The sequence below is a fragment of the Cornus florida genome, unplaced genomic scaffold (genome assembly GCF_030987335.1).
Source record: "Cornus florida cultivar Cherokee Brave unplaced genomic scaffold, ASM3098733v1 CherokeeBrave_3.0.0_Hap2_Chr05, whole genome shotgun sequence".
Lineage (NCBI taxonomy): Eukaryota > Viridiplantae > Streptophyta > Magnoliopsida > Cornales > Cornaceae > Cornus > Cornus florida.
The window spans coordinates 87,709,912-87,854,090 of NW_026775575.1; the positions used below are offsets into that span (position 1 = coordinate 87,709,912).

General features: G+C 34.7%; 10 protein-coding genes, 2 long non-coding RNA genes, 2 other non-coding genes and 1 pseudogene across 19 annotated transcripts; 7 read left to right on the top strand and 8 right to left on the bottom strand.

Annotated features, from left to right (window-relative positions):
• Nucleotides 1-5,738: 5,738 nt before the first annotated feature.
• Nucleotides 5,739-10,390, top strand: LOC132309643 (uncharacterized). The gene is made up of 3 exons (XM_059807932.1): nucleotides 5,739-5,847; nucleotides 6,029-6,217; nucleotides 10,341-10,390. Exons 1-3 carry the CDS (start codon nucleotides 5,739-5,741, stop codon nucleotides 10,388-10,390), a joined length of 348 nt encoding a protein of 115 aa, XP_059663915.1.
• Nucleotides 10,391-10,620: 230 nt separating this feature from the next.
• On the top strand, nucleotides 10,621-13,917 carry LOC132307428 (cold and drought-regulated protein CORA-like). 2 transcript variants are annotated; one of them, XM_059805183.1, is made up of 5 exons: nucleotides 10,621-11,240; nucleotides 11,449-11,592; nucleotides 12,360-12,509; nucleotides 12,985-13,092; nucleotides 13,414-13,917. In XM_059805183.1, exons 1-5 carry the CDS (start codon nucleotides 11,135-11,137, stop codon nucleotides 13,653-13,655), a joined length of 750 nt encoding a protein of 249 aa, XP_059661166.1. In that variant the 5' UTR covers nucleotides 10,621-11,134; the 3' UTR covers nucleotides 13,656-13,917. The 2 variants fall into 2 exon arrangements, with proteins under 2 accessions (XP_059661166.1, XP_059661167.1); XM_059805184.1 differs by lacking the exon at nucleotides 12,985-13,092.
• Nucleotides 13,918-13,927: 10 nt separating this feature from the next.
• Nucleotides 13,928-45,011, bottom strand: LOC132307427 (protein ENHANCED DOWNY MILDEW 2-like). 3 transcript variants are annotated; one of them, XM_059805182.1, is made up of 19 exons: nucleotides 44,882-45,011; nucleotides 40,104-40,531; nucleotides 39,918-40,014; nucleotides 37,319-37,372; nucleotides 37,034-37,206; nucleotides 35,768-35,864; nucleotides 35,577-35,675; nucleotides 33,777-34,024; nucleotides 33,558-33,647; nucleotides 32,825-33,349; nucleotides 32,538-32,685; nucleotides 32,296-32,397; nucleotides 29,935-30,027; nucleotides 27,459-27,500; nucleotides 18,565-18,675; nucleotides 15,563-15,634; nucleotides 15,335-15,453; nucleotides 15,135-15,198; nucleotides 13,928-14,948 (listed from the first exon to the last, which is right to left on the bottom strand). In XM_059805182.1, the coding sequence occupies exons 2-19, from the start codon at nucleotides 40,511-40,513 to the stop codon at nucleotides 14,172-14,174; spliced, it is 3,321 nt and encodes a 1,106-aa protein (XP_059661165.1). In that variant the 5' UTR covers nucleotides 40,514-40,531; nucleotides 44,882-45,011; the 3' UTR covers nucleotides 13,928-14,171. The 3 variants fall into 3 exon arrangements, with proteins under 3 accessions (XP_059661165.1, XP_059661163.1, XP_059661164.1); XM_059805180.1 differs by having other exon boundaries at nucleotides 13,929-14,948; nucleotides 37,034-37,209; XM_059805181.1 differs by having other exon boundaries at nucleotides 13,929-14,948; nucleotides 37,034-37,209; nucleotides 44,795-45,011.
• A 6,831-nt stretch (nucleotides 45,012-51,842) lies between these two features.
• LOC132310573 (U4 spliceosomal RNA) lies at nucleotides 51,843-51,998 on the bottom strand. The gene has a single exon (XR_009482640.1). It is a non-coding gene; the product is annotated as a U4 spliceosomal RNA (small nuclear RNA).
• A 2,447-nt stretch (nucleotides 51,999-54,445) lies between these two features.
• On the top strand, nucleotides 54,446-59,120 carry LOC132307430 (BTB/POZ domain-containing protein At2g04740). The gene is made up of 5 exons (XM_059805187.1): nucleotides 54,446-55,169; nucleotides 56,491-57,247; nucleotides 57,616-57,652; nucleotides 57,779-57,912; nucleotides 58,585-59,120. Exons 1-5 carry the CDS (start codon nucleotides 54,701-54,703, stop codon nucleotides 58,925-58,927), a joined length of 1,740 nt encoding a protein of 579 aa, XP_059661170.1. The 5' UTR covers nucleotides 54,446-54,700; the 3' UTR covers nucleotides 58,928-59,120.
• Nucleotides 59,121-59,753: 633 nt separating this feature from the next.
• LOC132307429 (fimbrin-5-like) lies at nucleotides 59,754-69,389 on the bottom strand. 2 transcript variants are annotated; one of them, XM_059805185.1, is made up of 16 exons: nucleotides 68,674-69,389; nucleotides 68,245-68,363; nucleotides 67,865-68,017; nucleotides 67,557-67,727; nucleotides 66,893-67,149; nucleotides 66,635-66,806; nucleotides 66,493-66,531; nucleotides 66,335-66,403; nucleotides 66,133-66,249; nucleotides 63,886-64,097; nucleotides 63,060-63,215; nucleotides 62,788-62,987; nucleotides 61,229-61,386; nucleotides 61,038-61,134; nucleotides 60,676-60,767; nucleotides 59,754-60,163 (listed from the first exon to the last, which is right to left on the bottom strand). In XM_059805185.1, the coding sequence occupies exons 2-16, from the start codon at nucleotides 68,317-68,319 to the stop codon at nucleotides 60,035-60,037; spliced, it is 2,097 nt and encodes a 698-aa protein (XP_059661168.1). In that variant the 5' UTR covers nucleotides 68,320-68,363; nucleotides 68,674-69,389; the 3' UTR covers nucleotides 59,754-60,034. The 2 variants fall into 2 exon arrangements, with proteins under 2 accessions (XP_059661168.1, XP_059661169.1); XM_059805186.1 differs by lacking the exon at nucleotides 68,245-68,363 and having other exon boundaries at nucleotides 68,674-69,387.
• Nucleotides 69,390-70,846: 1,457 nt separating this feature from the next.
• On the bottom strand, nucleotides 70,847-70,920 carry TRNAI-AAU (transfer RNA isoleucine (anticodon AAU)). Its single transcript has one exon. It is a non-coding gene; the product is annotated as a tRNA-Ile (tRNA).
• Nucleotides 70,921-72,514: 1,594 nt separating this feature from the next.
• On the bottom strand, nucleotides 72,515-74,561 carry LOC132307431 (fasciclin-like arabinogalactan protein 7). The gene is made up of 2 exons (XM_059805189.1): nucleotides 74,480-74,561; nucleotides 72,515-73,566 (listed from the first exon to the last, which is right to left on the bottom strand). The coding sequence occupies exon 2, from the start codon at nucleotides 73,513-73,515 to the stop codon at nucleotides 72,745-72,747; it is 771 nt and encodes a 256-aa protein (XP_059661172.1). The 5' UTR covers nucleotides 73,516-73,566; nucleotides 74,480-74,561; the 3' UTR covers nucleotides 72,515-72,744.
• A 6,390-nt stretch (nucleotides 74,562-80,951) lies between these two features.
• On the bottom strand, nucleotides 80,952-88,523 carry LOC132309645 (HMG1/2-like protein; annotated as a pseudogene).
• A 1,034-nt stretch (nucleotides 88,524-89,557) lies between these two features.
• On the top strand, nucleotides 89,558-92,033 carry LOC132307432 (F-box/LRR-repeat protein 25-like). 2 transcript variants are annotated; one of them, XM_059805191.1, is made up of 3 exons: nucleotides 89,558-90,631; nucleotides 90,843-91,001; nucleotides 91,318-91,466. In XM_059805191.1, exons 1-3 carry the CDS (start codon nucleotides 89,816-89,818, stop codon nucleotides 91,327-91,329), a joined length of 987 nt encoding a protein of 328 aa, XP_059661174.1. In that variant the 5' UTR covers nucleotides 89,558-89,815; the 3' UTR covers nucleotides 91,330-91,466. The 2 variants fall into 2 exon arrangements, with proteins under 2 accessions (XP_059661174.1, XP_059661173.1); XM_059805190.1 differs by having other exon boundaries at nucleotides 89,562-90,631; nucleotides 91,313-92,033.
• Nucleotides 92,034-96,614: 4,581 nt separating this feature from the next.
• On the bottom strand, nucleotides 96,615-101,186 carry LOC132307433 (uncharacterized). Its single transcript, XR_009482224.1, has 3 exons — nucleotides 99,305-101,186; nucleotides 97,971-98,032; nucleotides 96,615-97,012 (listed from the first exon to the last, which is right to left on the bottom strand). It is a non-coding gene; the product is annotated as an uncharacterized LOC132307433 (long non-coding RNA).
• Nucleotides 101,187-106,169: 4,983 nt separating this feature from the next.
• On the top strand, nucleotides 106,170-106,792 carry LOC132309646 (F-box/LRR-repeat protein At3g03360-like). The gene is made up of 2 exons (XM_059807933.1): nucleotides 106,170-106,665; nucleotides 106,758-106,792. The coding sequence occupies exons 1-2, from the start codon at nucleotides 106,170-106,172 to the stop codon at nucleotides 106,790-106,792; spliced, it is 531 nt and encodes a 176-aa protein (XP_059663916.1).
• LOC132307434 (uncharacterized) lies at nucleotides 106,793-108,330 on the top strand. The gene is made up of 3 exons (XM_059805192.1): nucleotides 106,793-107,011; nucleotides 107,225-107,380; nucleotides 107,697-108,330. The coding sequence occupies exons 2-3, from the start codon at nucleotides 107,306-107,308 to the stop codon at nucleotides 108,003-108,005; spliced, it is 384 nt and encodes a 127-aa protein (XP_059661175.1). The 5' UTR covers nucleotides 106,793-107,011; nucleotides 107,225-107,305; the 3' UTR covers nucleotides 108,006-108,330.
• A 912-nt stretch (nucleotides 108,331-109,242) lies between these two features.
• On the top strand, nucleotides 109,243-112,022 carry LOC132307435 (uncharacterized). The gene is made up of 2 exons (XR_009482225.1): nucleotides 109,243-110,600; nucleotides 111,023-112,022. It is a non-coding gene; the product is annotated as an uncharacterized LOC132307435 (long non-coding RNA).
• Nucleotides 112,023-115,985: 3,963 nt separating this feature from the next.
• Nucleotides 115,986-120,679, bottom strand: LOC132307436 (rho GDP-dissociation inhibitor 1-like). The gene is made up of 5 exons (XM_059805193.1): nucleotides 119,931-120,679; nucleotides 119,758-119,824; nucleotides 118,296-118,514; nucleotides 118,086-118,210; nucleotides 115,986-116,587 (listed from the first exon to the last, which is right to left on the bottom strand). Exons 1-5 carry the CDS (start codon nucleotides 120,168-120,170, stop codon nucleotides 116,510-116,512), a joined length of 729 nt encoding a protein of 242 aa, XP_059661176.1. The 5' UTR covers nucleotides 120,171-120,679; the 3' UTR covers nucleotides 115,986-116,509.
• Between the last annotated feature and the right edge of the window lie 23,500 nt (nucleotides 120,680-144,179).

Consider the following 144,179-nt stretch of genomic DNA (forward strand, 5'->3'; position numbering starts at 1 on the left):
AAGCACATCATGAATAGTATAGACTTTTCACGGCTTGTTCAGTAAGAACATGTGCATGCATGTCGTGAAAACCCTGTAACGACTTGCATCGCATGTCGTTAAAAGCCTTTTTCCATGTTAAGTGAACTATTACAATACCAAAATCCACAAAAAAAATTAATGTTGAACACCTAAAACTGTATTGCAATTTAATCTATGTCATTTACTCGAATGAAGAGGAAAAGTCAGGAGTATACATTTGAAAACGAGTAAAAAAATCAAAATTACAATTGTACACGATCGATCGAGATCATTAGAGAGAGAAATGAAATCGATAATAAGTTTGTGAAATTGAGAGCAGTGTATACAAATATATCGACAAAACTATAGTTCGTATTTTGCTAGAAAAACGGCATCGTACTGTAAAATAGTTTTTCTTACCAAAATTAAATTTTGTAGTAAATGCATACAAAATTTATTACAAAAGTTAATTGTGGCAAAAAAAAAAAAAAAAAAAAAAAAAACCAAATATTTTTACTACAAAAAATTGTTATATAGACTAATATTTTGTTGCAAACTATTTAATTTGTTTGTGACGATCCGAATATGAGATGCTCTGATACTACCTGTGACGATCCGAATTTTTACAAACCCGGTGCGTCTTGTAATGACCCGAAGTTTGACCCGATAGCGAATCCCGAATGTGGAAGCAGAAAATAGAAAGATACAATACATATCTAAGACGCCAAAGTGACCTTTCATGAGGTCACAGAACTCAACGAGAATGAACATGGAAGCTACGATTGAAAAATAGACCAAGTATGGTCAAAGAGCAAAATGGTCAAATTACAAATAAAAAGGAAAATTTGACTCCAAGCAAGTCAAATGAGGTCCATACAACCTAATCTAATCATTTCATGACATTCCGAGAGGTTCTAAAAACTTTGGCCAAGAATCCCACAAAGCACCAATTCCCTGTTTAAGAAAAATCTGACATTATCTCACAAAAATATGAATAACTTTCACTGTGATTTGAATCTGAGAATGGCATTGGTACCATTGGAAAGCTGACTCAAAATCTTTGAATTTAGACTCAAGAATTTCCTCATTTCGATTAGAAATGAAAAAGTTATGACTGTATGAAGTTCGGGCAATAAAGTTGTCCCAAAACAAAAAAGCAATGAACCTAAGGCATTTAGGTCGACCGAAATGAACCCAATCACTTCAGCAAACTGAAATAACAAGGAGATTCAGCCGAAATAGGAAACCGATCGTCCGGTTGTGACCCAAATAAGACTTAAGTTACTGAAAAATGTAATTTTCAAGGTTTAAACGAATTTTTTTGGAAAAACACGAAGTAGAAACCGTCCTTAAAATCACGTTTTCTGGCTGACCATGTTGAAAGAAAATTTTATTTTTGACCTGAAATGCCTAAAATACCCCTGAGATCAGTTTTGATGACAAATGTTAAAATGCAAGTTTGCTTCAAGTGTTCAAATGACCAAATATGAAGTTGTGTGCTAAAACGATTTTGCACGCAAGTGTAATGAGTGTTTTAAAATATGCGGGAATAGTCCGTGACCCCCAAATATGCCCAATGCAAAATCCGACCCATTAAACCTAAAAAATGACTTAAAATGGAAAGTTTGAATCCTACCATCAACCATATCATGCAACCATGATATCTTGTGCAAAGTGAACATTCCCGTAAACGTAGTATATATAATAAAATGCGTTCCAATGGTCCATGACATCAAAATACACTCTGTGCCAAATATGACATGTCCAAACTTCAAAATCATGAAAAATGCCCTTTTTAAGCAAATTATGAAGTCAATTACCATAGATGCATTCAAAGAACCGTTTGGCCCTTGGTCACATGTCACATATAATAAAAGAGCACTAGGGAAAGTGACAAAATGCAATTCCCACCAACCAAAATGAAATGGACGTGCTAAAGCTTTGCATTTTCTCATAGCATAAAAGTAAAGCATAAGGTTCTTAGCCATTGGCCTCATCACATACATGTCAAAAAGGTCTTAAAGGATACATTTAGGTACTTATTACATATCCTGAATCGAAAGTATAAGTTTTGACATAATTAACCAAAGATAAGGCAAAATCATACTAGCAATGCATGTAAAGTTGTACACCACACTCATCAATCCACAAAGCAAGTTCGAGGATGTTGTACATCCCTAAAACATGATTCTTTACTTGAAAAATATCCAAACAACGAGGGTAAGTAAACAAGTTACTCGTAGGAAATGAACATGCGTATAACATAAAGTTTTACAAATTTTTACAAATTTATATAAATCAATCGATGTGGTTCATGCCACATAACGTCTATGTCCAAGGTAAGACTAAGGGATCATCCTAAACTACATAAGAACATCCTCATCATAATCCACAATAAATAAGTAATTAAGTAACACTAAAATTTCAAATGCCAAATAACGAAATATAAGTTCACAAAGTAAACAACTTGGAATTGAAATGCAAAATCAAACAAGCGGAAAGACTAGGACTGTGGTCATAAGACCAAGCAAGTTGTTCTAGGTAATTACGACCCACAAGGAACTACCTGGTGTGCATTTGTGACTAAGGGAAACCCTATTCCCGTACTAGAGCCGAACCCTAGCCATCACATAAACTCAACAAGTATATACACATATACTAATGCACTTAACCAATTACCATACACAATCAAATTGTGGGAACACACAAGACATGCCCTAGGTCCTCAACTACCATGGCATGTAACATAATAGGCCTTGAAAATATCAAAGAATGCAAATAAATTATAATTACATAAAATGGAGACTAATTAAATAAAAATTAATTAATTTCTCTAGATTGCAAAATATCACGAAATGACATGAAATTAACACATATTAAGCAACATACCATGAATAACTCAAATAACAAATCAAAATTATAATTAAATCATTAAAACACTTAGTTAATTTTTAATTAACTTAATAAATTAAAAATCTCTAGATTTCAAAAATCATTAAAAAATTTCAAAAATAATATATGATGAATAACAAGTCATGAGCTTTCCAAATATCATATTCTTAATTAAATCTAAGCATGCTTCAACTATAAAATTAAATCATCATTTAATTAAAATAAAAACCATTTCTAGATCTAAACTTTAAACATGCATACAAGTTATATAAACCTCAAAAACATGTAAAACACTAAGATTATAAATATGAAACACCCCCTACCTCACTTTGAGATGAAAATCTCAAATCACACAAAAATCAAACTCCACAAAATACAATGAAACTTCGGGGTTATAACAGGGACAACAAGGAGAGCAAGAAATCCTCGATCTTGTGACAAGACCCAAATCCAAGCTTGAACTCACACCCCAAAAATTAAAGTGCTGCAAATTAAAAACTGATCGGATAGACATCACAGCGTCATCGAGGACATCAAAAAAATCTTCATCGGGAAGGGGCGAATCAAATAGGAAGTAGATGAAAAGAGGAAAGAGAGAGAGGGCAGCCCCAAACTCCTCTAATGGTGGCTATAGCTGCTATTTTTGGAAAGTGAAAAAGGTGAAATGACTTTCTCTGTCATCCACATACCCTAAATAGATCAAAAAGGTGTCTCGAACAATTTGAACTGGCCTTGTCCGGGTCTAAAAAGTGAAATATGTTAAGACACGCTCAAATGAAGAAAGTCCGTGAATGAAAAAGTTTCGAAATGAAATTCTAAGATCAACGGAAGAAACAGAGTAAAAAATCGTGTCCCGATCAAAAAGATATGCCCCGAACAAGTTTGACGACTAACGGGGTTCGAATAAATGGAATAAAAATCCGAAAAAATATTTCAGAAGTGCCAAGATCCATAAAAAGTGAAAATAATCCCATCATAAAGGTTTGAACTAAAAACGAGAAACTTTTTCGAAAACTTTTCAAAATTACGCAAATACTGAATAACTCAAAAAGTGAATTTCCCAAAAAGCCCAAAATGAAGTGTCATTCAAAAGATACATTTAAAAGAACCTTAAATACAAAATATCATCAAAAGATAATTACAAAAAATACCCCAAGTAAAGAACATAATTTCAAGAATATTTGCATTTACGCCCCTAGGGTAAAAGTAAACATCTAGCATGCTTTTCTACAAAAGTAAAAATGCGTATCACATGAAAATCAAGTAAAATCAATGCATGCAAGGCCGAAATGAAATCTGAGCACGACCCGATAGGTTACACAAAATGAAAAGACAGTGAAAAATGACGAAAAAAGAAAACTCGGAAAAAGTTGGGAAGGAAAATGACAAGGTCATTACATTGTCGCAGTGACGCAAGGCTCGCACGTGATCAATGAGCAGTTGGAGTAGTACCCTCCCTTCAAAGAAAGTCGTAACTGGTGGCCCAACGGTTGCATTGTCAAACAACTCGTTCGCATCAGACATGCATAGAGAAACAACAGTTCGTGTTCCTTCATGTGATTCTGATATGGGCATCTTCATCTTTTGGAGTACGTCCTGGCGGGAAAGGTATCATTTTAACAAAAAGATATTAGTTCAGGTAGAATGATCTCTCTTCTTTAAAGAAGAAATTAAGCGTATTCAATATTCAAACTCAATTAATTAAGTATCGATAGTATTGTCAATGTAATCATGTTTACTTTTAAAAAATATATATTAAAAATAAAAAAGTACTACGAAGGTGTAGCCCATGTTGTTAGTGTTAGGGGTGCATCAGAAAGTGGAAGGAGGCTGCACATGCAAAAATTATCAAACATGAATCTGCCATAGTTGGACTGGTCTGGACAATTGAACTGGTCTATTTAGGCTAAACACTATTTTGGACGCGTCCATTTTGACTAAATTGTAATAGTACGCCACAACAAACAAAGAGTTACGTCAAATGAAGGTATTTCAAGATTTACATAATTCACCCAAACACAAAGCTACGTCAGACGAGGATATTCTACTATAATTATATAAAGATATTACAAAAGTCGTAAACTCTCTTTATCCACTGTCCACAACTTATACCCTCGCAAGACTGCTTTTACAAGTTACATGACTCCCCATTCATACTTCTCAATAATAACTTAATTAAGTCCATGACTAGGAATATGAGCCTCTGTTCCCAACGGTTAGGCCATGAAACTATAAGAAAACAAGTTGAGTGGACTACAACGAATGGCTAACCACTGGAAATATGGTCCACATTTCATTCACTGCTATTCATTACAAAAAAGGAAAATGTTATCATGACACTCTCATGTGAATTTGGTTCTCGTTTGTTTGATTGAATAGTTGCGATGTCACATGAGCGTGGGAATTTTGATATCTTAGCAAGTATTGCTCTCATAGAAAAAATTTCCCACACGAGATTGAATTTGATTACTAGCTAATAAGATGATATTGACTTTTTTATGAATTAAAAGCTAAAGTTAAGCCTCCAACAGCAAACTACATCATGGCCTAGATATATACTGTAATATTGTGTATAGTCATTAAAATGTATATATAATATATAGATATATACCTCCAACAGCAAACTACATCATGGCCTAGATATATACTGTAATATTGTGTATAGTCATTAAAATGTATATACACAATATTACAGTATGTATCTAGGCCATGATGTAGTTTGCTGTTGGAGGTATATATCTATATATTATATATACATTTTAATGACTATACACATTCAATTACTCTCTCTGACCCTATAAATAGAGATGAGAGAACATACTACTTTTCTCATCCTTCATTAGAAAATGGCTTCCAAGGCAACTCTTTTCCTTGGTCTTTTATTGGCTCTTGTTCTTCTCATTACTTCAGAGGTGGCAGCTAGAGACTTGGCTGAAACTCCCCCTGAGAAAATGAGTGAGTTTAAGCTGCATGTACATTGCGCGCACACACACAACATAGTAATTTTATTTACAATCTGCGTCACAAATTTTCATGCATCTTAGTTTTCATGTTATTATGTCCAATGAGTTTAAGTACCATTTGCAACTAAAACAATTTAGCGCCCCATTACATTAAATAACGTGTTTATGTGCAGCTACTGAGACATATGGGCTAGATCATGCCAACTACGGTGGGTATGGCGGCGGGTATGGCGGCAGTGGTGGTCGTGGTGGTGGATATGGACGTGGTGGTGGTCGTGGTGGAGGTGGTGGAAGAGGTGGCCGTGGCCGTGGAGGCGGGGGTGGCCGTGGCGGTGGTGGTGGCAGTGGCGGCGGAGGCAGAGGTGGTGGCGGCGGCGGCGGAGGAGGTGGCGGCGGCGGAGGAGGTGGTGGCGGCGGTGGCGCTGGCGGCGGTGGCGCTGGCGGAGGTGGTGCTGGCGGAGGTGGTGGAGGCGGTGCTGGAGGCGGTGGCGGTGGCGGTGGCGGGGGTGGCCGTGGGCGTGGAGGGTTTAACTGAAGCAAAGCCTCACACAATTGAAGCACCATATATATATCTATAATTATATATCTACAATGTTTATATATATTAATTATATGGTGGCATTGCAATAATAGCAGGTCATTAGAAGTTTACATAAAGGCATGAGTACTAATGACCTTGCCCTTGTGTCCGGTGAGATTGGATATGTGTTGTTGCCCTTGAAAGGCAATTTCATTTACTGTTTGGATTTCCATGTATTTTGAAGCAGTTTATAATGATAAGCTTTTAATGTATTAAGTGATATTTAATTATGTGTTTCATGTATTTTGGAAATCAACTTGTGCATGCATGTTTTATTATGTGTTTATTGTAGTTTGCAAATCATCAATAAGTCACAGTAATGCAATGAAGAGAACTTAAAAAAGAAGGTAATTATAATGTACGAGATTCTTATAATTGCAAAGTCAGGTCACTACTACCATGTGATTAGAACTTGTAAAATTTATTAATTAATAGTAATATATATATATATATATATATAATATTATTCTTGTTAGTGAATAATTGAGCAACATACAATCCAAAAATGAGAAAAACAACCTAGTTAGTTATGGAAAATGAAATCAAAAAACAAAAATAAGTAAATAAATAAAGTGAAACATAAGATTCATGTAAAAGAAGTTGTAACGAAAAAACACTGTTCAAGATTTAATTTTATTCAACAATTGTTTTAGTTTTTTAAAATAAAAAAATGATTATTTTAATTTCATTTTGTGAAAATATGTTATTGTTACCTTATGATATATTAAGAGAGAAATATAATATTTAATTAAAGCAAAATACAATTAGGATACAAACATAGTCCGAGTGGTTTAATTAGTCGGGACAAAATCTTGCATACTCCCGTTACCGGGAAAAAAAGATACAATTTGCATCAACCAAATAAAAGCAAACCACAATTAGCATTAAAAAAAAAAAAAAATTGTTAAAAGAAAAATATAATATTTTAACTAAACAAAACACAATCAGAAAGAACAAAATAGAGAAGTGCCAAGAAAAAATTATAATATTTTAACTAGTCAAAACACAATTTGCTAGAAGAACCAAAATATATAAGTGCTTTAATAACTTATAGAAAAAGTAGTTATAAAATTTGACATCAAACAAATGGACAACTGGAAATATTAGTAGTATATACAATGATATTATACTTTTTGGCATTCTTGTCATTATGTATATATACAATATTTTAATTTTTACTATTTTACACGAAAATGACTGAAGAGTAAAGTTCATGTATTTTTATTAAATATGAGGAGACATTAATGATTTTTTTTTTCTTTTATCTCTTGAATTCATATAATATATATTATAGTTGCATGTGTATATGTGAATGTAAATAAAACAATGATAATGTAGAAAAAACTACAAACAATGAATTTATATTTTTGTCGAACAAGATTTGAGCTAAAAATTAAAATTTTGTATGAGTTTTGATTTGACACAAATTAATAGCCGGGTATTATTTATTGATTTTTGAAAGATCGAGGAATTATTTTTTCAGTCAAGGGATAATTTATAAAAAAGTGTGGAAGTTTTTTTGGAGTAAAAAAAAAAAAAAAAAGGTGAAAGTTTATATAGTTAATTCTTTCTTTCTTTCTTTCTTTTTTTTTTTTTTTTCAATTTATACTAAAATTTATCAATTTAAATGCAAAAGTGTCAACATTTTGCCTGTCACCATTTCAATGCTGATTGAGTACCCTCCGTCAATGGTCACATAGTTCATTATAACCAATTATTGAATATTGTTCCGTCAAAATATATATATATATATATATATATATATATTATTATTATTGAATATTGATTGAGGCAGTTGTTTGGCGTTTCAAAGGTCAAACAAAAGCTGAATTCTCTAGCTATTATTTATACCACATGTTGCCTAAAAATGAAAAAGATTTAAAGACGGAATGCATCACAAGCTTTGGTGTTGAGTTAATTACAAATCAACTATTCCACAACCAACCATATATCATTGGACCAATATATTTAATATACACATTTTAATGGCAATTCTCTCTCACCGAAGCATGTGGGATCGTAATATCTATATATATATATATATATTTTAAGTAATAGACGAAGAATTTGTTGTAAATTATCTAATGGTCTGAGATTAGTTGTGACGAAAACTCTAAAATACACATAAATAATTATGAAGAAAAATAAATGATGACATGAGAACACAATGGAAAATTTTCCGCTCAATTTCTTTATTGATCTGTCTTGTGCACCTACAATGATCTCACCCCTCTTGTACAACTAGGGTTGGTACCAAAACCTAATATATATAGTGAAAGAACTTGCCCTACGATTCATGCCCTTTTGGAGACTCCAAAAAAAAAAACAAAAAACAACTAATTTTCGCACTTCTCGGCATATTGGACTAGTCCAAGTTGATGTAAAACATCATTGTGGATCTCTCTGCCAAAGTTGAACCGTTTAGCTGTTAGTTTAACCGGTCTATTTTGACCCCAATAGCCAAAAATATTTTGAGAGAGTCTAGTTGCACCGGTACATAAAAGTTAGACTAGTCCAAGTCTTTTGGAATGTAATCCTCAACAATGATTTAGCCTCCACAAATCTCAATACGATTTAAATATCCGAAAGCATTGTTGGACTCTTGTTAGCAGAGGAAGAAAAATGGATACTTTGGCCATGTGTGACCAATTTCCTTTAGCACAAAAGTTATTGGGTTTTCGAGGAATAGCGACAATGTAGTACGTTCATCTGATCCGATAAACACTCACTAATATTGTTAATAGAAAATAATTACTTACTGCATAGAATCGAATACTATATTAACGTATCTCACGGTACTCAATAATTTCTTCCATTTCTAGTTTTTCATTGTTCATTTTTCTTCTCATTACTTAATGTGGTGTTTAGATAAGAGAAATACTTTAATAATCCCAGTATATTGATGACATGGTATTCATCAACTAATTAGTTGTTAACACATAATAATAGAACCCACTAAATAAATGCATTTTTTTTTTCATGTGGCAAAATATAATTGGTTGATGACCCTAATGACATAATATCACCCGTGTAAAAAAAGTCTAAAAAAGACATTTTAAATTAATTTTGTGTGTTATAAACAAAGATATTGGTTGAACTTAGTGCGTACATATGATCAATGTGCACTTTTGATATAAATCATGTATGGACCCAAATACCAATTCTATGTTCCAAACTTCCATGTGCAACTATGTCACCATATATAACTTAATTGCCCATTCATATATATTGTACATTAATTATCTGTTATGTTCAGCCTTGACATAAGTGGTATGTTCAAGTCTCAACAAACTCTACATGTGGGTGAGTAAATTTTTTTATATATATAAAAAAATGTTCTTAACGTTGTAAAGTTAATTCAAGAGAAATTGTAGCACCGTTGACTATTGATTTGGCCATAATTTATACCAGCTAACATGCACGCATTGAAGAGAGAAATTGAAAAGATGGTGGATGCGAAGAGGAAGACCAGGTGGTAGGGCTGGCTCTACTTCAAGGCACTTAGATACTCGTCTATGCATCAGGCCCAACGGCCATTGTACTAACTAACATGCATATACATATATATATATATATATACACACATATACATGCAGGTGGTGGATATGATGGGTATCCCATGGCGGTTGACGTTATTGCCGCGGTGGCTGTATTTACTATTAAACAGGTTGCAAAAGGAGGGAATGGAGGTGGAAACTGAAGCCAACCTTAAAAAATTGTAGTTGTACCTGTAATATATATATATATATATATATATATATATATACATATAATGTTGTTGTGTTCTCGATTTAATAGTGCTGTGTTTTCGGCGTAGTGTGTTGCACTCTTGCAACTCCCTTGGAGTATTGTGTGTCGCAAGCCTTTGGATCTTGTGATTTTCACACTGTTCACATATTGTGCAGTCGTGACGGCATTGGACCTATCTAACAAAATGGGCAACGCTCACGAGTGAGCCCAAGACAAGGGCAAAGCCCACACCCAGCTAAGCAACGCTAAGCCCAACAATCCTTTTACAACCTAACCTTACTGCCCAAAGCCCATCATTTCTTATATTTTGTAGAGACATGCATCAAAACCTGGCATCTGTAGTTGTAGCTTGCTCTTGTCAGATATACATGAATCTTATCACATATTCATATATATTTTTATATATATATATATATATAAAGATAGGAGTGGAAAGTAGACCAAGTTAGACTAATATTAAGACAATGACATAAGCTATAAACCACATATATAGCAGAAATATTTGACCACCTACTAACAAAATGCATGGCATGAGGTAGCTCTCATTTGGAGTAATCTCAATTTTTTATTTTTATTTTTTTTCCCGCTATTTTTGAGGTGTCTCTAGTTTCAGTTGCCAGATGCCACCATTCCATGTCCCATTGTAGCCCAAGTTCCTCCACCTGGCTTTGTGTTGAATCAATCTACATCCTTGTTTGTGTTGATCATGAAATATGATAAGATTTTGATGAAATGTGTATGAAAAGCCAAAAAACCTTCAACAAACAACCACACCCTAAACAATATAGGACACAACCCTATTTAGTAATCTTACGTCCTACACTTTTGGGGACTCTTTCTCTCATACTATCTCTAAATCCTCCTCTCCCCCTATATATAGAGGTCAAGTGAAGGGCTAGTATTTCCATCCCTCAGCTGAAAAAAAAAAGGTACTTTCTAGTGAGAGAAAATGAGTTCCAAGGCTTTTATATTAGTATTCCTTTGTGTTCTGTTTGCAGCCAGTCTTCTCATCTCTTCAACTGCAGCAGAAGAGACATCCCAAGACGTGAAAAAAAGTTTGTACATCATTTATTTTCAATTAATCCTACATGTCACCTTTAAAGTAGTGATTATGTCATTTCTTTTTATTTTTTTATTTTAAAATAATAATAAATAAGTCGAGTGCAAGCTTTATAACGTTTATTGTGATTATGATGATGATGATTATTATTACTACAAGTACTATAAATATATATATTATATTGTTTTAATTAACTTGTGCAGCGGAGGAAACAAATGGAGCAGATACTCGCTGCAAATACGGCTGCTGCGGCGGTTATAGTAAATATGGCGGATGCGGAAAGTGCTGCAGTGATGCCAATGAGGCTCAAGCTTTCGCTGCCCAAACCACATCTGTGCCTGAAAAAGGTTATAAGCTCGCACAATTTTATATATATACATATTAGCTATTTGAAATTGGAGGAAATATTGTTCAAACTTGGTACTAAAATTTTTTCAATTTCAAATTTAAGGAACCTATTTGATACTTCAAAGACACATACATTTTATTAATTTTTTTTTTAAAAAAAAAATTATATATAAGTATTTCACATACATATATACTACGCATGTATTTTTATTTTTATTTACTTGTGTGGGACTTGAACCCTCACTTCTCTCTTTTTGAGAAGTAGAGGAGATATCACTCAACAATCATTAATAGCACAGATGTAATTAGAGTGAGATATTTCTTTTTCTTTTCGTTTCTTTTTTCTTCTTCTTTTTTTTTTATTTTTTATTTTTGAATTTGGTATTTAAGTGAAATCATATTAGAGGAGAACAAGCTTATGGACAAAATGGAAACCTGAGAAACTGAAAATAACAATATTATATGCCATCAAATCCCTAGACTCTTGGAATAGTGTTCTTTTAAAAAAAATAAAAAAATTTATTTTAAAGGTAAATTCTTATAAGCTCATTGGTATAAACTCCACCTCAAAAGCTTACTAATGTAAAAAAAAAATTTAAATTATTCTTTTAATTTGTTTGGTAAGTTAATGTAAATTGGCATGTGAATACTTTCATGTTGACCATTATGTAGAGTCTCTTCATATATAAATGATTATTATGCGTTCATATTTTCCATTACGTGTGTGTGTGTGTGTGTATGACATTGTTTTGATTAACTTGTGCAGCGGAGGAGGAAACAGATCAAATAGGTGGAGGTAGGTGCAGATACGGCTGCTGTGGCGGTTACAGAAAATACGGGGGATGCAGTAAGTGCTGCAGTAACGCCAATGAGGCTCAAACTTTCACTGCCCAAACTGAATCCATGCCTGAAAAAGGTTAGCCTGCACAGTTATTATATAAAATACTTTTCTATCTTTGAAAAAAAAATTAAGTTATCATAAACATACATATATAATATACATATTCTGTCACACTATATATGTTTTAAAGTATAGTTCCTAGTACACATGCAATTGGAGTCAGCCACATATATATAAATTTGATAATTAACAAAATACTTGTTTTGTATTAGGCTAAAATAAAACTTCCGGTACACAATACATACCAACAGCCCTTCAATGAAATTTTATTACCGAACAAAAAGTAAAAAAAATAAGAGGGTGTAGAATAAGGTGAAGAGGCCTTACTGGACTCTTCGCTTATTTGGTATAATTTTTCACCTAAAGAGACGTCCAGATTTCATGCTTCAAGTGAGATGAAATGGGGGTGTGAGTTGCTTAGATGCCAAGAAAAAAATATAATTATATGTATTTTATCACACATGCATTAAATGGAAAATAAACTTGTCAGAGGATGCCGTGAAAGAAACCGATCATTATCATTATGGGGACCATTGCTACTACGGCTGCTGTGGTGGTTGGGGCTACTATGGATGCAAGCAGTGCTGCAAAAATGCTGGTAAGAGTCATATATATATATATGTATGTATGTATGTATGTATGTATGTATAATGGAAACAGAAGGCAAACTTAGCATATGCATGTCAATTTAGTATTCACTAGTCACTAAATTTACTGGATGAGTGATATTCTTTAGATTACCAACCCACATCCAAAGGAGTATCATCACTTTTTCAGGATACTATAATAAATAACTATTCAAACAATTGGGATAATTTTTATTTTATTTATATATTTTTAAGGAGAAATCATTTAAACCAGACTCTGTTTATAGTTATGTAGAATAAATATAACAAGCTTTTTATTGATCTGTGTGCAGCTGAGGCAGCTGATCATGAAACAAATGAGCAGATAGATGATGCAAAGTATGGCGGCGGATACGGTGGAGGACGTGGCGGCGGTTATGGAGGAGGACGTGGCGGTGGCGGTGGTTATGGAGGAGGACGTGGCGGTGGCGGTGGTTATGGAAGAGGTGGAGGAGGGCGTCACAGAGGTGGACGTTGCCCTGGCTGCTCTGATGCAGAAGAAGCTGGCAACACAGAAATGAAAGCCAAGCCTTAAATCTAGTTCCATATGTAACCTATATATATATATATATATATATATGCATCCATGCATATATCCATGTTCATAAATAATATACATGGGCTAGAGTATGAGCAATACATGAATAAGGTGCAGGGGGGTTGTGTGTTCCCACCCATGCCCCAGGGTTATATCCCTAAATGTTGACTCCAAGTAGACAACTCCATGTTTGGTTCGATCTGTCCTTGCAAATTAAATTTAGAAGTCCGCTGCAATATGAAATAGTCCTTCACTTTCATACCAAAGACTTTCCAGTCTTGATTCTGAACTATATGCGTGTGACATTGTGTGATATATATATATATATATATATATATATATGGCAAATACATTTTCTTGCTGATCTCATAACTACAACAAAGGCTGGACTAAACAAGGTATATTGTTAACATTACTCAAGACAATCATGTTAACTACTGATTTAAGTTGGCCACAATACCTTTCACGTAGAAAGATCTGCTATTGAAACCATAACTAGTGACTAGTGTCAATTCACCCCCAATATGTCCCATATGGAAAGGTTTCATTCATTTGCCCGTACTCCCCTTCTGTGGCATTAGGAAAACTGGTATTTTCTGTTCCAAACTCCGAATGATGTCCTGAAAAGCTCGGTTGGAGATGATGAAGACCTTCTTCTGTAGTAATCATCTTTGTGGGAGTGTCAAGGGCTACATATGGTTTGTCTTCAAAATAGTTTCCGAGGTCTGTATTGTTGGGTGGGGAGTATGTTGGAGTTGTCGGAGTTGACACGTCCATGTCCACACACATATCTTCTTCGTTTAGCAGAGGTTCCCCACTGTCCAGTTTTCCCATCTGTGATGCTTCATTCAGAAATATGTCCTTTCCTTCGTCCTGCATCTCGTTTGGATATTCAGACAGATTGTTCCATCCACAGCTGCCATCACCAAAATACTGGCTGTTTACCGGCTTGTCAAGGACAGTTGCTTTAGTTTCAGTATCATAAAGTTCTTCAGGAACATCATACAATATGTTACCGATATCACCATATCCATTCATTATATTGGAGAAATCACCATAACGATCATGATTCTCCTCCACTGAAAATTTGTTAAGAGGCAATTCAACATTGTTTCCTTCTGCAGGCATCTCATTTTGCTTCTTGTATGAGTGGCCATGATCATGAGCTATTGCTTTGTGCTTTGCGGTCCAATCTGGGCGACTCCAGAGATATAGTGGTGGTGGTTCCAAGTTCCATTGATCCAAATGCGGCTGGTTATGCACGTCTACTGATCCAGGTAGGTAAAATGACTATAAAAAAAGAGTAAGAATAAATGAGCCACTTGAGAGTTTCATTTTACAATTTATAAGATCCATCAAATTTAGACATGAGGTAAATGCTGTAATGACGTAATGACCGTGTTTGCTTTACCCAAAAAAATAAAATAAAAAATTGAAAAAGAAATGAGGTGACTGCTTGCTTTTGTACAATCGTACCTTGCCTGAGAGTAACCTATCATCCTCCCAAATTATATCATATGGAGGTTCTTTTTCTTCAAGTCTGGTAACGCAGCAAATAAACGAGAGAGGGGGGGGGGGGGAGGGGGGGGGGGGGGGGGGGGGGGGGGGAGCAACTCCAAGCTGTCAACTTCAGCTTCCATCAGGCAGAGCAATAATATGAAGGGTGAGGTGCTTACCGTTGTGCTGCTTTTGGAACAATAAGAATGAGAAGCTTCGGTTTGAACATGAGAGCCTTGTCAATGAACTTGTTGGCAAGGCTTGCTTGGACACCAAAAGGAGGATTAAGCCCCATGATCTATTCAAAGAAGTAACAATAAGGAAGAAAAGGTGAATCACCAACAATAGTGATTTGAGATCCAGATATTCTGCTAAATTACTAGAGAACAAGTCATTTAATCTCTTACCAATGGAGGTCCTACAGGTAATTCTCCTAAACGGACTTTCATCCAATCTCTCTTCTTGAAATTAAATTTATTCTGGGAAAAAAAATAAAAAAAATAAAAAATAAACAATAAACCCCGAGCACAAAAAATAAAGCAATCCCTGGCTGGAATTACCATAGATAAGAGGATTGAAAAATGAAGAAAAAAAGAACCCAAAAAATAAATGCAACTGCTAAATATATGCAAGTCCCTTCCATATTAATAATAAAACAGTGGCAACATTCATGAAACTATGAGCAAATATATATATATATATATGTATATATATATATGTATAAGACCCATACAAATACCAACTTCCATATATATGAATATATCTGTACACAACCTGATGAAAGACAACAAAGTTTTGTTTAAATATCGTCCCTTCTCAGGCACATAATGTAGCAACTGTGAAATAAAAATCTTAGAGATTTTCTGAACAGTCTTGTTTCCATCCATGCCCAATCCCTAAAGATGAACATCTAAAAACAGAAACACTTGTTATTGAGTGACAAAAGAACATATTTTTGTTCTTCTTATTTAGGGTTCAACTACATCTATTCCTTCTTGTGATATAGGGGGGTCACTAAATACTTTTGATCTTAGGGGCATTGCGCTGTGCAACAGTAAAAGCTCTAGCTATGAAAAATGAAAACATAAATTAAGCGGGACTCTAGTATGTACCTAGTCTGGCCCTTCCAACACACACAATGGATGTGAACAACAGGGTAATATCTAATTTCCATGTTGCATGAGATAAGTCTCACAATGGTGAATCAACTCTACAGTATTTTTTAAAGGGAGGAAGGTGGCATTTGGTCCTATCTAGTAGTATTCAAGTTGAGGCAAGCTGTCTAACACCCTAATTGTGATGTCCCACATTGCCTGGGGGAGAAGTTCCTGTCATTTATATGTGTGGACACCTTTAACCATGTAGACGCGTTTTGGAGCAAACCCGTGAGCATCGAGAGGAGTGAGTAAAGTGGACAAAATCTATATGGGGCGAGGCGGGGCGGATGGTATCAGAGTGATCCCCAACTGGAAATGAGGCGCATGCACAAGCCCATGCGGGGCAGGCCAGCGTCCAGTCCAAGAGGGGGTGATTGTGATGTCCCATGTTGCCTGGGAGGAGAGGTTTCTGGCATTTATATGTGTGGACGCCCCTTAACCATGTAGACGCATTTTGAGCAAAACCATGAGCATTGAGAGAAGAGAGTGCAAAGCGGACAATATCTACGTTGTGCGGGTTGGGTAGTGATTTTTTACTTTTATTTCATGTTCAGATTTTTTGAGGTACGTAGTTATGGTTTGACCTTTTTTGTAGAGCCAGAATTAGTACAAGAAACCCTTTGCTCATTGGAAGCTCCTAAATTATATATATATATATATATATATATATTTTCTTTATAAGATAAACTATAAAACTCACGTTAATTTATGACTTCATGCAATATCATCTCATTTCAACCCTAAATAAAATCTCACCTTTTCAACCATAGATCCTAAAAAAAAAAAAAACCCTTCCATCATTGTATAAACAATAATCCACCGTCAAACAGCAAACAATCTCTGACAAACCACCGCTACTGCTGCTACAGTAATTATCACCCATCCAAACATGAAAGCAATAACGATCACCCTCCCTTCTCCCAAAATAATAATAATAAATCGCCATCATGCCTAATTTGCTACTTTAAAGCACAATATGATGAAAGTAAACTCATGGAAGTTTCCATGAGTTCTTAGCACCCAGGCTGGAGAATGGTCGGTGCCCACACCCCCGACTATTACACACATATGCCCATAAAAGTCAATGTATATTTACTTTATTGGTTTAATAAACTATTAATTTTATTATTATATTCTTCGGAAATAATTTTATTATTATATTGCATTCATACAAGTGTACTTTACGGTGTCATACTAATCATAAAACATGCCCTGAGGTTAAGGTGTAGAAAAAGCTTAGTAATGACTAGAGAATAAAAAAGATAGAGACATTTTTTTTTTCTGTTCCTCTTAAACTTCTTTTGTTCTCGGTCATGAATGAACAGATGAACATTCACTTGGAGACTAACAACTATCACACTGATTTGTGTAACAGTGTTTCTTAACCATCAGGAAATATATTCTTGGGCAGATATATGGATGCATTTAGGATGCAATCTCTACTTATCAAATCTATATATATAAAAGATAAAACTTCAACATGGAATCCACACTTGTTTTAATAAACAAAGATGTTATTCCAAAAATTCTTAAATGATTTTTCCCCCTGAATAACAATTCTTAAATGAATTGCTCTTATTAAATCCACCGGTGTGATTTGATAAAGTGTTCATCTATAGTAGATGACATATATATTAGTTGAATATATAAATTATTTAATTGTCTATTGAAACATTAAATTTGTCCATTACTACTTAGAATTAAATATAAGTCTTAATGGATGTTAGTATATAAATTTACCCAGTGACTTACATTAAAATAAAAATAGGTGGAAGGACCCATAAGCGAAAAGGGGTATAAAGGAATTCACTATACTAGAGTCCATGCAACATGGATCGTAAGAAGAATAAACTAAGTATTAGACAGGAAACAAGCCAAACATAAGTTTTTTTTATAAGGGAGCAAACTTTGTATTAAGAGAAAGAGGTACTCAAGTTCCCCAAATAAAGACAAAAGGACCATAAAAGAGAGAGGAGAAAAACAAAAAACAAAAGAAAGTGTATAAAAGAATTCTTTAATATTTTGAAACATTATAAGATATGAACACCAAAACAAGGTTTAAGAGGATATGGTTTTCTTCATTTTGTAAATTTTCTATAAATAATCAGCACTATTGAAGCAAATCTTTATCATAGTTTTGATAGACTCCATGATTATATTGTGATATTTTTCCACCTTCACAAACCAATACAATCTGCCTTAAGTTTAGAGTCCATTTTGTATGAAATAGTAAAAGAAGAATAAATGCCCACCTTTGGTGGAATAATATCAAAATTTTTGAATGAGCACCTCTTCCCCATTTTGTCGAGCTTTTCTTTCATTAAGCAACTGAAATCATTAGAACCGCAGCAGAAGTCGACTATCTGTTTCAAGAAAAATGTTGCTTTTGTATAAAGATGGTAATAGCAGAAACAAGAATAGCATAGCAAGCTTACCCATTCACCCAAAAAAAAAAATTAGCATATTAGTAACAATACCAACAACGATAAACAAGATGCTATTCCACAACAGGAGAATCACTTTCGTGTTTAAAAATTTCCCCAGCTCTTAAATAAATATAGAAAATTTACTGTACAAATTCTTTGAGGATACAAGATTTCAGGAGCTTCATAATTTAAACTCAAAGAATCTCTTTGCAAACATATACTTTTCACAATCTGACAGTCCCTACTCCACATTTTACAGTTCTTTACCGACTATATAACTTCAGGTCAAGCCTGGTTCAGACAAGCAAATAGGAAGTAAAGTTAGGAAGTTCACAGACTTGAACCTTGTACTTCCCTTTGCAGAGATAAGTAACAAAAGATGATTGAATTGTTCCATATAAATATAAAAGTAATTTGGTAAAAATGGCATTCTCAATTTGAAAGCCTGACTGTCATTATATACAAGAGGAAAATTACAAATATGGAAAGAGAATAAAAATCAAATCAGAATAAAAATCAAATCCCTAAACATTAGCCTACAATGAAGACCCAATTAGTCTGTCACAATCATTGAGTCAACTTATATATATGATTTCCAACACTTCCCCTCAAGCTGGAGCAAATATGTTGACCAAGCCCAGCTTGACTATGGAAGACTAGAGAAGAGAAGGCCCAACACACTTTGTGAACACGTTTACAGTCTGTTCTGAAGAGGGAACAAAAATAGGTTTAATGATACCTGATCGAACCTTCTCTCGAATGAAGTAGATGTCTATCTCAATATGTTTTGACCTTTCATGTAAGACAAAATCGGAAGTAAGCATAATGGCTGATTTATTGTCACAAAACAGCCTTGAAGAACCTTTCTCTACAAGACCCAACTCTCCCAAAATTGATTGAAGCCAAAGGAGCTCACAAGTACCTTGAGCCATAGCTCGATATTCAGCTTCAACAGAGGATCTGGAGACAATAGCTTGCTTCTTATTCTTCCATGATATGAGATGATTACCATAGAAAGTACAGAAGCCAGAGGTAGAACGTCTATCTGTCTTACATCCAGCATAGTCTGCATTAGTAAAGCATGAGAGTCCAGACTGATTTTCTGAGGCATAGAACAGACCAAGGCCAGCGCACGACTTAAGATACCTCAAAATATGGTAGACTGCATCCATATGAGCTGAGCGAAGGGCATGCATGAATTAACTAACCACACTAACAACAAATGTCAAATCGGGCCTTGTGTTAGTCAAGTAGATAAGACGACCTACCAAACGTTGATACACGGACAGATCTGGAAGTAATTCACTTAACTCAACAGAGAGTTTGAGATTGGAGTCCATAGGAGTGGAAACAGGTCGACACCCAAGCATGCCAGTATCTGGAAAAAGATCCAAAACATATTTCCTTTGAGATAAAGAAATTCCACGACGGGATCTAGCAACCTCAAATCCAAGAAAATATCAAAGGGGACTTATGTCCTTCACATCAAAGGACTTTTGAAGATGAAGTTTTGCCTGAGCAGTCCCTGAAGCACCATCACCTGTGATAATGATATCATCTACATATACCAATAACATAATGCAGCGACCATCATAACGACATCGGATAAAGCAAGTATGGTCTAAGTGGCAGCGCACAAAGCCCATGGATAGAACAACATCACTGAAATGAATAAACCAAGCTCTATGAGATTACTTCAGACCATAAAGAGATTTCCGCAGCCTACAGACTTTCTCAGCATACTCCCCCTCAGCCCGAAATCCAGGGGGTGAATCCATATATATAGTCTCAAGTAAGTCTCCATTAAGAAATGCATTATTGACATATAACTAATGTAGAGGCCAAGAATGGGCAGCAGACAAGGAAATAAGCAGTCGCACATACGTCAACTTTGCCACAGTAGCAAAGGTAGCACCAAAGTTTTTGCCCGGAATCCGAGTAAAGCCTTTTACCACCAATCGAGCCTTATATTGATCAATAGAACCATCGGCTAAGTATTTCACAGTAAAGACCCATTTGCAGCCAACCGTTTTCTCCCCAGCAAGTAAAGCAACAAGTTCCCATGTATTATTACGCTGTAAAGCATCCATTCTTGTTATCATGGCAGACACCCAATTGGGATCCTGGAGGGCCTCTGACACTTATCTAGGAATAGAAACGGTCCCAATCTTGCCCAGGAAGGATTTATATGCACCTGAAAGATCATCATAGGAGACATACTGGGAAATAGGGTGGTTAATGCTACTAGAGAAACTATACCATTTAGGAGGGTGACGATCACGGGTAAGATAACGGGATGTATGCTCAGGAATGGTAGGAGCCACGGGAGAAAGAGAGTTACCTAACCTGGTTCGGAAAATGATTCTGGCAGGGGAGGTTGAGTGCGATGGCGACAAGAATAGACCTACAAAGGTAGAGGGGAACCCTGTATGGATGGAGAAGGAGATTCCAGTACAGTGTGATTTTCAAAGAGAGGAACAGGACAGGCAATAGGAGAGATCTCCTTCTCTAGACCACAAGAGAGAAAATGTTGTACCACAGAATTAGTACTATAAAAAGGAACAGCTTCATGAAATGTCACATCAAGAGAATAATACATATGTTTGGCCACGGGATCATAACAACGATAGCCCTTTAACATAGCAGAATACCCCAAGAAAATACACCTAATAGATTTATCATCAAGTTTATGACGAGAAGGACTACGGTTATGAACAATACAAGTACAGCCAAAAACGCAAGGCAGAAGGTGAAACAATGTATAACCAGGCTGGAGAATCTGAAGTGGGGCCTTACCACCAAAAACTCGACTGAGAGTACGATTAATCAGAAAACAGCTATAAGAACAGACATATGCCAATAGAATTTAGGCATATGCATACCACTCAGAAGACATCAGATCACAAACATAAGATGATGGTTTTTGCGTTCAGTCCACGCCATTTTGCTCAGGAGTGTAGGGGCAAGTGAATTGATGTAAAATCCCTTTTTTTATTAAGTTCAGTCCGGAACTCATTTGAAACATATTTACATCCATTATCAGAACGAATATTACGGACAACAATGTTATACTAGGTTTTGATCATTTGAAGAAACTGGGTAACTAAAAGAAGCACATCAGATTTCTTTTTCAGTAAATAAACCCAAGTACAACGAGAATAATCATAGTTGTTAAAGGCTCAAGGCGCACAAAAGCGCAAATGCCTCCTGGAGCTTGAGGCGCAAGGCCAGGCACGCGCCCGACTGAAGCAAGGCGCAAGTTGAAAAAAAAAAAAACAAAACCCACCCAATAAAGTATTAAAGATGCAATAGTATATATAAAGATGCAAAAGTCAACTAAATGAATTACTTAAGTTCAATATTCAACATAAAGATGCCAAAACCAACTAAATCAAGTACTTGAGTTCAACAGTGAATAATCAAACATATTAACATAAAGATTAACATTTCAATTTAAAAAAATAAATAAAGAGCTTTGACAAAATGCAAAAAGCATAATATTATTTCATGCAAAAATAAAAAAAGCAGTGTTGATGCAAAAAGCAGAATATTATTTATATATTATTTCGATCTCAACTTATATATATAAATAAAATATGTGTTGACACCAACTAGACAGATTATTTCAACTGCAAACCGGCAAGGAATCGAATTTCCTCTTTTGTCTGTCAATGAATGACATAAATTAATGGAAAATACAAATGATATGGAGCATTGCTATGAAGGTGATGATGCTGCCGATATAGAAGCAGGTGAAATTAAGGTGCAGCATAACATGATCTACAACTTGTTCTAATAAGATATGCTATTTATTCAAACTGACAATTTAAATATAAATCTTAATTAGGAAATCTTAACAATTTAATTAAATTCTTAATTTTTCAATGATATATAGTAAAAGGTATGCTTTTATGTCCATATTGCTTATAAGAGTTTATTCATTCTGCAAACCAAGAACAAAGGCTGAATAATTACATAACAGGTGAAGCAATAACATCATATGACATATCTAGAAGAAGAGCTCATATTATGCCCAAATTCCAAAGTTACAGTGACGGCTAAACATGTCAATTTTTGCACTGACAAATGCAGGTACAAGTATATACCAGGAAAGACAATGATCTACAACAATGATATGCTATTTAAAAAAAAAAAGAAGAGCCGAGAAGAGAGAAGAAGAATAGAGGAAAAAAAACAAAAATTTAAAATTAAAAGAAGAGCCGAGACGAGAGAAGAAGAATAGAGGAAAAAAAATTAAAATTAAAAATTAAAAGAAGAGCCGAGACGAGAGAAGAAGAATAGAGAAAAAAAAATGAAAAATTAAAAATTAAAAGAAGAGCCGAGACTCGAGAGAAGAAGAATAGAGAAAAAAAATTAAAAATTAAAAATTAAAAGAAGAGCCGAGACTCAAGAGAAGAAGAATAGAGAAAAAAATAAAAAAAGACTCGAGAGAAGAAGAAGAAAAGAAGAAGAAGAATAAATAAAATAAAAAAATAGAGATAAAAAATAAAAAAATAAAAATAAAAGAAGAGCAAGAGCCTAGACTCGAGAGAGCTGACTGCCGAGAGAAGAAGCAGAATTGAAAAAAAAAAAAAAATCTGAGAGTCTGAGACTGAGAGATCCGAGAAGCAAGAAGGAGAGAAGAAGAAGAGAGGGAAGGAGAACTTACCGGCTTCGCAGATCCGGCAGATCCAAGACTCCAAGCTTCGCAGATGAGGCTCCGGGCTCGTACTTCTCTCAGTTCTCTGTCCTTTTGCTTTTTGGTAATTGGTTCTCCTTTTTCCTTTTCTTTTTCTTTTGTAGTCGTGTAGTAATAAATAAATAAAAACTAAACTAACAATAAACAAATAATAAACCCATACACAATCAAAATAATAACAAAAAAAGTAAAAAATACATATACGTTTCAAGCAGGCACGCCTTTACAGCGCCTATAGCCTTGCGCCTCATCCTAAAAAGCGCTCGCCTAGTACAAGGCAGTCGCCTTGAGTTGGCGCCTTCGGCACCTTTAACAACTATGAGAATAATCATCAATAAATGTCGCATAATATCGATGCCCAGAGAAAGCAGTAACTGGGGAAGGGCCCCAAACATCAGATTGAATAAGATCAAACATACTAGGTGCACGACTCATATGAGAAATATAGCTAGTTCTAGTATGTTTAGAAAGCTCACAAACTTCACATTGAAACTTATGGTCCTTACATGCTTTATTTAACGAAGGAAACAATAAACATAGATACTGAAAGTTTACATGCCCCAAACGTGCATGCCACAAAACCAAAAGTGCGAAAAGAAACATCATAAGCACTAGAAGCAAGTAGGACAGAAGCTTGAAAACCCATTCCTTATGGTTCCCCAAAGTAGTAAAGCCCATCACGCTCATAACCCCTGCCAAAAATCATCTTCGAATAAAGGTTCTGTAACAGACAGTGATCTGGTAAGAATATAACTACACATTGGAGGTTTTCTGCAAGCCGGCTAATAGATAAAAGGTTAAAGGCAAATTTAGGTACATGAAGGACAGATGAAAGAGTAATATCAGGAGACAGACAAACATCACTCTTATTGTGAATGTAAAATGTAGAGCCATCCGCAAGATATACAGATTGGATAACAGGTATGACATTGGAAGAAAAAACTGATAACTCACCAGTCATGTGATCATTGACCCCAAAATCTAGAACCCAAGTAAGCTGCTTGGCCTTAACATGAAATGCAGCAAGAGTACTTGTAGCAATAGAGGCAATGGGAGCAACTGAAGGAACACCAACTTTAGAAGCAAGGGAGCCAAGCTGGTCTTGGATCTGCCCAATTTGCGAGTGACACTGGCTCAGTCCAGGATATACAGTAGATCCACCAGTAGCAACAGGAGTCTCTGCAACAACAGCAGTACGAAAAGAACCAGTTCCAGATAAACAGTTCCTAGAAAATTTCTTCTTTAGTTCAGGATGAAGTTTAAAGCTGCGAGCCTTAACATGTTCAACCCCTCCACAATGGTGACAAATAATCTAACCTCCAGAAGTACGTGATCCAAAGTTGGCTGCAAAAGCCATACTATCCCCAACAGGCTCAGACACTAGTAGAGGAACAAGTGAGGGCTGAATTAAACGGTGCTTGTGTTCTTCACCATCAACAGTAACAAAGGCTTCCAACAGGGATGGCATTGGTGATGCATTCAAGATCTAAAACTTAAGTGGTTCAAATTATGGGCGTAATCCCATAAAAAACTAATAGGTATGCTGACGATCAAGATGTTTGACAAGAAGAGAGGCTGCCTCGAGAGGAAATTCACTGAGAGGCTCATATTGAGCCAGTTCCTCCCAACGATATCTCAAATACCCAAAGTAATTACTTATCCCAAAAAAAAATAATAAAATAAAATAAAATTCCCAAAGTATCAGCTACAGACAAATTCAGGCCTTCCTGCGAGACCTTAGCAATATCTTGGTATAACTCAAAAATACGAGCATTATTCCTAGAATGAGCATACATTTGATTCAAAGCATTCCACAAGTCATTAACAGAGTCATAAAACATGAATATATTATAAATTCATTTCTCCATAGAATTAAACATCCATCCTAAAATGGTACAATTGTCCATATCCCACTAAGCATATTTAGGATCTTTAATATCTGGCATCTTTTCAGTGCCAAAAAACCACCCTGATTTGCCTTTTCGACCAACATAAAGGCGGAGGGAACAAGCCCATGATGCAAAATTATGGCCATTCAACAACAAATTAGTAACTCGTTGAGCCAGTGTGTGTTGCGCCAAAAAGAAAGTTTCTTTATTATTACTTGAATCAATCATAATATTAAATAGAACGATTTAACAAATCACCAATAATTTCAAATAAAGGAGGAATAAACTTGATTTTGATCAAACCTAGAAGCCGGAGACACGGCAGTCCGATCCGAAAATGCTGCCGAATATCCCAGCAGCCCTAAAAAATTGCAAACACGTCATGTGACCCTTAGTGCATGAAAAAGACTAAGGGAATACTCCAACAGGGGTCGACCCTAGAGGAGATTGGCTCCCCCAAGACTTTCGCAACAGCGACCTGAAGAAGAGGGAAGGAGCTGTGACGAGATAGAAAGAGAGATCAAAAGAGGCGGTGAAAGAGAAAGGGTGGGGGAGGCGTAGGTTTGAGGCTCTGATACCAAAAAGTAATTTGGTAAAAATGGTATTCTCAATTTGAGAGCCTGAGTATCATTATATACAAGAGGAAAATTACAAATATGGAAAGAGAATAAAAATCAAATCAAAATAAAAATAAAATCCCTAAACATTAGCCTATAATGAAGACCCAATAAGTCTGCCACAATCATTGAGTCAACTTATAGAAATGATTTCCAACAAATATAATTGCAAACATTCTTGAGGAAAATTTTCTTGAAAAATATAAAACAGAATCCGAGGACAAATGCTAAAAAGAAAGTGACAGATTGATTATCCATTTGTTGGAAATATCCAAGTATATATCAGTGGGAAGAAGAATAAAAGGATTATACTTTAAAATATAAACAGCTATCAGCTTCTGACCCTAAAGTGAAACGGTCAACAGCTCAACAGCTAAAGCATCAGCAATCCTAATCTCAGAGCTATTGTCAAGTTATAAGATTTATTGTTGAATTTAGAGCCTTGCAATAATTTACTGTTGACTCACTGACCATTTTCAATGGATCAATCAATTGTTCACATTCTGTCAAAATATATCTAATCGTGCTATAATTGTTTATGTAGAAGTGCTCGGGGCTGGTTCTGAACGCCCGGCTGCTAAACGAATACCCACCCCTACTGCCATGGGAGCTACCTTTGGAGCTTTTTTCTTGTCAGGAGCAGATCATTCATCACTGCTTTCAATAGATTGATCGTTAAGATCATGGACATCAAATGAAGCATTCTTTTCAGATAAAATACTTTTTTTACACTTCAAATCATACTAAAATTCACTTACCCGGAAAATATATATATATAGAAATCATGCCGGAATGTTTCTCTTGGTAGCCCAAGTTCAATGGGGTCAACCAAGTCAATATTAATCCATTCAGAGTCCTAAAATCCAGAGTCTACTCAGTCAATCTTACCTTGACCTAGGCGTGCATGATTCAAGTTCATCAGGATCGTTCATCCAAATCAACATGTGATATTCAATCAGTTTTACGGTCACATCTTCAAAGAAAACGCAAATCAACTTGACTTGCAGAAACAAGTTTGATCCAACTATTGTGATTTACTATTTTGGTATTCTTTATTTAATTGAGAATAAAAGATTTGTCTCTGACACCAACCCAACTCTTTTTCACATCCGGTCTTGGGCAATGGGAGAGTCAAAATAAACTAGATTTATGATTTCTGATTAAAGGTTACCCAATAAAATCAATATTTAATTCAAAGAAACAAAACTATAATGTATATACCGAATTAGCAATGCGAAGGTATCTTAATGCTTCCAACACCTAGTTGCCCAGGATTATCAAGAGATCAAACATTATAATTTAGTTTTAATCTTTTCCCCAGGAGGGCGAACCCATGAGAGGAAATGTCTAAATTTAGGTATAATGTAGTAATAACTTTAATGTATTTCGCAGTTTAAATTGTCACTTCCAAAGAGCACAGAAAATAAATTATAGCAGTACACTTTGATCAAAAGACACATTGTTAATTGTCTACAACATTCATATACCCCAAAAAAGAATGCAAATAATTCTTACCATGTCACCATCTTGTGCATACCAATGGAGCCTATCAACTATCTGCACAAAAAACTCACTGTATGAACTTCGGTCTTGCCTATCAAATATTTGCAGCAACAACACAGTAGCAAACACAGAGAACTAAACTATACAACTGTAAAATGGATTGACAATCTTTATTGAGATCCCTCTGGAGAGGGCCTTAACTGCAAGCAATCCAGATAAGGCAAAAGTCAAAACCACAAAACTACATTGAATGCCATAAGCTTGTTGACAGAATAAGTAATTGTAGTACTTTAAAAGTTCAAGTTACATTGCAGACAGCAGGTGAAAGGTTTCTGAAGCATTCTCATTTAACTCTAAATCTATCTAATCCAAACAGAAAAAAAGTTCTCTACATAGAAGATCTAATAAAGGCATGCATCTCATAAACGATGAAACAGGCGGAGCCTTAAGTCAATACCCTTTATTGTTGGGTAATCAAGACCTAACCAGTAGCAATAAATTTAAGTCAGTCGCAATAAGTTCATCAAAGAGGAAAAGTATACTTTGAGGCAGTCTTAAATCTTCTATATTCTATTTTATCTAAATTACCAATGTCTTTTTCTCAACGTTTGTATATTTGAAGAGATGAAAGTACATAGTTTCTCAAGAGAATAACTGCATACAATAGATATGCATGTTCTACTGAAGTCCTACAATTTGAATCTTTGTTGCTTGACAGCCAACGTAAGTTCTCCTTCAAATACAAGTTCTACAAACTAACCTGTTATGACAAACAATGTGAACCAACAGATTTCAATCAAGAAACACGACAGAAAAAACATACACCGCACAATATACGAAGATTTACGTGGTTAGGCATAAAGCTTTCGCCCATGGTGAAGATCTGACAAAAGATCTCACTATGTGAAAAACAAGAGATTACAAGTTTCAGCCCCCGACCACCACCCCCCCCCCCCCCTCCTCCCTCTCTAACTTCGGTTTTCCAGTGTTATCTCGTACCACACCACAAACCCTAAACATGCTGGGATACAAAAGAGACTACAACCCGGGTCCACAAGCCGCAAGAGAAAACAGGTCAGATTTTTTCCTTCGGATAGCAAACAAAATTAGGGCCACAACTTCACATAACCAATAAACCAACTCGGTATCTGATCAATCTGGTCATCGAAAGAAGCTTTCCTAGTGATTTTAAAATTATTGGTCGCCAACAGAGACAGTAGCCACAGTAATTGCAGTGGGACTACATGCACATTCCATTTGCAACTACACATTTAACTTACGAGATTGCTTCTACTTCTTCACGTTAGGAGATTATCTTAGCTACAGAAGGAAATAGTGAACACGTGTGATTTTTTTTCTGGTGAAGCTAGATGGGACTTTTATCTTCTCTCTACGTTTCCCACCACAACCATATTTAGCAACCATTGGGCTCTATTCATATCTCTAGTCTTCCCCCCTCAGTATCCTGAATAAGCAGGACAGACACTGGGTAATGCTCCTTATTCTTGAACCAATGCGGCAAAGGGAATATATTGAAACTTCTATATATTGTGCTTTCATAATTGGTGCAAATGTGATTCTAACTTAGCAGTAGCACATTCCCCTTGCGTGTTTCCACTTCCTTGTGTCTTTGGGAGATACTCTTAGTGGTAGAAGGAAAAATTGAACACATTTGATGTTTTACAATTAAACTAGACCTTGTAGTCCTCCCGACAATGTACCAATCAGGTACAGCTGCTAAAATATTACTTTATTTTCTTCACTCCAGCTTCTTCCACCTGGATCATTGACTTGGTGCATGTAATCAATCATATGACTACAATGTGATCTACTTTCTCTATATACCAACTTCGATCTAGAAGGAAGAAAGTCAAAATCCTTGACTAACCTTAACCAAATCCTTGACTAACCTTAACTTTCTGTTATTCTTTGGATAAGGATCCTTTCCTTTATTTTGGGGCAAGGAAACAAAGAAGTTTGCATCTTAGCACCGTTTTCTCAAGGTAAATAAGTTACTCAAACTTGTTTATGAACCCTCTGGTACATTGCAAACTCCTGGGATCCATCTAATCACAAACATGATATGGATTCATAGGAGCCATGATCAAAAAACAATGAAAGAACAGATTATCATATGTCAATGAGATTTTATAAAATGATTACCATATAATCATAAATTGCAGTATTATAAAAAAAAAATTTCTCTGGTATACCTGTCTGAAATGTACCTGGGTACTTCCTTCAACTTTAGATGTTCTCATTCAGATATGATATACTCTGGCACTTCTAAAGAAAAGACTATTTTCATGAAAATTCTCTCATTTTCCTATATGTTGTCTGTTAGAGGATAGAAAGTTTTAAGGGCATTGAAACCAAAGAAAAGGGTCTTGCTGCTGTGATAGGTAAGATTCAACTAAGAGATCACCCTACCAATATTTCAATAAACAACTAAATGCTGATGAGAAAAATAATGAGATTACTGTCTTACCTCCTTCAGCTTGTCCACTTTCGTAAAATGACGACCAAATGATGTATAGCGTGTGCGGTGGAGAAAAGGAGCAAGATATACGCTGAGCTTCCTCTACAATGGAAAGCAAAATAGTTGGTGCATTATGGAAGTACCCTTCACATTACTTTTTGAACAAATAGCCATTAGGTATCTCCAGTAATAAGTGTACAACAGGTAAGCAATTTCATCAGGACTTTTATTTTGGCTAGACAAACAGGATTACATAAACAAATATGCCTGACAGTTACAAACATACTGGGACTTCAATCTTGCATCTCACAACTGTCAAATAATTCTGTTAACATACAATCTCATTGAAACAAAAGTAGCAAACATGATACAACAGTATATTTATTACGGGTAGCGAGCAATAAACACCCCATATAGTATGCATATAGGGTATATAACCCCCTATAGGTTCTTAAAAGTCCCTAACCTTTATTTTTGGAGCGAACAAGGGCCTGTTGTCAGTGGAGCGATTAAAAGACTAAATTGCCCTTATCTAACTGGGAAAAAAAAGGAGAAAACTACGTAAATATAAAATTCCTAACCCTGAAATATAAAGGATAGGGCATTCTTTGCCCAAAATATAAACATTAGGTGCTTTTTTTCTCACTTTGCCCTTGAAATCAATAAGGTTTTGGAGTAGCCAGAGACCATGGAGAAAGAGAGAATTTGGGAGTAGAGAGAGAAAGAGAGAGGGAGATGGGTTTGCAAAAAGAGAGGGAAATGTGATTTATATATAAAATGGTATAAGGGGCATTTTGGGGAGGGCAAAAGGGTGTTTTAGGAATTTAATAACTTAAAATAGTCATGTGCCACACACATGACTTCTTAAAGGTCATTTTCTGACTAAAATATAGACACTAAGCCCTTATTTGTCACATTTTTCAAACTTAACGGACTTATATACCCAAAATAAAGGATATGGGTGTTATTTGCCCAAAATGTAAACATTAGGGGTGTTTTTCTCACTTTGCCCTATTTATTACTAATAAGTAGAAATTTGAAATAATTTTTCAATGATATATTCTAAGATAGTTCAGGTTACAAAGACTGACTTAACAAAAATACAAATATATAGGGAGAATAGAGAGATATATACTTTGCTTAAAACAATGCAAAAGATAATACAGCAGATGTTGGGAGCAGCATACTCAGCACAGTACTAAGCAAGAAACTGAATCATAGTCAATTAGTGAATTATTGGAGACAATCACGACATTACCAGCAAAATCAAATCTGGAAAGCTTGATTACAGCAATACAGATTTGAAAATAAAATCTGGAAATATACTTCCTTACTTGTAACTTGTACATTAGTTTGATTAGCTATAATTTTGGGATTTGTTAGCTGTCAATATTTGTCAAAATTCATTGACCAATGACCAAGATCCATCTCTCATGGCAGATACCGAAGCTCCTAATGCCAATGACCAAGGATTGAACAACGATCCTCGCGATCCCTTCTTTATTCATCACTCTGATAATCCTACCGCAGTCCTTGTCTCTCCACTGCTCACGGGAGACAACTTTGGCATATGGCTTCGCGCCATGACGATGGCGCTCGCGCAAAGAATAAGTTTGGGTTCATTGATGGTACCCTCAAACCACCAACTGATGATGCCAGAGAGTTGCAACAATGGCAGAGATGCAACGATTTGGTGAGTTCATGGATCCTCAATTCGACAGACAGTGAAATTCAGGCAAGCATACCCTACGCCGAGACTGCCAGGGAAATATGGATTGATCTTAGCGATCGCTTCACTCAAACAAATGCGCCGAAAATCTATCAACTCAAGCAATCAATTGCATCTCTAAAACAAGATATCTCTGTTTCTGCTTATTTCACAAAGATGAAAGCATTATGGGATGAGTTGAACTCACTCGCGCTGATGAAACCCTGCACTTGTGGACATGGAAAGGGAAATTCAACTCAACAGCAACAAAACTGTGCTGGTAATGTCGTGATTGTCTCCAATATGAATTCACATGCACAACACTAAAATGTCAAGGATTAGGTTCATTGCTCTGTAGATTCATTGCCCAACATACTTGGAACCAAATGTTCTGCTGAAGTCATACAATAAATTTCTGACAAAAAAATGTCCCCGTATGGTATAAGAATGACAGACAAAAAAAGGAAAAACTTTTTGTTTCAAACATATCAAGTTATGAAATGTTCAATGTTGCAAGGAATGACTAAGCACGACAACTGCGCAAGCAATAAAAATATGAAATGAAAAAGAGCAGAAATATAAAAAGTACAGTGTGCATATTAGTATTGAAAACCAAATATTTGGCATGTGTTATAATGAGTTCAGGTCAAACTGGAATGAACCTTCCATCTGATAAGCTGCTCGAGAATTTCTGGTTCACAAACAGCTTTTGCATCTTCAATGGCACACCCTTCTTGTAATTTCTTTAAGGCTGTTCGAACAGCCTGCAAATTTATATTTACTAACCAATTAGAAACCAGAATAAGAATAAAAAAAAAAAAACAAATGAAGGCACAAGTATGGATTTGAGATTTTAAATGAATTATCTTTGGCAGCTAGATGTGATGCAATCAGTAAGACATACCTGTACAGCACCCTCCACCTTTCCCATTGTAATGTTCTTGTCTACTGCAAACCTTGAAGAATATGCACGACCAGATAGCCTTCTCTGCTTCATTACGAATTCTTCCATATTAAATGAAGCAGATGAATTTTTCATTAGCCCCAGAACTCTGAATAATAAAGGATGAGATCAAACTTGATGAACAGCTCAAATAAAATAATGTTGAAATCTAAGATTTTTCTACCCCAAAAAAAAAAAAAAACCACAAAGCCACAAATGTGAAAACAAAACAAATGCAAGTACATCACCGCTTTTCCACTTCAGTATCATATCTCAAAGGCTGTGTATTGCTCGCCATCTTTTTCACAGGCTTAGAAGCTATCTTGTTCTCAGTCTTACCACAATAATTATTTTGCTCCTTAGATAGATATGACCTCTTAGTCAGCAGAGAGTTTGACTGATTCAAAGATGACTTGCTTTTGTCTGCTGCAGAGGGCATGTAAGTCTTCCCTGAGGACATATTATTGTCCTTTAAAGACTTCAAAGTTAATGCTTTTGTTTTTGGTTCAAAACCTTGTCCAGAAAATCCTCTCTCAGTTTTGTTGGTACAATCACCACCTTTAACAGCACTATACACCTTCTCAACCTGCTTTTGCATCTTTAGTGAATTTCTTTCTCTAACATTTCCAGAAACCATACTTATTTCCTCTGTCACCACCTTCTCTTTGCTGGATGACAGTACTAAAGAGTGCTGCTTCTTTTTTACATCAATGTCCGGAAATAAAACATGATTTCTTTCTGGTGTCCCAATTTCCAGAATGATCTTATGGTCCCTGATCCAGAAACAATCGGTAATTCAAACCCTGTTCAGTAAATGATCCATGATTTATTTAAAAAACTAAAGGGGCAGATGCAGGATACTAATCCAATTGAACATGAAAGTGTGTGCATCATTAATCGCCCCGCGGGGGGGTGTTGTGTGGGGGGGAAATAAAGAAGAAAGAAAAGAATATAATAAAGGTACCTCAAATGAATACTTACATGCAATATATCAATGTACGATTTGGCAAAAGACCATCCCAAGCCCTTTGCTGGATATCTGTACCATTTGTACATTCAAAGGTAATCTCCCTGAAACAAGTAACTGAAGCATAAGAACAAAGACGTCAAAGGTTTTATTTCTTTCAGTATTTGACACTAGATTCTTTCTTCAAAATCGAAACAAAACTGATTAAATATGTGAAGACCATTAAAGACTACCTGGGCAAGCATTTCCGGTGGTATGCCTTAGGACAGCGTCTGCACAATGCAAATTGCAAATCAAAAACCTTTTTTTCTTCACCTTGCTTACAAACATAACATTTATGGGCAGGACACGTGAATGATTCTCCTGAAGCTATATTCTTCTTTAGTTCTTCAGCTTGAGTATCATCCCGAGGGTGGAGCAGTTCTGCTACACATTTTGGATGATAGAAATGGCCGCATGTTGCAGAAACACAAGGGAAGACCTGGAAGACATTAGGCAAACCAAGTCTGAAGTTGCTAATCCTCATGCATATGACTACAGTGGTGAAAATTACCTGATATCTATATTGAAAAGAACATGTAGCAATTGGAGCAAGGTAAGACGACCCAAATTTATGCAAACATCTATTGCAAGGATCAAATGTAATTAAATAATAGAAGATGAATAAAAGAGGATGCAAGTAGGGTGTTCTAACAGATTCTATCATAATAACATAACTTCTGCATCAACTATTAGATAAAGAAGACACCTATATACACCATAATTATCAAATATTTACTTAGGCACTGCCCTCATTATTACTATAAACACTTCCTTTCCTTTTTCTCAGCATGTAACATGGTATCAGTGTCCTCGTCAACCTACTTTAGTTATTTTGGTTGTGACAATTTTTTTTTCTATTCTATTCTTCCTAATTTGGTTTGCTGTTTCATGGCAACTTCCGTCAATCTTATCATTGATACCAGTGCAAAGCTTGTTGGCTGCTACTACTGCTTCTGCTAGTTTGAATTTTGTGACTTCAACTTCTATGCCTTTGATTTCTGAGCTTGCCGCATGGATTGATCAGCTTGAGAAAATATTTTAATATCTACAGCAATTTCTGCTTTGCTTGACCAACTACTTCTAGTATTCTGGGGCATTCTTATATTCTTGACCAATTACAATATTCTAGGGCATTCTCCATGTCAAACACCAATACTTCAAGGACACTCCTAGACACAAGTTTGTCAACTCATAGAAGTGTCCATAATTAAAAACTAAATTCTTTTATTTCAAAGAGTAATGCTATCAAGAGATTCCCCTCATAACAAGAGCCATAAGTCTCCACATGTAACAACTGGATTGAGACACTTTGATATCTGTGAAAAGTAAAATGAATCATTTAATACATCTTTCAATCTAGTGGTTAAATATCATGAGGGGGCTCTCTTAATAGCATTACTCTATTTCAGGCAACTAGTCAGCACATCCTAAGTATTCCCTAACATATACCAGCACAATATATATACACCACGCACGCACACACACACATATATATATGAAGGAATCATGTCCGACGATCTTAGACACAAGATGAACACCTCCAAGGTGTCAACCTTTTCCTTGAGAATAATATTACAAGTCAAACATGCAACAGACACTTTTTAATGTAGGGCGAGAATGTAATTGTAATGACAAAAATATAATGGAAGAGTAGTGGTTATAATATATATGTATATAATATAAATCTTTATGTTTTTACATAGCTTTATCTTCCACATTACACAATTCTTAGTATAGAAATTAGAAAGTTCTATAGCTGTCTTACATATAAAATATATGTAAACAAAATTTATATAAACAATGGCCGTGTTAACACCATGTCTGTATCCTGTTTCTTTAGAATTTGCTGTACTGTATCGTGTTCATGTGTGCCCGTACCTGTGATATTTAGTTCTATATGACCCACCAACAATAGTCAAATGAAATTATCAGCAAGAAAAATCTATGCAGTTGAATCATTATTTTTATCATAATTGTCAGAAGATTTAAACCTCTGCACCAGAAGTTTTATTGGAAGAGCCCAACATGCCACAAATAAAGCACTGATGCCGCTGATGTTGACAATTTTTGCACAGGAAATTCTGAATTGCCTGCATACAACCAAGCAATGGTTAAAGGTGCAAATCACTGAATATCAGACAAAGCTTCAAAAGAAAATGATATGACAAAAGTAGGTTTATACTTCAACTTCAGCATCAGAATAGCCAAGAGAGTCACAAACTGTCTCAACTCCAGAGTCTTTAGTTGGATGAAAGGATCTCATGCAGCATCCTTCACAACTGCATTACATGGAAAAGAATAAAATAAATAAACAAGAACAACAAACAAGAAGTGCATAAAAGCTGCTAAACAAAGAAAGAAAAAGTTTCCAAGCAAGCAACAGAGCTAATCATCAACCTTTTTAAGATGAAAAAAAAAAAAAAAAAAAAAAAAAAAAAAAAAAAAAAAAACCTATATATAAATAAGAAATTAGATTTTCATTTAATAAGATATTTGTTGAAAGAGATGCATAGCAAGAGGAGGAAAACTCCCCAGAAGATGAAGCTACAAAAACAAGAGAGTAATGGAGGCAATAACCAAAGCACGGAAGAATAATAGAAGAAAGTGCCTTTTGACGAACCTTTGGACATTGGTCGAATGGCAAAAGTGTAAAAGAAAGGGATACTATATTTCCCTCCTATCTCCATTTTTGGGTGGAAATAAAATGGTGGTCCTGGTGAGAAACTTTGTCCTTCCTCTTTTCATTTCCCCCGTCCTTTCCTTTGAAAACTCTTTCCATCCCTCCATTTTCCTTTCCCCCTTTCTTCCTCCCCCTAGTCCCTCCTACCAAAGGGAGCATACATGCCTAACTTCCAAAAATCATGAATACTTTTGTATTAAACAATCCACTTTTGGAAATCCAAGTGAATTATGTCCATCGTAAAAGCTTGACTGAAGTTCTCCTTTGACAAATTTGAAACAACTTCCCTACTCTTTTGTGATATTAAATATATATTTCCAGTAAATATTACATGAATAAGATACTTGGAAGTTTGGAACATTATGCATCGGATGAATGGGTCGCTTTGATAATTTTGGATGAATAAAATCAGAGAGGGAAAAAAAAAAAGGACAAATGAAATGGTAAAGATAAATAAAGAACACATTAAAACTTTGACAGTGAATTAGAATGAAGAATTTTGAACCACCAAACCTAAGGAGTTTGAAATGAAGAGCTTCAAATCTGCAAATTTTGAACTCCTCAGATTTGTAATATTTATTGCCTAGATAAAAAAATTTAAAAATCAAGCAATAAATTTTACAAATCTAGGCATTTATTATATTCACTTGGAAGATAAAATCTCAATAGTTTCTCATCCATGCTCTGAGTAAAAGAGCCACGTTTTATCATCCATAATCAAATTCCTCGTCAAATATAGCTTTAAGGAAATAGAAGGTACATGCATACCACAGAAGTTCACCACCATTGTCACAAAATGCACAAACAGTATCAAAAAGTCCATCCTCATTTCCATCACATTCATCATTATTGTCATCATCAACATCATTGTCATCGTCATCATCATTATCTTCATTATATGCATCAACTATAAACTTGGACTTCTTTGTTGTTACATTCTCCTGCTGCATAGAACAAATGCACTTCTTAAAACAAAGGACTGTAACTTTAACATCTGATGGAGGGAGGAAATAGAGGCAATTTACAAGCGAAGTGTTAACTATTGGCACTGACCTCATGTGAAGCTTTCCTTTTTCCAGGCATCTCCAAAAGAAAATTAGCCAAGTACTGTCAAGATTATATTGTCAAAAAAGCAAAGATGTGGAATTTGTTCATGCATGCATGTATATATGTGTGCGTATTCATCCTTAAAAACATAATAGATGTGGAATTTGTTCATTTTTAAATACTCTAAAAAATACAGAAAAACTTTATGTTATGTGTGTTGTGTATACATCTTTATAAATATAATAGATGCGGAATTTGTTAATTTTTTCTTGTAACTACATGCCTGCAAAAGGGAGTTAAATACTCTAAAAAAATATAGAGCAACTTTATGTCAAGGATTACAAAGAAAGCCAATGAATACATTCCAAGTTCATTAAATTTGACATTTGACAATCTGAACAAACTTTGACCCAGAAAACAGGTGTTGAGGTATTGTTTCATCTTGACCTTGCACTAATTGAGAACTGATGGAACCCATATTTGGGTCATTTGTGTTCCAGGTACAGCAATTTTTCTCTTTCGGATGCTTTCTAGGAAAAAGAGGTCACAGAATTTAACTTTTAACATTTTAAAGCTTCATAACCTATTAGATGTATTAAGGACATAGAGTACACAATATTAGTTAAAGAAAGCAACATATTAAATAGAAGGAAGAATTATTATCAAAACCTATTAAATGAGGAATACCCTAGAGAAGATGTAGAAGAAAATGATTTTAATTTTTAACATAGGAATGATAAATAAAATCACCAACAAGGAGGTAGAGGACACGCTAAAGAAGATGGGGAGTAATAAGTGGTAGGTCTAGATAATACTTCCATTGAGGCTTGGCAAACATTAGGTAATGTGGGAATTGAGTGGCTAACAAAGTCGTTTGACAACATCCTAGAACAAGGCATGATGCTGAATGAATGGAGACAAAGTACAATAGTACCTCTTTAAAGAATAAAGGGGATATACAAAATTGTGGCAACTATGGAGGAATTAAATTAATGGGACATACAATGAAAACATGGGAAAGGGTCATAGAACAAAGACTAAGAAATGAGTACATGGTATCCGATAACCAATACAGATTCAAGCCAGAAAATATCGACAATGGAAGCTATATACTTAGGCAATTAGTTGAAACATGTAGATGTAAGCAACAAAACTTATAATCTTACATATATATATATATATATATATATATTTTTGATAAGTCAAAACTTATAATGATTTTTATAGACTTGGAGAAAGTGTATGATAGTGTCCCAAGAGATATAATTTGGTGGGCCTTACAAAAACAACAAATCTCCTTATGAATCATAAATAGTATCCAAGATGTGTATATATGAATACAAAGACTAAAGTCCATACCACATGTGGTGATACTAGTGAGATTTCCATAAATGTAGGATTGCACCTAGGATTGGTGCTAAGCCCATATCTATTTGCGATCATCTTAGATGAAATAACAAGAGACTTTGAAAATGAAATTCCATGGTGTATGATGTTTGTCAATGATATCGTGCTCTCGGATACCTCAAAAGAAAACTTAACAATAAAACTAGAAATGTGGAGAAATGATTTAGAATTGAAAGGATTGTCGAACTAAAACCGAGTATATGGAGTGCAAATTTAACAAAGAGTCGGACATTGATAATATAATGATAACAATTCAAAACCAAAAGTTGCTTAAAACAGCCACTTTTGGTACCTAGGATCGACAAAACAAAATGATGGAAATATAGATAGCGATATAACTAGTACAATTGAAGTGGATTGGACAAAATGGAGGCAAGCCAATGGGATATTATGTGATAAAAGAATAACACGTAGGCTAATAGGAAAATTTTTTAGGACCATTATTAGACCAAGTATGTTGTATGGGGTAGAGTGTTGGCCGCTAAAAAAGAGACAAGAACAACACCTTCATGTAGCAGGAATGAGAATATTAAAATGGATGAGTGGAATGACTAGGAGAGATAAGGTCGCTAATGAGAGTATGAGAGAAAAATTAGGTGTAGCACCCATTAGTGAGAAAATTAGAGAGAGTAGACTTAGATGGTTTGGGCACATTAACAGAGACCTAGAGATGTGTCGGTTAAGCAGGGAAGATTAGATGTAATAGAAGGTAAGAGACGGAGAGGGCGACCAAAAATAATATGGGATGAGGTTATTAAAAATGATTTTAAAAAGTTAAATTGGTAGAAGAATGGCGTGTAAAAGAAAGAGTGGAGAGAGAGAATTCATGTGGCCGACCCTATTCATATGGGATTAAGGCAAGGATGATGATGGTGATGATAAATGCTGACAAAAATAACAACAATCGCACACGTTGAAAACTCCTTTGCATAATAAGTCAAAGTCGACAGACTTTTCTATATTTGTCGCATAACATCATTGCAGACAATTTGCCTCGAGTTTTTATTACATTGAAACAAATGTATTGTTTTTAATCCACAACTTGCACAGTAACTCTTCATGTGCTGCTGCACACCAAGTGATTCAAACACATGTATAAATGGTTTAGTTCTACTTGACAATCTACTTCATACAAAGTGAATCAAAGAACCGCTACTTCTGCTTAATCAAAAAGATAAAGAATAGATGTAAAGCGAACCTCAGATTTTGCTACATCTTTATCCCTCATTGCAGCTTCATTGATTAATGGCATGTGATCCAACAGATCATTCTCAGAAGGCTTGACCTCATATGAGCTGCACAACAAGCAGGTGATTTAATTTACACCAAAAACAATCAACATGACTCAAGAGAGAACATATGACGATACAACTAATAAGCTGACCTGAAAGCTCTTGACAAGTGGTTCCATATGGCATATCCACATGCTCCTGGATTCTTTTTCATGAAGTGAAGGAAGTGAACTGTGATCAAAATTGTCTTAATTGTATCCTCAAAACTCTTCCTTGGCCTTTGGAGCTTTATCCAGGTCCTGTCCTTGGTAAGCACATAAATCTCAGGCAGCACATAAGAAAGTTCAAATTTCCATGCTATGACCTTCTTATAAATTTTCTGAAGCCCATCATCTGCACTTCCGTACAAGAATATCTGCATACTAGAGCCGTTCGGGATCTCATCCTCACACCACTGAAGTGGCAAACTGGAGAATGAAATGGGTTCTTTCTTACAATTAACAAAAAGGTAATTTGTGACGTGATCTGGTACAATCTCACCATCTTCATCAGAAGATGCCATTGAGTTAATACACCCAGACTGCATTAGAAGTATTGAAAAAATGAATGGTATTTACAGGAATGGCACAGATTTAATAAACTTTCATCAAAATCGAATAGATAATACAAACCTTAGGCATTTGACAAACAAGCACTTTAGTGTGCATAAATAGAAGAAATCATATAGTTAGATGAATAGAAATTACATTACTTAGTTTTACATGTGCATTAGAAATCACTTTGTGAATCAATGAACAATTTTCCATCACATGAATACATTCTCGCTTCCTTTTCTTTAGAACTTCAGGATTCAATGTATAGAATGTATGCAAGGGAGAAAAAACTAAATTGCATATTCTTATGTCTCTATATAACATCTATCAGAATTGTAGACAAAACTTCCTTACAACCATGAGTGGATTTTAGAATATACAACATAAAAGTTTACAAAAGACAATAGCACTTTGTTCTTGATTCAATAAGCCTTAAATAACCAATGGTCACAAAGAAAACAAAAAATCTATAATGCATACAACAATCTTAAGTGCTGGGCCATTTTAATTTATTTAATGAAACTATACAAGAGTCAAGGACATTTTAGGCCATAATTCGCAAACTTTATATCAGCATTCACAGAAGAGTGAATTTTGGGTAAGTTTGAACACAATTTTTTCCTCATAGGGGATTTGTTTGCTGATACACAAATCACTCAACTGTATTTTGGATGGGCAATTTAAAGTCATATCGGATACCATTGCTTGTCATATTTGCTTAGAGTGAAAAAATGAAATAAAAATGAAGCCCATTTTTAATTCTTTGGATGTCAAAGAAACACAGACATGAGGATCACTATCCTAAAGTCCAAAACCAGCAGAAGTTGAGACCCCAAACCCAAAATTCTTTTGAAGAAAAGAGTATTCCTTACCTTCCAAAAGACTATATCATAAAAAGAGGGCACATCCGCCACATTTAAACCTTGTTTGGCTTCCTTCCAGGCACCTTAGGCATTACTAAAGTCAAAACAAAAACAAAAACAAAAAATTTAACAAAGCAACACTGGTTGATGCAAATGGGATGAAGAAGCAATACGTTTAGCACCCTTTCATTGTTGAGCTTGCCAGTAATGCACTGATTTGGAATTTTCCATTTTATACACATCAACAGTCAGGGATTTATCCAAATTGTTGTCAACACGAAGAGAACAACACTATATGGAGTAAGATGGACTGGGAATGTGTCGTCACCTCACCCACTAAACCATCAATAGAAGACTTGATTCTAGAGGCAAATTAGTCAGCTCTCGAACCTATCAAACAAACTCCAGTTGGATAAAGCAGAGCCATAAACATCTTAGAGAGTCCATCTTACCACCCTACGGATTTTCCTAAGAAACTAGGATATACCTCTAGACCAAATCCGACTTCCAGATTGTGAGAACAATCAACAATTATGCGAAGGCACCTTGAGACACCAAAATGTCCAAAGCCTACCCTGTCCATTGCCCTTTCAGAATCTTACTTTCATTGGAACCCTCCCCAGTTTTCTGGAATGTTTTCATCAAAATATAACAGTATCCCCCAAGGTTACAAACTTTACCAAATTGTCTTACAAATTCCATAAAGAGGAAGTGACGATCAACCATAAATCCATGACCATCCCTACCTTTGGTACTTCCTCTTAAGCAAACTACCCAAGATACTAGCAAATCACCTACAAAAAATCACCTTCTACTGCACTACAAATAATGTAGTAAACACCCCTTCATTAGAATATTTATAAAACTGCGTCAAGCAAGACATGTGGACTCTAAATTGGCTTCTACATGTGAAACTCCACATTAATCATCATTTCAGAACATAAAGAAGCTACCCTCTGGAGCTTCTATAGAGACCCATGACTGCAAATCTCTTATCCTAAGTCCCCTGTTTGATTTTTCAGCTCTATCCAGTATCAACCCTTCAACAATATCTCATCTAATGAAACAACAGGAATGGAAGAACATATAAATTCACTTCCTCAGCAATTCTATTTCAGCATAGTTTCTGAAACTCTAATGCAGCCGCACTTACTGTAAGTCAAATATCACATTACTGGTGTATACCCTATCATCAAAGGCACATCTGTGTCCCTTCCAGTTGAGGAGAAGCTTGATGATGTGAATACTCTATAGTTGTGCTTTATTATGTGAACAAATGAAGAGGAGGAAATTAATTTAAATTGTTAAAACCAAAGGTTTTAAATAAAGGAACAAAGGCAAAGGGCATTACCCAGTTCTGATCCCGTCATGGCAGGGTCCTTGAGAGAGAGGACCCGAGACAAACCTAATCTTTGGTATTTTTCAAAGTGGCTACTTTAATGCTCAAACTAGCGAGATTGGCACTGATGCTCAAGCGCTGAGCCAGACAAAGACCCTCAAGATAAAGGGAAAAAGAAGAAGAAGCAATTACAAGTTCATGAATCTAGAATGGGTGAAATAGAATCATTTCAATAATTAAAAATATCCGCAAACACTGAACTTACATTCACTACTTGATTATAAAAAGCAACCACTATGCACAAAAAACACAAAAATGAGGTCTACATCAAGTCCACCATACCCACAACACCCTTTGTTAAAGAACCACACTGGATAGTGACTCTTTATGTAACAGAGTCACTTCAACATTAAGAAAGAAAATCTATCAATTATTCAAACCCACAAACATCAAGTGGGATCAGCATAGTTGACACAGCATCAAGAAGGGTAGTTCGATGTAAAGTCACTATAGTATTTACGGCACGTTGGCTACATACCAGACCTACATCGGTCTGTATTGGCTGGATCAAACAACAATATGAATGAATCATGGTCCTTCTCACTAAATGACATGGATTCAATGAGTCATAATGTGGATCAACTTTTTTCTCTTTCTCCAAACCTAGAAAGGGTCTCTCTCACACATTTCAGTCCCCACCTACAACTCAATAGTTGGTCCTCAAGCCTCAAGACCACTACCCCAGAGAACTCTCTCTTATTATATTCTTCATCTTCTTTTTACTTCTTAAATTCTTATTTCTTTCAATTAAGCCATCAAGATTTAACAGAGATGGAACTTGTGTGCTCTACATCTGTCGTTACACATCTTACTCCGGAATTTTATATATTCTACTTATAGTGCTTATTTCAGAATTAGAAATGATGCAAACATTATGAGAGAGAATTTGGAGAGGTTGAATCAGACGAGTGTCATAATGATGATAATGGTGATGGGATTGCAATAACTGATTTTTATTTCATTTAGTGTGATTGCATCATGTGTGTAATTTTAATTGTATTGAATATTAACTATCTATGTTATGAAAAATTATAGCAGACTAGTATTGTAATGCATGTATAAAACTTTTACGCAAGATATATCATAGATGTTGCATTCATTTTTTCATTCTTGTTATTTCTACATTTTATAATTACTTTTAAATTCTTTTAAGCCTTGTGTGAAGAGCCTCTTCACGTAGCCAATACTAGCCATCCTCACAAAGATCACCAATATTGATACATATTCTAGGAAAAAGCTCACCTGAGTCTTTAAAATCCTAACTGAAAAGCTAGTAAATATATATATATATATATATATATATACAAAAAAGGCATACGCAAAGATTGATTTGATAACATCTTCTACAACATACACCTGACATACAGCAATGGGAAATTGCCATATTTCGGTCCCAACTTCTGAAAAAACGTTAGGGCATGCATATCATACATACATACATATACATAAAGTCCCGTACACTGACACAAATATATGCAGGTCTATGTATCTCGTGTCCGCCTGTCTATGCTTGAGAAGAGGAAGAAGAAGACGACCAGAGAAAGACAAATCACGACTTAAAGGAATTGTTGGATGTATATATATAGAGAGAGAGAGGACTAAAACAAGTCAAGTAAACAAACGCATTTAAAGTTGATAAAACAAAAGACAAACGCATTCAAAGAAAAATGAGTTTCCATTGCAGCATAAAGAGAGATGTAGAGAGAAGAACACATAATCACCGCATTATTGCTACTTTTTCAACCTTCAAACCCCAAAAGTCACTTAAATAACCTCAGAAAAGTGACATTACAAGCATTGACAGCGAAAAACGTACCAATTTTCTTAAAGTGTACAACTCAAAACACAAATAGCCGAAGAAACAGAATTAGATTACTGAAATAGATAAACATACAAAACCTAGAAAATTTGAAGCTTCAAAACGCAAAATTCACTCAAATAAGCTCAGAAAGAGTGGCATTATCGAACAGAAACAGTGAAAGAATTACCAGTTGTCTTCAAATTTGTAGCGTAAAACGCAAATAGCGAAGAAACAGAAAGAAAATAAAGAGATAGATATATGTATGTGCACAAACCCTAGAAACGTTGAAGCTTCAACTTTTAGAGAGAAATGGATTTGACCACCCTGTCTCAGAATGCCAAATGTGAGAGAGCATGGAGTTGTATAAGAGCGTACGAGTAACAGAGAGAGTCGCGTTTTGGGTATTGAATTTGATTATTTTATTTATATTTTGATTCCGTCGATAATGGGCTTTTGTCTTTATTCGTATGCTGGGCCTCCAGTTGCCTTTTGACGAGGCCCGTTTAAGTCTTTTATTTTACAAAATTTTCCAAACTTGAACTTCTTATCATTCAAGTGTTTAAATTTATGACAAGTTTAATAATTAATAATAACACCTTATCTTAAAGATATGACACGTGTAAATGGTTGGATAATCCAGAAGATTTGACACTCTGCATCTACTAGTATAATTTGTGAAAAAAAAAAAATGCAGGTGATTAAATTAAAAATTTGTTTCCAATACAAATTGGTCAATTTAAGTTACTAAATCATGTCCGAATAATAATTTTTTGAAATAATGACCTGATGGGAAGAATTTTACGTGCGACCATCTTCAATTATTCATCACTCCATTGTTAGGATAAAGCACATGCACATAAATTTATCAAATAAATGGAAGCAATTTTAATATAAGAAGAAATCATATCAATCAAAATCATTTGCGAAAGAATAATATATGAAATGATTGGAAAGATTTTTAGAAATGTCCACATGACTATTATGTTTAGTGGGTGACTCAATATAGTAGTGTATTCAATATATTAGCTTTTCTTTATGGCGAGAAACACATTTACTATTTTTTTAAAATTTTTCGAGTTAGATGTCCTTTCATGTATTCAGAATATTAGTAGGTAACTCAAGAAATAAATGTGACTTTTGGAAAAAAAAATATATATATATATATAAAACACTCATTTAAATAAATAAATAACATTATAAGAAGTATTCTGAAGCCAAAATGCTCTTGGATGGGTAGAAAAGAAAAAGTAAAACATGTAAAGATAAAAAAATAAATAAATAAAAGGTGTATACACTTATAATAGCATAGAGAGAGAGAGAGAAAGAGAGAGATTTGTCTATTGTTTTTATATTTTTTTTCTCTTCACACTGAATTTTTTTTTATTTATTTACTTCTTTTTGCCGTTGTTGATGATAAATTACATTCAAGTAACTAATATGCTATTTGCTACTTGAGGGCTTATTTCTTTCTTCTTCTTCCTTTTTTTTGGGTAAAAATTGATTAGGTTAGAGTTGATATATAAGGATGCTAACTTTATTTTTAATTTGAGACAAATTTTTATTGGTTATGTTGAGTCTGTATCTCAAATAATAGTGATATGGACAATGCTTGCGTCCAACTAAGGTTGGATGAATCTTGAAGATGTGGCTTAATAAAATTGCAAGTGTCCAAAATAAAAATAAAAATAAAAATAAATTAAATTGAACATTGCCCATCTATTTGTGGTATAATCCATATATAATATATTCCTTTTATTTATTTATTTATTTATTTTTATTTCCTTTGTATCCCCGCCTTCTTCCTCCTCCCATTGCTGACGACTAGTCCACTCCTGACGACGACCCAAATCCCGTCGCCGCCTTTGAACCCTGAGATCGACTGCCGAAACCTTGATTCCTTTCTATATATATATATACACGTCTATGTGTAGAGTGTGCGTGAATTAGGGGTTTAGGGCTAATGTTTGGTTTTTCAAATCAAGAATATGGCGTGGAGGCCAAGGTCGTTAGCGATGGCAAAGTTGAAAGAGCAAACGGAGAGTCGAGGCAAATGACGAGCTGTCAGGGGGCGCCAGTGGTGGTGGGGGATGGTGGTGATGGCACCGCCAGTCAGTGGCGTAGCCAGAAATTTTCTTCAGTAGGGGCAATTTTTAACAGCAATATATATATATTATTTGAATCAAAATAATATATGTAAAAATCAAACAAATATTCTGAAAGCATGCAGTCGAGTTTTCAAAATGTTCATGGCATAATAATAGTAAATTTAGATAATAAAAAAATATATATCAGATTATCTGTCTCCGCACTGTAGTATTTGTTTGGATTTTGTGAATTTTTTAAATATTTTTTTTTTCCTAAATAATTTTTTTTTTCTTTTTTTAAATATTGAAGACTCGCAGAAAGAGAAATGTTGAAGATTGAAAATGTGATGGAAATTAACAACGCATTTGTTTGTGTTAAAGTCAAAAGTGTGAAAAAATATCTTATATTTTTTAGGAAAATGGGAAATAATATAATATTTTGAGAAAGTGGGCAAAAAAAAATATTATATTTTTTGGAAAGATTATATTCCTTCTTCTTTTTTTTTTATAATACCGGGAATGGTCATTGGGTTATATATATAGTATATATATGTGCAATGTCAACTTTTAGTAAGGACAATTATACAAATATAAAAATCTTTCCATATAAAATAAAAAAAAAATTAAAAAAATTAAAAATTCAGTGGGGGCAGCTACCCCCACTTGTCCCTATGTGGCTACACCACTGCCGCCAGTTGTGGTGGTGTTCCCCCCAGTGGTGATTGGGGATGGTGGTGATTGTGGGAGCGATTACAAAAATAAAAATAAAAATGAAAAATAAATCTCATGACAATGGGGTAAACCTGAATAATTGGACAATATCCAACTTAAACCTAACTTTTGATTTTGGACACATGTTGCAATTCTATTGGGCCACATCATCAGGTTGGATGAACTTCATCCAACCTGTACTGGACACAAGCATTGTTGAGTGACATTTGCACGAATTTGTTGGAGTGAATTACCTATCTTAAAGTTTCTGATTGGTTATTTAGGCACAATAAAAGTAAAGGAGGCCCACTCCCTTATTTATTGTATAAATAGACCAATTAAAATAAGTAGATGACATATTCAAAATTATTCATTTACATATGGAGCCGAATATATAAAAAATTTACCCCCAACAGAGATCGATTTCATGAGCTATCATATTTTGTGTCAAAGTATTTTTATTTTTTTATAAACTCACCATTTAAAAAATAAATAAAAATGAATATTCGGTCTCTAGTGGGCTATTTTTTTAATATGTTATGCTCCATATAAAAATGAATAATTCTAAAAAATTTCTTGCAAATACCTCTAATATTTTGTAAAAAATAAAATAAAATAATATTGTTGTAGTAGATTTTTAGATTGTCCATTTCTCTTTGGTTATGAAGTTTTGTTAAAAAAATCTTATATTTTTGTAATTCTTGTTTTATAAGCTTTTCATGCATATATTCTTTGTAATATTTGGATGTACCGTTTGTGAGATACGAATTTTTTATGTTCGAAAAAATTACGATTTAAATAAAAAGACATTTTGATCTAAATATCAACACTTTTACCCCCTTAGATAGTTGAGGGAGGTTTTTTGATTAAAAAAAATTGATAATGGATTTATTGAAAAGTGCTACAAGTCCAGGGATTCTTTGATAAAAAAAATTAGAGGAGAGAGTTTACCGAAAAAGATTACAAGTTGAGGGAGATTTTTTGTACTTTGCAAAAAAATATTAAACACAATCTTCAAATTCTCTATGTGATATTTTTCTAAGAAAAAACTATACTGTGATTGTAATTTACAATCAACCACTCATGAATTTTTATATTAATACTCCAAAAAAAAAAAAAAACATGAGTCATTTTTCATTGATCAAGAAATTGAGTGTTTCAAGCTTTTTTCTTTGATTCCCAATAATACCATCTCTGAAATGGGTTTTTGAATTTTTGCAGTGAGAGACACGAATGATCCACAAATCTTATTCTCAATGTTTGCGAGGTATAATAGAGAAGATTAACATGAACATATGAATCGAAGACATAGTAGTCGTGAGATTTCGCACAAAGGTAAATATAGGCACTGGTTTTTTTGTCCCCTGCATTTTTATTATTGAATTGATGTAAAGTTGCAAAATAAAGTTTATCGTCTTTGATACTGTGAGTTACTTATTTATGCTCTTAATTCTGCAATTAGATCCTTCAATTAATGCAGACTAGTAAATTATGGTATTAGTAAAATATATGCTTCATGTGATATTTAAGATATAACAATTTTTATATTAATATGTTATGAGATAATTAACAATATGCTAAGAAATGATTAATTAAATACGCAACTATATATTTAATTAAATATGCAAAATAAAGTAATAAATTAATAAGTAATAAATAAAGAACCTGGACCGAAGCTAGTATTGAGTAATATGTCCTTAAGATATATTCACCCCGCTATGGTGCTAACGGACTCAGTGGCGTCTATCTCCTAGGATACAACGGTCTACATCCACCAATAGTAGCACTAAAAACTCGTGAATATGGCGAACCTACTCCGTGTAATACTTTCTCTGACTTAAAAATGCATCTATACTATATAAATACTAAATTGAATGCAATCCGAACCAAATGGTTCAAACCAATTTTAATATGGTTCGATAAAATTAGATTAGGGTCTAAGTGGCTCGGATCACTTGACCAATGGTTTGAACCCACTTGGGTTGGGTTCAAGTCTAAAGAGGGAGATAGAAGAAAATGAAATGAACGATTTGCAAATGATCCAAAGGGGGATATTTATAGGCAACAATGTGCCTTTCCGGGTGGGTGCAACCCTTTGGAAAAAACTAAAAAGTAGTTTTTAAGTAAGGTGCTTTTTCAGATTGGGTGTGTCTCTTCATCATTGAACACAATCATTCACATTATGTCTGTTCACCAATAGACATATCCACTCCAATAGGTTGCAATGGTTCATATGGTGTCTATACACAAATAGACACATCCGTTCCAATAGTTCACATGAATAGTTATGTCTGTTGGTTTTGAGTTACATCTTTTCATCCCATAATCAACTAGTAATCGTACCTGTCCAGTCAAAGGCATCAATTGATGACTAATCAAACAATTTTCATTCACAATTTCTAACATTACAGGCTTTATCCCATAAAGCAGAAAACTTAAGTCCATTTCAAATTCCAGGACAGAGTAACACCTTCATCATTTACCGGAGAAAAAAAAAAAGGCAGCTTCATCCATATCAATCGACAGACTTATCCATGTTCATGTGCTCCTCATGTTAATCGTCTCAAGTTCACCATTTGGTTGTCAATGCATCCTATTGTTTTCCATGTTTTTAGTTTTGACCAATGCAAAAACAATAGTTCCTTTCTATTTTTGCGATACTACTTTGCGTAACAATGTTGGTTGGGTTAGACTTAATATAAATTTATATTGTCATTTGTTGGATTAAGAGATTGTGTTTCAATCCAATAGCTAAGAATTCAAGTTAATGTCACTTTTATATTTAAGGACTAAGTATCTAAAACACTCTTTAAATACCAAAATTATCCTTTATTGATTCTCAAAACGTCATTCCCTTTTATATATAAATCTCAAAAATAAAAGATATAATAGTAATTTTACATTAAATGAATTTTTATTTATTTCTAATTGTAGGAAGGACATTTTAGTATTTTTATCTTCCCATTAACTGCCAATTGATCGGAGGTTCTTATTTGCCCCAACAATAAATGTGGGGTTTTCAGAACCTATAATTGATTATAAGAACTTTAATGCTATGTATACATATATGTGTGTGTGTGTGTGTGTGTGTATACAGGAGTTTTCAATGCTCGCGAGCTTATATTTAATAAAAATAAATAAATATGCTACACTTTTAAAGTGAATTGACATTAATTCATGTAAATCATAAATAAAAGAACCAAATATTATTATGGATTTTTTTTTTTTTTTTTTCCTACATATTGTATATGTATCCTCCTGTTAGTGAATAAATTTACTAACTAATCAAATATTAGAAAGAAAATAATAATCAGATTATGTAAGAGGTCTGTATTCGGTGGAGTTTATTCAACTTAGTTTTTAACTCATTTAAGTCAAATCAATTGTAATTCCCAAATCATTCAGTTTTTAACTTCAACAATTTCTGCTCTGTTGTTGTTGTTGTTTTTTTTTTTTTTTTTTTTTTTTTTTTTTTTTTTTTTTTTTTTTTTTTGTTTCTCTGAAATTATTTGATGTATTGTTATATGCTTAATGATAGAGTGTCCAACACATTCGGCCAAATTTATGTAAGAAGTGATCATCCCTACTCACATAAATAGGACTATTTATCATTCTTCTTGTTATATCAACACTCAAAATAAATAAATAAAAGCACGAGAGTTTAGTTATTCATTGATCAAGAAATTGCGTGTTTCAAGTTTTTTCTTTGATTCCCAATACCATCTCTGAAATGGGTTTTTGGAGTGAGAGACAAAGATGATCAACATATCTTATTCTCAATATTTGTGACTCTAAATGAGCTATATACATGCATACAGGAGTTTATCATTATTCTTGTTATATTAACACTCACAAAATAAATTATATATATATATATGATAGTTCAGTTGTTCGTTGATCAAGAAATTGCGCGTTTCAAGCTTCTTCTTTTTTTCTTTTTTCTTTTTTAATTCCCAATACCATCTCTGAAATTGGTTTTTGAATTTTTGGAGTGAGACAAAGATGATCCACAGATGTTATTCTCAACATTTGTGACTCTAAATGGCATATAGAGGAGATAAACGTGAAGACGAGACTATGAATCAAAGAGAGAGTACTCGAGAGATTTCGTACAAAGGTAAACTTTAAACTCTTGTTTCTAAGCATGTCAGTGAAGCACTCGGGAATGGCAGCAACACTACTATGTCGAACATGATGCTATTTTTAAGTTCTTATGGACCAATTCTGCATATAGTTGATACCATGAATGTTTGTTCTTGTGGTTTCGGAATCCTCTCCGTTGCCACAAGAAGTTAGATTAAGTTCCTATGGACCAATTCTACATATAGTTGATACCATGAATGTTTGTTCTTGTGGTTTTGAAATCCTCTCCATTGTCACAAGAAGTTAGATTAGAAGCTCGTGAGTGTAAAATTAAAATCTGGAACTCAGAATTGTTAGGGCTTTACCCTAGAAGGGAGCCCTTTCAAAAATTCTCGATGGCCGGGCAGAACCCATGCCCAAGAGAGCAATAAAAAGGAAAATAATTTTCAACCAGCAATTGACGCGCCTCGGTTAGAACCTCGTGAGCTACGTCATTGCCCCAATCGCAATGATACCTTCTCTAGGCATCTATGTATTGTTTTTATAATTATAAATTTCTCATCAACTTCTTACACTTTTTCGATGCGGGACTATGTCACACAGGGTGCTGTTTTCATAGTTATTATCAATTTATTCCTAGTTTCAAACCAACTTTGCACAACCCTTTTGGTAAGTTTACAAGAGGTTCTTAATTCTCTCAGTTAATCAAATTAGAATCTTTTTTTTTTAATTTATCTTATATCAAATTGTGCCCAAAATTATAAATTTCAAACGTATGTTGAAGATTTTCAACTATAAAAAGTATTTATTGGACTATTATTTGTTTCCAAGATTTTGTCCAATGAAGAAACTTTCCAGTGAAGAGTGCTACTTTTGTGATACATCCAAGGTGGTGGTGATGGCGGCGGCGGCAGCGGCAGCGGCAATGATGGAAGGTAGACCACGAAAGAATTATAAGACAATATTGTCATTCTATAAAAAGTACACAGACAAATTAATAAAATAACAAATTTATCCTTAAAAAAATTGGCATCTCAAAAGGCCTTTCAAAAGCTAACATTTTCTTACCTCTCTCAGATGAGCTTCCTAACTATTGGCCTCGGCTTTTTGAGAATGTTCTTTAACCAAACATCACAATTTTTTTTCAAATGAGTAGTGATACTTAGTGTAATGACCCGAAACCATAAGCAGTGACCCATTATATGAATATCACTAGAAAATCACCCAATTCAACACAAATAACCTCAATCAAATTTTCTTTATGATTAATTTGAAACCTGTCATAAACAATCTCAAAACAAAATATGCGCAGCAGTTAATTAAAAATCCATAAATAAAAAAAAAATCATTTTAGACCGAAATGGGACAAATTAACGGCCTGTATTACCGACTTCCTGTTGTTCATAAACATGGTCTGTTTCCTAATCTGTTCCACTTTCTTATTGAAGAAAGTTGAATATAAATTAACGGTTATCATCCGATAGAGGATGGTTTTGCCTCATTTGTTGGACTTTTAGGTACTTGTACCATGCGATTTGCTTCATAAACATGCCTGTTTCCTATGCATGCAATAATTTTATAGATTTTCAAAATCTCCAAAAACATGTTCAGCTTCTCCCCATACATAACTAAATTTTCAAGATGCAGGTGAATCTAATGTAGTAGAAACGAGGTAAGAAGACACTTCTATGGAAACAAATTTTTGTCACTTCTTTAATATGACAATTCCAAAATTTAAAACCCGTCGATTACAGTTTTTTGTGCACATCTGGTCATTACCATGACAGACTGTACGGATGCGCCCGTTACATGCGCAATAAAGTTTTTCTCCTACTCCAATTCAACAGGAAGGGAGGAGGAATTTCCATCTAATCGAATGCTCACAATAAAACAATTACAAGGAGTAGATCCATTTTGGATTCCAGGACAGAGTAGTCGGAAACATTGAAAACAATTAACAATCAAGGGAGTTAAATTTCAATAAACAGAATTTAGCACAAGCTTCTTTCTCGTTAAATTTAAAAACTTTAACAAATGGCATGTTTTTGTTTAATCACAACACTTTTCTTATCCAAGTGTCAGCCAAATTCTAAACCCTAATATACAATACACACCGCATTACAGGAGATACAAGTTAGTTATATAATACTGAAAGAAACATCTTTTGCAAGGGGAATGAATGAGCCAATTAACCAACCTCAGCATCATTCTTAATTCCCATCCTTCTCGCTCCACTCAGTACTAGTGCTCAGCGGCATCCGACGCCATGATTCGCTGTAGAAAAGCCAGCATCCGACGCCATGATTCGCTGTAGTCTTGCTTTTCTACACCGCCTCAATAACTCCTCAGACGCCATTAAATTCTTCTTTAAATTCGCCCTTGTTATCCTGAGACTTTGTTTCACCCTGTCCATTCTCCTCTGAAGACTCTCTCTCTCCTGTGAAGACTCTCTCTTTCTCTCTCTCCTATGAAGAATTTCTCCAACAATAATATTACAACCCCTTTCAAAGTCAATTGCAAATCCCTCCGGCAATTCAGGCCTAGGAATTTCAGTTCCCTCCGGCATTTCTTGCTTCTCAGGCTTAGGAATTGCAATTCCCTCCGGCATTTCTTGCTTCTCAGGCTTAGGAATTGCGGGCCACATCTTTATCTTTTTTCTTCAATAATCTTTAAAGAAAAAAAAATCATTTATTTCTCTTCCTTTCCATTCATGAAAGCAAATCAACAATTTACTATCTATTTCTATCGCAAGCACCAACATGTCTAATACGAAACATTTTGAGATTGGACAAAAATGTTTTAAGTTGATGGGCATCATTTTTGGTCAGGCAAGGTGGTCGCTTACACATTTGACACTATTTATGGTAATATACTCATTTGAGAAATTATTATTATTATTATTTCATCGTTTTTTAGGACAATTTATCCGCGTCAGGACAAAACTGCCCTTTCACCGAGTCCACTATTATACGTCGGATTTCAATCATCCGCACGCACCTCTTTGTTATCCCTCCCTCCTCAATCTAAAACCCTAACCCTAGAAAGAAATGTGCACTTGCAACAACCTCCATGTCCAAACCACATCAAATAACCATAACACTGGACCTTGAACACATCATGTTTCCAGAACACGTCCCCTACAGAGCTGAAACACTAGAACACGACCCCTACAGAGCTGAAACCCCAGAACACGACGAGCTCACAATCTCTGAACCATGTCTAAGAGACATTCCTGGACAATCGACCCCGACCTGGACGGCATCGACCTCGAACCCGAAGACTTCGGATCATCAATCCCGCTAAAGAAAGTCCCATTCGGCGACGTATTTGAGGCGTCGCGTGCCGGAGACGTTGATCGCCTAGGGTACCTCCTCGAGTCGGGTGTGAACGTCAACGCGCGCGACCAATGGGATTCAGTGGCTCTGTATTATGCTTGTTTGGCGGGGCACCTCGACGCCGCGAAGATGTTGTTGGAGAGCGGAGCGATATGCTCAGAGCATACATTTGATGGGGACCGGTGCCATTACGCGTCGTTGAATTTGAAGGTGAGGAAGCTGCTGAAAGCTTTTGAGGCTCGGCCGCCGCCATTGGGGCCGTTGCAGGCGGCATTGAGAGAGACATTCTTGGGATGTTGGGCTAACAGGGTTTATCTCGATCAGTTAGATAGCCAATCTCAAATTCCAGGTTTGCTTTCTAAATTTACAAGCATGTGTGTTATAAGTATATATTTAGAAGTTGCTTAATTTCTTTGATTTAACTTTGCCAAGGAAAAAAATATGCATCTCTGAAGTACAGGAATAGAATATGGGTATTATACCACTGTGGGTATTGTTGTACTGAATGTGAACATATGGTTGTTGCAAGTCATGTTTTATTAGAATTATGACTCTATAGAACTTAACTTCAAGCTCAGATAGCTTAGTGATTTTTTTTTTTTTTTAAATGCTGTTCACGACCTGGGAGTTGTGTTTGTGAGTGTTTGCCAATTGCCATACACATGTGACATATTTTTATTTTAGTTTTAGCATCATATTTTATGATTTTATCTTTTATGACTAAATTGTATTCCTGCACTAGCTGCCATTCTAAGTGTCCTTTTCAAGATGGCTAACTACATTACATGTTATGTGACTGGTCGTTTATTTGACAAGATGGATTCTGACAGTTGATTGCGTAACAGCCAATTTTATGCTGTGTGCTAGTATGCTTGCATGATGAACTTTGAAATGTGCTAAATATGGTAAAATAGTGCCTCTTACTTCAAGATTCAAGAGATGTTTTGATATCGAACCTTTCATTTAGTTGGAACCATAATTAGTAGAAAAAGACCAATGGTCTAGTGATATGTGTTTCCGAACGTGCATCCTGAAATATGAACAATCATGTCCAACATGTGGCATCCTTCATCCCCATTCTGTTATTCCTTAACAATCCATGTTCTAGGTAATGTTGTTTGGATTAATGGAACCATTGTGTTAGAAATTTTGTTGTGCTTATGCATCCAGGTAAAGTGAAAAGTAACCCCGTAGTGTGAGGTTCACATATCCTGACTTGAGGACATGCTCGTATCTGAGAAATGTTTCATACAATAGTCAAGTTTTGTGGATTGTTATTCTATGTAGAGAAGAGAAACTTGGCAGTCATTTTCAGTTTTTAGTTGTTTTGCTATCTACGCTAACATCTAATGAAATTTACATGACCTACTTATAATTTTTAAATATATGCCAGCTCACAGTCTATTCTGCCATTCTACTTGGAGAAGTTATATCTGTCACTCTTATGAGGCTGTGGTCGCTTGCTGCTGTCTAAACGCCAGAGATTGTTAACAAACATATTGTTTTAGTTTCATTACTGGAACTCATGGATTTAGATGCTTGATCATTTTTCATTTTTGTCAACTTATATTGGCTGCATATCTTATATTTGGATTATGAATCTGATATCTAAGTTGTGCCTTCAAGATTAATTTATATATTGATCTCACATGGTGCGGGATATTGATTAGGTTATTCATCAAATGGAGGATTTAGTTCCAGCCACTTCCCTCCAGACGTTGTATTTTATATTCAAGGTAGACCTATTGAAGCTCACAGAGTCATTTTGAGTGCTAGGTCACCTTTTTTCAAGAAAAAATTTGAGACTGACTGGAAAGATCGCAAGGAAGTAAGATTTTCAAGGGAAAAGTTGTCTTATCCTGCTCTTTACAGCCTCATACACTTCTTTTATTCTGATAGACTTGAGATTGCAGTAGATGACATGGAAGATCTTGTGAGAATTAGTAAGGTTTGCAAGTGTGAATCATTACAGAGGGTTCTCGAGAAAGAACTGATTCACCAAAAATATGCAGACTACAAAGCTCTCAGAGATATGGACAACTCTCTGAAACGGTTTATCCTACAGGGCCTGTCCCTTCCTGAGGAAGACCGTCTTCCTGCTGCTCTGCATCGGATCCTTGAAATTTCTCTTGCCAATTCAACTAGGGAGCAGAATGTAGAGGGTGGTGTTGACAATTTGGTGTCCTGCATTGGTGCAATGCAGATTAGTGAATTTGAGCATGATCATGCAGATGTTTGTGTTAGAGTTGATAAAAAGATCTTTCGCTGCCATCAAGTGGTCTTAGCATCAAGATCTGAGTACTTTAAAGCAAGATTGTCCCGTATGAAAGATTTTTTTGAAGGAAAAAATGGTTTACCTGGTATTCTTCCATGTCTTGAAGAACATGATCTGAGCATGGAGGCATTTGAGAAAATGATTGAATATATGTAAGTTTATTTATTTAATTTTTTATTTTTTTTATTTTTTGTGTAAGTGGCCTAATACGAATTAAATACTTGGAAGACAATAAATGCTCCTTTAGATGTCTTCTTCTTGTTGTAGACACTGATCACTTGGTCAGATTTTGATCGTGTGGGTTCTCTTGACTGTGCTGTCTTAGTAATCAAAGATGCAGGTCCTAATGTTAGGGTTGCCCTTATTCAATACAATAGCATTGTTTTTTATAACAGACTATTTGTAATCAACTATTATTTAACCTATGTTCCTTAATATTGTAGATTCTGATAATTTTAGCAGCTTCAAACAATGTAACTCCAAACTTGTTTCATGTGATTTATCTGACTTGTTGGTTCAGGTACACTGATGGTTTGAAAGATATTAACCCAGATCAGGTATGTTTTATATGATTTACATGGTTAAGAATATTTTCTTAACATTGTAGAATGGTAGTGGATTTATTATTACTACGTATTATTTTATTATATAATATATATATACATACATATTTTTTTATGCAGGCAGACGAAATGTTTGATGCTGCTTCAAGATATTTGTTATTTCCTCTTAAGCGAGCTGTAGCTGATGTTCTGTTGCCTCACCTGGAAAATGTTCCACCTGCAGAATTGTGTCATTGGCTGGTATTGTCGGACATGTACGTTTTTCCACTTTTTTCTAACTTTCTCTCTCTCTGTCTTTTTATTTTATTTTATTTTTATTTTTATTTTTTTTGCCTCTGTGGGAATAGATGGCCACTGTGATAGTTTCTCCCTTCCGCTCCCCCCACCCCCAAATTCTACTGAATCATATTTAAATAATTCCTGACTTGGGAAGGAAAGCCATAATGTTAACTTTATAACTTCAATTCAATCCACAGGAGTGGATTCTAATTTTCTTCACATTCCTGATTAGGTCATCCATGAAGATTGTGTAGGACATCTGGGAACTGTTTTTTAATCCTGAAACTAATTTTGTTGTTCTCTAAAACATTTTCTTAAATATTGGATATTTGTTGTGGACTGTGGAGGAAGAAAAATGCCAAGATGCTGTGGTGGTTCCTGCTTATGTAGATCCCATCTATTGCATGATTTGGTCATCGGTCAGAAACACATGAGTATTCTGAATGTGGATTGATCATATTTAGTATGGATTGTGGGAAGAATACGTGGCCCATTGGGTAATTAGATTTTTAATGGGAGTCTGATCAACCTTTTAAATTTCAGCCACATAGTGGATATTGAAAAAAAAGGGCCCAATCATTAGATTTTTTAATACCTCATTGGGTATGTTCTGTAACACTTATTGATGTGATCTGTTGCATGTGCAGGTATGGTGTTCTAAAGATTCGGGAGTATTGTCTAGATGCAATAGCTTGTGACTTCGAAACATTTGCTGACACTCCCGAGTTCCGGTCAATGCTTTTAACGCTTCCGCCACCATCTGGAGATTCCTCACTCCGAACCACTGCGCCAAGTGCTCCAGGAGCTGGGGTCAACACAGACCAAGGTAATCTTCTTGATGATCTGCGAGAAAAATGGCTCGAGGCTGAAGGTGCTGAACTTGACGAGAGAGATGAGAGTGCATTACTTTTTGACAAACGACTTGAGATGCTTATGGTTGTTGCGGAACAAGAAAAATCAAGTGCTCTTGCCGACAGTACTGATGAATGAACGACATTCTCTTGGTCTCTGGATCTGGCTTCTCCTTGTTCTCTATTCTTACACCAAAGTGAATAAAAGAAATAATGTACGTGTTCTTCATTTTTATTTACATACACAAGTACTTTGTTGTTGTAGCAGTGCAATTTTGTAACCGCACATTTGTTTACTAAATAAATTGAGAGCTTTAGTTGTTTTTTTGTGATTTCTGTTGTCTGAAGTACCTATGAATTTTGTAATTACTATTGTTGCTCACACCTACTGGATGCTGATTGAATTTAACATGAACTTTCACAAAATGACTGCTCTCAAAATAATTGCTCTTGAACTTAAATCTGTTGTATTCTTTATATTCTTTTGTGTAGGCTGTAGCTTGTCTTTATGGATACAAAAGCAAACACTTGGTGTTTCTACTTGGATAAACTGGTTGAATGTGCTCTCATGAGTGGTGTTATCATAATATTTTTTTTATTTTTTTTGAAGTTACTCTCATGAGTGTTATTACTTTGCAAAATACCTGTACAAGACCCAATTATAACTGCTAGCTTTCCTGGACAGACAAATAAAAATAAAAATAAAAATAAATTAAAAAAAATCCCTGACCTTGTATGCGTTGCAAGTGCTAAAATGCATACTGACTATCGAACTCTCTAGTTTTAATTTTCTATTACTTCTTGTTGGCATAGTTCCGACCTTCATAAGAATCTATGCAAGTGTAAGACGCCTGAAAAAAGTGGATTAAAGAAGAGATTCCCATGGAGTATGATACTGAGGATAATTTCTCCCCAGTTGCATTATTCATTATATAATCAATATAACAATTGTGAGAAAGAATATATATAAGAACAGTAGACTATAATTACACAAGGTAAAATTTACAATAACTTCTCTTTTTCTGTGGTTGATCAGAACAAAATTGACCATGCCCTGTCCCATACAGGAGTACCATCTCACAGATCAACTAACTGCAACTGGATTTTCATTTTTCTTGTCCTCGAAAGGAAAGTAAGGGCTCGAAGAAAAAATTTTGGGAGTTGCAATTCTTGGTCATTCTCCACCTAGAGTCATCCTTTGGACCATGCGGTGAGGTTTCTTGTTTTCAACTTTTTTGGAGAGGTTTTATTGTTTGTCGCCCTCCGGTGCTTTCTTGTCTTCGGTAGGTGTGGTTGACTCTGAATCCTCAGCTTTTTGTTGCAGGCTCCAGTACATGATGCTTGCTGTTAGGGTGAGGATCATCTTCTGGTTCACCTGTCAAACACAATCAAAATTACAGTGTACTTTAACACTGAATTTACGTATTAATCCAATGTGAAATGTACCAATTTCTTATTTCTCAAACTTCCTGGTCATATTTAGGAAACCACAACCAAAATTATTCCATTTTAGCTGGTGATGGCTAGAACCAACCATGAAATGTCAGATGACAGATTGACATCTCTACCAACACTTCATGCATAGTGATGGGCACACTATAAACCTTCGCCAACCCATTGATAGAATGATGAGGTCAACCAAGTGACACCAGTTTCCATCAATAGGAAGACTATGGGTTGAATCAATCAGATGAAGGGTGGCAACAAGTTCAAGAGGCTGGGTAACTACCATTAAAAGTTGATATCATCTAGGGAGTTGGTATTTGACAACTACAACCATTAGTGCCACTGTAACACTAACACCTACCAAATGGAGTGATTTCCAAGATGTACTTGTGTAGTGACTGAACCTCTGAGCGATCAAGTTCAAAATGATTATACTCTTACCTCAATTATGTCCTCAGGCAATAAGAAAATGGAGCACCCAAGCTTTCGAGCAACACTGATAATGTAAGTTGCATTCAATTTCTTATCCTCGTCTGCCATTGCAATAACATCAAGTAAGATGCTTCCAGTCATATTCCTAGACTAAGAATATCATAATACTTTATATAAATTCGAATCACGGGCTGGCTAAAAAGCCAAAACTGAAGCAAAATTGGGGAATTCAGGGTTATGCTACTCAAACTTCAGAATCTGCAGCTAATTACCAACAATTTGAAAGACAAAAAAGAAAAAAAAAAAAAAAACAATATCCACCGAACACAAACTGAAAAAATAAAATCTCCCTAGTACAAAGAACAATATACCAGTTTCGCCCTTGGTAACAACACTCCAGTTGACAACCCTTGGCTCTACAGCACTAAGAAGTTCGAGAAAGAAAATCCCATTTGAAAGGCTTTTATCCTGAAAGAAAACAAAGTAAATTCCGCAAAATATCAAGCTATTAAACATGACATGGGAATCTATTTTAATACAAAATCAAGTGTTTTCTGCTTACCTTGAAGCTTTCCACTTGAGATGTTTTGCCAGCGATCTTCACTTTGTTGTTTGCCCAATTTAAAATATCACCATCCGTTATCTCCTTTCCTTGGGAATGGGACCTCAAGTTTTTCAGTAGTTTGAGCATAGAAAACCTCATCAACTGCCATAAAAAAGCTGATAGGGAAAAGGTAAACAATTTGAGGTTTTATTCGTTGCTTTTCACTTTGTGAGTAAACATAGAAATGGAATTTGAAGATAATAAGTTTCTACAAAAAGTACACATAGTACTTGAAACGAAAAACAATGAATCTAAAAACTAATAAAAGCAAATTTTAGGTCAATAATTGTTTTGAGAACAAAAAAGCAGTAGAAAAAGAGCATGTCAATGATTAGGCAATGTTTCCAATTCAGTCACCAGCAGTTAAAGGAGCATACTGTCACGCCCCGCCTATGGAGGTTGTGCCACGCAGGCGACACGCAGACGCTGAGGAGGACGCTGCATGACAACTGCATGGCAAGTGGAGTTTCTAGAGTCTTTCGGAGTAGTCTAGAGTTGTGTGGAAGATTCTAGATATGTGTAGAAATATGTAGAAGTGTGTGGAAGGTTCTAGAGTTCTCCAGAGTTGTGTGGAGTAGTATGGAGAATTCTAGAATGTTGTAGATATTTATGGATAAGTATGGAAGTGTGAAGAAGGTGGGAGAAGATTCTAGAAAATCGATCTCCACCATCGGTTAAAATGCATCCTAGCCGTCCATTGGGGATGGGGATGCCTATAAATAGAGGTAGGACTTCATTTTGTAGGCAACAAGTCCTGGAGTGAGTCTTGAGAGCCTTGTAGAGAGCTTGAGTGTTAGCCTTGTACAAAGCATTCTTTGAAGTAATAGAAGTGTTCTTTCCTTGCCAACTTAAGTGCCTTACTGTGTGTGAGTGTGCAAGCCAAGTGAGGAGAGGGCGAGGGCAACTACAACACTAGTAAGGGCACGAGGGGAGTGTGTTGGCTAAGGTGTGCACGGGAGTTAGGCTGACCAAGTACTTGCGAGAGTGAAAGCAACGTCTTGGTGCCGCACGGGAGCAGCTAGAGTGGTGCTGAAACTCTAAACCCGTGACAATACGCTGCTTTTACTTGAAAAGAAACAAGGGCCTACCGGATATTTTTCATTGAATCACAGCTTATGCACTTCGACAAACAAATGTCAAATACATGTACTTGGTTACAGTACGGAAAAAAGGTCATTACCTAATCTCAAATACATTAGGTCAAATACGTGTACATGGTTACAGTATAGAAAAAAGTCATTACCTAATGCAAGTCATGGCTAGGTGGTGTGCTAGGATGTTACTGGAGATTAAAAGCTACACCCACCAAAACTTCCTTACCAAAATACACCTTTTCCAATGCTCCAAAATAAGTCACTACTCAACAACTCAATTCAATCAAACATTGTTCCGTTCCAACCACTACAATTGGTTACATGAATCATGTTTTGTATCTTTCTTTAGTTTATTTATTTATTTTTGTGTAGGGTGGGGGAAATGAGGAGGAAAGTAAAAGATAAGAAATGCAGCACACTAACCTAGTATGAGCTTCTTGTTTCCTTGTACAATATCATTTCCAGCTACATTCACAAGGGAGAAATTTAATTGCTTTCCAATCCTTATAATTTGGTTACAATTCTCAACTTTTCTAAAAGGCATCTTAATGGGAGGTTTTGTTGCCTCCTTCCAGTTGACTGATCCTGAAGAAACTTTGTCAAGAACTTCCAAAATAACCCACCTGCATGCACGAATGATAGATATCAGCTAAAAATATGAGGGGTCAATATATTGCAAGATATGGGAACCTCACCCAGATCTGGCATCCTCAAACACATTATTGACATATGAATCAATTCCAAGACTGTTAATCCACAGCCGAAAGCATCTCTCCTCCCTAGAAGTTTGAGTGTCGTCTGTCATCATCTCAGCAAAGGAGATACTTTTGCTGTCCACAGTTAGGCCATTCCTGGAAGAAAAAAAAATGCACACACTAATTATACAGATATCTAAACTGAATAAATATGCACAAAATAGCTAAAATTGAAAAAAAAAAAAAAAAAAAAAAGAAAGTAAAAAGAAAAAAGAAAAAGGATAAACAATCTAATGTAATTGAAAAGCCATTCATTGCCAGGAGGAAAAATATTATTAGAATATTAGGTAACACACAAGGACAGGCGATAAGGAAAATTCCCCACAATTCTCCAGGCAATTTGAGAAACAAATACTCGCTTCAGAATGTGAGAACAAGAAATATTGTCGATTGTGCCAACCATGCGACATATGCATCTAAAACTAAAAATAATTTCATAGCTCACAATATTAACAATCTGGACACTGCTTATCTTTCAATAGCCATTTTGCTAAAACAAACATCTCTGAAAATTTAACAGGACGCACAGCTGCACAGAATCCAGAACAAGTTGCCAGGCAAATCCCTTATTGTGTATCATATTTTCTTCTGAATGCGCAAAATATTGTCACACTTAACGAATTAACAATCCAATTACGAAAAAGATAGTTTTTAAATGTCACATTGTAGGTCTCAAAACATTTCGTATCACCACACTAGCAAGGTAAAGGTAGAATAAATCTTTGTCCTTCACCAGACATAAAGAAACAAAAACGTTTATTCTGACCTGTGTTGAAATATTTGTGCAACAAATGCAAGATTTAAATTAGGCGAGCCCTCAACAATGTCCTTTGGAGTGATGTATCTTTTGCATTCCATTTTCTCCGCATGCTCAAGAATCAAATTTGCTCTTTCAGAGGGATCCTTAGTATCCAAGGTGTCAGCGGTACCGTGTTCTGGTGCAAGAACATTGAGCAAGTGAGCATAGGCCTCTCCGTCCTGCAAGTGCATAAGCCTATCATATCACTTTGGAAAAGCCAAAATTACTGGTGGTAATATTGTAGTTTAAATTTATTGATGGGTTAATATTGCTGATATATGTTTTGGTTTCTTTACACTTGATTAGTTGAATCGGTTGCATGACACATGGAAGTCTTTCCTTGAAATAAAAAATATTTGCAATAGAAAACAGATAAAGAATAGTTCACAAAACTTAGATTCAAGATTTTTTCTCTATTCAAAGACCTTTGTAGCACAGATTCATGGGATTCATTGGTTGCTTTATATCAAGAAAGGACAGGATTGAGAGATGATACTTCAAAAGTTCAAAATTCTAAAGAAAAATGTGAATTATGAAAACTAAGATTAACAAACTGGCTTATTTCTAAGAACCCAACATTCACTAAAGGTCTCCCAACCTTAAGTAACTACTTCCTGAAGAAACCAAGACCATTCTATTCCAAAAATCTTATTCCCCTAAAAAATAATATGTACTTTTTAATTTACTAAGTTAACTAAGCAACTGCCTTATCATTCCACATACACAGACATATTTGTAAAATGAAAGCAATTAGTCAATGCAAGGAGACTTAAACAACTACAAGCAGTAGAAAATGGACAGATAGAAAGAGAGGAACCTAAAAAGATCAAGTGACATCAAAAGTTATAGGGCTAGGATGGTAGGTAAAAATAGGGTCGTGTTTGTGAACCAAGGATTGAAATTTTGGTGATTAAATTAGGGTGATTAGAGGGCTGGTTCTGGAAGAACAGAAACCTTAGAATCTACCGCCTACTAAGAGTCTCATTTATGAAAGATAATAATTTGTCACCACTACAATAGAACATTTGTAGAGAAATTCTATCCATCAAATTTCTTTTTCATGGTCTCTATATGGCTTGCAAATATAGAACCATAAGACGAAAATAGAAACTCTCCAATTTACAATCGCCTAGTAGACAAAGGATTATGAAGTATGGACACTGATATGGGACATACGTGAGTGGTGAGACTAAATATACACGCTGATATGAAGGGTTCAAAATCTCAGGCAACTCACCAAGTTAATCAAGTCAGGGTACCAGTTGCTGGTGAGTTGGACATGGAATGGACCTTGACCAGTTTGATGTGTGATAATTCTTTTTTTGTAAGTAATGTGTGATAAGTCTTGAATTCAGCAAATCATGAGATGTCTAGTGATAAACTCGATATCAGCAAATCACATCGCGAGACATCCTTTGTCTCCTTCTGCGGGCTAAAATGGATCTCAGTCTCTCATTCCTTTTCACCGCCAACCAATCAATTTGTTGTCCCTCAGACCTCACTGCAATTCATGAGAGAATTCATTTCTCTACTATTACCTATCTGATAATGTAATTACATATTTGTTCACTTATACTGTTTATTTCAAGATTAAAAATTCGGTGAATCCTACGAAAGAGGATTGGACAGTAGTTGAGAAACCTCTGTAAGCTTCCACTTAAAAATTTCAAATCAGTTACCATTTCCACCAGCTAATACTTAATAATAACATCATGATACACAAAAGCATGATAAGAAAGATTAGAATATTTGAGAAGATGATTTTGATCATAATAACTGATTTGATTTATTTAGTATATTTTGGGTTCAATCCCCCCATGAATTCCCATACTTTAATTAGGGAAAAAATAAATGTAGTGCATTTTGCATCATCTGTATATCTCATTAATATTTATCAATCAGTGTTATCTAACATCACCACATAGGATTTTAATGCCTGTATTAAGCATTTAAGCAATGTATACATTCTAGAATCTGTATTTTAGTTTAGTCTATGCCTTTTTTTATTATAAAATTTTTTATCATAATTTTAGTTTCTAGATTTTTTAAGCCTTACATGTAGGGTATCTTTATGTCATCCAAATTGTCCAATGCATTGTGATTGAATGTCATTCTGACCCGCAAGTCAGTAAATGATACTGCAAACTTAAGTTGCCATTGCAAAATATAAAACAGACTGCTCTACCACATAAAAAAGTAGTGATTTTTTCTTACCTTCAGATCAGTCGAGAAATTTGTAACCTGTTTGTTGTAGCCTCCTTTTTTTAACTGAAAATTCATCCATTTCAATAAAACCTTTTCTGGAGGTAAACCCATGAGCTCTTCCACATCCTGCAAATTAGACAACATGTTATTTGCTTCAGTCTTTTCCATTATAGAAATATAAAAAAAGCAAAACCCATCAACATCTTCCGACCTTGCTATCATCCACCAATTCCACAAGTTGAGGAGTTTTCTTCAGATTGAGATCAGCCAAAAGTTGAATCTGATTTTGCCATCATATAAAAAGTTTAAGAATTCTGGTAATATATATCCATGTTTGAAGCACATAACCAGCAGGGTTAGTGAATATACCTTGATTATTTGAGAAATCAATCCAAGTAACAGATGGGGCTACAAAATGAACAAAAGGAACAGACATCAGAAACATCCGTAGAGCTGATAAAGATTTGTCCAACAAGATTTTAATAGTAAAGCTAACATTAGCTTAACCTACTCTTCCTTCAACTAGGTCCTCCGTGCCAATATTAACCACTGTGCAACCAATAGCCTTCGCAGAATTGAGGCAAAGGGTGTGGTTCTCATTCCTTTCCCAAGGATTAAGGACTTGTTTCGTGTTAATAGCACGCTCGTCTATTGTACCAGGGACAGCTACATTAATGAGCTTACTGCATGAAGTGCTTAATGGATCACTGACGCAAACATTAAATTGATAAGTATAAGAGTGTCAGGTGGGTGCTAGATATATATGTACCAGAGAAGAACTCCGTCCTTTGCGAGATCAAATAAAGCATTGGTAGATGGATCCATAGGAAGATATTTCTGCAAGAAAGGATCATCTCCAAGGAAGCTGTTAATGTGGGCAACATATGAAGCCTTCTCAGATTCAGCAATGGTGTGGCGAAGGGTGGTTGTGGTGGCCTTGAGGAATGAAGAAGACTTGAGGAATGAAGAAGATTTTTTTGATTTTCCAAATTTTGCTGTGGCTCGTGCTTGTACATTTAGGTATGCCTGCCAATCACAAAACCCCACTAAGGTTTTGTTTTCTTTCTACCACTTCCAAGAAAACAATAATTCATCTACCAAACACAAAGAACATCAATAATATACAGGAGCAAATGACATATAAGGCATGCAAATTGATAGAAGACTTCCCATTAATGAAATCCTGCATTTTTTTTTCCCATTTTCTTATAATAATATTTCAAAACCAAAACTATCCGAAATAACTATTATAAAAAATTGAGACAAAAGATCACAATGGGCATCCAATGGCATAATTGCTCAACCTTTATTTTTTTATCTATCTTATCCCCAGTTTCTAAGGATATATTTCAACCGTCAGCATGAAAAAAAATTATGAATAAATGCACGAAAATTGAAAAGCAGCTGTACGACCAACGTCCTTAAAAACTCACCCGAAGGAAAGATTCAAAATCAACTTCTTCACTCATGTTAGGCGACTCCTCCCCCAATACAGCCTTAATTTCTTCCTCTGTAAACATTTCACTGAAAGCCTTCAATTTTGCCAACACTGGTGGCAAATCTCCCACAGTGACATGACCCGATTGATTCCTTGCTGAAAGAAACTATAAGCAGAAAGATGCACCCCATTTAACATCTCACCCAAAAGTTGCAACTTGGTCACATGTTTTTCTCATAATTTTTTAAAAATTAAATAAGTAAAAAAGAAAGAAAACCTCAAAAAATTGATAGACTGACATACTTTGGAGTTGAGGCCACGAAGCTCAAATTGAGTGAATTGGCTTTGAAGCCATGGATCAGAAACAAAAATGCCCACGGCGCTAGACATTTTTGTTTGTTCTTGTGCTTGTGCTTGTGCTTTCGCTTGCGCGAGCCCCCAATGAGAAGAAGAAAACTAAATGAATAAAGCAAACACCAAATTTAGAAAAAACTAAATAAGATAGTCCAAGCATGTAAAATTGGATAGCCAATATACAAAAGAATTTATATCCAAATTAATGAAAAACTATCATGAGCCATTGAGGATTGATGATATATAGGTGGTTTAATGTGCATTCATATTCAATCGAAACTCATATGACTAGTGAGTGCTGGGAGGGCATGATCTGAGACAGGCCTAACCTTTGGCGATATTTTACACAAAGTGGTTGCTCTTAAACTCGAATCTGCTTGCTCGTCAGTTCGAGCTTTTACCATTGCCCTAAGCAATGACAATTGAGCTTTTTTACCACCTAATATGACTGTTCAATAAAAGAATAACACAACCTTAGGATGCTGAGAAAATGTAAAGGAATACACACACACACACACACACACACAAACACATATATTAGATTTTCATCACTCGAGAATAAAGAAATAAATCCCCCTCAAGCAGAACTTTTCCTAATCTCATATTTAACAAATCAAATTTCAATCTCTCTTCCTCTATTTTCTTAGCAACCAAACAAAGGGCAGAGAAAATGTAGTGGTCTACGAATGTAATAGAAAAGATAATTGCAACCCATTAGAGAAACAGGATGCCTAGAGAGAGAGGGAGAGAAAACGAACCTTCTGAACTCAGAAAGAGCTTTCTCGTTCTCTTGGAGGTTTGGGTGTTCTTCAGGTATTCCAATGAAAGATGGAGAGAGAGAGAGAGCAGAGAAAAAACCGTTTTGCCTCTCGGACCCGCGAATACTCAGGAGCCAAAAGCAAAGGATATATTTGATTCATTAATTTCTTGAGGACCGTTTGTTTTTTTCCAATATAAAAAAGTGGTAGGAATGCGCCTACCTAAATTAAGTTGTTGATTTCCCTATTTTATGTCCTAGAAAATATAAGATAAAAGTTAAAAATTAATATATGTAATAAAATTGATTTTTATTTTTTAAATTTTCTTCCACGAACACTCACAATATTGACCTTAACAAGACTTACACAATCAACAATTATATCATCTGAACCAAAACTCATTCATACCATAAAGTTGATCTTTCTATAACATTTTTTTGTATCCATGAAATAGAGACGTAGATTTACGAATTAATATGAAAAAAAATAATAATTGATCGATATAATTTTTGAAAAAAAGAAAAAGAGAAGCAATTTAAGGCACTGCCTTTTTAATAATAATAATAATAATAAAATTCATGTAAAGAGTAAATACCATCCAATCCAATGGTGTTTGATCCTACTCCAAGAGATTTCATTTATGTTTGTTCCAAAAATGGTTTAGTTAGGTTGGGTTGGGATGGTTCTAGGCTGGTGGTGATGGGTGGTAGCTAAGGGCAGTGGACCTAGTGGTGATGGTTGTGGGTGGTACTAATGTTGTGGAGGTGAAATGAACACTGTATATGAGGTTTCGTTTGGTCTAAAAACATGTGATGGTGGTTTTTTTGTTATAAAATTTCTTGTAAACATTTTATTCTGACCAAATTATACAAGCAAATTTTTTATTTTTTATTATTTATTATTTATTATTTTTTTATCACTTATTTCACTTTCTATTGCTTTTACTTTCCAGCATTATTTTCAGGGAAGAAGCCAAAAATTATGTTCAGGGGGCATAATGCAATAAAAAATTTTGAGGCAGGGCAATTTTAAAATTTTACAGAATTATACATACAGAAATGAAAAAAAAAAAATTTAAAGTTTGGGAGGGGAAATTTTTAAAATCTAAAGAATTATACATACGAAAAATAAATAAATAAATAAATAAAGTTGAGGGAGAGCAATTTTAAATTATTTGAAGAATTATACATACAAAAAATTTTAAAAAAATAAAGTTGAGGGGGAAAATTTTAAAAAATTATGCATACAAAAATGCAATTTTTTAAAAATTGAGGGGGCACATGCCCCCAGCCTGAACTGGCTCATCCTTGATTATTTCCTTTCTAGCAGTACAGTGGTTGTTATTAGTCAAAACACTGTTGACAACGCTCTAATAATGCTGGAAAAATTGATACTAAAACACAAAGCTTAGTACATAACACAGACTAGCTACAGAAAAATGAAGTTATATGACAAGAGTTCATTCCAATTAATGGTGTGTGCAAGGAAACAAAATATTATACATTGAAACCAAACTTCAGCAAACCTATTTCGGGAAGAAAAAAATGGAAGAGATCAAAGCTGGATGACCATGGCGAAATTCAGTATAGTCCCATGCCCTTGTGCTAACAGTTAAAAACATTTTATGATCCACAGCAAACGCGTTTAAGTACCACATTTTCCTCTTGATTATTGGAAGGATACTATGCGTCGATTTTAAAAAAAATTAGCTTCTGCTGGCACGGTTTTGATTCAGAAATGGAGAAAAGTCTGTCGATGTGCTGCCAATGCTAATTTGAAAAAATGGTATGTATTAAGAAGCAAAATCTTGGTAGCAGAGCTGAAAAAAAATGAATTTAATGGGGAGGAGAAAATTTGTCACTCATATAGATGGCTGCAATGGAATATAAAAGAGGGCCACCTAAGGTTCTTTTTTGTTTTCTTACTTCTTTTTTATTAGAAATTTATGTTGTATAACTCTAGTAAAATTATGAAGAAAATTGCAGTGAAGCCAGAAATTGATGGAGCTTGGCCAAACTATGCTTCCTTTTTATATTAATTTTGCAGCATATATAGTCAAACTAGGATCTCAATCTGCATATAAGAGTTAATTGAGATGTTACAATGCGTTGTTTGGAAGCAATTTGCAAATCAATGTGTTCAAAAAGGAAAAAGGAATAAAAAATTAAACATTTGGCCCATGCAGGTCTCGAACCTGCGACCTTCGCGTTATTAGCACGACGCTCTAACCAACTGAGCTAATGGGCCAGTTGTGAAAGGGCTTGAAGCTTACAATATATAAATTCATAATCAAATCAACTGAACCTCATTATTACTGTACTTTGATACCATGGTTCGTTTGAATGTGAGGGTCAGTTTGGTGACAGAGGGTGATTAAAAACTTGTGTTTGGCATAAATGATTGGAAGAAAAGGAAAGGAAAGAGATGATTTTGGAAGGATATCACAAGGCTTAAATAGTAACTTTCTTTATCCTCCCAAAAATGAAAGGAAAGAGACGGAGAGGCTTGATGTATAATTTCAAATGCCAGATTAATCTTGATTTTGTGTTGAGGGTAAATTTGGCATCTGAAATAATACATCAAGTCTCTCATTTTCTCTCCTTCAATTTCTTCCCATTTTTGGGAGGATAGAAAAGTTACTATTTAAACCTTGTGATATTCTTCCAAAACCATTCATTTATTTTCCTTTCCTTTACTTTCCTTCCAACCATTTACGCCAAACACAAGTTTTTAATCACCCCCCGTACCATTACCTCTTCTTTCCTTTCCTCCCTTTTCCATTGCAGCAAACTAACCCACTTAAATGATGTTTTGAAGCTGAGACAACTTTCCATTAATGGCCTGTCATATCTACAAAATCAGATCGATGGATCTTATCCTCACCCAAGAATGGTAAAACAAAGTGACCAACCCTGCCACCGGTATGAAATTCAGAAACAAGAAGACTTCTTTAAGCGGCATAGTTATCACACTGGCACACAACATCAGAAGTTCATATGATTTTGTAGTTCTGCAATAGTAATGGCTTTCATCTTCAAAAGCTTACACCATTTTATTGTTCATATGATTTATTTTATTTTATTTTTTTAAAAAATAAAATCTTCAATCTATCATTGTTTCTTGGTGATTGATTGCCAAACTTGAACAGGTCTGGATTTGGATTTGTAAGGATCCCAATATAGCATATACTCATAATTTTAACCATCATACATACTGAAAAAGTGATTTTATATCAGCAGTGAATGTAGTAGACATAAGTGATGAAAATTGAATGTGATATATATTTTGCTCAACAGAACTCATCTTCCTGGAGTCTGACTAGGCATCATCAATCTTCTTACAGAAACTAGGAAAAGCTCAATCACAGCATATACTATTTAAGCTTGGAAAAGGGCGTTTATTCATGTAGGACGTCGCTACGCCTCCACATTGTGAAAATGATCCAAGTTAGCCATGTCAGGAAAACTCACGGTAAGAGACATGCTTCCATGTTGCAGAAAACTCATATATGCAGGCCACCCACATAAGAAACTCACATGAGGCGCAAGCATACACCAACTTTTGTCTAGTGATCTTTCAATAATGTAGAAGATAGAATTTAGTTCTCCCATTCACATGAACAAAATTACACTTTAGTGGACAACTTGCTTCAGATGATGATGTTCTTCAATATAGTTACCTCTTAATTGCTGGTTGTGGGATGTTAAAATGTTCATTTAACCAAATTTGGCCTCATATAACATAAAACTGAGACCAAAAGAAACTAAATTTGGACAATGCTTAGTAGTAGAATGTAGACTAGTTCTTAGATTCCACACACAAAATAGTATGCTGAGATCAGAAAAAAAAAAAAACATAACCATTTCCAATTTGAAATCAATGAACAGGCGCAAAAGGCCATCTTGATAAAGACAGTAATTACATTGCAGAATACTCAATAATTCGTCTCGATAACATACATGAACAAAAAAATGGCTTAAAAATTAAAGCAAATGAATGGATGTATCCAATTAATATAAATAAAAAGACAACAAATCCTCCAATCACAAGAACAGAAACAGCTCACCTCCCTCAGAAGAACAGAAACAGCCCACCCGAAATTGCCAAAACCATGTGACTCCAAATACCCCAGCTGATAATTTTATAAGAAGATGATGGTGATGCAGATGCTGGAGATAATTCATTTCCACTCTTTTCAGTTGGAGTATCTGCAGCTGGTGCAATGTCGGGGGATGGAGCTGGAGCCGGGGTTGGGGGAATATCAGTACCAAAGATCGCTTCTGGAAGAAGGACCTTATTGATCTGGTAAATTGCAACAGGATCAGTCGAATGTACGCTACTACTGACTCTCGTGGTTGTCCATCCTGAACCTAACTGCACAGTCCCGGACACATCTGAAAAATTCAGACTATATTGTCCGCCAGCAAATGTGCTGATAGGGCTTACGTCGCTGAGGTTTTTGAAGTCTGACAGAGAGTAGTAATGAGGCAAGGCATGGAAAAGGCAGAGTGACTTGAGCTGGTCTGCAGTGAGATTGGAGAGAGAGGGCTTTTTAAGAGACGCAAAAGCTGCATCTTTGGGTACAAAGATGGTAATCCCTTCCTCAGTGTTGTTGGCTTGGTTTTGGAATGTTTCGATGACTTTGGTGGATTGAAGGTAGCGGAGGAAGGTGCTGAATGGGCCGGCTACAGTGAGTAATTCAGTGAGGTTTACAAAGTCCGGTGCTGGTGCCGGTGCTGGAGTAGGGCTCAGTGTTGGAGATCCAACAGTTTGAGCATATGCTGATGTAGAACACAAAAGCACTAGTATACTACTAACCATGAAGCTCATCTTGTATTCCATTATTTCTTTCACAATTTTTTCAATTAATCAGTGAATACACTCTTCAAATTCCTGCAAGATTCAGATACCATAACAGTTATATCTAGCATATCAGCATTTAACCCAACAGTTGAAACCTCGTAGAATCGCGATCCTAATTGAAAAAACTTCCAATTCTAAACCAAAATTAAAACCCCATTTTCAAACCAGATCACAGTCAACCCAACAGACATTCATATCTCAGGGCTTCAAAACAGGTATAAAAAAAAATAAAAAATAAAAACCCTTCAAAATCCTCCTAGGTCAAAAACCCATTTTCTGAATCCAGGTTAAAATTTAAACAGTATCCCTATCAGTTCTCTAAAAAGTAGTCTTCACGAAGTACCAATTCACCAAATCGATATCTTTGCAAATGCAAAGAACACATTGAGCTAAAAATTAGACCATATCTTCATCAATTCATGCAAAACAAACTCAGAGACCGAAAAAGATAGAGAAAACTATGAAATGCTTAAAAGTGGATCTGAGCCAATTAGACCATGGAGAGAAGAAGAAACATTTGTAATGTGGAGACTATGAAAACATGTATGCCATAAAAAGAACACTTAAAATGTAAATACTACAGAAAAGAAATCAAATCAAGAACACATTTTGATGGATGATTATTTCATCATTGCTCATCTAAATTGCATCACATCAAGAAAAACCTTGACCACAGATTCTCTGTAACATCATAACATGTTTAAAACTACACAATGTAGAACATCACCAGTAACAGAAAAGACAGATCTGGATTAACTCATCTAGAGAACAAGGACACAAATTAAAAAAAAAAAAAAAAAAAAAAAAAAAACCCCATTAACAAAATAACAAAATTATAAACTCAAACAAGAGTAAAGAACAAGATAGACTATAAATCATTATAAAGTTGCATGCTTGAGTCTAATCAGAGGGATTGCAATGAGAGGTGGGTGGAAGCACTGACCTGAGGTCTTCTGGCCCTTTTGGGTGATGATGCAGCAGAGAATGTAATGTGTGAGACTATATAAAGAGTGTGGTTTATTAGGGAAAATAAATTACCATGGAGTAGGTAAAACTGTAAAAGTTACAGAATACTGTAGAGGCACAGTCTATTGAACTTGGAAGGTAAATATTGAGACTTTCAAGAAAAGAACTCATGTAGGTTGGGCTTTCTATTTCAATTTGTCAACTAACTAGTCCTTTTACCTGTCCATGACCCTCCTCCAACCTTGCACTAACATAATCTATCATCATCAATCAGTTTATCATCCCTCCATATCTAATTTGTGTTAGTTTTACAGTGTTGTTAAGGTGTGCTAATAACCAGGGGCGGAGCTAAGGGGGGACTGGGGTGGCCATGACCCCCCATAATGTTTTGGAATTTTTTTTAGCATAGGTAAAAATAAAAATAATTTAGCATATATTGTATAAAATCCACACTTGGCGCCCCCTAAGAAAAAAAAAAAAAAATTTCTTTCTTTAATTAGCATTTAAAGGATAATTTATATATAATCTAAAGGAAAGTGATTTAAATGAGACTATAGAATTCTGATAAAAACTGGCTCATACAAAAAATTAATGTAATTATCTTAAAATTTCAACTCAAATACAGTTATTTCCATAATATGACTATCTTAAAATCCTTCCAACGATTTTTTCCATAACCTTATTATTCTAAAATTCCATCTCATACATGATTCTTTCCGATCACTTTTTTTTTTTTTTTAATGGAAACATTTTATAAGAATTCTATACGAAATTATTTTTTACAAAATCTAGAACAAAAAATATTAACAAAAATGGATGATTGAAGAATCTAAATTCTTATTTTATTAATTTAGATTATCATAATTATTGTTTTGTTAAATTTTCAATTGTTACTTTTTTTTTTTTTTTTTTTTTTTAAGTTATTTTGTTTTTTAGGAGAGTGTAGAGAAACAAGTTTCACACACAAAAAAACATTATATTCTTACAATTCCTTATTGAGTTATTTTAATTAGCATTTAAAAGATAATTTATATATAATCTAAAGGAAAGTGATTTAAATGAGACTATAGAATTCCGATAAAATGTGACTCATATAAAAATTTAATGTATCTATCTTAAAATTTCAACTCAAACAAAACATAGTTGTTTCCATAACGTGTCTATCTTAAAATTCTTCCAAATCAATCACGATTCTTTCCATAATCTTATTATCCTAAAATTCCATCTCATACATGATTCTTTCCGATCACCTTTTTTTTTTTAATTTTTTTTTATTGGAAACATTTTATAAGAATTCTATAAGAAATTATTTTTTACAAAATCTAGAACAAAAAATATTAACAAAATTGGATGATTGAAGAATCTAAATTCTTATTTTATTAATTTGTTTGCGTTTTTTTTATCATAATTATTGTTTTGTTAAATTTTCAATTGTTACTTCTTTTTTTTTTTTTAAGTTATTTTGTTTTTTAGGAGAGTGTAGAGAAACAAGTTTCACACACAAAAAAACATTATATTCTTACAATTCCTTATTGAGTTATTTTAATTAGCATTTAAAAGATAATTTATATATAATCTAAAGGAAAGTGATTTAAATGAGACTATAGAATTCCGATAAAATGTGACTCATATAAAAATTTAATGTATCTATCTTAAAATTTCAACTCAAACAAAACATAGTTGTTTCCATAACGTGTCTATCTTAAAATTCTTCCAAATCAATCACGATTCTTTCCATAATCTTATTATCCTAAAATTCCATCTCATACATGATTCTTTCCGATCACTTTTTTTTTTTTAATTTTTTTTTATTGGAAACATTTTATAAGAATTCTATAAGAAATTATTTTTTACAAAATCTAGAACAAAAAATATTAACAAAAATGGATGATTGAAGAATCTAAATTCTTATTTTATTAATTTAGATTATCATAATTATTGTTTTGTTAAATTTTCAATTGTTACTTTTTTTTTTTTAAGTTATTTTGTTTTTTAGGAGAGTATAGAGAAACAAGTTTCACACACAAAAAAACATTATATTCTTACAATTCCTTATTGAGTTATTTTAATTAGCATTTAAAAGATAATTTATATATAATCTAAAGGAAAGTGATTTAAATGAGACTAGAATTCCGATAAAATGTGACTCATATAAAAATTTAATGTATCTATCTTAAAATTTCAACTCAAACAAAATATAGTTGTTTCCATAACGTGTCTATCTTAAAATTCTTCCAAATCAATCACGATTCTTTCCATAATCTTATTATCCTAAAATTCCATCTCATACATGATTCTTTCCGATCACTTTTTTTTTTTAATTTTTTTTTATTGGAAACATTTTATAAGAATTCTATAAGAAATTATTTTTTACAAAATCTAGAACAAAAAATATTAACAAAATTGGATGATTGAAGAATCTAAATTCTTATTTTATTAATTTGTTTGCGTTTTTTTTATCATAATTATTGTTTTGTTAAATTTTCAATTGTTACTTTTTTTTTTTTTTTAAGTTATTTTGTTTTTTAGGAGAGTGTAGAGAAACAAGTTTCACACACAAAAAAACATTATATTCTTACAATTCCTTATTGAGTTATTTTAATTAGCATTTAAAAGATAATCTAAAGGAAAGTGATTTAAATGAGACTATAGAATCCCGATAAAATGTGACTCATATAAAAATTTAATGTATCTATCTTAAAATTTCAACTCAAATATAGTTGTTCCCATAACGTGTCTATCTTAAAATCCTTCCAAATCAATCACGATTCTTTTCATAACCTTATCATCCTAAAATTCCATTTCATACATGATTCTTTCCGACCACTTTTTATTTATTTATTTTTTTATTGGAATCATTTTATAAGAATTCTATAAGAAATTATTTTTTACAAAATCTAGAACAAAAAATATCAACAAAAATCGAAAAATCTAAATTCTTATTTTATTAATTTGTTCGTGTTTTTTTTTTTTTATCATAATTATTGTTTTGTTAAATTTTCAATTGTTGCTTCTTTTTTTTAAGTTATTTTGTTTTTTTAGGAGAGTGTAGAGAAACAAGTTTCACACACAAAGAAACATTATATTCTTACAATTTCTTATTGAAAAAAAAAAAAAAAAAAAAAATCACTTCTTTCTCATCGATGTAGATAATTTTTATACACACTGCAATTCAGGTTAATCTCAAAGTTTTTTTTGTTCCTCTCTCTATATAAATTTTGTATGTATATATGTATTTTTGTGTGAGTGTGTGTCTATTTTTTTTTTAAAAAAAAAAAAAATTTAGATAGATATATTTTTGTATGAATATAATAAATAGTAAAATATTTTTGCATACTTTTTTTTTTTCAAAAGTTCTAACTAAATAATGTTGTTTATAATTTTGACCCCCCAACCTCAAGATCCTGGCTCCGCCTCTGCTAATAACAACTCGGTTTCTCACTCGGGAAAAATTATTCTTAAGGAAAAATAACTAGTTAAAGTTTCTAATCGAGTTATTTATGCCGATTTGACGCACTGTTATGGGATCCATGTGAATCCTACATGAATGCATCATCTGGCCACACATGGATTCGTTAGAATGTTGGCTAGTTATTTCGGCCTATATAGAGCATGGCTTCGTTTTTTTTTTTTTGGAGATACTCTGTCACCAATGCAAAGGCAGATTGCTAAAATGCAATGTAAATAGGCATTATTTAGGAAAATTAAATGACTAAATGAGGGTGGATGAAGATTTTATAAATGGTGATGTACAGTCCAAAATACTTATCTAATAGTAAGAAAACAAAAAATGATGGTTGTATGAAAAAAGTGATTGCAAAGGAGAGAGATTTAGATGGAATCATGGTTGCTTGTCATGTCAAGTCATTTTACAATAAATCTTAAATATTAATTTATTTATCAATTTCCACAGTTTAGTCGTCGAAGTCTTTCAAATGTCACTTTTAAATGTGATAAACTGCCAACCAGATTGAAGATAATATTACTAAAATGGAAAGATCAAAATTATTATAGATTGAAAAAAAAAAAAAAAAAATGGGTGAAGAAGATGTATGATAATGAGTTTTAACAGAATACATATATGATGTTAAATTTCCCCAATGCACAAGTTTTAAATGATACACAAATATATAATAAAAGTATTTCATCATACCATACATATATATTTTAACATAACAGAAAATTGAGTTGTGTGGTACTTTTCAGCTTATAAAAAATGATGTGTGTGTGTGTATATATTATAATATATATCTATATATAATATATAGTATGTGGGGGAGACCATGACAGTTGGTCCAACTAGTATAGGCTGTCGAGTTGTGGCTCTTACCAGAAGCCAACTCTAAAATGCTCAATGAATTTGGCAAACATGCGCACCTCCCTCGGGGACCGACACACCCTCCTATTCATCCCATGTTCATGATACCAAAATGCCTCCTCTTTACACCCATTTTGCACTAAAAATTTGTAAAAGAATCATAAGCCACATTGAGCAATCAGATGATATAGATATACATATATGCATATATATATATATATGTGTGTGTGTGCATATATTGTATAAGAGTTAAAAGTTACAAGAGTGATAAATAGTTGTACGAAAAGTGAACCCCACTTTTCCTTATTTAAAGTTATTGGAGAAATTTTGAATATTACTTAGAATCACTTGTTTGCACAGTTGGAACATATACTTGTATGAGAAAAAGAAATTTTCAATTTCCATCGAATTTACAAATTTCATGGTTAATGTACAGATGTAAGGTCTAGCTGTTTGGTACCAACTTTTTGTTGATTAACATATTCTTGAGAGTGTCCATGTCTCAAAATGTTAGCATTAAAAAAAAGGGTCAAAGTTGATTTGAGCAGAAACAATGTTTCTGTTTTTAGACTTTAGGGTGTGTTCAACACTATTTAGAAAGTTGTTTGGTAACGTAAATTTGTTACAAGATTTTTAGAAGCAAGAACATGAAAACATGTTTGGTAAAAAGTGTTGCAAGTTTAAAATTTTGAATGGTTAGTTAAAAATATTATTTTAGATTTTTTTTTTTTGAACATTGCTTTGCTATAGTTCAAAAGCAAACAAAAACATTATTTTGATGCTTCCAATTTTGCCTCAATTTTGGAAGTGCTTGGGTACTATTAAAAAACACATCAAATATTATCAAACATGCTTCGTGCACAATACACTAACAAAAGCAAAAAACACAAAGCAAAAACACTAGCCAAACAGCAAAAGTACTATGCAATTTCAGTTGAAAATTAGCTTCAAAACTAGTTAGTTTCACATGGCTAAGACCTCAGTCTTATTCGACTGAGGTGGTTCACCAAGCTAGACCCTGGCGAGATTGGAAGCTAATGAATTGGCCGTTGATATGTTCCTTTCATGCTGATATATATAGATATAAATATATACACACGTATATATAGCTACAATATCTTGTGAGACCCTTTTATGATGATGGTCCATTAGTTCCCAATGTACATGACAACCTGCAAAGGGTGGGGCATGGAAAGAAGGAGAGAGCTCTTTGTAGCCATCATGATGCAGAGTTGTTCCTATTCTAACTGTTATGGCAAATAGACCAACTAGCAGCTGAGCCACATGTTGAACATTGGGGAGTTCTGGTCACTTCAAGCAAAGCCATCCATTGAAAGATCAGTCTTGCCTATAACTTCAAATGCCAAAATTAATATCTTGATAACAAAATATCCAACCACTTTCTATTCTATTTTTCTATAACCACCACAAAAACCACCACAAAAAATTCTCTCTAGTCTCTCTTATGAAGTAGACAGGCCATACAATGTACTCCCCGTCCCATATTAGTTGTCATATCAAAATAGATCTCTAGTATGAAATATAGATAGTATATAAATATATTAAAAGAATATGACTAAAAATAATATCAAATGATTCAAAAATAAAAATTCACAGTGAGTCAAAATTTTTCAAATTGACAACTATTATGAGATCGGAGTAGTATGACTAAATTTTAAAATTACATTGCATCACCAGATGTGAGATTTAGATATCTGACACATGACCCTTTTTCGTTATTTTGCACAAAATGAATGTTCTAAAACTGGATCCAGCTAAAAATTACCTTCCGATTACAAGATGATCTATTATTTTTAAATTGCCCTTTCTTCTCAAATAATCATAAAAAAATAATACTGCCTGTCCTCTTTATTTTTCAACTTTTTATTTTATTTTTCAACTTTTTATTTTTCACTTTCCATCAAGGTTTCTGACTCAGCATAATCATATCTGGATTGAATAATACAAGTCAGGGATTCCAATGTAGTTGCAATGAAATTATGAAACAGAACATATTCATTACCTCCACTGATATCTAACAACTCTTAATAGTCCTATTTTTAATTGTTAACAACCTCCACCACAAAGCTTTACTCAAAAAGAACAAAATAAAGAAAGGAGATTTGAAAAGGAAAAGAAAAAGAAACACTTGTACATTAAGGTCAACTAGCTCACAAAAAATGGGGATTTTTTTAGTACAGGCAAAAGAACATAGATGAAAAAAGAGGCAAAGCTCTACTTTTATTTAAGGTATACACTCCGAATGTGTATCTCTCAAGTGTCATGCAATCTGCCACAACGATTGAATTGAACTGGTTAAGAACTATGTAATGAGAAACATCTTGAACTGATTTTGTACGAGAGCATTACTAAAGAGGAATTCATGCTAACGCTGATGGATGATCTCTCTGTTTAAGTTGCAGCCCAATCCTTGCAGATGTCGGATGTGTAGTGTATCGCAAAATGGCATTTGTTATCATCATCTAGAAGCTGAAAACAAAGAAAATTGAAAATCAGAAAGCAATGTGAGCTACACAAAGGAATGTATTTGAGCATAATTTGGTTTGCGTTTTAAGTGGTTCCATTGCTGATCAGGTTTTAGTTTTCTTTGTTTAATTCAAACATAGGGAGCTTTAAATGTCATAAAGCTAGCAAAAGAAAGTCTATGACAAAAACTAAGTACACGGTTCCACATAGAGCATAACCCTTGCAGTGGTTGGTCAAACAACATTACATTTGCTTCAAGAATAGTCACGCCATGAGCTCAAGATAAAATGATTACGTAGGACGGTAGGTGACTCAATTTGACAAGTCTTCCACATCAAAAATTTTGGTAGGAAAAAGAATTATAGGACATCTGAATTAGCCAAAAATTTATTAATTGAAAATCAGGAAATAGAAGATTACGGAAGAAGGTATCTACTGGTAGTAAACATAATAACTGGATTGAACTTCAAAATCAGAAATTTCTTAATGGTGATGCATGTCTCAAAAATGCATGTAATTCAAACAATTAGGAAACATTCTTAGAAGTCCTGAATTATAGGATGCCTGAATTACTCCAAAGTTCATTAGTTAATCAGGACAAGAAAAAAATCAAGAAAGAGGTTGCTAATAGTGGTAAACACAACATCTTGATACTTGATAGAACTTCGAAGTCAAAATTCTCAATGGAGATACGCATGTGTGTCAAACTCATTGCACAATTTTAATGGGAAAATACATGTAAATAAAACAGTATAGAAACCGTTGATAGAAAATATTACAACCTCAATTATCAAATCATTAAATTAAAATATTTTGTTTGCCCTTAACAAGTCAATTATCAGAGCATGTGACTGAGCATCTTGATTGCAATTTCTCTGATAAAACTTAACAATATCTTTCACATAAGATTATCAATTCAAGGTGCAATTTATATGAGGAAAAGAAAAACTATCTGGTTGGACTTGCATTTGATCTTGCAGAATAGGAACCTATGGCCATAGAGCCGGAGGGAGTGGTCTCCTCAGGCACCTCACGCGTGTAGGTCTCTGGCTGAGGACTAAAATTTCCAGTTCCAATCATCTTTATTGTGCAGTCCACTAAAATATGATTGATATTGAAGTGAAATTCAAATGTTCGAAAATTAAAATTTTTAGCATGAGATAGAACACAAGTAGCTTACCCTCGACGCCAGTTTTCCAAACAATGTTGTTGTGCTTAAGGCCAAAGACAATTTTATTACCGACTTGGAAAGAGAGCCTGAAGTTGTAATGACAACTTTCTTTCAAAGTAAACCATAAGCCTTCGGGTTTCCATTCACAGCAATAGGAAGAACAATATCAGATCTATCGGTAGATAGGATCGAAATGCTGATGATCTTTACTTCTGTTTCCAGTCCTGCATTAAAAGAAGTAATAAAAAGCAATGTCATGGTCTGAAAATCCTTTACAAGGTAGATATGAGATAATGGTTGAGGTAGTGTGATTCACACCATCTTGATATATATTGGTGAAGGTAGGTTAGAATTCATGGGGAATTAAAAGTGCAATTTTAACAAAGACGCTGCTCAAAATCATATAAATGATTCCAGATGAAATTGGCCCTTCATTTAAATAAACAATAAGGAAATTAACAATCTAGGTAAAAAGGAAAGCCATCAATCAAAATGATTACAAAATTGTTGAAAACAACATCAGTCCCAAGGAAAGCTATTTATTAATATGATTGACAGACAAGTGAGAAATTATGACTTATTAGAAGAAAACAGTACTGCCTGCATTTTGTTGCTTCCAAATGAAAGAAACAAAAGTGTAACAAAGTCAAAATTTTGCCGCCTAAACAAATGTACCTTATCCTCTGATTTTTCCAATTCGATCACTAACATTAAGCTAATTCAAAACAAAAATTAAAGCAACTAGGAGAAGCATAAAGGTTTGTAATAAGTGGGATTATCACCTCTAACGTTTCTAATATCCTCACTCCAAAGAAGCTGTTCCCTCAACCTCCTCATGCGCTCATCCTCCTGAAATCTCAAAGTCAACCAAAATGAATAGAAAATATACAACATTACATAATGCATATATTTGTGTGTATTTTTTAGCAGAAATAGACCTTGTCCTTCTCAATCAGTTCGTGGAATGTGTACTGCAGACCCAACCCAATTGTACCACCCATAAATTTGCATTTCCCTTGCTTCAGTAAACTGTCATCGGCTCCATAGAAAATGAGGCTCTCTGTGTACCAAATTACCAATCCACAGACTGATTGTTGGAACCATGTGTTTCCAATTCGGCAATGCAAACCAGGTGGATGGGGCCGATGGGCACGATTATAAGATACTACACTGCCACAAGGCATAACCATGAGTAATCGCCATTTCTTATGAATCCCAACACCCCGCCAAAACGACTTCGTAAGTTTATAGAATACAAGAAATTCCAACTTTCCACTAATCTGTAGTGTTAGTGGAAAGTTTCAGAACACAAATTGAATGCCTAAATCAGATACTCTTTGGCAAACACCTCTTCCTCTCCCTCTCCCTCTCCCTCTCCCTCACACAATTGGAACCACTCTATAACCTATCCATTGGGAAGCCTCTCCCTCACCCTCACACAATTGGAGCCACTCTATAACCTATCCAATGGGAAGCTCCACGAAAGAAAATTGATGGGTCTGGATTGACAAAATACTCCCCTGGAAAAACACAATTGCAAGTTTTCCATATACCCGTACACATATTGTAGATTTCCACATCTGGTGGAGTTCCAAAATCATTTGTCTCAACATTCCAATAGTAAACAAGTTTACCACCTTGAAGTCCTTAAACAATGGACTCTGTCCAAATCCCAAAAAGAATTTGTGCACACGATTTGAAAAGTTACTGGGTGCAGTGGGAAGGTGTAAAGATTTTTTAAGTAATGGATTCCAAATCACAATGAAGCATTTCACCTTGAAAATCATCACACAAGCAATCCAATCCACCACATGAATTAACAACTTTGAATATTCTTGCAGGTTCAGCCAAACATGTTTTATATGTGTTTGGCAATGTTGAATATCTCTGGAAATTCAGATCATCAAAGTACACACCAAAAAATTCCTTTTTCTCAGGGGTTGAATAGAACCTGATGAGAAGTTGATCGATGTTGCTGTTTGGAATTGATTGAAGAGTGTGTTGATAGAAGAACCGTCAATTCGTTATTAAGAAGTACCACAGCTTGCAGACTTCTCGGCTTATTAAAACTCTCTTGGCAGGCAAGCGTTTCAGAATTTCAATACCATTTCTTGGGGAAGATCTTCATAACTAGCCATCGATTATGTAGATAAACCCTCAATCTTAATCTTGAAGACAAGAACTGATCAACAATGGATTGTTTGATTCAAGAATGTAGATTGATTTATGATATTCACAACACTCTCTGCTTAAAAATTTCAAAAGCAAACCATCTAAACCTAATTTGGAATTTGGAAAGGAGTCTCTCGAGTGAAAACCCTAGAATATTGAAGAACAAGAACCGATCAACATTGGAGTTTGATTCACAAATGATGGATCGAAGAGATTCACAACACTCTCTGCTCTCAAGATTCAAGAGTGATTGATTGACAGAAAAACTGGAAATCGGAAACGAAACAAACGTTCGATTGCTCTTCAAGACCTAATTTGGAAGTTGGAAAGGAGTCTCTCAAGTGAAAACCCTAGAATTTTGAAGAACAAGAACTGATCAACATCAGAGTTTGATTCACAAACGTTTGATGGATCAAAGAGACTCACAACACTCTCTGCTCTCAAGATTCAAGAGCGATTGATTGAACCAAAACTCTAAATCGGAAACGAAACAAACACTCAAGCTCAGATTGCTCTACAGGACTCTCAATCTATGCTCTTAATACTCTCTCCCGCCCAAAGTAGTTTTATGTAGTTTTGAAAAGCAGGACCAGTTTTCAACTCAAAACTACACTGTTTCGGGTTGATCATTGGACAGGTGTCTCATTCATTAGTCCACGTCGTGGAGCATATATATCTAATACTAGTGAAAAGTGCACGTGACTAAAAATCATAATTAAAAAATAAAACGCAATTATAAAGTACTTTACTTAAATAAACAATTTGAAGTACTTTAATGGTACTTTGTTATATTTTTTGGCTGGGGTTTATTTCCATCTAAAAGTTGATATTTTGATTTGTTCATTTTTTGTATATATTGTACAGTTCAACTTCTTTTTAAAAAAAAATGATAAATAAGTGTGAGTTGCAAATAGTTTATTTATTTCTGTTGCACTTTGGATTTGTTAATCAAGGAAATTAATATTTACAAAATTAGTGATTTTCGTTAATTGAGAAAATATGGATGAATAAATTTGGGGTATTGAGAAATTTAGGATTTTTAAGTAAAATTAGTTACATATTACTAAAATAAGGTAACAAGAAGAAGGAACATAACATAGAATCCCTGGAACTAACCACCTTTCAAGAAAAAGACAATAATAGAACAAATCACTTTTAACGCACATCATAACCATCAACCTTAATTGAGATTTTTAGACTTTTTCCCACAAGCAGAAACTAGTAAACTACACAATTAAACATTTGCAACCCACCCTCTAAAATAATTAAAGACTTGCAACATCAAGTCACCATTAACAGCTACATATATTTATCAAAATGACCTTCACCTTGTTTAAATAAAAAATGAAACAGAAAAAAAAAAAAAAATGAACACATGACAACTTACTCTTTTCTGATACTACTCAACCCATTTAGCTTTCACCCTTTGCAAGAAGTAACCTATAGAAAAAAATAATAATTAAGCTGTGTGAGGGAACTTCTGAAAATTTTGGAATGCCGAACTAAATATTTACAAGCATTTTCAGTCACATCTTACCCAAAAAATAGAAGAATGGGAAAAAAAAAGTATTTGCATTCTTTAGCTTATATTACTTTATATCTAAAGAAACAAATAATTCAGAGAAACATAAACACTACTACTGATTATATGATTAACATAAACACTAATACTGAATATCATTTTTTTAGTTTGAGTCCCTGAATTACTGTTACGAACAATAACTTGTGAGTCTATTGTTAAATTGTGGACTACGGATTGAAAGAAATAATTCAGAGCAAACAAAACATTGTGAATCAAATGATGAACAAATACAACTTAAAAGCAATACCATTTTCTTGTTGTAAGCCTGGAGGTTTTTTTTATATTCAGTCTTTCTTTTCTCCTCCTTTGCTACGTATGGAGGTTTTTCCTGCATTTGGAACATTTATATAACAATAATATTGAATTAAAATGTAATTTTTATCCATAACTAGTAAATCTGGACCAGAAATTATAATTATTCTTATTTCCGATAAATTATTCACATCTTCTGACAATTTCCATTTATCTCCACCAGCTTTACCAACCTAATCATGGGAAATAATGCATGATTACAATAATTAGAAGGAAAAATAATTGATTCAAAATCAACAAAATTGAATTAAATCTGTACGTTTGAGAAAATAAAAACACATAGGAGACAGGTTTGTTGTTAGGATGCTTCTCTTTGAAACTCTACCTAAAAGCCTCCCTAAATTCATCAAAATGAAAGAAAATAATTATAAAAAACCATTAATAGATTATAAACTCTTGACTGATTGAATGAAAACAAAGATATCAGAAAATTTATAAGAAATTGAGCATACATGAAAACGAAGAAAGCACTCGCAGGCCTCTTCGGCTTGTTCGGGTCCTTCACAGCCTTTCCCCTCTTCGCCGGCTGGCCTTTTTGCTCGGTGCTCCTCTCCTTTTCACCGACAAGCTAACAAAAATATTCAGAAAAATACGAAATGCAATCAGCCTTCGTCTTCGATTCACAGTGGCAAATACTTAGATATATACACACAAACAGAAAATTCATATAATCATAGATATAAAACACTATAGTTTCAACAAATCATAAAAATAAAAAATAAAAAAACAAACAAAATGGGGCAGGCCGAGCCCGTGTGTGTATATATATCAACTGAATCAACACACCGACCACAAAATCGCCAACAATCTCCATCGAATCAACTTTCAAGTTCACCCAAATTACCTACTTTCTATTTTAACTATTTTTCATTTTCTTCACAAGCTTCGGATCCATCCATCTTTATATAAAGGTAGAGAGATAGAGAGAAGGAGAGGAAGAGAAGTGGAGAACTAACCTTGAACTCACTGGTGGAATCCAAGAACGGTGTTGGGAAGGATTGCCGCTTCTGTGTTGTTTTAGGTTTGCAGAAGTATGGTTGCGTGTTGTTTAGGTTTTGGTTTTTCACACAATGTCCAGTGCCTGAAAAATATGTGATGAAACTGTGCTTTGAAAGTAGACTTTTTAATTAAATGGATTTATTTTTTTGATGTAATTTAGTCATTTCTAAAAAATATATTATATTTTCAAGCTCTACTTCTTAATTTAATTGTGCCTGGAAAGTGGAGTCGAGCCTGGTTCATTTACTAAATTAACCAGCCCGAGTCAAAAGTTAATTTTTAAGTGCAAACAACATGTTATGTTACTGTTGTTTTTAAATGAATTATAATGATTGTCATGGAGTTGTCTAATTTTCATGTTTTTCAGATTGGGTATGTTTTTTACATTACACCAGGTGAAGTGTATTGTGTGTCCCACATTATTTCATTGTTGTTCATTTCCGGTTTCTCTTGTGAAGTTGTACTTCTTTATACTAGTGGCTTTCTTGCTGGTGAGGGTATGGTTAGATACTTTCACAATTAATACAGTTATATGAGTACCAACAAAATAATTAATTATTTGTTTTTATTATCATATTTTTTTCCCTCATCCACTGGCTAGTAGTGATTAGCCTTAACGCTTCTTTCCAAAACTCTAAGATGTTACAGGGAAAGTGAAGAAAAAAAAAACTTCAAACAAAATCCACTTTTTTTCATCTTGGTTCGGTTTCTTTATCATTTTCTAAATATTAATTACTCTATTTTTGTTTCTTTAATTTGTTTTTATTATCATTTTTTTTTTCTCATCATTGGCTAGTGATTAGCCTTAATACTACTTTTCAAAATTTTAGAGTTGTTATACGTAACGGTGAGTGCTTCGCGATCCGACTTAAAAGCTTAAGTTATTAGCCCAACTCATACATACTCGGTTGAACTCGCAACGTCTTCGTTACAGTCGGATCACCCTGCCTATCTTGGTGGCTCACCATGGCATTTCGCATTATACCGGATTAAATATTGGGTCTGATTCTGATACTAACTGTAACGAGTGAGTGTTTTGTAATCCGACCAAAAAATTTAAACTATTAGGTAGGACTAATTTCGAATCCATATATACCCATTTTATTTCACATCCGAATCCAAGGGACAAGTCTAGCATTATATTTCTTCAATTTTTTTTATTATCATATTTTTTTTCAAGCATTGATAGAGAAACTGAAACTTTCTACCAAAAAAGACACTGAACCTGTCACGTGAGATTCATTATGAGCAAAATAATTCATTTTCTTCTCTTCTCTTCTACTTTCTCTCCCCACTTTTCCTTTCTCTCTATCTCTTTGTTTTTCTCTCCTCTCCTGATGTGGACCATCTGGTTGTTCATTTGCTTCGTCAATTCTTTTTACCTTCCCTCTCTCTCAAAAATTGGTGATCATGCACAAGAATTTTCATTACAAGAGACATTTTCTCTCTTAAGTATGAAAATATATTTGAAAAGAAAACGAATTTGTTTATTTTGAAAAAAAAAAAAAAAAAACTAACCAACCGATGAATCGTCTTAAAGTTTCCCTTTGATTTACGTAGATACAAAATCCAAAGGAAAGAAACAACAGCAGCCAATTTTTTTTTTCCCTGGTTTTATATTTTTACCTTCAATTTTGTGAAATGAAAACATAATAAATATTTATTTTAAAAGAATTATATATAAAATATTTTTCGAAAGAGATATTTTGCACCCAAACAAACAAATAAATTTGAAGTTGGGTTTGAAAAGGAATCCCAGTAAAACTATAGTGTTGTTTCAGTAGGAAAATATTAATCCGAAAAAACAAGCCAAATTTCGTTTCAGGGAGACTGTAAATTTTTTAGTCAAATTCCAGGTAGACTACTGAGGTGAGTGTGTGTGTTTATATATATATATATATATATTAAGTAATAACTAGTTTCTTATCTAATTTTTTTTTTTTTTTTCAAAAAAATAAAAAATAAAAAATAAAATTTGAGCAGTGCGTCAAATTCTGGTCGTTAGGTTTTATCTAGCAAAAAGTTGAATCGAACTACCTTCGTCCCAAAATACATTACCGATAAATAAAATTAAATTGGGGCAGTTTCCTTTCCTTTTCCTGCTAGGTTTTTGCTATTACTACGTATATCTCTACCACTATATATATCATATTCATTCATCTCCCGCTTCGTACACAGAAATCTGAAAGAGAGCTTCGTACACAGAAATCTGAAAGAGAAAATTTGGGTTTTCCATTGTACAGGTTGTTGAAGATCGCGATCCAGGAAAATAATGGCATACAGTACAGATTTTGACGATGACCTAATCAGCAATCTCCCAGATGAGCTTCTATCTTCAATCATCACACTCCTTCCGGCGAAAGAAGCCGTAGCAACCACCGTCTTGTCTCGCCGGTGGAGCCACTTGTGGACGTCCCTCTCTCGCCTCGATTTCGACCATTTAATTGATCCATTCGAAAGCATTGAACACGTCGTCTCGTCTCAACAGGGTAATGTCACCGTCTTCCGGATTTGTCACTCTCCGGAAGACTGGCCGCGTTTGGCGAAATTGATCAATCACCTCAAAGTGGACAAAGCCATAGAAGAGCTCGGACTCACTTGGATAGATGATGGGTACGATCGGTGTCTTGACTCGTCTATTTTGCCGGCGAGTTTCTTCCGGTGTGAAACTCTCCGTGCCCTAGAACTCAGTAAGTACAAGCTCCGTGCCGACAACTTAACTATTGCGCCTGCTTTTCAAGGTTGTGTGAATCTCACAACTCTAAATCTCAACTCGATCCGATTAACCTCTGAAATTCTTTTCAGAATCACATCCAACTGTAAATTATTGGAGAATTTGAGCATATGTTCTTGTAGGGGATTAGATTATCTTAAATTTTTTTCGGACAAGCTGAAGTTTTTGAAACTCAGGAATTTACAGGCAAACGATGTGGATATATGTGGCAAGGGTATCACTGGACTAGTGTTTCATAATGTTTCTTGCTCCTCGAGAACTATTTTTATTCACTGCCCAAACCTCAAAGAATTTCGACTTTATTGTCAAAATCTCACATATTCTCTGGTTCTCCAAAGATGTTTTGGTCTCCTGGTACGTGTTGCTCCTCTGAATATACACATATATAATTTTTTTTGAAAGTTGAAGCTAAAACACACCCCAATATTAAACCCTTTAATGGGGTTTGGTTTTGAGAATATTATATACTTGTCATTTTCTTTTTTTCCCATGTTCTCATTAGAAGTAGTAGTATGAATATTATACTTATCAAGATTTTTCAATTTTTCTTCCTTTTTCTCATTAGAGAAGTATTACTGAACATGGAGGAGAAGCCTTTCTTTCTCTCCCGGATTTGCGCTTGTTATGCACTAAATTAGACTTGAACAACATGGAAGACGCCATTTTACTCTCTTTAATCTTCAGATCGAGTGTCCATCTACAAGAAATCGACATTATAAATCGGGTCAGTTGATCCAATGCCAAAACGTTACATGATAATTTTAGTTTACTGTATATTAGCATTATTTTCTTATATTAGGAATGACAGAGGCAAGTGTGACAATATTGCATGTAATTAAGTTCTGACATAAAGCAACAATTTTTATTTTTCTTAAAGTGAATTAAAGTACTACCATTTACAGTAAAAACAATGTTAAACATCAGGTTTTTTGGCCTCCATATTCATCAAATATTAATCAACATTTTAGTGTGTGTGTGTGTGTGTATTTTCTAATGTAGTATTCTAATTATTCATTTTTAAACTTTCTCAATCAGGCCAGATCAAATTCTAGAAACGTCCAACTTCCATATGACGAGTCTATGTTTTGGGAAAAAACAGAATTGTTCGATAGTATAACGCATCACCTCAGGGTAGTTTGGATAAGGGGTTTTGCAGGAAGAGAGAGAGAAATGAGGCTTGCTTCTCATCTCATCCAGAATGCTACTATGTTGGAGAAAATTGTGATACAATGCAACAATAATAATTGTTCGGGACATGGAGCACTCACCATGAGAATCTTGCAATTGCTGCCAAAGGCCTCCTTAAATGCTGCTGTAATCCTGAAACCGCCCTCCAAGTTTATAACCGAGGTTGGTGATGATTTTGATTATTGGGTTTCGACACGTCAATGATACTGTGTTGAACATCACTGTTAATTTCAAAAGTTATATTATTTTCATTATCATATGGATTATGGGGAAAGATACGTTAGTATGAAAACTGTACATGCCTAGTTGTTCTGCTATTTGCGAGGTCAATTTGAGATTTGTTTTTGCAAGAGAACTGAATATTTAGCAATATGTATGGGCTAATCTTTGTAATATTTCTGGCTCTCGTTGCTTGCATGCGGGAAGCATTGGAAGAAAATTGCAACTTGAATTTCATTAATGTATTTTGCACTTTCAACTTCTGTGACTGCACATTTGCTGTGGACTAGATATGCTGATTTATTATTATTATTATTATTCCATTGGATTTTGAAATTTTCTTTTTTAACTGGTTATAGTTTCCTGTTGTTCTTTTGGTAAAATATATGTCCGTTGTTGAATGTGTTTCCAAGTTGCTTGTTCTTTCTCTTTTTCCTTTTAAAGTCGTAATTCCAATAGCCTTCATAGGAAAAACACTAAGAAACACCTTAATAACTTTGAAATTATGAGGAAGTGAAAAACGTGATTTCATTATGCGTTTCAAGCCTGGGATAATGTCCGACAGAATATGGGTTATGTCCTGCATACATGAGAAATTCTCTTTCTGACTGACAAGGAGGGTTGGGAGCAAGGGTTTTATATTTGTTGACAAAATATGCTCTGAGAATCAGTAATTCATCAGCTGTTGATAAGTCTAAGTCATGTCCTCTCCTCTGTGTCAAGCCATATCTTTCTGATGATTGCAAACTGTCTTCCAAGTTTGTATTTGTTGATGAAGAATAAATATAGTTGGTATTAATTCCCGGGAATTACAAGTCTTTCAGCTTATCTAGGTCGACTCAGATCATCTTATGCGTATGGTGATTTTTTGAGATGGAAGCTATCAAAGCTTAAATTGTTAAGTGGAAAATAGAAGTGGAAAGTGGTACGTCAATGTTGTTTTTTGAAAATTTACAATTATAATGGTTATGCTCTCATCGTAGAAAGAATGTACTTTGTAGCAATTTTACTTAAGAAGGTATTTCTCTCGAAAGGTAAACACACTAACTTTAGGGGAACATATGTGTGTGTGTGTATATATATATATATATTTGGAAATGGTTTGGCTGGTTTAGTGGGAGTAAATCCTGCTTAAAAAGAGACCATCAATGTCGTTGATGAGGATTTTTTGTAATGTTGGTATGCTAATGGGGTTAAAAGTATTTGCATAAAACAGAGTAGATCTGAAGCAAATAGCAAGGGTTTTTTTTTTTAACAACAGGGGGCTATTTGCACAATTTGTATATGGTAAGGGTTTTTTTTGCACTTTACCCTTCAATGACCAATGATAACATTTTTATATATCCACCCATCTTTCTATTTATGTGTTCTTTAATTTCGATGGTTTGGTCCTTTTACTTTCTCTTTCTAATTTTACTTATAAATTTTGAAATACAGAAATGTTTAATTGAGTAAAACTAGCCAACTGTTATTATGAACTTGTTTTGCACTTTATCTAGAATTCACAATATATTCCTGTGGACCTCAAAGTTGTGGATGCAATTTCGAAGATAAGATATGGCATCAAAAAATGGAACGTAACTGTTATTAGTGGCTTGTTGATTGTCGTGGGGGGGAGGGGGTTTTAACTTACATTTTTTATAAAGTTTTATAGCATTTACGTGAAGAAGATGATCATGTTACTGATGATGACGACACAATGGTCTCAGTTATATAAATGATTGTCTGCAAGATATGGTGATGACGGCATAAAAATTAATTGTCGCACAATTTGGTGATGATGAATAGGCAGTTAATAAATTCTGTCAAAGAGGGGCTTCTCCTTCTTAATGAAATCTGCAGCACCCAATTTTATTAGTTTTACTTCAACTAGGGGACTTTTCATGCCCGATCTGCAGGGGTCTCCTCTCCTGTCTGGAGTTTAGGTATCCCTATTGTATATTACACTGTTGGAGCGTGCGCCGGGCCGGGCCGGGCCCGGGGGGTGTGTGTCGAGATGGATGGGATATTATCCCTAAGGAAAGAAACGGGTCTTCTCCATTTTTGTTTGGTTGAATGAAATGGATGATAGAAAAGTTTAATGGAATGATATTTTTTTTTTCTCTTTGGTTGGAAGGAATAGAATGAGAGTTTTTATATTATTTTTACCAATACACCTTCATTATATAGAATTATAGAATGTAGGTATTCATTTCAAAAATTTTGAAAAGGTTAATATTGTAAATTAAAAATTTATAGGTAATTATTCTTTTTTTTTTCTCCTCTCTTTCCTCAAAGTGGGCGGATAGAAAAACATACCCCCAAAAAAAAAACATAGCATTAGGGTTAGAGATTATTATATATTGAGAGTATGTTATAGTTTTTTGGGGAAGAAATATATAATGATATATATGTGTATATATATATATATAGAGAGAGAGAGAGAGAGAGGCTGGTTTACCGAAATTTGGAAAAAAATGGTTTGAGCACGTTGATCAGGAGAGAGACTGAAATAGATATTGGGGATTTTTGTGAAAATTGGATTTGGAGGTATTTGGGCATTAACAGTGAGGAGAAGCACATGCCTTGTGAAGGAGATAACATGGAGATGTGTTGTGGAGAAGATGAACAGTGACGATGTATATATATATATAATATGCATGTTTATACATAATGGCCTAAGTGAGTGAGTGGTTGTTGTAACAAATAGTGAAAAGGTGTTTGGGTAATAATCATCACATTAAGGGGCATTAGAGGCTTTTCATGCAAATAATTAAATTGTACATTGCTTGTCGCGTGACAGCCACATGATCCTTCGCCGGTAAGTTTTGACCGGAGGCTCTCCGAATGGTGTAATTTGCAACAAAAATGAATAATTAAGGGATTTGTTGCTAACTGACCAATAGGTCGTTTTCTTTTTTTCTTTTTCATTTTTTTTTCTTTTCATTTTACCCTTTTTTTATTATTTATTTTTTGGTTGGGGAACTGGGTTTATTTTATTTTATTTTTCTGGCAAACAACCATAGAGATTTAGGATGTTTCATAGAGAGATTTTGTATTTTGAGAAAAGGATTGCAGATACCTTTGGGTTTCCCCATACTTGCCATTTTCCAATAAATGGATCAACTTTGGGCAGTTGCATTCTTTTCCTTTTGGGTGTAGCAAAGGCGTATGCGCTACTCCTTTGCTGATCCGTTACCCACTCAATTGATATCATACCCATTGATCATCATGCTTCTTCTCGTGGCTTAACTTTTTGTAGATGTCGGTAGGACTTTCTCAGCTTCTTTAGTTTTTCCTAGTTTGTTGTCAAATTTCACTTTTGAAAGACTATTGTTTTGATCTCATGTCAGCTTCAGGTTATAAGTGTTGAGCCTAATGCTTGCTTTTCTGAACTAGTCTTCTTAACTGAAAGCTTGTGACATTCTCCACGTGGATTGATTCTGCAACTGAAAAAAAGGATCAATTTACCATTAGAAAAAGACGTTTAGTGACTTAATTTACGTTTATATATCCAAACATTCATCTAAGCTTCACTTTGTTTGAGTTGATCCTACCAGCTAAGCTGATATGCTTTGGAATAACCGAGACGTTATGTTATGAGAGTCATGGATGGCAAATTACGACACGACTATCAACATGACTCGAGATAAGCGGGTTTGAATTGATCTTAAATAAATTTGAATTATAAATGAATTGATACAATTAACCCCGTTTACTTAACCGTGTCGAATTAGGATTGAAGAATTCAACCCGTGTAACCTATTTATACCTTTTTAACTCAACATGTCTTAATCGTGAATATAACCAGTTCGCTTTATTGCCTGTTGGCTTATGGCTTCAACCATAAACCATAGGCCAAGATTTGAAACTAGTGAGAGAAAAAATATATATATATATTTATATATATATATGGACAATTAAGTAATTTCAACAATAACCTTGACTTACACCTGATGATTTTTCTTCTCATTTTGAATATTTAAATTAATTGTGACAAAAAATTTCTAGTATTTATTATTTGATTGAATATTAAATTTCTCGTTTTAATAAACAGGTCATTAAAACGGATTAACATGTTAACCCGTTTAATAAACAGGTCGGGTTTGAATTTAGTAAAATATCCTTACATCGACACGATAGAAATATAACTAACAAACATGAATTGTTACCCCTAGATGAGACCCACCACTTATCTCACATAATTCAATAACTACCCAATTCGATCCTAGAATATTACTTAAATCACTTGTTTGCACAGTTAAAACATATACTTGTGTGAGAAAAAGAAATTTTCAATTTCACTCCAATTTACAAATTTTATGATTAAAGTACATATATGTAAGGTCTAGCACTAGCAGTTTCGTGGCAACTAAAAAATTGTCAAAGTTGATTTGTGCTACACAAAACTATGCAATTTCAGTTGAAAATTAGCTTCATTAGACATCTAACAAAATGCAGAAGTATTATTTTTGTGTGAATCAAAACTAATTAGGTTCACGTAGCCAAGACCAGAACCTTGGTATGCAACTGTTTCAGAGAAGTACCACTGAACTTGCACTTGGGTGGTTCAGCACCCTCATAAAATTCTAAGCTGAAATGAATTGGCCGTTGAAATGGTCCTGTCATTACAGTTAGAATAGGAACAACTCTGCATCATGATGGCTACAAAGAGCTCTCCCCTTCTTTCCATGCCCCACCCTTGGCAGGTTATGTAAATTGGGAACTAATGGACCACCATCATAAAAGGGTCTCACAAGATATTGTTGATATATATAACCTGCAAAGGGTGGGGCATGGAAAGAAGGAGAGAGCTCTTTGTAGCCATCATGATGCAGAGTTGTTCCTATTCTAACTGTAATGGCAAATAGACCAACTAGCAGCTGAGCCACATGTTAACATTGGGGAGTTCTGGTCACTTCAAGCAAAGCCATCCATTGAAAGATCAGTCTTGCCAAAAACAGAACATATAATAGTACAGAGAAAGAATGTCTCTTCTACAAACTTTAACAGCACCAGTAGCAACAAGAATGTAAAGGAAAAAGATACAATTATCAAACACAACATATTCATTACCCCCATTGATATCAACTCTTAATAGTCCTATTTCTATTTGTTAACAACCTCCACCACAAAGTTTACTCAGAAAGAACAAAATAAAGAAAGAAGATTTGAAAAGGAAAGAAAAAGGAACACTTGTATATTAAGGTCAACTAGCTCACAAAAATTGGGGAAAGAATTCACGCTAACACTGATGGATGATTCATCTGCTTAAGTTGCAGCCCAATCCTTGCGGATGTCGAATTTGTAGTTGACCTCCAAGTAGCATTTGTAATCATCACATAGACACTGAAAATAAAGAAAAATGAAAATCAGAAGGGTAACATGAGCTACACAAAAAATGTATTTGACCATAAATTGTTTTGCCTTATTCTTAGTTCCATTGCTGATCAAGTTAAAGTTTTTATTGAATAATTCACATAGGAAGCTTTAAATATCATAAACTAAGTATACAGTTCACCATGGGCCATAACCCTTGCAGTGGTTGGTCGAACAACATTACATTTGCATCAGGAATAGTTGGGCCACGAGCTCAAGATAAAATGATCACACAGGAAGGTAGGTGACTCAATTTGACAGGTCTTCCACATCAAAAATTTTGCATCAGTGTGAGATTATAAAATGCAGTGGCACATTCAGAGGTCCAGAATTACAGGACACCTGAATTAGTCCAGATTTTATTAATTAAAAAATCAGGAAAAAGAAGATTATGGAAGAGGGTAGCTAATGGAAGTAAACTTAATAACTGGAAAGAACTTCAAAATCAGAATTTTCTTAATGATACCCACATGTCTCAAACTCGTGAGTTATAGGATGCCGGAATTAGTCCAAAGTTCATTAGTTGACCAGGACAAGAAAATCAAGGAGGAGGGTTGCTAATGGTGGTAAACACAACATCTTGATACTTATAAAATTTCATACTCAAATTTCTTAATGGTGATACGCATGCCAATGCATAATTTTAATGGAAAAATATATGCAAAAAAAAATAAAAATAGTACAGACAGTTGATTTTATTGGCCGGGGTGATAGATCTATGTTGATTTTGCAATCAAATTCAAGGAACAGTGAATTCTAGTAATACCTCCGTGGTTAAAATTTCAGGATCAGATATCATTAATTAGTATGTTTCCTACATCATGTTTTACAAATATAATTTCCTCAGTCATTAAACTAATATGCATGCATGAAACCTTTATTGATGATATAGACAATAAAGTGTAGTGAAAAGGGGAAGAAACCAAACCTTTCCTCTTGATGGCTTGGATTGGCTTTATTCTTCAACTTACCAAGAACTCTATGAAGATACTGCAAAATTCATCATTTAATAGTGTTAATTACCTCTTGATTGTTCATCCTTTTATATGATTGCATGAAGACATACACAAATTCATATCAAGAGGGAATTAAGAGAAAAAAAAACCATCAAAACCAACAAAAGTCATTGCTGATCAAGTTAAAGTTTTCAGTGAATAATTCACATAGGAAGCTTTAAATATCATAAACCTAGCAAAAGAAAGTCTATGACAAAAACCAAGTATACAGTTCACTGTGGGCCATAACCTTGCAGTGGTTGGTCGAACAACATTACATTTGTGTCAAGAATATTTGGGCCACGAGCTCAAGATAAAATGATCACACAGGAAGGTAGGTGACTCAATTTGACAGGTCTTCCACATCAAAAATTTTGCATCAGTGTGAGATTATAAAATGCAGTGGCACATTCAGAAGTCAAGAATTATAGGACACCTGAATTAGTCCAGATTTTATTAATTAAAAAACAGGAAAAAGAAGATTATGGAAGAGGGTAGCTAATGGAAGTAAACTTAATAACTGGAAAGAGCTTCAAAATCAGAAATTTCTTAATGATACCCGCATGTCTCAAACTCGTGAGTTATAGGATGCCGGAATTAGTCCAAAGTTCATTAGTTGATCAGGACAAGAAAATCAAGGAGGAGGGTTGCTAATGGTGGTAAACACAACATCTTGATACTTATAAAATTTCATACTCAAATTTCTTAATGGTGATACGCATGCCAATGCATAATTTTAATGAAAAATATATGTAAAAATAAATAAAAATAGTATACAGTTGATTTTATTGGCCAGGGTGATAGATCTATGTTGATTTTGCAATCAAATTCAAGGAACAGTGAATTCTAGTAATACCTCCGTGGTTAAAATTTCAGGATCAGATATCATTAATTAGTATGTTTCCTACATCATGTTTTACAAATATAATTTCCTCAGTCATTAAACTAATATGCATGCATGAAACCTTTATTTAAAGAACCATTTTGTGTGAAAGATGCATTATGTGGCTGTTTTTTTACCATTTCCTCACAGTTAGAAAGATATTGAATGGACTTCATTCAAGTCTCATTGTAAGCAGCTCCATAGAGTTGCTTTGAAATACAACCTCGTACAACACGAGAACTGCATTCCTGGCAGACAACACTTCTAGTTGACAATTTCTTTTTAATTTACAAAAATTGTTGAAAACAATATCCAAGGAAACACTATGAAAGTAGGGATATGCTAATTACAGCTAGTTTGTGTTCAGGAAAGTTGAGAGGTTACCCAATGATTTGCACTTTCCCTGCTTTAAAAAATTTGGATCTTCGCCGTAAAAAACTGGGCTCTCTACATAGCTATCCAAGTAGACTGAATTCTCGAATGACGAAGTTGCAATTGTGTTCTCATTGACATCTGGTGGAAGGTTAGGATCATACGAGATTATATCACCGTCAAATTTAACCATAAGAAGATGCCCAGTTTTTCTGAATCCTAACACTCTGCTAGGATGACATCCCAAATCAATTGAGTACAAGAAAGTCCAATTATCCGCCACTCCATACTCTTGCATATTCCATATTGCACATGATGTGCTATAAACAGAATCATGATTATAATGAAAAAGGGTGATACATTCCCCAGTCAGAGACATTGCAACTTTTTGACCGCTTTCTACACTACCTGGAAATAACACCAAAGACTTCTGAACACATATGGAATAGTAAAATCACATGTTCTTTGTTATATAAATTTGGGCCATGCCCGTGTGCCAATTCGTGGGCATACCCTTCCACTTCATCCCCATCCAAACCTTGGTCATTTTCTCCACCTGGGTTATTCCCTACATCTTCCTCCCCAACAAGTGGAACATATTTAAAAGCAATCCAATGGGAAGCTCCATGGGTGAATATAGATGATTGTGAATCAATATAATAGCCCCAATCACAGTCCTTGGTTCTCCACCTACCAGTACACAAATCAAATATCTCTATTTCTGGTCCGAATTCATTAACGTTATTATCCCAAGGGAAGACAACTCTCACTACCTTGAAGTCTTCAGACGAAGTACTGTATCCAAAGCCCAACGAAAATTTGTGAACATCGTCATATTGAATACTGGGTGGAGGGGGAAGGTGCATAGCCTTTTTAAGCGTCGGATTCCAAATTACCACCCTACCATCTCCCTCCAAATTGCCAGACAAATAATACAATCCCGCACAGGACCCAACAATATTCAAGATTCTATCAGGCTCAATTAATCCACTTTTATAAGATTCTTCACATACTGAAGTTTGCTTGAAAATCTCATCATTATCGTGAACAGAAATAACTTCTTTGTTGTGAGCCACAGAATAATACCTGAGGATAAGTTTGTTGTCACCCTTGTTGGCTATTGACATTGCCAAGCGCTGATACAAAAATTCACGATTCATTACTAGAGAGCTCCACGGTTTGCATACATGTCGGCTGATTAGAAGCTTCTTCAGGGACAGCCGTTTAAGAATTTCGTACATCAAATCTGGGGTGAGATCGTCAAACCGGCCCATTGATTCTTTAGATGAAACTGTCATCAAGAAAACCAAAAGAACAAATTGGAAACGTTCTCAGAACCAAAGAACCACCACGGATCAAGAAAACCCAAAGAACAAATTGGAAACGTTCTCAAAATGAACCCAAACCATCAGCCAGAGAACAACCACCGATCAAGAAAACCCAACGAACAAATTGGACAAGTTCCTCATAATGAACCCTGCGGCGTGAAAAACCCTAAAAAACTATCACCCAAAGAACAATGGACACCCAAATTGGAATTGAAATGTTCTTAAGAATGAACCCTAGTGCGTGAAAACCCCTAAAAGAACATCGTCATTCAAGAACGATTCAAAAATAGATTGATTTAGGGCTGCTCATGATCTTCAAAAAAAAAAAATGTAGAAACCCAGAAGCTTGGTCACCATCAAATTCAAACCATAAAGAGGAGAAGATGGGTTATGATGCGTTTTGGTTTTGTTGGAGAATATATATATATAGAGAGAGAGAGAGAAGTTGCCGGAAAGGTGAGTTTTGGGTATAGAAGAGGAGACTGAAAGTGTTAAGAGTGAGAAAGAGTAATTTGAAAAGAAAGAAAGAGAGACAGACAGAAGCGTGCCTCGAGGAGAGAGAACGTCCCTTCGGATAGAGAGAGAGGATAGCGAAATAGTGTGTGTGTGAGATTAAAAAATTAGGGGCAAACATGTCTTTTCCATTATTTAAATAAGAGTTTTGATTTTTATTTAAAATTAAGTTTAAAATACAAACACTAAAAAAAAATATTTTGAATTTTTTTTTTCAGGATGTAGAAAGATATTTACTTCAAAAAGAATTATATAAAAAATATTTTTCGAGTGATATTATTTTACACCGAAACGAGTCAAATTGCATTTCAGAAAGCCTGTATAATTTTTGTCCACTTCCCGGTAGACTGCTGAAGTATACACTATATATGTATATAGATATATATATACACACACACATATATATTAAGTAATATCTAGGCTTCTTATCCTATTATTATTTTTTTAACAATAAAATAAAATAAAGTTTGAGCAGTTTGTTGTATTTTCCTTTTTGGTGGGTAAATTTTTTGTAATATCCCTAATTTTAAAAAGGATATAAGTGAAATTTAATTAATGTATTTTATGTACTTATGTGGATATGTGTTTATGTTTAATTGATTAATTGTTTTATTGTGTATTTATTTGTATTTTTATTTGCTTAATTGTTTAAATGGTTTATTAGTTTTCTTAAATGTGTTAATTGGATTAAATTGGTGATTTAATTATAATTATAGATTAGGGTTTTATTTTCTTTTAAGTAGACACATTGTGGGACATAGCCGACTTAGTTGGAGAATGAATATTAAGTTGTTTCGTGTTCCTAATAATTAGAATTAGGTTATAGTTCTTTGGTTATATATATATAACATAATGTCGGCTAAGGGTTTTAAAATATACACAAACCCTATTCACGTATCAGAGAAATAGAGAGAGAATTGTGAGAAAAACAGAGGGAGTTTCAGTTAGGGTTTCGGCTGTGGATTAAAGGTCGGACCTAGGAAAAGGGAAGGTTGAGCAGTAGGAGGTTGACAGTAAGCGGACGTCGTCGGAAAGCTTAGGAAGACGGCGACGAGGTTTTGATTCCAAAACCACACAGGTAAGTTCTATTATGTCTCTCTCCCCTTGACATGTGTTCTGTGCATGCCTAGATGATCTCTAGGGTTTTAATCGGACTTTAAATAAATCGTGCATGCTTAGTATATGTTAATTTAATTGCCTGTATGTGTTTAATGTGATCTGGAATAGTTCCTGCAATTTTGGGTTTTATTGTTTGATATTAAAACTTAATGAATTGGTAATTGTTTTAATTGTTCTTTTTAATGCAAACTAGTTGGAATGAATAACTAGGGTGACACTGGATGCAATTTAGACTCTTAAGGTCAATATTAAGGTAGAAGAGAAGAGTTGGAAGTGACCGGAGACGAAACAGAAGGTCAGAAACGAATCAGGGCTCTCAGAGAGGGAGAGAGCCGGCTCTCTCAAATGCAGAGCCGGCTTTAGGGGTTTAGAGCCGGCTCTCACCCCTCTAGAGCTGGCTCCATGCGGCTCCAAGGGGCATGGAGCCGGCTCTATGCTTGGTTGGAGCCTGCTCCAAAGGTTTGAGAACAGGCTCTCCTATATACTTGAAAATTTGACTTTTTCTAGGCATCGTTTGGACGAGTTTGGTATTCTGGGTTGTTTAGGGGACTGTACTGAGGTTTTAAATGTATTTCTATGAAATTCTAAAACCTCATATTACATAATTTACACCGTTAAGCTAATGGGATGAACAGTATAAAAGTAACCAACTTTGCATGCTGTTAACAGATCGAAAGGACTAAATTATGTATCTTTGTTTTAACAATTTAATGGACTGTAGCATGGACTCTAAACATGCTATTAGGCTGTATTAGAACCCACACAGCAGAATTAATATTTTTATGCTAATGGATGTAACAGTAGGGAAGTTTAAACAATCTTGCACGCTGTTAACGGATAGGAAGGATTAAATTGTTTAATTTTGTTTTAGCAATTTAACGGACTGTAGTATGATTTATAAATCTTGTTTTGGATGCATAATAGGGTCATTTAATTATCAGACTTGATTTATGCTTACTCTGGATTCTAATTGCTGAGATATTAAACTCTGTTCTGCAATTATATGGATTAAATGCTTTGGATTTTAATTGCTGAACTATTAAATAACGTTCTAGCAATTACAGAAATGTTATTGTGGATTTTAGTTGATGAACTGTTTAAATTCTGTTTTTATCAACTATATGGATTATGTGGATTTTATTTGATGTACTGTTTATAATGTTGAATCATTATAGATCATATGCATTATATGCACCGGTATGGGACAGTGGTATATTAGGGATGAATTAGATCAAAACGCTAATTCCTACTTATTCATACATACAGAATGAATTAACTAAAACAGTTAAATCTTACGTGAATTTATGTCTTGTCAACTAAAAACAGTTGAACGACATATTGGATGGTTGTTGTTGTTGTTTTTTTTTTTTTTTTTTTTTTTTTTTTTTTTTTTTTTTTTATTTTTTATTCTACATTAGGAAGGTTAGGGATTTAATTAAAACATTTAAATCCTAATTATATGTTGTGTCTGGACGACGAACAGTTGACCGACACAACATTGTTTTTGGATGGAATTTATATATATATATAAGGTTAGGGATTTAATTAAAACATTTAAATCATAATTATATGTCGTGTCTGGACGACGAATAGTTGACCGACACAACATTGTATTTGGATGGAATTTACATATATAATTATGGTACCGCGAGATAAGCTTGAGTCTCAGAGTCGAAGGTTAGGGAGTGTATATGCAGTGGATGCGTAGCTGGTTATGATAAATTGAGGTGTACCCTTGTTAGGCTTAGATACTCGTGTCCACTCAGGTGCGTTTTGCATGTTGCTTTCTATTCAGGTTGAGACCTTCTATATAGTCCAGTGAATGTCCCTTAGTGTGGATATATATATGCATAGACTGGATAGATGTGGTTGAGATATCTAGGATCTATCTACGTATCGGGTCTTTGTTTGGATTGTAGTTAGGATAGAACTTGTTCGAAGGTCTGACCCACTATTATTTTTCAGGTAGCGGATGGTTTCAGGTCTTAAAGCTTGTTCGTGTTGAGCAGAGATGGTTACTCATTCTTCTGACGACGTAGGAGTTTTTTTCATGGTTTAGCATTGGATTTTCTTCAGTTGTTCATTTTTCAGTGTTGGATTTTTATTAGGGGTCCACCAGATGGTTTCCCGAGTTGTATTAGAAATGGAGAAGTTGGATGTATCAGAATAGTTTATTATCTATAAAATTTTATTTTGAGGATTAAGTTTTGGTTTATCGTTTTAGTCTATTTTCAGCATATTACTTATTCTTGTTATTCATATTATATTCTGTGTTCGATTATTGCCATTTGTTTTGATATCCTCGGGTGTTTGGGCGTGGGCCTGGCTAACCCGCATCCAGAGATCCGTGGGTATCACATTTTCTCTCGGATAAAGTTGAATTGTAATAGTTTTTTGGGTTAACCTCTGAGGTTTGTCATATTGACAGTCATAAGTTAAGCTTTTTTTGAACAATGACACCTCTTAAGTTTAAAAAAATTAACAAATACACCCCAATGGTCACTTGCCACGTCTGACATGTAATTAATTGACATCGTTGCCCTTTGACTTATTAATTGACCAATTTAAATAACGAAATTACCTTTCTACCCTTGTATAATATTTATAAAAATAAAAAATAAAAAATCCAATTTCAAACTAATTTTATCCTTCCTCCCAATACCATTTATTACTCCATCACCACTGTGAAGCTCTCTCACCCAAAATCACCACTTCAATTGATCAAAAATCGAAATCTTCAACACAAACACACATATATCTTAAATCTTCAACACAAACACACATATAATGGTGGCCACTGCCGCCGGTGCCGACTCCACCACCATGAAGCCCGCTCACCCAAAATCACCACTTCACCTGTTTAAAACCCGAATCCTCAACACAAACACACATATAAATACCATCACTTTAAAACAGCAAAATCTTCAACATATATATATACCTCCAAGATCAAAACGGCAGCAGCGGCAGTGGCGCCGCCGACTCCACTACATCCTTTGCCCCAAAGCTCGAGAAGGATCCGAAGAAGCGCATGGTCATCACAGGGATGTGCCCCATCTCCCTCTTCGGTAATAACGTCGATGCCGCAGCCAGATTCGAGGGTTCAACGGCGACAGCTTTCTTGGTGGTGATGGCGGCAACAACAGTAAGGGATTTAGGGGCAAAGAGGTCTAGGGATTTAGTGGTAGGTTCGAGGGAGAAGCAGTGGGTTTGGTGGTTGCTTTATTAGGGTTAGGGTTTGAGAGGCCATGGTTGTTATTTGTTGCCTCTGTTTTTTCTATTCTGGTGGATCAGTGGCTATGGTGGTGGTAGTGGTGAACCGGCGGCTATGGTGGTGGTGTCTATGTTCAGAATATACATATACATGTATAACACACACACATATATATATATATATATATATATATATATATTTTATATATCAATTATATATATATATATGTATTTTATATATCAATTACTGTTAGAGAGAGAAAATAGAGAAAGATAGAGTTCAGTTAGGTTTCTGATGGAGAAGGTGAGAAGTTAGGGAGGGAGAGTGCCAAGGGTAAAAACATTATTTTGGATTTATAATATTTAACAATTTAAATTAATAAAATATTGAAGGGCAATCTTGACTTTTCACATATTTTAAGGATGGTTTGGATTCCATTTCTAGCAAGGGTGTCATTGTTAAAAAAAAAAAACCTAACTAATATATGGTTGTTAATATGACAAACTTCAGGGATGTCATTATAATTATCCCTAATTTCTTTTTCTAATTAGATTTTTGCTAATAGATATAAATAAAATTAAAATTTGGGCAGTTTCAGTATTTTGTACTCCCCTATGTAATCATGTTCATTCTTCTACCGCTTTGTACACAGAAATCCGAAAGAGAAAATTTGGGTTGTTGAAGATCGCGATCCGGGAAAATAATGGCATACAGTACAGATTTTGACGATGACCTAATCAGCAATCTCCCAGATGAGCTTCTATCTTCAATCATCTCACTCCTTCCGGCGAAAGAAGCCGTAGCAACCACTGTCTTGTCTCGCCGGTGGAGCCACCTGTGGACGTCCCTTTCTCGCCTTGATTTCGACCCTGATGTTAAGGATGCGGACCTAGTTGATTTAATTGATCCATTCGAAAGCATTGAACACGTCGTCTCGTCTCAACAGGGTAATGTCACCTTCTTCCGGATTTGTCACTCTCCGGACGACTGGCCGCGTTTGCCGAAATTGATCAATCACCTCAAAGTGGACAAAGCCATAGAAGAGCTCGGACTCACTTGGATAGATGATGGGTACGATCGGTGTCTTGACTCGTCTATTTTGCCAGCGAGTTTCTTCCGGTGTGAACCTCTCCGTGCCCTAGAACTCAGTAAGTACAAACTCCGTTCCGACAACATCACTATTGCGGCTGCTTTTCAAGGTTGTGTGAATCTTACAACTCTAAAACTCAACTCGATCCGATTAACCTCTGAAATTCTTTTCATAATCATATCCAACTGTAAATTATTGGAGAATTTGAGCATAGTTATTGTAGGGGATTCGATTAACTTAAAATTTTTTCGGACAAGTTGAAGTTTTTGGAACTCCGGAATTTACAGGCAAACGATGTGGTTATATGTGGCAAGGGTATCACTGTACTAGTGTTTCATAATGTTACATGCTCCTCGAGAACTATTTTTATTCACTGCCCAAACCTTAGAGAATTTCGACTTTATTGTCAAAATCTCACATATTCTCTTGTTCTCCAAAGATGTTTTGGTCTCCTGGTACGTGTTTCTCCTCTGAATATACACACATATATAATTTTTTTTGAAAGTTGAAGCTAACACACACCCCAATATTAAACCCTTTAATAGGGTTTCGTTTTGAGAATATTATATACTCATCATTTTCCCTTTTTCCCATTTTCCGATTAGAAGTAGTAGTATGAATATTATACTGATCAAGATTTTTCAATTTTTCTTATATTTTCTCATTAGAGAAGTATTACTGAACATGGAGAAGCCTTTCTTTCTCTCCCGGATTTGTGCTTGTTATGCACTAAATTAGACTTGAACAACATGGAAGACGCCATTTTACTCTCTTTAATCTTCAGATCGAGTGTCCATCTACAAGACATCGACATTATAAATCGGGTAAGTTGATCCAATGCCAAAACGTTACATGATAATTTTAGTTTACTGTATATTAGCATTATTTTCTTATATATAGGAATGACAGAGGCTAGTGTGACAATATTGCATGTAATTAAGTTCTGACATAAAGCAACAATTTTTATTTTTCTTAAAGTGAATTAAAGTACTACCATTTACAGTAAAAACAATGTTAAACATCAGGTTTTTTGGCCTCCATATTCATCAAATATTAATCAACATTTTAGTGTGTGTGTGTGTGTGTGTGTATTTTCTAATGTAGTATTCTAATTATTCATTTTTAAACTTTCTCAATCAGGCCAGATCAAATTCTAGAAACGTCCAACTTCCATATGACGAGTCTATGTTTTGGGAAAAAACAGAATTGTTCGATAGTATAAAGCATCACCTCAGGGTAGTTTGGATAAGGGGTTTTGCAGGAAGAGAGAGAGAAATGAGGCTTGCTTCTCATCTCATCCAGAATGCTACTATGTTGGAGAAAATTGTGATACAATTGTTCGGGACAAGAAGCACTGACCATGAGGATCTTGCAATATCTGCCAAAGGCCTCCTTAAATGCTGCTGTAATCCTGAAACCGCCTTCCATGTTTATAACCGAGGTTGGTGATGATTTTGATTATTGGGTTTCGACACGTCAATGATACTGTGTTGAACATCATTTTTAATTTCAAAATTTATTTTATCATCATTATCATATGGATTATGGGGAAAGATACGTTAGTATGAAAAGTGTACATGCCTAGTTGTTCTGCTATTTGGGAGAAGTTCAATTTGAGATTTTTTTTTGCAAGAGAACGGAATATTTAGCAATATGTATGGGCTAATCTTTGTAATATTTCTAACTCTCGTTACTTGCATGCTGGAAGCAATGTAAGAAAATTGCAACTTGAATTTCATTAATGAATTTTGCACTTGAAACTTTTGTGACTGCACATTTGCTGTGGACTAGAATATGTGAAATGCACATGCTGAGATATGCTGATTTCCTTTATGTTTTTTCCCAATGGATTTTGAAATTTTCTTTTTAACTGGATATAAAAACATTGCTGCTTACATCCCGAGAGGATAGGAAATCAACCAACTAGAATAGAAAATAAGGTTAAGATGTTTATTTTATTTTTTTGTCCCTAGCAAATAAGTCCTATAATATTACTGGGGAGACTTGAACCTTCTACCTTTCAAAGTGAATGGAGGAGAGATACCACTAAACCACGGGTCTTCTCTTCTCTCATGTTAAGATTCGATTAACACAAACAATAAAATAACAAGCCTCTGGCATCCTGATAGAGAAGCTGCTAGAAATAGAATACTCTGAAATAATAGTTATTTTGCTGGATGAGATCAAGCTTCTCATGTAATTAGTACTATAACATTGTAATAAACATTCACCTCCTAATAAATTATAGGAATCCAGCTCTTCAAGAGAAAAAATTTGTCTCACCAACCTTTTTCTTTGAATCCCCAATGCAAAAGAAAACCTATCTATAGACTTTCAGGTTTAAAACATATTAATATAATAATCAGTAAAAGTGGAATATTGTCTATGCAAGCTATATAACAGATATAAGATATTTACCAAAAAAAACTAGATTGCAAAATTTTGAACCTTAATGAGAGATAAGGGAAGCTGTACAAAGGGCTTTAATATTACACCTTCAATGAAGCATTTTTTGAAGTCTTGAAGAGGAACGTAAACTTGAAGTATTTGCAGAACAAAAGATTGTGAAAACTAGGGGTTTTATTCTCCAACTACTGAAATTATAAATTAGGGTTCTTGGCAAATGTGTGTGTCATGTGTGTGTGTGTGAGAGAGAGAGAGAGAGAGGGGGGGTGGATGGGGTGGGGGCTGGTCGGCAATGGGAAGAACTGCAGAAGCCAGATGCGTTCAATTAGGAGGGCGACTGGCCAAGGCGAATCTCAGAGACAGAGAGAGAGACGGTGTATGGGGTTGGGGTTGGTCAGCGATGGTTCAAACTGCATAAGCCAGATCGTGACCAGTGATAGGAGGGCAACCGGGCATCTCAGAGACCATGAGAGAGAGGAACAGAGGAAGGTTGAGGTCAAGGTGTGAGGTTTGATGTGTGAAAGGTGATTACTCACTTGCAAGAAAAAAAATTGTGGGGGGCAATAGTGGGGGTTTTCTATAATTTCAGTGAGGGCAATTTAAAAATTTTATAGGTACATAATACCAAAAAAATATATATATATATATTAGTGGGGGCAATTTCCTCCTCTGAGCCCTGAGCAGGTTCATGCCTGCTTGCCTACAACCATATCAGGAGGGAGCTATGTGTCGGGCAGACCACAAGCTTGTCCATCAGAGTTGGTCTCTCATTTCTTCATCAATTTGTGTGGTATTAGACACTGGAATTGAAAATGTGTGTTCATTTAGTGTAGCTATCTCCATCCATCTTTGTCAATGCCCCTTTAAGGCATCAACAGGCACATCATTTTTTGTCAATACCAGCCTGCAATTTGGCTTCTAGAGAAGTCACTCAGGCCCCAAAACTGATGAGGTCTACAAAATTCAGGAAGGAAAGCCATTTTTAATGATCTTCGAAATTTTTTAACTCCTTGTATGTAAAACATGACTTCATTTTGCCAGAAATATTGAAGGACTTTGTATCAGTGAATTCACTATATTTGAAGCTGAGTTTTTTTTATATATCTTCATTGAAGTGAGTTGTAAATTTTATATATGCATCTACCTATCCAAGCAATTATCTTTAACTGGTTCAAGCTTTGGTCATTACCAATCAAGATAACATGGCAAGAGAAGTCATACTTCTCGTGAGTTGGATCAACTTGAAAGTGCAAACTCAGTTCCGACGACTCCAACATTGTTGCTGCTTTTCAAGGTTGTGTGAATCTGAAAACCCTAAAACTCAACTCGATCCAATTAACCTCTGAAATTCTTTTTGGAATCATATCCAACTGTGAATTATTGGAGAATTTGAGCATATGTTATTGTGAGGGATTAGATTATCTTAAGATTATTCACAAGTTTAAGTTTTTGGAACTCCAGAAATTACAGCCAATGAAGGTGGATATATGTGGCAAGGGTGTCACTGTACTAGTGTTTCATAGTGTTAGATGCTACACCAGCAGTATTTATATTAACTGCCCAAACCTTAAAGTATTTCGAGCTTATTGCAAATGTCTCACATATTCTCCGATTCTCCAAAGATGTTTTGGTCTCCTGGTACGTTTCTCCTCTGAACACACACACACACCATATATATAAATTTCCATAATATTGTCTATTATAGGGTTTGGTTTTAAGATTATTAACATACTTTATCATTTTCTTTTTTCCCAATTTCTCATTAGCATGAATATTATTATATTATACTACCAACAGGCCTGTGGCCTAGCGGTACAAGGCTCCTAATTCCCAAAGGGAGGTCAGGGGTTCATGGAGGCAATGTGTGTGAGTCCCAACTAGGAAAAAAAAAAAAAAAAAAAAAAAAAAGAATATTATTGTACTGATGAAACTTTTTTTTTTCATTCTCTGATTAGAGAAGTGGAGAAGACTCTCTTTCTCTCTCGGATTTGCACTTGTTATATACTTAAATTAGACTTGAACAACCTGGAAGACACTATCTTACTCTCTTTCATCTTCAGGTCGTGTGCCCATCTACAAAAAATGGACATTATAAATTGGGTGAGTTGATCCAATGCCAAAACGTTACAGGATAATTTTACTTCACTGTATTTTAGCATTCTTTTCTTATATATAGGAATGACAAAGGCAAGTGCGACAATATTAGTTGCATGTAATCGAATTCTGACATAAAGCAGTAATTTTTATTTTTCGCAGTAATTTTTATTTTTCTTCAAGTGAATTAAAGCACTATTATTCAATGTAAAACAATGTTAAATATCAGGTTTGCCTCCATATTCATCAAATATTAATAGTAATATATATATATTTTTTTCCTCACTAATGTAGTATTCTCATTATCCTTTTTTAAAATTTCTCAATCAAACCAAGCTCTAGCGAAGGCAAACGTCCATATTGTGAGTCTTAAGTTTTGGGAAAAAACAGAATTGGCCTATAGTATAACTCATCACCTCAGGGAGGTGCACATAATGGGTTTTTCAGGATAGAAGAGAGAAATGAGGCTTGCTTGTCATCTTATCACTAATGCTACTATGTTGGAGAAACTTGTGATACGATGCAACAATAATTGTTCGGGACAATAATTGTTCGGGACGAGGAGCAGTCACAGCGAGGATCTTGCAATTGCTGCCAAAGGCCTCCTTAAATGCTGCTGTAATCCTGAAACCGCACATACTTGCAATAAATGCTGCCAAGTTTATGAACGAGGTTGGTGGTGATTTTGATCATTGGGTTTGTCACGGCAATGATACCGTGTTGAACTTCGCTTTTAATTTCAAATTTTATATTATTTATGGGGAAAGATATGTTAGTATGAAAACTATATTTATTTTGCTATTTGGGAGAAGTTCAATTTGAGGTTTTTTTTGCAAGAGAGCATATTTAGCTATATTTATGGGCTAATCTTTGTAATATTTATAGCTCTCGTTACTTGCATTCTGGAAGCATTGGAAGAAAATTGCAAATTGAATTTTATTAAATGTATTTTGCACTTTCAACTTCTGTGACTGCAGATTTGCTGTGGATGTGCAATGCACATACTGAGATATGTTGATTTTTTTTTTTTTTCCAATGAAATTTGAAATTTTCTTGTTAAATGGATATAAAAAAAAACTCTGCTGCTTTATCCGAAGAAGATAGGAAATCAACCAAATCAGTGGTCCAGTGCATGATGTCCAGAAGATTAGAAAGAGAAGCATATTTGATGACTTTCTATAGGTTGTAATGTTAGTCCAATGGGGGTTAAATATGTAATCAGTTCATTATGTTAAGATTCAAATGTTATAAAAACTTTTGCCATTACAACATTCCCTGTTTATGCTGATGAATTGACTCTGTTGCAGAAAGAAAATTAGCTACGCCAGAGCTCAAAAATTACATGAGTATGACTTTAGAAAGCACAAGAGTAGCAAGATTTTTTTAAGTAATAAACACATCTAGCTCCACTGTTCCCATTCAGTTTATTACTATTAAGATCAAGAACTTCCAGATTCACAGGTTGAGAGGAAGTGGGCCGTGCAATAAATTAGAAGAAAGGTCAAGATGGAAGAACTGTGTAAAATTTTCTTTACCCAAAGGAAGAAGGTACCTAACCTCTTAAAAGTGTTGTAAGAAAGGTCAGATATAACAACTACCAAAATGAGTGAGTGAAAATGTTGGATTTATTGAATTGAACAAACACGGAGTGGTTATTAGTTTTGATAACACAAGCCTCCACCCATTTAGAGACATAATCAACGGGTGTAAAACTACCAAACAAATATGATATTATGGAATTGACCCTAAAAAAGTTGTTTTTGAAAAGCTTTAGAATAGCAAGTTGCATAAGATGGTATTGACCCGAGAAGTTTCCTGAGATGTCTAATTTATTCAAGGAATCTCCGATTGAATTTGGCAGTTCTCCAAAAAAAACTTGTGCTAGTCTCAATTCCCAAAGAACAATATCCAAATCCAACTACAAACTTAAGAAGAATACCACAACTACTGCTAGGGGATGGGAAGATGTATAGTCTTCTTATGTATGGTAGGGTTCCACGGCACAATAGAGCGATGTAGAGTCTTATGTATGATAGGGTTCCACAACACAATAGGGCAATGGCCTGAGAAATCAGTATATAAACAGTATAATACCCAAAACGAACCCACAATCTTGAGGACTACTCCCAATCATGTCCTATAACGATCTTGAATGCAGAGAGAAATTTGTACTCTCAATTGCATCAATAAACACTGAAATCAGTAGGAGAAGTACAAAACTAGTTTAATTGCTCTGACTGATTCACTTTTCGATCTGCTCTTAATACTCGTGGTTTTGAATTAGAGGGGCTGTTTTGAACTGAAATTTTACGGCTATTTTTCGTTCTATAGTGCTCATTTAGGTTAATTACATGGACCTCTCCTAAAGTTTTAAAATGTTCACAAACCTCCCCTAAAAATGAACATCTTACATTTCAATCAACACGAGTAAATGACGATTTTACAGATATCATATACGGAATAAATTGAAATTTTTATAGTACCCTTCATTCATCTCCTTTCTCTCACTTTCTCTCTATATTATATTCACTTATCTGCAAAATCTTCGATCAGCTACATCCTAAATTCATAATTTCCATCATCGCAAACCTATATGCAAAATCTTCACCTACATCTCTATATCAATCTATACAAATATTAATACATAATTTTCTCAAAATTATTCAAGATAGGTATGCCTAAATCTTCAACATATTCCTTGATTTTGTCTGTCATACCTCCAAACCCTTATGCCAAGAAACTGGCTAATATTGTTCCTTCCCTTGTTTCTACTTCGTATAATTGCAATTTGAAAAATAAATAAATAAATAAAACCCACAAAATAATTTATCAAATTAGCTGGTACCAAATTGGAGATTAAGCATCAAATTGTAATTCTTATGCCGTTTCAATATAATCTGGTCGAAACCCATAAGTCAGACGATATAGTTTAAAAGGAAAACTCATTAGCAACACCATTAAAATGAAACCCACATGGTATCTTTTTTTGTATATAACATATGTGGCGCATGAGCGCGCACACGCATATCATAAAAGAAATATCATAACAATATCACTCACTCACTGATTATCATAAGAGAAAAATATCACTCACTGCCAGTAATCATGATCAATAGTGAGTAACCTAGTTATTGCAAGAGTACCCAATCCCAAACAATAGTAGCGTTGATTAATCTGCCTAAGAACCCATTAAAATCTTTAGACTCAACTAATAATGGGTATTTCAGTCATTTGTTATAGTAGTTTGAGGGCATTTTAGTAAATTAGACAAATCAATTAGGGCATTTGACAGTCCGTCACTAGGAAGGAAGGTCCATGTAAGTTAGTTTCATTTTTAGGGAGGTACGAGTAATTTCTCAAACCATATTGGAGGTCTCTGTAATTATGACAAACTATATGAGAGGTCTGTGTAATTAACCCTTCCTCATTCAATATTACATTGTTTCGGTTGATTCGATTTTTCATTATTTTTAATAGGATTAATTACACGAGCTCCCTTATCGTTTTCTATAATTACAGGACCCTCTCCTATGATTTGAGAAATTACATGATCTCTTTAAAAATGAAACATTCCTACATAGACTTCCATTCTTAACTGTCAAGGAGAGTCAAAGGATGAAATTGGCTGATGTCATGTCCTGAATAAATTAAAATTCTCGTATTGCCCTTGGTTGAAGTATGCTTATAAATATATATTTACTTAAATATACAATTAAGTCAAAGAAGTGAAAGTGATGAAATACTTCTCATAACACCTTCAATAAGTAGTCGGTGTATATGTGTAATTCTAGTCAAAGTAGTCTTCCATTAGTTGTTGGTGGCTTTTCTCTCATGATGAATGTACTACCTCGGTTGAAAGACATGTTCTACTATTCGGTTCTTATAAGAAAGGTTTGGAAAACTCGGCATGTTTGGTCCACTAATTTCCATTTTCAAGAACTTCCCGAAAACTTTTGAATCTTTGAGACTGATTTTTCTTTTTCTTTTATTATATTTAAATTTTATTTTTTTTCCTTGAGAAATATCTCGCATTTATTATTATTATTATTTGACTTCTACAAGTAAAAGGAGAGGCTTAAAAAGATAGGTCATTATCTATTACTACATACTTCTATTTCCCATTTAATTTCCAATTTTATCTAATATGTACTATGCCCCGATTCTATTATATTCTTAGGGATTAGTGAAAAGAAATTTTTTTCTTGATGGATCTGAGTATTGTCCATGCTGGAATTTAGGTAATTTGTAAAAGAAAAAAGGTTAAAAAAAAAAAAAAAATACCCTATAAATTTTGCAATACCTACTTTCTGTAAGGAAAATGATTATAAACACCCCATTTTGCCCGTTCATGGAGTTGGTTGCCATTTTTTTTTTGTTAATATATCCTTTTAAACAATGCTAAGTTTGGAAGAATAAAGAAAGTCGGAAAATTGGACATCTCTATTGGGTTCGGAACAGACTCGAAGTCAGTTCCATAGCCATGACTTTCAGCACTCAAATCAAGAAAGGGGCGAAATCATAATTTCACATATTTAATCATATTCAAGTTTGGCCACAACAAATAAAGTTTTTGGGGGCAATTGAGAGAGACTCAGATGAGAGAATTGCTTGCAGAATGCGAACAACTTTAGAGAAAGGTGGTGAAAGATTATGCTATGCAGGAAGGGAGAATGAGAAAAGCATGTTCATTTCTGAACTGCTCTTTCTTCTCAGATAATTATCAAAAATAAAGCGGGGATCAAGTACTGAATTATTAACCGAGTTCATCCCAATCCGAGTTCATACGCTTCATACTGGTACTGTATCAAGGTTTCTAACTCGGCATAATAATGTCTGGATTGGGATAATACAAGTCACAGATTCAAAATGTAGTCGCAGCAACGAAATTATCAAGTACATCACTTTACATCCATGAGAAGAATAAGAAAGTTAAAAGAAGAATAGAGATATAATACATGAGAAAGAATGTCTCTTCTACTAACCTTAATTAACAGCAGCAGTAGCAACAAGAATGTGAAGGAAAAAAGACACAATTAACAAACAAAACAATATTCATTACCTCCACTGATATCTAACTCTGTAATAGTCCTATTTCTACTTGTCAACACCCTCCACCACATAGCTTTTACTCAAAAAGAACAAAAGAACATATCTAAAAAGAAACACTTGTATATTAAGGGTCAACTAGCTCACAAAAAAATGGGGATTTTAGTACAGGAAAAAGAATATATCTAAAAAAGAGAGGCAAAGCTCTCTTTTTATTCAAGGAATACACACTGAATGTGTGTATCTCTCAAATGTTATGCAATCTGCCATAAGGATGGAATTGAACCGGTTAAGAATATCATGGGAATGATAATTGCTATGTAATGAGAAACGTCTTAAATTGATCTTGGTACAAGAGCATAACTAAAGAGGAAACCACGCTACCGCTGATGGGGGGTTTTCTCTGTTTAAGTTGCAGCCCAATCCTTGCGGATATCGAATGTGTAGTTGATCTCCAAGTAGCATTTGTTATCATCATCTAGAAACTGAAAATAAAGAAAAATGAAAATCAGAAGACAATGTGAGCTACCCAAAGGAATGTATTTGAGCATAATTTGGTTTGCATTTTACGTGGTTCCACTGATCAGGCTTTAGTTTTCTTTGTATATAATTCACATCGGAAGCCTTAAATGACATACAGCTAGCAAAAGAAAGTCTATAACAAAAACTAAGTATTCAACATGGGCCATAACCCTTACAGTGGTTGGTCAAACAACACTACATTTGCTTTAAGAATAGTTGGGCCATGAGCTCAAGATAAAATGATTACACAGGAAGGTAGGTGACTCAATTTGACAAGTCTTCCACATCAAAAATTTTGCATGAGTGAGATTATAAAACAGAGTGACACATTCAGGAGTCATGAATTATAGGACGCCTGAATTATTCCAAAATTTATTAACTAAAAATCAGGAAAAAGAAGATTACGGAAGATGGTAGCTAATGGTAATAAACATAATAACTGGATAGAACTTCAAAATCAGAAATTTCTTAATGGTGATACCCTCATGTCTCAAACTCATTGATGGGAAAATGCATGTATTTCAAACAATTAGGGAACATTCTTAGAAATAGTGAGTTATCGGATGCCTGAATTAGTCCAAAGTTCATTAGTTAATCAGGACAAGAAAATCAAGAAAGAGGGTTGCTAATGGTGGCAAACACAACATCTTGATAGAACTTCATAGTCAAATTTCTCAATGGGGATACGCATGTGTGTCAAACTCATTGCACAATTTTAATGGGAAAATACATGTGAAAAATAAATAAATAAAATAAATAAAATAAAAATAAAAAATAAAAAACCACTTATAGAAAATATTGCAACCTCAATTATCAAGTCATAAAATTAAAATATTTTATTTGCCTTAACAAGTCTAAGGATTCCCCCATAAGGTGGGCCACCAGTTAAATATTATGAATTTGTGCAAAGTTACATCCATTGTAGAATAACAAATGCAAACTCCTTCCTTTAGAGAGCCCTTACTTTCAACTATTTTTTACTATATAACAATCACCCTAACTGTTGGGTCACATCTGAAAGACAGTTGATTTTATTGGCCGGGGTGATAGATCTATGTTGATTTTGCAATCAAATTCAAGGAACAGTGAATTCTAGTAATACCTCCGCGGTTAAAATTTCAGAATCAGATATCATTAATTATTATATTTCCTACATCATGTTTTACAAGTATAATTTCCTCAGTCATTAAACTAATATGTATGCATGAAACCTTTATTTAAAGAACCATTTAGTGTGAAAGATGCATTATGTGGCTGTTTTTTACCATTTCCTCACAGTTAGAAAGATATTGAATGGACTTCATTCAAGTCTCATGGTAAGCAGCTCCATAAAGTTGCTTTGAAATACAACCTCATATAACATGAGAACTGCATTCCTGGCATATGAATTTAGTGGAGTGGTAGAAATATATATATATATATGTAATGTTGCTTAATGATTGCATGTCGAATTGGACTTGCCTTTGATTTTGCAGAATATGAACCTCTGGCAAAAAAGCCGGAGGGAGTGGTCTCCTCAGGCATCTCATGTGTGTATGGCTCTTGCTGAGGACTAAAGGTTCCAATCATCTCTTTTGTGCTGTCCACTGAATTAAGACTGAGCATGAGGTGAAAATTCAAATGTTTGAAAATTTTAAATTTTTAGCATGAGTTACAACACAAGTAGCTTACCCTTGACACCAGTTTTCCAAACAGTGTTGGTGTACTTAAGGCCAGAGACAATGTTATTGCTGACTTGGAAAGAGAATCTCAAGCTGTAACGACAACCCTCTTTCAAAGTAAACCACAAACCTTTGGGTTTTCCATTTTCCGGAATAGGAAGTACAATATCAGATCTATCGGGAGAGAGGATTGAAAGGCTGATGATCTTTACTTCCGGTTCCAGTGTTTCTGCATTAAAAGAAACAACAAAAGCAATGTCATGGTCTGAAAATTCCTTTACAGGATAAATATGAAATAATAGTTGAGCTAGTTTGATTCACGCCATAAGATGGTGATATACATTGTGAAGACAGGTAAGCATTCAAGGGGATTTAAACTGCAATTTTAACAAAGACACTGCTCAAAACAGTATAAATGTATTCCAGATGAAATCGGTCCTTCATATAAATAAACAATAAGGAAACCAACAATCTAGGTAAAAAAGAAAAGCTATCTATCAATATGATTACAAAATCCTCTATCTGATAGAACTTCAAGGTGATGGCAACACTTCTAGTTTACAAGTTTCTTGTTAATTTTTACAAAAATTGTTGAAAACAACAGCTGTCAAATTCCCAAGGAAAGCTATTTGTCAATATATTTGACGGACAACTGAGCAATTATGACTTACTACCACTAATGAAACATTGTAATATTGCAAGCTAAACACTCTGAAAGTAAGAAAATACTACTGATACTACCAGAGCCTTAGACTAGTTGATGTTCAGGAAAGTAAAGAAATAAAAACCCCTACCAACGTTGTGACAACATGATTTGGTAGATAATTAATATTTCTAAACTTCACCAAAATGTTGGAGAGTTGTATCTCTTTCTGGGATGCCATTTTTCAGGAGAAACCCGGAATATTATTTCTGATATGATCCATATTCTTCGATAGCAAACATTTCTAACAAACAATTTTCACCCAATTATGTTCCACATTGACAAAAACCAAGTAAACTTGAGACTAAAAGTACAAATCACAGAGGGGAAAACAAATGAATCAACACATTCCCAAACACTAATGGTATCTTCTGATGATATGTTAATATAGTACTCAAGATGATTTTGACCCTCTATGAAAACATACATTTGACCAATTACACAAGAAAGAGGAACAAATAAACAAATAACAAAATTTGTTTGCTTCCTTCCAAATGAAAGAAACAAAAAAGTTTTGGCAGTGAATCAAACTAGCTAAAATAACAAAGTGTAGCAACAAAGTCGAAATTTTGGCAGAAGCAGAGTATAATTCATAGCCGCCTAAACAAATGTACCATATCCTCTGACTTTTCCAATTTGGTCACTAACATTAAGCCAATTCAAAACAAAAAATTAAAGTAACTAGGAGGAGATTGAAGCACGATCATCAAAACTCAAATCTTGGTATTCATAAGCATAAAGATCTGAATTAAGTGGTAATAATCACAACCTCCAACATTGCTAATATCCACACTCCCAAGAAGTTGTTCCTTCCACCTCCTCAAGCTCTCATCATCCTGAAATCTCACAAGTCAATCAAAATGAAAAGAAATTACATTATATGCATGTGTGTGTGTGTGTGTGTGTGTGTGTGTGTGTGTGTGAATTTGAGGAGAAACAGACCTTGTCCTTCTCGAGCTGTTCTTTGAGGGTGTACTGAGGACCCAATTCAATTTTATTACCTTCCTCATCTTCTTCCTCGTCTTCAGTAGCATACATTGAAGCATCACTCATGTTTCTCTTCACATTCCCTTGTTTTTCATCACCAACCTCTTGAACTCCACTTTTCTCTGCACCCTCCTTGCTTTCATCAAACCCTCCCATGTTCTTGGAACTGGAAACAGCTCCAACGTCCAAAGACATCAAATCATCAAACAGTAGATAGACCGCTAGAAGAGAACCAGAAAATTTTCAAAGACCCACCACTAAAAACGACACCAGTACACAAAAGCAAAAGAAACCCACGATTCAGGAATCAATAAAAGAATCAGAAATTGTTTTTGAAAGATAAACAATTGCGTGAGTGAAGGAATCCAAGCAAAGGCAACAATTGTCTGCGTCCAAGAAACAGCAACAGATATTAATCCAGAGGAACACGAAGAAGACTCAAGAAACAAGATGCCCACCAACAAGAGAGACAAGAGCGACTCTGGGTTTGTCTTTTAGCCTTTTCTGCGGTGGGTTGTTGTTGAATGAATGTCTCTATCTGCCAGATGGATGAGAGAGAGAGAGAGAGAGAGCGTTGGGTAGTTTAGTGGGAAAAGGTCGTGTGGTGATCCGAAATATGAGAGAGAGAGAGAGAGAGAGAGAACGTGAAGGTCACTAATGGCACTCAAACCAAAGAAGAAAGATCACGAGTAGATTGAGGAGGAGTTTGGGTGCCCCCTCACTTATTTATATTGCGTTTGGATCCAGGAGTTGGAAGGGACGGAAAGGAAAAGAAAATATTTTCTCATGTTTATTTAAAATATGAGAAAATTACAGTCAAGACCAAGGCCACGCAGAGGAATTGTATAATGACACAAATCTTTTGGTCAATAATAAATTATCATTATTTCCTGTTATTAAAAAAATGGAGAAACTTCATTGGGTACGAATATTACATAGTAATTACCTTGTGATGTTAAAAAAAATTCTTCTAATTAAATTGGCTCTAGCCTGATTATACGTTTTTCCTTTAACAGTTATTGATTTTTAAATTTAAAAAGTATAATTAAAGAAAAAAAGAAGAAGGGAGAGGGCAAATTTAGTATTTTGTAATTTTGAATCAACATGGGAGACTATATACCTCAAGGCTTGTTTGGTTATATGAAAATAGCATGTTTGGTTATATGAAAATAGCAAGAAAAGAGAAGAATTGAAAATTTTCCGGACATTTTAGAAAGTTGATTGGCAAGGAAAGGAAAATATTGAAGGAAAGTTACTTTCCATAAGTTTAACCACTGAAATTTTTCATAAAATTTTCTTCCAAAAAATACATACATATATATATATATATATATATATATATATTAATTTAATGAGAAAATATTATGAACTTACAATATTCCCCTTTCCTTTTATCGCAAGTTTTATGCTATTCATACCATAAATGGTAATTTTTTTATAATTTTCTTGCAAAATTTTCATGGTAACCAAATTGTGGTTGAACACCTAAGGTCTGCTTAGTTTGTAACTATAAAATAGATTCTTTTACAAAAAAAACCTTGTTCAGTTTTCTAAAAATTCAGTTATATATATATATATATATATTCTAATTGGTACCTACACATATACCTCCACTGATGATCGAACCGTGACCACCTTTTGGGAAGTAATAGTATGATAACGTTAGGCCATTGACTCGTTAATAATTATAAAAATAATGAATTTTTTAGAACTGTTTTCAGAATTACAAACTAAATAATTCATTAATTTTCCTTCATTTCATTTCACTCTTTTTTTTTTTTTTTTTTTTTTTTTTTTTTTTTTTTTTTTACTTTCACTTTTCCAACACTAGTTTCAGTCTAACAAAATGGACCTACATCCAAAAGGAGTGAAGTGAGTCTAATTTATAGTAACTTTTTTTTAAACAAAAAAAAAAAAATTATAATAATAAAGAGATTAATTTATCCCAAGTTATTTTATGTCATTGATTATAAATGGACTTGAATCCTCTAAGTTAAATATTCTCTAAATTATCTAAGTTGAATTCGCTATCAATTGACACATAACATTTAAAATCTATATATTATTGGTGTTAAATCTCGTTATCTGTTTCTCTTTTAACCTAAACTACGTTCTCTCTCATCTTTTCTATATATACAACTTTTGTTGTTTATATATATATATATATATATATATATATATATATATATATATATTCTTTTCCAATCATTATTACTACCCAGTAAAAGTTGCATGTCATGACATTCCCCCAATCGTGAGAATGAGCAAAAGTAGAGAGAGATAATCTTTTTTCGGAAAAGATGAGGGAGAAATAATGACGTTAAACTTCGTTAGAATATGGTGAATTTTACTTAATTCAAAAAATTTTGATAATTTTTTTTTTTATATCTCAAAACGGTGAAATTTTCAAACTTTCTTTAAATTAGTTGATGCGATTTAACACTAGTAGGTAGATATATTTTAAATGTGAAGTGTCATTCTATAACAAATTCAATTTATGATAACTTACAAGATATTTAACTTAGAGAACGCAACTCCCATTATTAAAATGTATAAATTTTATTTAATTTTTTTTTTTTTTTATACGCGTCCAGTAATAATTAGCGGGGACCCATGATGTGGAACCACTTAAAAATTTATCAATATAAACCACCACTTTCTTCCCTTTCCATCCTTATCCAAATCACTTTAAGGAAAGGAAAGGTCGTTGGCGCAGTCATTATCCTAGATGGTCCATCGCTTTAATGTGCATTAGATGGCCAGTTGGTTCGATAGTTTGTTAAGTTAATGTATATGGAATCTTTTAAAAGCTTTTTTGTAAGGTTGCACCAATTAAGTTTGTGATGTTCTTTTTTTTTTTTTTTTTTTTTTTTTGTCACATGGTCCTCCTTTAATGTCATTTCTCATAATTTATTGTGTAGTTGGTTTATACCAACCAAGTTAAGCTTGTTATGGCTTATGGCATTAGCATATAAACGCAAGAAAATATAAGATATATACTCAAAAAAAGTTTATATTTTATTCAATGAACGAGCTAAGCTTGAGTTCAGACTATAAATAACGTTATATAATGCAACCCAATTAGCTGAAGTTGTGGTCCAAATCCATGAGTGCCCCATTGCCTAAAGGGCATGGTCTATTTTAGGCTATTCCCTTAATGCAAACCTAAAATTGGCTGTTTCATGGGTGAACCAAGGTGGCTGAAGCTCGATAGTCTAAGGTCCCAATCAATAAAAGTTCTCAAAACACTATTTTTTTTGGTGTAAAATATACGTATGTGTAAATATTTTTTATCTCCAGCAATCTGTTAAAATATACTGTCACGTTACCAATGTGTAAAATTATTGTGTATTTTTTACACTCTTTTTACATAACCACATCAGCATATTTTTTTCCTCTTCCCTCTTTTTTTATCATTCCATTAACTAATCAACCCTATATTAAGTAAGTTTATAAAAATTATGTGAGGTTCGTGACACTTGTTGGTTGTTATTATTTACACAAATATATATATATATATATATATACACAATAGTTGGAGATGTTCTTAGGCGGTCGTCTAAGTCCCCAACCAATAGAAACCCCAAAAAAATTTATTCTCTTGTGTATTTTTACTTCCTTAAAAATTTTATTTTCTTCTCAACCCAAAATTTTATTTACTTTCTTATATTATTATACCTCCAAATTTTTATTTTTCCTTAAATTATTATACCTCCAAAATTTTATTTACTTTTATTCCCTTATTAAACCTCAACCAACGGCAGATGGCCCAAAAATTTTATTTTCTTATTTTTATTTCCTTATTAAACCTAAACCAATAGCATAGTAGGCCTGAAGAATTAACTCATAATTTCTATCCTTATTTAATTATTTTTTTCCTCCTCGCCTCCGGTTCTTTACACCCACTCTATTAATTAGTGAGTATATATCTATTGGACTGATTGTATATATACGGAGTTAAAAAAAAAAATACAAAACCTGCATACAATAATTACTATGTAAGAAAAAAAAAAAAAAATCAATTACTAACTTTACATTTCAAAAAGCAAGAAAAGTGATTATTAAACAAACATAATTAATTATTATTTAAAATTAATATATCAAATATTAAAAGCTGCATACAATAATTACTATGTAAGAAAAAAAAGAAAAATCAATTACTAACTTTACATTTCAAAAAGCAAGAAAAGTGATTATTAAACAAACATAATTAATTATTATTTAAAATTAATATATCAAATATTAAAAGCCATTTTTATATTGTTCGCAAAAGGTCTTAAATTATATTGAGCCGTCTTGTATGGATCATCAATTTTCAAGAAATACAAAGGTGCCAGAGCAAATGATTTCAATTTTCATATTTGAATCTTGTATGTGACGTCTCAGAAAGAGGTTTAATGACACTTATATATATATATATATATATATATATATATATATGAATGTCTCTCAGCTGTGTAACCCTGTTTTGAAAAAAATTATGAGTAAGCAGTGACATTACATACATGGCCAATATACATCCATGGCAGTTAATGTCATGCTATTCTTAAGGACAATTCCATTAGGTACTCAAATTAGTTTTGCAAAAGTATATAAATAAAAGGGGAAAGTGCAGAAAACATCCTTAAAGTATACTTTTTGTAGTATTTTTATCCCCTAATTGAAAAGGTGTGCAATAAACACCCCTAATTTTTTGAAATTATGCAAAACTACCCCTCTGTGCAGTAAACACTCCTAAATTGTTACTGTAATATCAATTTTGCCCTTTTAATCTTCCGAAAATACCCATCCTTCTCTCTTTACTCTCTGCCGCCGGTTCCTCCTACCACCATCTTCTTCTCACACCATAATTCACCCCTCAACTCCACCCATCAATCTCATCCATTCATATATATATATATACACACACACACACACACACACACACACACACACACATATATATCTATATATATCCAAGGCAGCTGCGAATTAGAGAACCTTCGCCAACAAGTCCGGTGACAACAACCCGGTCCGTGTTGGAGGACCCACAAACCCTCTTCTCACTGACGGTGGTCTATCCACCGTCATATCGAAGCCCAATGGTGTCTTTGGCATCGATACCAACTCAGCCACCGTCATAATCTCTGAGGAAGAAGACGACTGCCGCGGCGTGAAGAGCACGCGATTTGCAGTAACCGGCGCGTGTTGAAGGGCATGAAATTATGTCGTCGCCGCCACTGCCGCAGATCGATTTATTGAGGATGATTTGGTAAACCCATGGCCGCCACCTGCAAATCAAGATCGGTGGCCGTGTTGTGCGTTTTTGGCTTTCAATTTGGGGTTTGGATTTGGTGGTCGTCGTTCAAGATCGCATTGAAGATACCCAATTCGCACGTGACGACAAGCCGAAGAAGATGTCGGCGATGACGCAGAGCCCCGGAGAACAGATTCGACGGCTACTACACAGCCGACGGCGATGACGCAGATTCGACGGCGTTGAAGTCCGGCGTTTGGTGCTCGCATCGGCAACTCATAGCTCTTGCAAAGAACTTAAAATCGAACAAGCTCTCGAGTCTCGCCGATGTTCATGGTCGCCGGAGTTGCTTCACCGATTGGGTCTTGTATATATTGAAGCTCACCACCCATGGAAGGCTTTGTTATTTTACAATTTAGCTTCACCCCGAGTCCAACTCGGACGAGAATTCCAAATTAGCTTTGACCCATCTCCACTTCATCTCTCTTTCCCCTTTCAACACAAAAATTGCAGTGGCGTCGAGGTTGTCATCATCATCGGTGGAGATGAAAGTCGTTAATAAGAGGTGAGAGAAACGCAGAGATGTCGTGTCGGTGTGGCTGCCGTTGGTTTGTCGAGGTCGTTGTCGTTATCGGCGAAGGTGGTTGTCGTCGGCGGCGACGGGAGCCGCTGCCGGATTTCCCTATATATTTGCAGAGTGTAACTTCCAACGGCCGGCACCACCTTCGCCGAAAGTCCCCGGCCATTATGATTGATTTATATCTTGAATGTATTCTTCATTTTCTTGTGGAGGTTTGATGAATACTTAAATCCGCCAAGAAGCAGGTTGATTTCATGGCTAAGAAGGGAATGTCCGTGGTGATGCCAGTTAGGTGCCATTCATACCCCCTACACTCATAGTTATCAAAATCGTGATCTGGATCATCCGATCACAGTATTACTTGATCCTACGGTTCAAAGTTATCAAAACTGATTGTGAAAACTAAAGCCCAAGAAACCGAACAAGGTTTGCAGAGTACGTTTTGGTCTTTTTACAATTTTTTGTATTTTTATATGTTTTATAAAATTATTGATTAAGGGCACTTTAGTCAAGTTCAGTTTTAAATTTCTCAAAGGGACTTGATTGCACAAAATTGAAACTTGAGGGGTGTTTTTTGCACGGGAGGGCTGTGATATGCACTATAAGCATACTTGAGGAGTGTTTTTTGCACTTTACCCTAAATAAAATCTCTTTAGCAAATTTTCGTCGAATCACGTTGAATCTAGTATTTCTTAATAATTTATGACTATCCATCTCTTTAGAAACTCATTTTCACTATCATAATGTCAAAGCTTTGTGCCATAGCAACCCAATTAAAGGTTTGAATTTGATCCATAGCCCAAGCTTCATCCTGTGAAAGTGAGATGCATCCATTTGGCGCCATTATTTATGGACCATGTTGAAACATATTTGCAGACAAAACGAAGAAAATGAAAGGCCTCAAGTTGGTGACATCTATGCTACTTGATAAGGTTGCAATGTATTTCGGTCGCGCAGGGTTTAAATGCTTATAGTAGTCACCATATGTCTCATATTCTGTCAATTATGCTCAAACTACAGGTTGGTCACCAAACCACATTTTTAAAAATTTTGGTTCAGGCAGAAGGGTATTGATTCCTAAAGTGTGGGAAGTCATAACTTTTATAAGAAATAATATCAAATGTTTGGGTGTACCTATGAGTGATATTTTTTTATTAGGAAAATTTATTTGCGTTCGTTGCATCGTGTAACGTGCATATTCAGATCGTTTGTGTAATATACATGTCCCGCGTGCAGGGACGGAGCTAGGATGTAAGGTAAGAGGGCAAAAATAAATTTTGGGAGACACTAGTGCATTTTTTTAGTATATTTAGAGGAGACAAATGTAATATTTCATGAGTATATTACTGAAAACGAACAAATTATAAGGGTAGAATACTTTAAAAAAAAAAAAAAAAATTATCGTCCCTGCCCGCGTGTAATAAACAGTTAGATGCGCCTGCTGTATGGTGCAACGGACGCAATGAAATTTTTCTACTTTTTTACATTCTAAAGTGAAAAATCAAAAGTTTATGCTCTTAAAAAAAATTTCTTGTATTAAATAACTAGTTAAAGGGCAAACACCCATTCCCCGACTATATAACGAATGTGCAAATATTTTTCATGGTATTCCAAATACCCTTTACATTTTTTAAATCGAGCAAGTAAGTACATTTAGTTAATTTGAAGATTGAAATACCTAAAATGTCTTATCAAAGGCTCAAATGTTTCCCTTTGAGAATTTGCATTTGTAGGCATTAGCAGCATTAGAGGATGGAGCTACTTAGGCCCCAGTTGTGCCCTTATATTAATTGTTTTTCCTTTTTAATTCTGTATACATATATTTTAATTATTATTAAATTTCCCTATCACATTTTCTCCTCAAAATAGATGTGATATATTTTTTTGACCTTTTCTTTTTCGGGCAAAAGAAGAAATTTCGTGATCATTAAGCAACATTACATTTTAATGAGTGTTTGGACAATTGTACAGTGTGAAAATAATTTTGTAGGGACAATTGTGTTATTTCATTTTAAACACCAAAACAACAGGTGTGGTAGAGTAATTATGTGGCCTGAAAATGTATTTCCAATCAAAATTCCACACTTTTTTAGTTTGATTTTATTTATTTATTTAACTTATTATTGTTCAAAATCGATACTCATTGGAGTAACATACTTTTTCATGAAAATTAGGCTAATACAAAGTAATTTATTTATTTATTTTTATTCATAGTTTATTAATATATATATATAAAACATTAGATTCACATAATCCGATCAACTTTAGCTAAACAAATCAGTTGGATTTCAAGGGCGAAAAAGAAAAAAATAATAATAATTTCCCTTTTTTAGTTTATTGCAAAGAGATTTATTCAATTTCAGAGTTTAGAGTTCAGAGTCGAGTCCAGACCATGAAAGAAAAGTATTCCTGGACACACTTGATCCTGCGTCCAAACACTCACCAATCAATCAGCTATTACACATAATGAGACAGATATACCGTGACACGGTTGAAAGCTCTGTTGGACCCCCAATCAATTTAAGTCACAAAGTTTTTCATGATAAATAAAGTGGGCCCACTTTAATCAAAATCACATCGTCTAGTCACAAAAGAATCACATCAGACCGTTCATCCGGTGATAAGCTCGCCACGTTTCATCCTCTAATTTGGCCATCACCGTTGGCTGTGAGATTTTTTTTATTATCATGGGGTCCACTTGGTGGGACCTCCCCACCGCCCAAACTTTCAACACTTCAGGTCCTGGAAACGTTATTGAGCTTTTTTGTCCACCACATTAGGGTAGGAATTGAAAAGCTGTGAAATTTCCGAAATATATTTTTTTTAAAAAAGTTGTGAGACTATCATGCTTGTAATTTAGGCTGCGTAAAATATTTATTTCCAATATATTTTTTTTTTTCTATTTCAGGTAAAATATTTTTTTTCTTTATTTATTCAGTATTCGGCAAAGATCGAAGTTGAGATTAAGATCGAGTTTATCGGACGAAACGTGTAAGATGATTTGCTGAAAATTGATTAGTAAATTATATTTGTTAGATTTTAATATTTTTTTTCTCCTAAATATTTTATGACAACCAAACATAAAAAAATAAAATACACCTAAACAAACTGATGGTGACTTTGTAAATATTTTATGACAACCAAATACCAAAAAATAAAATACACCTAAACAAACGGATAGTGATTTTTTTTAAAAAAAATTAAATAAATAAATAAATGTTAGAAGATTCGAATTTCCTCGAGTTATTTAAATATGTTGTATTTCTTGTTTGATTTGTGAAACAATCGGTAATATGAACGGGGATAATGTTATTGTCCACTCATATTAAAAACATGATACTTATCATTTCTTTTCTTATTGCAATGACTATTTAATTGTATTATTATAGTTTTTGGATCTCCATTAAAAATTAGGAGTTGCATTTCGTCCTTCATGAATTAGGTGAAATTTATGTACATGATAAAAATTTGTTTCATCGTGAAAGTTTAGAAAATTTTGAGATACCATATTCCTAAAGGTCTTAATTATTAAATTTAATGGTGAGACTCATCTGATACCCTCCAAATATTGTAGATTTTCTCAGGAGGTTAAATAGTACTCCGTAGCATACAAATTTGCTAAATTTGCTAGATGGTTAAGGGGCAATAATGTGATGGACCAATGTCAGCAAAAGTTAATTAAGATGATTAAATGACGTGAATCATACTGTAAACCCCACCTTATTTAATAATTGACGGCCACTTCTTCTTCTTCTTCTTTTTTTTTTTTTTTTTTTTTTTTGACAGCTACTTTGCAACACTTTTGTGATGCAACATCATAAGAGGTCTAATTAAACTTTTATTGGGTGATTAATAATAACCTTTGCAAATCCACAAAATAATATTCTTTAAATAGTAATTTACATAGACCTCTCTTATAATTTATCATAATTAGATGATTTTTTTTTTTATTTATCTAATTTAAGAATTTATTCGGACTTTTTCTAACAATGAAAGTATTCTACACGGACCTCCCTTCTGTTAAAGTCAATGTTAGTCAAGGACGGAGGTCATGCACAAAATTTATTAAAATTCTCGTAGTACCCTTGTCTCTACCAATTGACATTTTTTGTGAATTCTCCTTTCTCTTTCCTCTACCGTTTCTCTCTCCTCTGTCTACTCCTAAGAATTTGAAAACAATAGAAAGAGTTTACAATTGCAACAAATATGACGATGACGATTGCTGTGGAAAAAACAAGAAATTGTCATGCCTTGGGATAACCCAAGAATCCCAAACAAAACCTAATCCTCCATAACTCATTAATGGACAACACGATCCCTCTTGCACCCAACAACACCCTATAATTTCTCCTTTAGAATGCCTCAATCTACAACCCAAACCCTTCCCAGTACCTGAAAAACGCATGAAAATATAAATATTGATAACTTTTCTCTCTCACTTTTTTCCCCTACTTTTTCTTTTTTCTTTATTATTTTTGAGGTGGCTAACAAAGAACACTATCTGATAGGGAAAAATAAACCTGACCTACCTTGGCCTAACGATAGAGGCAACTAAGTGTTGACTAGCCGCCAGACCTCTTCGACTTTCGAACGATGATATTTCCATTGGATAAGAATGATAATATTTCATTATCAAGGATAATGAAATATGACATGGTTTAACAGGATAAGGATAACCTTGGCACAATTTGAGTAAGTCAAAAGGGTTAAATCATATCCCCGGCAAATCTGGCAACAAATAGATTTCCTCTTATCTCGCATAAGCAGATCTCCTCTGATCTCGCACAAGGGGTATCGAGCTTCTACTCTCTTCTTTGCAGGAAAACGGTGTCGTATCGGACCGCGTGGATTTCACCCTCAATAGTTAGCGCCGTCTGTGGGAAACGACGATTCCCTTAAATCAATTAATCGGTTGGGTATATGCACTTGCGGTCCGGTATGGTAACTGGAACAGAAACATCGTTGCAGGGATCCAATCAAAAAGAAGGGTCGGGTGAACACCCAGACGTCCCGAATGACCAGGAACGGCTTGCAGCGTTAGAACTATAGGTCTAAACTCTGAATCAGGGTATGGACCAGTTGATCCAACAAAATGCGGAGATCCTGCAACATCTTATCCCAGTGGGACCACCACCTCAACAAGAATTGTTTGACCCATATCCTCCCAATCTGAATGATGGGGGACAACACGAAGAGGACCGAGAAAACAATCCTTCTCACAAGTTCGAGGCAGAACAAAGCCAAGTCAGAAACTGACACAAAGAACCTCCTTCCCCGCCTCCGCGGAATTCCCAGTCTCAAATAAGTATAACCTTCTGTGTCAAGGAAAAGACAGAGGAAGTTACTTATTTCAACCTACAGATCGAGGATCTCAAGGCGAAAATGGAAGATGTAATGCAGGCTATGAAAGGGAAAGGCCCTGCCCCATAGATGACCCGGTGCAGATGACCAACTTGCTATTCAGCCCCGCCGTTATGAAATGCCCCCTGCCTAGCAAGTTCAGGATGCCCTCGTTCGAAAGCTTTGATGGGACCAAAGATCCCCTCGATCACCTGGAGACCTTTCAAGCTCTTATATATTTACACGTCATGCCAGATGAAATCATGTGCCGAGCTTTTCCCACTACACTTAAGGGATCAGCAAGAGTTTGGTTCAACAAGCTGAAGCCAGGAACCATCAACACCTTCAAAGAACTGAGTAAGCAATTTGTGAGCCGTTTCATTACAGGTCAGAGGTATAGGAGGCCGGCCACCTACCTGTTTACCATGAAACAATAGAAGGGAGAGTCGATCCGGGAATACATCACCTGATTCAACGCAGAGATGTGGTAGGTAAAAGAGGTGGACGACAAGGTGGCTTTGACCGCTTTCATAGGAGGACTCCAAACCTCCAGATTCTTTTTCGCCTTATCTAAAGAGCCTCCCACCAACATGGCAGATTTGTTGATCAGAGCGCAGAAACACATGAACGTTGAAGACACCATGAATACACGGAAGGGAAAGAAAGGAGAGGACAAAAAGATGTCAGCCCCTCTCACCAGGGATGAAAAGGATACCAGCTATAAGAGATCATTCTTCAGCCAAAGCGATAGGACATATTGTGAGGAGGACTCAGATAAGTATACTTACTAACAATTGTCTCACAGCTAGAATTAGCCTTATCAAGTCATTCAGAATAAAGACTGGGGGCATCTCAGTTCATCATTTCACGTGTTATTTTATTTTCCAATAAAGTCACCATCACCAATGAGATGGATGACCCTCAATTTCTACGCAATAAAATATTACGTTTTCAGTTACCTATCTATGTGGTAATATTAAGCTCATAATAATCTATTTGTCTCATTAATGGGACCAAGGGCTAACAACACATTATTCCCTTATTAAAGGGATAAGAAGTCGACTACTCCTTCTACACAGAAGGGTGAGGTAATTAAAGCTTCCTTCATTTACTAGAGAGACGAAACGACTACCTCCCGTATTACAAGGAATAATAATGAGTGTCCTGTATTAAAAGGACCCGGGCTGAATGAATCCCGTAATCAATATTTTCGTACTATAATGGATAGTAAATAAATGTCATGTACTAAAAGGATCCGGGCTGAATAAATCTCGTAATCAATATCCCCGTACTATAAGGGATAGTAAATAAATGTCCTGTACTAAAAGGACTCGGGCTGAATGAATCCCGTAATCAATGTCCCTGTACTATAAGGGATAGTAAATAAATATCCTGTACTTAAAGGATCTGGGCTTAATGAATCCCGTAATCAATATCCCCATACTATAAGGGATAGTAAATAAATATCATGTACTAAAGGGACGAGCTGAGTGAAGCTCGTAAAAACTAATTCCCTTATTAAAGGGACGACGAGCTGAGTGAAGCTTTTAAAATTTATTCCCTTACCAAAGGGATAGGCTAACTGAAGCTTGTAAAAAAAAAAAAAAAAACTTACCCGCGGGAAGAGTACCCAAGGGTACCAAAAATAGTACCCAAGGGATGGGCTAATTGAAACCCATGAAATTTACAACTAGTATATTGGATTTTTAAAAGAAAAATCCAGTTTTACATCACTAAGAGTCATTGACCATGGGTTTGAATCCATGCCCTTCTACAACAGAACCTTTATTTGGTATCTGTATTAATTCCACCATTGGGAAGATTACCCAAGGGAGGAGTGTCCAAGGGAAGGGCACCCACGGGAACATTACCCAAGGGAAGATTACCCAAGGGCAGAGTATCCACGAAGATTTTACCTAAGAGAAGAGTACCTAAGGGAAGAGTACTAAAAAAAAAAAAATACTGTTCATGTAAACAGTACCCCCGTGAGCACTATTCCCAAGGGAACAGTGACTAGGGCAAAAAAACAAAAAAAAAAAAAAATTTCACATTCCCAAAGCTAGAAGAGCAAGCTTAGGAATAGGGGGAAACTGATAGGGAAAAATAAACCTGACCTACCTTGACCTGATAGAGGCAACTAAGTATTGACCAGCCACCAGACCTCTTCGACTTTCGAACGATGATATTTCCATTGGATAAGAATGATAATATTTCATTATCAAGGATAATGAAATATGAAGTGGTTCAATAGGGTAAGAATAACCTTGGTACAATTTGAGGAAATCAAAAGGGTTAAATCATATCTCCGACAAATCTAGCAACAAATGGATCTCCTCTGATCTCGCACAAGCGGATCTCTTCTGATCTCGCACAAGCGGATCTCTTCTGATCCCGCAAATGAACTAAGGGAGAGCGACTTTAAGAATGAGATCCTACCAGTTAATAAAGGTATGACAAAAAATTATTATTAAATCTCTGCCTTTCTTTTAGACCTCCGGTGACTGACTTGATCGTCGAAGAACTCTTGGCAGGCACCACACCGGTGCCGTCAAGATTCATCGATCTTCTACTCTCTTCTTTGCAGGAAAACGGTGTCGTATCGGACCGCGTGGATTTCACTCTTAACATTATCAAATATAAATAATTGTTGTGGAAATTCCACATCTTTATAGAAAAATATAAAGTACAATATTCATACACAATGATTCAAAGAAAATGAACAACACCAATGTGAAAAATCTAATAATGATTCTTTCATTAAACTGAATAGTACATCGATTTGAATAATATGTATATAATGATGAATAAGAACTTGACATGATAAATAATTCAGCAATAATATAATAATAGAAATTAAGAATGAAAACAACAATAATAAAATAGGTAAGAAAGTGCTGGCTTGATTGTTGAGGCATGTGTAAACACATTGACCTAAAGCTGATAATTCTCCTATTCGTGCGGGTATTGGTGAAACTAGTCAACTCCAACCCAATTAGCTCGTAGCGGTGTCTCCTCCATGTGCACGACCACAGGAAGACTAAGTCCAAGTCTATATAAGTACTAGATATACGTATCCATACTTCGCCCTTAGAATGATAAATATATAGTCTTTTTATAGTGTAAAAGAGTATAACGGTTATAACAACATAAATAGAGAATTTAAATATAATTATTTCATCAATATAAATATAATAAACCATTCTATTAAATAATATTTAATATAATGTAACTTAATATACAATTTAATATATTTATTAATTTTATTAAAATATTACTTAACAATCCCCACCTATTTTAATAAAATAAGTAAAATATATAATTAAGCAACTTTATACTATGCAATCGGCGTATGTGCTTTCTAGGCTTGAACCTACACTTTGTATAATAGTCTTCATTTGGTCTTGAATTCGGTCCTTTGAGCCAAACTTTAACATACCACACACATAATATTGACGATAGACTTGGTTTGGCGGGTTGGCGCGATTTATGGCCATGCACTTGTATCTTGATTCTCATGAAAGCTCTAGGGAACAGCCCAACTCCCACGGTCGTGGCCCCACGATGACTTTCACTTAGGTGAATCCTCTAATGGTATATGTGACCTATACCTTGCAAGAGTATGCTCGCCTCGAATTCATTCAGGGTAAAGCCCTTTCTTAACGTCATAACACAACGCTGATGCCATAAGGATGTACAGGAAAGAATTTTCTCGAGAAACCTCCTAAAAAATAGTGTTGTCAATGAGTCACGCAGTGCAGATTGTTTCTATCCATTGAACCTTTCTTCATGTGATTAAATCGCCAATCAGAAGGTTGAGTTACTTCCGTAGGTGACTCCCTTGGGGCTTAGGCCCGTCCCCCTCGACATATATAGGACAATATCCTAATAAGACACTTGGTCTTTTTAACTTTCTTTCTTTTCTTTCACATCTCAACTCTTTGATTTTTCTTTCTTTCTCCTCAATTTTTTTTTTTTTTTTTTTCCATGCAATTGATCTGCACATTTTTAGTTTCTTGTGGTATTCACTAATATTGAATCACCATCACCACCTAGATGGAACCCCACCAACTTGTCTTCTTTTTCATCCTTGTCGTTTTCTCATGACTTCAGTCTTGAGTTGTTGACACTATAGAAGCTCGACATGGTGATATGGTAGATGTTGTCTTCCTTCTTCAGTTCCAATAACATATGTATGCTGGTCATTAACATCTCCTTTCATGCAAAACAATCTTCTGTGACACTACCTTCAATGAAAATTATCCTCATCTCCTATAATGTTATTGTGGTGACTGACGTCATTTAAAACTTATGGGTTTTGTAACCATAGTACAAAGTACAAAACATAAACATCCTATTTGTAAGTTTAACAATAATAATCATTTGTCTCAATAATATAGTACTTAAGTATAATTAAATTAATAGACATCATACACATAAAGACTCATCCTATAAATTTATTCCATCAGTTTTCTATGTTCATAACAGTACTCAAACGGCTATTTCAGTTTTTAAATTTTCAATTCATACTGCTATATAACTCATGGCTGTTTTAAATTTATAAATAATATAAACACAATTTAATTGCATTAATAACCTATCAATTTAAGCAAACAAAATTTTAAAGCAAAATGAATGCAATCATCATACCATATTGTGGAGGGAAAAAACCATACCAATTGCAAGACACCACGTGGTGGCAAAAAGCAGCCCATAACCAAGTTAAGGTAACTAGAAGCCCACAATCAGCTGTAAGCCCAACAGAGGAAGCCTCACGCGTGTACCAGCTCAACCCAATTAAAGCAAAGGAAGTTCTGCTTAATACAAAGGCTAAATGGACAGCCCAATCTTGACAAGGCCCAAAATCTATAACGTCCGCAATAATGTCGAATGCACGATCTGTAGGCATAATTACCCACATTTGGGAATAAAAACCAAGAAACGGCTCAATGTAAATCTCTCAGCAAAAACTTATAAATAGAGCCTGAACAAAGGTGAAGAGGCATCGAATTCCCAATATTGCTACTCTCTCAAAGATTTGTTTGTTGCCTTCTTGATTTTTCTGTGTGTTCTCCATAATTAATCTCTTTAGGTGTTCGGGTGTAAGAAATTACATTTACACTTTGGCGCCGTCTGTGGGAAACTCGATACAAAAAGTCCATTCTCTATCCCTTGCGTACAACATCACTCCGGAATGGCAACGGAGCCAGATACTGTTCAACCACAGCAACGGGAGACCATGCAGAAGATATGCGAAGAAATGTAAGCGTAATTTGACGTCATTCGACAAGCAAATGAAGCCAGCGCTGAGCAAATCAATATGCTAAGGCAGGCTCAGGAAGCCAGCGTGGCACAAATCAGCACTCTGCGCAGGTAAAATGAAAGGCTTCGAGGCAACGCTCGGCGGAATGAACAGCTGACTGACCCTCAGCCCGAACGTCAGAACGAGGATCCCCGCATAGAGCCGGGCAATGATAATCTACCTCACCAGCTCAATGGAATGCTGGAGGACATCAACGATGCCGCAAGTCAATCCCGCACCTTAGGGAACTCCAATGTTGGGGGACGTCGAGTCACCAAAACCTATCCATCGGATGACGTGGATTCAGGTAGAAAAGAAATGTGGACCCCAGCAGCTGATCAGCCGTCTTCGGGGAATGACTTTATCACCAGGCTCTGGAAAGAAATGGACGAACGAATCAAAGGGCTGAAAGCCCAAATGCCTGAAGACATGGCGAGAGAATTCACTGTATCAATAGTGAAAACCCCTTTCACAGATGAGATAGAACGGGTCACCAGACCTAAGAAATTCACAATGCCAAAGTTCATCAAATTCAATGGGACTGGAGATTCCCTCCAGCACCTCAACCATTATACTTAGGAAATGACACTAGCGGCTCACAATGATCTATTCATGTGTAAAATATTTCCGTCTAGCCTAACGGGGGTGGCCCTAGAGTGGTTCAAGAATTGCCCGTGCAAGTCAATCCTAAACTTCGAGTCACTATGCGTTGCGTTCTTGGCCCAGTATTATGGAAATAAGAAACAAAAGAAAACCATTGCCAGTCTCTTTACGATTCGGCAGATGAAGGGAGAAGGCCTGCAGACCTTCCTCACCCGATTCAATATGGAGTCTTCGGGCATACCAGATTTCAATCAAGATACAACTATGGAAGCATTTAAGATAGCCATGGTGCAAGGCTCACGTTTCCATTCTTATCTGGTAAAGAAGACCCCAACTAACATGTCGGAGCTAAATTCGCGGGCACTAGCTTACATCAGACTTAAAGAAAATGAAGTAACTAGACAACAGAGGGCGACGCTAGTCATAGTAGAGAATTGGCTGAAGGAGTGATTGAGCACCCCGAGGGCCCATCAGGAACCCCCGACCATTGAGGGATGAGCCCCTGAAAAGAAATCCTGAACGGCCGAAAGAGTCACACCGCTCAAAGTAACACTGGTTAGACTGTACCAAGAGACCAAGGCAAGAAACATCTTCCAGATCCCACCACCAATCAGACAGCCAATGGAGCAAAGAGACCAGAGTAAACACTGTGCATTCCACAGTGATTTTGGTCACCTAACCAATGATTGCAGGAACTTGAGAAGGCAAGTGAAAATGTTAATAGCCAAGGGCGAGTTAACTGAATACCTGATTACCCCGGGACAACAAAGGCAGCAGGATCAAGCCCGGGCAATTCTAAAAGCCGCAGTAGAGAGCCATCTTGTCTGAGTAATCAACACAATTCATGGCCGTCCTGAAGAAGACGAGCAATCGAGAAATTCCTACAGGATCCAACTCAAACAAGCTCATAAGCTGCGGAGGATTGGAGAAATCAATACCGTTGACTGTAAACCCAATCCAACACAAGTTTTTTTTCATAAAGGAGATCTCAGAAGGGTGCAACACCCGCACGAAGACCCATTAGTAGTTAGTCTATTAGTGGCCAATTGTCTGGTCAGACGAGTACTGATTGACCCCTGCAGTAGTGCCAATATCATGACAAAGTGGACGTTCGATTAGTTAAAATTGGCCGCAGACTAGATTCGTCCCACTAGAAGCCCTTTGGTAGGATTTGATGGAAGAAGAGTGGAGCGCACAGGTGTGATCACACTGTCAGTCACTGCTGCTAAAAGATCTCTGAAAGAGAACTTCGTGATTGTGGATACTCAACCTACCTACAATTTGCTAATGGGTCGGGGATGGATCCACCGCATGGAAGGAGTCCCATCTGTTGGCCTAAGGATTTTATCTAAAGGTCAATCTTATGTTTTGATAATTACAAACCATTAATGATGTTTAAGTACTAATATTTTCATTGAGTGTGTTGAGCTAGAAGATCCATTCCAAGCATTCCAAATACTCAAGCTATGGATTCAAGGAAGCCTCAAAGTGCAAGAAATTAAAGAAAAACTCTGACTCAAAAGATCACTCAAGCTTTTTAGCAAGTCTTCAAGTCTTCATCAAGCCTAAACGATCACGGTCAAGAAATAAAGAAAAGGGTAGATAGGATGGTGAGAGCTTAAGATTTAATGTCAAAGTTCATTTGAATATATTTTAAAGCTCAAAATTACAATTCATGCATAGCATTCTCATTTCATTTTTCAAAGAACATAAAATTAGCTTATTAAGTTTATGAACACATTCACACATGAGCCTCACATAATATGAAGTATAGATAGGACTTAAATAAATTCATTTTAAGTCTCATACTGTAAATGGAGAAGGCTCCATAAAAAAAATGGAGAAGGCTCCATGCAAATGGAGAAGGCTCTCAAAGAATAGAGCCGGCTCTATAAAAGACAGAGCATGTTCTCACAACTCCAGTAGCTATTTTTCAACGAAAAATGAATATTCCAACCAAAGAGCAGGCTCCTAAAATAGGGAGCAGGCTCTTAGAGGCTGGGAGCCGGCTCCATGTAATGGAGAGCCGGCTCTCAAGGCTAGGGAGCCGCCTTCTCTTGTTTTACAAGAGCCGGCTCCTTCTAGAGTTTTGAACTCCAACGAAAACTTTTTCATTTATTGTTTCCCAACCACTTGTAACAGCTGTATTGAACATCGTTCATCTATACATACAGAGGTTGGTTTGCAACATAAATCACACCATTACAGAGAGCATTTTACCAGTCTTGAAAAGCATTAAAGAAGCATTCATTGAGCTTTCATTTCCTCTGCTTTCATTTTCTCTCGTACATTCCACTGCAGTAATTCTGAACTTCACATATATATTCATCTTTACTATAGTCGGGAGCAGAACTGTGTACTTCTATCTTTGAGAGATTTTTTATACAATTTATTTCTATTCCAAGTTACTGTAGAGGGTTGGTGTGACCCAAAAGAAAGCCTAGGAGAAGAGTGTTCTCCTAATAAGGAAGAGAAACAAGGTCTTGCTTCAATTGAAGGTTTGCTCTCCACCATTAAGGAGAAGCTCTAGTGAATTTGGGAAGTCTCAAGGGGGACCTTGAGCCGAGGAGTAGGAGTTTCCGAACCTCGTTAAATCACCGAGTCATTGTTTACAATCTCTTATCTCTATCTCTCTTATACTTGTGCCATATATTGATTGAATATTTCAATTGATTTGTGTTTAACAGTTTGTTAGATTTAATACTTTATAAATTGCAAAAATTAGCCCTTGACTATATTCACCCCCCTCTAGAGTCAATTAGTGACTAACAATTGGTATTAGAGCCTAATCTCTAGAAAAAGATTTAATCATCTTAGAGAACGACCATGGTCAATATAAATTTTCATCAAGAAGGTCAATCTAATAATAGCCCTCCTTGGTTTGACGGAAGCGACTACAACTATTGGAAGATCAAATGAGAGCATTCCTAAGAGGTGTAGATATAGATGTTTGGAAAGCCACCGAACAAGAAGACCATGTTCCAACTAAAATAGTAAATGGTGAAAATGTTCCAACAACCGATATTGAATGGACCCTTAATGACTGTAGACTTGTACAATGTAATGTCAAGGCTATCACTAATCTCTATTGTGCCTTTAGCAAAGACGAATTCAATAGAATTTCGGATTGCGAAACGGCCAAAGAAATTTGGGATAAACTTGAAGTTACCTATGTAGGTACTAGTCATGTTAAGGAATCTAAAATGAATATGTTTGTCCATAAATATGAACTTTTCACCATGAACAACAAAGAAACTATTAGTGAAATGCACTCTTGTTTTACTAACATTGTGAATCCTTTGAAGGCTCTTGGAAGATCATATACATCATCCAACAATGTGAGAAAAATTCTTAGGTCTTTGCCTAAAAATTGGGAAGCCAAGAAGACTGTCATCCAAGAGGCCAAATATCTCAATACACTCCCCATAGATGAACTCATTGGTTCATTAATGGCCTATGAGCAAGAGATGAAGATAAAGAAGCTCAAAAGAAGGATATAGCTCTTCAAGCTACTACCAAAGAAGTCGCAATTGATAAAGCTCCTAATGATGAAGAAGAAGAAGAAATTACTTTCATTACCAAGACCGTGAGAAGAGTCCTTCAAATGAAGAAGTACCAAAAGAGTAACAATTTCAAAAGAAATAGTTCATCAAGTGAGCAAGGAAAAAGAGAAGCACCTACATGTTTTCATTGTGGAAAACCGGGGCATTTTAAATCCGATTGCTATGCCTACAAAAATGAAAAGGAAAGGAAAAAGAAAGGCAAAGCCATGAGAGCTATATGGGAGGATGATGATTCAAATAGATTCGAAAGTGATGATGAACTCAATGAATTGGTCAATCTTTGTCTTATGGCCGATGAAGATGAGGTAAATTCTAATTATGACTCATTTGATTTAGAAACCTCTTATGATGAATTGGTTGATGCACATAACTATTTGCTGGATGCTTTTAAAGAATTACATGATGAATTAGGCAAAATGGTTCAAAAGTGTGCTAGCCTTAGAAGAAAAAAGCTTATCATCTCTTAAAACCTTGAAAAATCTCAACTTGAAAATGAAACTTTGAAAAAGGAAAAAGAATTAGCTAAAGAAGCGGCCTCAAATGAGTTAATTTCTAAAAATGAATAATTGAAAGTCATTATTGAGGATCAAGTTGAAACCTTAGCCAAATTCACAAAAGGTAGAGAGAATTTAGGCCTCATTCTTGGAAAACAAAAAAATGTTTATGCTAAAGATGGGCTTGGATATGATCCTCATAACAAAGATTTTTATTTATTGAAAAAGAGAAAACCTTTGAACAATTATTTTGTTAAAATTTCCTCTTCAAGTCCAAAATGCAATTATTATAAAAAGGTAGGACATAAAATCAATCATTGTCCTATTAGGCAATGTATGACAAAATAAATTTGGGTTATTAAAGGGACATATATGGCCCTTCCTAACTCCCATGGACCCAAGAAAGTGTGGGTACCAAAAGAAGATTACTCAAATTCTTTTTGTAGGTTTGCTTGAAGTCTCTATATTCATCCAAGGACAAATGGTTCCTTGATAGCGGATGTTCAAGACATATGACGGGAGATCAATCAAAATTTCACTCCATCAAACCTCATAAAGGAGGAAATGTTACATTCGGCGACAATTCAAAAGGCAAGGTCATTGGTATTGGAACTATTGGTATCTCCTCTTCCTTATCTATTGATGACGTTTACTTGTTAAAGGCTTAAAACACAACTTGTTTAGTATTCGCCAACTATGTGATAAAGGATATGATGTTTTGCTTAAATCAGATAAATGCATTGTCAAAAAGGATAATAATGAAATTTTTTATGCTCTAAGAAATAGTAATGTGTATACTTTACTTTTGTGTGAATTACATGATCAAGATGTCAAGTGCCTTGTATCCTCAAATGAAAATAGTTAGTTATGGCATAGAAGGTTTGGTCATGCTAGTATGGATTTGATTTCAAAACTATCTAAAAATGAATTAGTTAAAGGCCTCCCAAAGACTAATTTTTCTAAAGATAAAACTTGTAACGCATGCCAAATAGGCAAGCAAATCAAGTCATCATTTAAAAGAAAAAATGACATAACGACTACAAGACCACTTGAATTAATTCATATGGACTTATTCGGTCCGAAGAGAATTGCTAGTCTTGGTGGAAAACTCTATACATTTGTCATCGTTGATGATTACTCTAGATTCATTTGGGTATTTTTTCTTACACACAAAAATGAGGCTCATACAATCTTTGCTAAATTTTGTAAGAGAGTCGAGAACGAAAAAGAGTGTAAGATTAAGACCATTAGAAGTGATAGAGGAAGAGAGTTTGATAACCAAGATGTAGAAAGATTTTGTGATGAAAATGGATACAATCATAATCTTTCAGCTCCTAGAACTTCTCAACAAAATGGAGTTGTTGAAAGGAAAAATAGGTCTCTCCAAGAAATGGCTAGGACTATGTTAAATGAACATAAATCTCCTAGAACTCTATTGGCTGAAGCCGTTAGTACCTCATGCTATGTCATAAACAGAGTCATCATTAGAAAACTCCTTAATAAGACTCCTTATGAACTTTGGAACAAAAGGAACCCAAATATTGGATACTTTAAAGTTTTTGGGTGTAAATGCTTCGTCTTGAATGACAAAGATTATTTAGGAAAATTTGAACCTAAATCGGATGAAGGTATTTTCCTAGGATATTCATCTCATAGCAAAGCATTTAGAGTGTTTAACAAAAGAACACTAGTGGTTGTGGAATCTATATATGTTGTATTTGATGAATCACCATTACCCTCTCTTAGATGCTCATTGGATGATAATGAAGATGTGATTGAGATTGAAAAAAACATTGAAAATCTTGATTTAAATGGTTCGTCTCTTGAAGATCGTTCCAAAGATGTTCTAAAAGATAGTCAATCTCATGTAGACACTCTTCTACGGCTTGGAAGCAAGTGTAATACCCCTCGGATCCGAGACACGGGTTGATCAGGCCCAGGCCCAAACCCGAGGGAATATCAAACAATTAAAGTATTTTAAAACGAACACAGATGACAAAATGAATTAAGAACAAATATTAAAAGTTGAAAAGAATACTAACATAAAATCCTCAACTGATAAAACTTAATAAAATCCAACATCCAAAACCTCCATGATTACAACTCGGGAATCCATCTAGTGAACCCCTAAATAAAATCCCAACTAACTGAAAATTGAAAGTAAATAAAACTAAAACATCGAGAGAAGTCCTACGTAATCTGACGAATGGAAAACTGTCCTCGATCAGCACGATCAAGCTCTAAGGCTGGAACCGTCCTGAACCTGAAAAGAATAAAAGAGTGGGTCAGGCCCACGAACAAGTTCTAATCTAACTGCAATCCATACAGTGACCCGATACGCAGATACACCCTAGATACTTCACAATATCTATGTAATCCATACATACATATATCCACACTAAAGGACATTCACTGGACTATAATAAGAGTCTCATCCTGAATAGAAGGCAACATGCAAAAACACACCCAAAGGTGGGCATGAGTACCTAAACCTAACAGGGTATACCTACCTACTATATCTAGCTACGCATCCACTGCATATATGCACCCTAACCTACGAGCCTGAGACTCAAGCTCATCTTGTGGTACCATAATCATATATCTAAAATCCGTCCAAATCCAGAGTATGTTATTCAATTATTCATTGAGGTGACATACAAAACACAGTCCAGTTAGTCATTCAACTTATTCAGCTGATATGACTTAACATAATTTAGGATTCAATATTTTACAATCCATTCCTTTAATCCGATAGGTTAGGTCTTAGCGTTTTGAGCTACACCATCCCTAATATGTCACCATCCCATACCGGTGCATACAATCCTCCATATCCATATAAGTTACAAAAGTAATATAACAGTTCAACTACTTAAATCCAAATTCATAATCCAGTTACCAACTATAACTCAAGTAACTGCAGAATATGATATAACATTTCAGCAAGTTCAGTTAAAAACATACTCCAATTAATTGCAAAATAAGATTTAATATTTCAATAATTAAATTTCACAACCATTATCCAGTCCAGATTTGAAGTCCCATTAATTGCAAAGTAATGTGTGACTTTACAACAATTAAATCCAAAGTAA

Excerpts from the sequence above, each read along its gene's own strand:
- LOC132309643 (XM_059807932.1), top strand. The coding sequence starts at position 5,739 with ATGGCTTCCAAGGCAACTCTTTTCCTTGGTCTTTTATTGGCTCTTGTT. Across the intron at positions 5,848-6,028 it reads AACTCCCCCTGAGAAAATGA|CTACTGAGACATATGGGCTA; the intron begins GTGAGTTTAAGC and ends GTTTATGTGCAG. Across the intron at positions 6,218-10,340 it reads CAGTGGCGGCGGAGGCAGAG|TCGTGACGGCATTGGACCTA; the intron begins GTGGTGGCGGCG and ends CATATTGTGCAG.
- LOC132307428 (XM_059805183.1), top strand. The coding sequence starts at position 11,135 with ATGAGTTCCAAGGCTTTTATATTAGTATTCCTTTGTGTTCTGTTTGCA. Across the intron at positions 11,241-11,448 it reads ATCCCAAGACGTGAAAAAAA|CGGAGGAAACAAATGGAGCA; the intron begins GTTTGTACATCA and ends TAACTTGTGCAG. Across the intron at positions 11,593-12,359 it reads CACATCTGTGCCTGAAAAAG|CGGAGGAGGAAACAGATCAA; the intron begins GTTATAAGCTCG and ends TAACTTGTGCAG.
- LOC132307427 (XM_059805180.1), bottom strand. The coding sequence starts at position 40,513 with ATGGCATCTTCTGATGAAGATGGTGAGATTGTACCAGATCACGTCACA. Across the intron at positions 40,015-40,103 it reads CACTTGTCAAGAGCTTTCAG|CTCATATGAGGTCAAGCCTT; the intron begins GTCAGCTTATTA and ends CTTGTTGTGCAG. Across the intron at positions 15,635-18,564 it reads TTGATATTATTCCACCAAAG|AATAAATTTAATTTCAAGAA; the intron begins GTGGGCATTTAT and ends TTTTTTTCCCAG.
- LOC132307430 (XM_059805187.1), top strand. The coding sequence starts at position 54,701 with ATGTCTAAGAGACATTCCTGGACAATCGACCCCGACCTGGACGGCATC. Across the intron at positions 55,170-56,490 it reads TAGCCAATCTCAAATTCCAG|GTTATTCATCAAATGGAGGA; the intron begins GTTTGCTTTCTA and ends GATATTGATTAG. Across the intron at positions 57,653-57,778 it reads AAGATATTAACCCAGATCAG|GCAGACGAAATGTTTGATGC; the intron begins GTATGTTTTATA and ends TTTTTTATGCAG.
- LOC132307429 (XM_059805185.1), bottom strand. The coding sequence starts at position 68,319 with ATGGTAAAAGCTCGAACTGACGAGCAAGCAGATTCGAGTTTAAGAGCA. Across the intron at positions 64,098-66,132 it reads ATTTCTCGACTGATCTGAAG|GACGGAGAGGCCTATGCTCA; the intron begins GTAAGAAAAAAT and ends ATGCACTTGCAG. Across the intron at positions 62,988-63,059 it reads TTTGAGGATGCCAGATCTGG|GTGGGTTATTTTGGAAGTTC; the intron begins GTGAGGTTCCCA and ends TCGTGCATGCAG.
- LOC132307431 (XM_059805189.1), bottom strand. The coding sequence starts at position 73,515 with ATGGAATACAAGATGAGCTTCATGGTTAGTAGTATACTAGTGCTTTTG.
- LOC132307432 (XM_059805190.1), top strand. The coding sequence starts at position 89,816 with ATGGCATACAGTACAGATTTTGACGATGACCTAATCAGCAATCTCCCA. Across the intron at positions 90,632-90,842 it reads AAAGATGTTTTGGTCTCCTG|AGAAGTATTACTGAACATGG; the intron begins GTACGTGTTGCT and ends TTTTCTCATTAG. Across the intron at positions 91,002-91,312 it reads AAATCGACATTATAAATCGG|GCCAGATCAAATTCTAGAAA; the intron begins GTCAGTTGATCC and ends TTTCTCAATCAG.
- LOC132309646 (XM_059807933.1), top strand. The coding sequence starts at position 106,170 with ATGGCATACAGTACAGATTTTGACGATGACCTAATCAGCAATCTCCCA. Across the intron at positions 106,666-106,757 it reads TATTGCGGCTGCTTTTCAAG|AATTTGAGCATAGTTATTGT; the intron begins GTTGTGTGAATC and ends AAATTATTGGAG.
- LOC132307434 (XM_059805192.1), top strand. The coding sequence starts at position 107,306 with ATGGAAGACGCCATTTTACTCTCTTTAATCTTCAGATCGAGTGTCCAT. Across the intron at positions 107,381-107,696 it reads ACATCGACATTATAAATCGG|GCCAGATCAAATTCTAGAAA; the intron begins GTAAGTTGATCC and ends TTTCTCAATCAG.
- LOC132307436 (XM_059805193.1), bottom strand. The coding sequence starts at position 120,170 with ATGTCTTTGGACGTTGGAGCTGTTTCCAGTTCCAAGAACATGGGAGGG. Across the intron at positions 118,211-118,295 it reads TTGGAAAACTGGTGTCAAGG|TGGACAGCACAAAAGAGATG; the intron begins GTAAGCTACTTG and ends GTCTTAATTCAG. Across the intron at positions 116,588-118,085 it reads CATATTCTGCAAAATCAAAG|TTTCTAGATGATGATAACAA; the intron begins GCAAGTCCAATT and ends CTTTATTTTCAG.